The following is a 144,179-nucleotide window of genomic DNA, read 5'->3' on the forward strand; positions in this document are numbered from 1 at the left end:
AAATGTCCCATATGTCTAGAGATGAAGATGAACTGCAGTCCATCTATTGAAATTTATAATTCTGCTTTGTAGTTAAAAGTTGGAGAGGAGGGACTTCCCTGGTGGCACAGTGGTTAGGTTCTACCTGCCAATGCAGGGGACGTGGGTTCGAGCCCTGGTCCAGGAAGATCCCACGTGCCATGGAGCAACTAAGCCTGTGTGCTGCAATTGCTGAGCCTGTGCTCTAGAGCCAGCGAGCCACAACTACTGAACCCCGCATGCCTAGAGCCCATGCTCCGCAACAAAGAGAAGCCACCACAATGAGAAGCCCGCGCACTGCAATGAAGAGTAGCCTCCGCTCACCACAATTAGAGAAAAGCCCGCACACAGCAATGAAGACCCAACGCAGCCAAAAAGAAACAAACAAACAAATTTATATAAAAGAAAAAGTTGCGGGCAAATGACAATGGTCGAAAGCAGCCTAGGTTTTTTTAAAAAGGCTTTTTGTTTTTTTGATAAATTTATTTATTTATTTTTGGCTGCATTGGGTCTTTGTTGCTGTGCACGGGATTCTTGCTGCAGTGGCTTCCCTTGTTGTGGAACACGGGCTCTAGGGTGCATGGACTTCAGTAGTTGCAGCACGTCGGCTCAGCAGTTGTGGCCCCTGGGCTGTAGAGCACAGGCTCAGTAGTTGTGGTGCATGGGCTTAGTTACACCGCGGCATGTGGGATCTTCCCAGACCAGGGCTCGAACCCACGTCCCCTGCACTGGCAGGCGGACTCTCAACCACTGAGCCACCAGGGAAGTCCTGAAAGCACGCTAGGTTTTTAAAGGAAAGTTATCACGTAAACATAAGATCTTTATGTGTTGTCTCCCTTATGACAAAATAAAAAAGATAAAAAATTAGGTAATAATATCCTTACCAATCCACAACACCAAGAGGTCTATCTAAATATGCTAGAAACACATTAAAAAGCTTAGAAGTAATAAATAGAAATGGAGGCACATTTTTTTTTCAAGTATACAATTTATTTTTATTTACAATACCCTATAAAAATGTAAATTTAGAAACTTTAATTTTTATTAATTAAAACCAAACAAAAAAGATAAAGCACAGAAAAGAAGAAATAATAATCAAGCCTTCACTTGATCGGTTGTGAAGGGAAGGTAGGAAAGGCGCCTAGTGGAAAATGATGGCAGAGGGCAAGCTAGGGAATGTCATGGGGAACAGCTGGTGGAACCTAGGGCCACTGAATGGGAAGAAATGGAGGTGGAGAACAAGGAGAGCTGGATATAACTGAGGACCTTACTGTTGTACATTTATGTGCAAAATGTTAAATCTCATTAAATATCATAACCTGTCCCCCCACTACATTCGAAAAGGCTAGAACAGCAAAATGTGCATCAGGACAGTCATGTGAAATTAATTCAGATTTAATTTTCTTGAGGGCTATAATCACCAGGGATCAAAACCCTTTATCCTGGTTGACTGCTGAATGGGGGAGGGATAAGTGACTAGGGTCACAGCAGGCTTGTCCCTGCTCGCATTCAGACCCAGGCCCCTGGCTGCCTGGGAATGGGACCTGGGTGAGATGAAGCAGCGAGGACGGCAGCTCTGCCCACAGTGTGGAGGAAACTGAAGAGCAGCACAGGCCGGACTTAGCTTCCATGGTTAGGTGTGGAGGTTTCTCCCCATGGCACCAAATAAAAACAGAAAAGAGAGAAGTGAAAGCATGGCTTACTGAAGTAGTCTCAGGAAGACAGACTGAGTGTGCAAAAGCTACACTGTGGAAGCGGGCTCTAGGTTAGGGTCATCTTGGGCAACCTTCCATGCACTCGAGGGGACAGGCTCAAGTACACTGCAGTTGTAGCAGGAAAAAGGCTTAACCGTGTGCTGTTTTCACTGAGGTGGACAGAACCAAAGGAAATACAAGTGGGGAGGAGATAAAGAACTTCTCAGCCTAGAGCTGGGCAGCAGCCAATTAAGAGTTCTGGTTTTATTAAACGTGCCCCATACCCTATATTTATATGAAAACAAGTAGAACCCACCAAATTCATTACAAGAGGGACGAGAATCAGATTAAAAATACATCAACTGGTTTGTGGTTAAAGAAGGGTTGTGTCACCTAAATATTTCTCAATCTAAAATTCATTCTTTAAGCATCCTTTGGAGACCACATAAGTGTGTGTATAGGGGGGTGTGTGCGCTCATATATATAGACTTCTACTTAATTGGCTCTCCTACAGTCATATTAATATGGGGCAATGAAAAAAGATTTCAGTAGGATGAGGGAAGGAATCCTTTGGCAAGCTACAATCTACTCTGAACTGGAGTAGTGGTGGTGGGATAAAGGGAGAGATTATATTTGTGTTTCTAGGGCAAAGAAAATGCAAAATTGAGAAGAATTGGGTAAAAGTAGGACATGCAGAATTGTAACACAGACGGTAAGAAGAAACCAGCAGAAGTATCACCCAGCCACATTTCACAGACCAGTGGGGAAATACCTGGCATTCAGAGCCAACCCCTGTGAACAGGAATCGGTCCCACAAGACGCTCTGGGGAATAAGCTACCTTCCCTCCCTCATTAAAAACAACACTCCATTGGTGGTGGCAGCAGTGCAGGTGGCAGCCAAAAGGAGGTACAGGACACATGTGGAGATCTTTTATCGTATCCCCTGAACTAGCCTACGGTACAAAGAAAGAGAGAAAGGAAACCTGTATAAATGAGTTAAAACAGAAGTCAGTCATTTGTATCAGAGTTACATCCTTGTATGCACTCTCGTAACAAAACACCTAAGGTATTTGTACCCTTCACATTTATTTAACAATGAGGGTTCTGCTGCATCCAATACAGTCTTTTATATCTCGCAGATATTCATGCATTTGACAGAAATCTTTAATCTCTTCCACCAAATGCAGTTTTATGCCCCCCCCAGCCTCCTCAACATAACTTCTAAAGTGCCAACTTCAGTGAGATGTGGAACTCTCCTGTTTCCAACTTACTGCAGTTTTGTCTCCAGCAAGTTCAGTTTCTGTCGGTCAACGTAACGAGAAAACAGGGATACTAGATTTGTGGGTATAGAGACTGGCTTGGCCAGGGCTGCCTGGGGAATCCGCAGAAGTTCTCGGGTTGCCAGGAACATCACCTCCGTCCTGAAAGGGAAAATCAAAAATAACAATATAAGAAAAGAATGAAAAGATTACCTAAAAGAACTTAAAATAAGAGAAGAAACACAGTCTAGACTGACCACTGGTTGCTCTGCGTTGATTCTGAAGTGGGGTCTGAGCCCTGCAGGTCTTCCCCCCGGCTCAGCACGAGGAGGAGCAGTGACAGGCCGAACTGCGAGAGGAGACAGAGGGCGTCACACGGCGCTGCACCCAGTCCTCCTGGACCGCTGCTGCGCGGACCGCAGCGCTAGATGGGCAACGGCGCTGGATCAAAAGAACCCCACTGCTGTGCTGCTCTGTGGAATCGGGCCGAGCCGAGAGGCCGTGTCCTTCTCCTGGCACAGCAGCAACAAGCCCCCCCCAAGGAAGGAGGACGCCCCAGTGTCCAGCGGTCCTCCACACCCCACCCCACCCCGACGGGACAGCCCTCCACACCCCACCCCACCCCACCCCGACGGGACAAGACAACTTCTCCTTGCCACGGGCAATGAGGGATTTAGTCCTCCACACCCCACCCCACCCCGACAGGACAAGACAACTTCTCCTTGCCCAGTGTCCAGCAGTCCTCCACACCCCACCCCACCCCGACAGGGCAAGACAACTTCTCCTTGCCATGGGCAATGTGGGATTTAGCTTTTCTCCTGTTCACCAGAACAGAAATGGATTAAAAAGGAGAGTTAAATGAAGACAAATTTTGATACAGAAAATTAAAGTTCATAGAATAAAAGACATTAAATAGAATTTGAATTAAGAAAAATGGTGTTAAGACCTGTGAGAAAACATACACAGAAAGGTAACTGCGATGATCAGGGAATGAAGAGAAAATTTCCTTAAAAAAGGACACACATATCTGGAAATATAAAGGCTTAGAGAGGATGTTCAAGTCCTAGGTTAAATGTATGAATCACAGCTATAATGGACCATAAAGAGAAGCTGGGGATATTTTGGGATTCCATCCCCTCCTTTCTGAGTTCACCTCATACAGGATAACCTTGCCTTTCCAAAAAAGCTCCCTTCATGTCATTGTCGGAAAAACAACGGGTTACATAACCTTGTCTGACTTCATGCTTTTCTACTGTCTTTATCAAAATTAAAGCTAAGAGACCAAATAACATGGAAGGCACACAACTGACTACCCCAGAACCCCTGTCTTATGCCCCCTGAGGCACCATCACCCTCTCAGCCTCTGAGGTACTCGCGGCCCTTCCGAGCCATGCTTGGCAGGTTTTCAGGTATAAGACGAAAGAGGCCTTGGGTCTGCTTTTCCCTCTACTGTAACAGACGGCCCTTAGTGAGTGCTCACTGTGTACCAGGCATTATACTGAACCGTTCACGGCTGCTTTCTCTTCTAAGAAACAGGACAACTCTGACACTGACCTCATCACCTCCACATTACAGATCAGGAAAGTGTGGCTCAGCAAAGTGAAATAATGTGTTCAGGGTCCCAGAGCTAGGATGTGGCAGAGAAGGAGTGGAAACCTGCTCTGTCTCAAAGCTCATGTTCTTCTTCTGTATCCAGCTTCCCCTAGGAGTCTCTGGGTCTTTAACCTGATATAGATGAAATATGAAATAGTCTCTTATGACAGAGACCGTTAATTATCTACCTAATACTGTATGCTTTCCTTCTCCTATTAGATCTATTTGTGGTGACAATGGCGTGAACTAAAAGACGTTCTCCAGCCTTCCCTGCAGTTTAGGCATGGCATGTGACTAAGATCTGGCCGTTGAGATTAAGTAGAAGTTGGTGGTTAGAGCTCCTGGAAAAGGTCCAAATAAGGAGGACAGACAGCTACTCCACACCTCTTGGCTTTCTAAACACACCTCTCTTCCTGGTGCAAAGTGGAACCTTAAATTCCACAACCATCATGGACCATTAGAGGTCACAAGCATGGCAGCCACTGCTAAGGATGGCAAAGAAGGGAAACTGAAGGAGCCTGTACCCCTGACACCATGCAGTCACCATACCAGATTTATTCCACATGAGATACAGAATGTTCTATTTTGTTGAAACCACTGTTATTTCTAGTTTTTATCACTATAAGCTTAATGTAAAAGGCTGAAGGAAGCCTTTTTTTTTTTTTTACAATTGCCACAGCAGTCATTATTTTTACTCATAACTCAAATTTAAACGCCTCTCAAAGTTCAGGGACATAAAAGGGCAAGGCCACCTTGTTCTGGAGCACAGCAGTGAGGTGAGGATTGGAGGGTGCTGGTGCAGCTGCACTCTGAGGTAGGTTCATTAGCTGTTGCAGAAGGCTGGTGACAGTCGCTGATGGAAGATGATAGAGGAGAAGAGAGAAGGGACTCAATAAGCATGGCAGCACCTACCAAAAAAAAAAAAAAAAAGGCATCACATCTCGGCAACTGTTACTTCAGTCACACCCCATCAGTGGGCACGGATGGAAGGATGCTCAATTGTATATTCAACTTCCCGAGGCAAGATTTAACCAGAAAGGGCTGACAAGCCTAGCAGATACTACCAGCATCTTAACAGCGGATTCTATGGTAGCTACTGAGAACTTTTTCAACTCAACTTGTAAAGGAAACAGCATTACTTGTGTGAACCAAGGGTGTAAACGTCCCTTCTCAAATCCATAGCAAGATTCACGATAAAACATCAGTATTCCCTCCACAAATATTTAGATGCTTTAACACATTTAGATGTGTTCCAGGCGTGTGAGGTAAAAACAAATAGTAAACAGGACAGACCCTCAGGGGTCTAAGGCATAGAGGAGAAGCCATGAGTAAACTGGCAACTTTAATGCATTGTGAGAGGGACTCTAACACAGGTAAAATTCTCAGTGCTACAGAGTTATCGAGAAGTATTTTCAGAGTTAACTGTACCTTGTTTTATCTTTTTATAAAAGCTGAATGAGGAAATGATTAATCAATTTTTATAGATTATTAGAGAAGCTAAGTGATCAGAAACTCAGTGTTCGGTTACAAAGCTAGGAGCTGGAACCAGACTCCAAGGCTGCAGGATTCCAGCCTGCTGGTCCACTCATTCCGTTTTGCCTTAAGGCCCGGACTGGGAAGTTAAAATACAGAGCTACTGGTATAACTAGGTTATGACACTTGAAAGGAAATTGAGGGTGCTTCCAGCACTCAATGCCCATGGCATAAAAAGTGATGGCTGGTTCTACTTTAAACAGCATCCAAGGATGCAGAAAACTCCTTTTCATGATCTACTACTCGAAATAAACAGAGCTTTAAAAATGAAACCATTCTTAAACATACACAAAAGTACAAAGACCAGTATAGTGAAGTCCACATACCCATAACCTAACTTCAACAACAATTCAATCAACAACAGGTTGCCAACCTTATTAAATCTATATTTAAGATATAGATTCCCATATAAGATCATTCCATCCATAAATACTTCAATTGGCATCGCTAACAAAATCTCTCACAATATTATCACACCTAACAAAGTTTAATTCCTTAATTATCATCCAATATTTATTCCAAATTCAGTCTGTCCAACTGTCTCGAAAATGTCTTTTAACAGCTGATTTATTCTTTTTTTTTTTTTTTCAAATGCCATCAGTTAATATAGTCCAACACAGCAAAGGCTTTCCTCAATGCTTTGGCCAGTATGGTACATGCCCATCCTAGCTTGATGGACATTCAGTCTAGGACCAGCAATGTGAATTATTATTTTTATTTTTAAAATATTTATCTATTTGGTTGCGCTGGGTCTTAGTTACAGCATGCGGGATGGTTAGCTGCGGCATGCGAACTCTTAGTTGCAGCATGTGGGACCTAGTTCCCTGACCAGAGATCGAACCCAGGCTCCCTGCATTGGGAGAGTGGAGTCTTAACCACTGGACCATCAGGGAAGTCCCAGTAGCTGATTTATTTTAATCATGATTCAAATAAATCCACACATTGCATTCGGCTGGTAAGGCTTTTAAACTCTGTTAATAGCTCCTTTGTCACCGTCCATCTCCTTTTCTCATGCTATTTATTTGTTGAAGAAACTGGGTCATTTGTCCCATAGTTTGGATCTGGCTAATTGCACCCCTGTGGTGTCACTTAACAGGTTTCACCATCCTCTGTTTTTTCCCATAAAAACTGATAATTAGAGGTTCGATTCAGTTCAAGTTCAATGGAGGGGTCAGGGTGGTGCATGGCAAGAAAACTTCATGGAGAGAGCTGTGTGTTTTCTACTGCATCACATCAAGATGCACATAGTGTCCGGTTGTCCCCGTTAGTGGTGTTAACAGTCAACACTGGGCGACTTCCCTGGTGGCACAGTGGTTGAGAATCCACCTGCCAATGCAGGGGACACGGGTTCGAGTCCTGGTCCAGGAAGATCCCACGTGAGGCGGAGCAGCTAAGCCCGTGCGCCACAACTACTGAGCCTGCGCTCTAGCGCCCGCGAGCCACAACTACTGAGCCCACGTGCCACAACTACTGAAGCCCACGTGCCTAGAGCCCGTGCTTCGCGACAAGAGAAGCCACTGCGATGGGAAGCCCGTGCACCGCAATGAAGAGTAGTCCCCACTCGCTGCAACTAGAGAAAGCCCGCACGCAGCAATGAAGACCCAACGCAGCCATAAATAAATACATACATACATAAATAAAACCAAAATATTCGTGGGTTCAGGTGTCGCCTGCCTGCTCCAACCACCGTAAAGGTCTCCATCCACCTTTTACCTAATGCTTTTGTAGCACCAGTAATGGTTGCTGCCTGGATTGATTGCTTTTCCATTAGGAGCTGTAAAACTGCAATTTTCTAATTTTATCATTTCTTTTGAATTTATTAGCTGATATACCTTCTATAAAGAAGAACTTTTCTATTATCACTCTCTGGTCACCATGACATTTGGTTGTAATGCGGCAGGATAAATGCTTCTTTTCCTTTATTTACCACTTTTCAGAATAATGAGTTGATAGCCTAGCAATCTCTGAAGGTGACTAGTGTATTTTTTTCATACCATTATGAACTCATTAAATTAAATATATTTGATTTACTTCAATCCACTCCTGTAGTTTTTCTTTCTGATGCAAATGATCCCATTTTGGCCACAAGGAGGCCCCTTTAAATTGGTCTGTGCATCTTTCACACAGGACCCTAGTCATCTTTTAGCCTCCATGCTTCCTGATACAATATATTCCAGAATTGTCTCGTACATTTTATGCCTCAGGACCTGGAACACGCTATTACGTCAAAAAAACGGTGTTTAGAGATGTGGTCTATTACTCTTTAACGCATACAGGTAAAATCTTAGCCTCCACACTTAACCAAGTTTTCCTCACTGGCAGATAAGCTCTACCAAAGCAGGCATCTTTGGATTCCTAACTCTCAGCACCTCGAACTAGGTGCTATATTTCTAGGACCTAAATGTGCCTGGTACATAGAAGTATTCAATAAGTATTTGCTGAATGAAGAAATTCTTTCAATCCTATTATCATTTCAGAAGGAATAATTTTCACATCTTTCAGGTTCACGCTCATAAATTCTATTATTCTGAATCTCACATTGAGTAATACTAGCCCTTTGTACTAACCTTACCAATTCCTTGTTTTGAAATTCTAAGACTATTTTAAATTGTGCTAATCTTTCAAGTATTATGACACGCATAAGCAGAGAGCAATTCTTACCAAGAGTTAACTTATCAACTTGATAATCATGTTTCAAATTCCAGCCCAGTTTAGGTTAGATACAATTATTTAAAAGCACTGGCCCAATTCCTGTGGGACACCATTCAACTAAGTCTACAGGTCAATGTTAGCTACTAATAACAGCCCAATGAATGATACTTTATATCCAACAAAGTAACCAAGATCATAAGTTGCAAATTTAGTGAGCATCAGATTCAGCTGGGGATGTTGTTATAAACCCAGAAGCCCTGATCGTCTCTCTGTAAATTCTGATTCAGCAAGATTGGCGTAGGGCTGAATTATCTGCTTCCCAAGCAATTCTGATACAGACCACAGCTTTTACAACTACTTCAAATAAGACAGAATTACTGCTTTCCTCCTGTTTAGGAACATGGGCTGTTGGATAAAAAGTGACATTAAAAATACAGGCCTGGAGTAAAGTTTTTGCCTTAAATAATCATATCACTCTGCCAAAGATAAAAGAATACAAAAGGGAAAAGGAGACAAAAAGAAATCTGGATTCTAGAAATCTTTTCAACTATGAAGACCCAAAGGAAAGATGTCCCACACATGGCGGATCACCTCATCTTGTGCATCCTTCTTGATAAGGAAAGGGAGGTTCCTGGCTGTTGTCATGAGAATGTCAGCTGCTTGCTCTGTGGAGAGGAAAGGAAGAATACGGGCAACCATTCTCTTCCCTTTTCTGATGCACATGATCTGTACAAAGTGGTCATCACTGGGCCTGCAGGGAAAGAAGAATGCTAACTTAGGCCAGCAAGAATAATGTAAAAAATCCCTTTTTTCCTCTTACATGTTACTGAGTGAACACACTGCATTTATTTTCACTCTACAATTATCTGTACTACAAAATAGAATTACTTCTCCAACTCTCAACCAAATAATAAAAAGTAATTCTTCGGGGCTTCCCTGATGGCGCAGTGGTTAAGAAGCCGCCTGACAATGCAGGGGACATGGGCTCGAGCCCTGCTCCGGGAAGATCCTACATGCCACGGAGTAACTGAGCCCGCGCGTCACAACTACTGAAGCCCGCACGCCTAGAGCCCATGCTCTGCAACAAGAGAAGCCACCGCAATGAGAAGCCCGCGCACTGCAACAAAGAGTAGCCCTGCTCGCTGCAACTAGAGAAAGCCCACATGCAGCAACGAAGACCCAAATGCAGCCAAAACTAAATAAATAAAGAAGCTACTGTGGAGTTTTGGTATAGTCTCAAAGAATAATAAAAAAAAAAGTAATTCTTCGTTTCATAAATACTGAAAATCATCATTTCAAAAACTGTTATGTTAAAGAATTGATCAAACTATTTGCATTAATTTCCTTTATTAACTTTTAAGTAACTATACAAACGACATGGGTAAAACAGCAAAATCTGAAAATATATATAAGAAAAAAGGAATAAAATATTCATAATCTCAGAGATAATTTATTAGTGTTATCATTTTGAAGACATTTTTGCTGTTTATTGTATATTTTTATCTTTCATTTAAAAGAAAGGGTCCATGTAATTTATATGGCTTTGTTACTTGACTTTTTTCACTCAACAACTTCTTGTGAACACTCTTCTACGGCAATAAATAATACTTTAACTACATACATTTTAATGGCTGCATAACAGTCAAATCTATGGATAAACCCAAACTTATTCAACCAGTTCCCTGTCAGCCCGACTCCAGAAAAGGTGTGCCGAAAAGAAGGTCCTTTTTTGAAGTTCTGTTTTGCGTGTGTCCTGGCTTAGAAGAATCATCAATTCTCTTGAATGGGCAAAGAGAAAGGGAGTGATTAGGAGACACAGTCCTCTCGCATTCATCAAATAAATATTGTGATTTATAGAACATTTACCATTAGCAAGATTCTGTTCCAGATACTGGGTTGGAGAGAGATGAGAGAGATATAGAGAAGTTATATTAAGGAGCTTAGTCTCCACTGGAAAACCAACTGGTTTCCATAGCAAATAAGTATTGTATGGAAATCCCAAGGAAGTGTAAGTGTTATAATACTTTCCCTCCTAGTAGGAAAGAAAATACATAAAGATCACAACGTTGAACATTAGTAAGCATAAACCAGATACAATCTGTAAGCTCAACAACACAAGCTAAATAATGCTCCCCACTGTATCTCCAGTGCCCAGCACAGTTCCTAGCAGATACCTGAATAGGTACTTGCTGAAAAAATGAATTCAGGATAAACAGATTTTTTTCCTGGCTGGAAAGAATTATGAAATATTTTACATGAAGTGGCATTTGAGGCCAAAAGGAAAGACTTTGAGCTTACTGAGATGGTAAGGAAGGATATCCAAAGGGTAGAATGTATAAAGTTCAATGTAGCAGAGGAAGGAGTCTAGCTAGTCTATGTTTTTACCAAAGTACACTACTCTTACCTCTCCTGTCCAGGCAATTTCCCCCTTAAGTTGTCATACATGCTACAAATTTTGTGCTTTCTTTCATCCATCAGGGCAGGTCGCTCTTCTTCCAGACTTAGGAGGTAACGCCTTTCATAATCCTCCACATCAAGGAGTAAACTATAGGTCTAAGTGAGAGACAAAGCAGGCCTCAGCAAGCTCAGAGTATTAGATAAACAACTTCACAGTTTAGGAATACCAGATAAAGACAAAAGAGTGAGAGCGCATTGTAATAAGATTGAGAGGGAAAAAGTGCTCTTTTAAACCCAGAAAAACATAGTGCAATAACTTAAAAAATTCTTTGAACATCATTCCCTGTACCTCCTTGACCTCTAATCCAGAAGGCAGACAGTGAAATGATTACACACTTTCCAAATTCTCCAGCAGCGGCAACAGCACTGTAAGATAAACAACGTGTACCACTGCTCCAAGTAATGCCTTATGTTAATAAAAACGGTCACAGCTAATTTTACTACTGGGTGCCAGGCATATTGCTCTAAACACTTTGCAAGTACTCATTTACTGAATACTAACTCACCACAGCCCAGTGAGAAACAGACTCTTATCGCTTTCATTTTTAAAGATAAAGAAACAGAGGACAGCATAGAAAGGTTAAATAACTTGCCTCAAGTCACAGCTCTGAGAAATGGAAAAGACATGACTTGTAGACTGTTCCCAGGGTCTGTGCTCCTAACCCCTATGCTCTATGCCTTGCAATATGGATTTATGCTTTAACACAAACTGCTTATATATTACCTGATCGTCCTTAGAACCCAGGACAGTGCCCAGCACCCAGAGAATGTCCGATAAATATATGTGAGCTGACTGAATAGACCTGAATTAATTCATAGGCAGAACAGTGTAATTTTTATTCTCATTTTCTTAGGAAGATGACCTGCCCCAAAACATTCACAGTTGTTAACTGAACAAGCCTGGACAAAAAACCCAGGACTTCCAATTGCAGTGTTCTTTTCATGAGACCATAGGTGAGGTATGCCACATTCCTTTCTAGCGTGCCCTGCACACAATAGGCACTTTACACAAATATATCCATTAATTAAAATCATGGCACACTAACTGATTGTTTACTTTCCCACTGTTGAGTACACATACATTTAATAGTTCCTCATTTGAAACTAACTACAGTAACAAATTCTAAAACTTACCTTCTCAATTATGACAAGGGTTTTTCGTCTTTTGTCCCGAACCTGTTTTTCTTTTGTCTCCTAGAAAGAGACAAGACTCCTCAATGTGAACTCTTTACCCATGTTAAAAATAACTTACTGGCACATAGGTAATTCCATTTGTAACAATACTTTGAGAATACTGACTCTTTGAAAGTTAATACTCTAAAACAAAACTAATGTGGACAAAGGTCATAGAGTTGACTGAATCAACCCACACATAAACTGAACACACAGATAGGCAAGAGGTAGTTGCACAATGCAGTGGAAGATGAGGATATCATAGGAAAATCTTAAAACAGAGAAAATCATAGTTTTAAAAACTGGAGTCAATAGCTGATGCTGCCTGCAGCCAGACTGACCTAGTTCAAAGGCTCCTGCCACCCCGGTCCCGCCTGGCTGCCTTAGGATTCCAATCCACTGACCCCCAAAGAAGTGGTGATGACCCAGACTTTTTTAAACACACAATTCTACAGACACTTACATCATCCTCACTCCGAGATGTCACAACAGCATCAATCATTTTTCGGGGATTATTCACACTAGAGACAGTAAGCTTTCCCAAAGAGCCCTCAAACTGCACTGCAGGGACAAAAAATTTCCAACAAATAAAAACTCAGAAATGCAGGCAGACAGCTTTCAAAGAAGATCTTTATATTCTCTATTCTTTACACAGAGCCTAACAATTTACTACAAAAATCTATGTATCATCTAAAGCAATCTCTTATCAACATCTATCCTTTCCCATTTTTTGGGTTGTAATAATAAATAAAACTCTGAAGTATTTCCCCCTTATCTATTTTATGGATACTAGAAATTATAACAGGTTTTAAAAAGTCATGGAATCTCAAGTAGAAAAGGATCTAAAAGGCCATCTGTCAAACCATTCACTCCATGCTTGAATAAGGCTGACCTGTGCATTTGTCAAGGACAATGATACTTTACACATCAGTTTCAAACATCTCTATCCAATCATCTTTACAGTTATTTTTATTCTATCCTATCAGCAGCACCACATCTCTTCATTATGGCTGTGGGGATAAGGACCTCACCTGGCTTATAGGCGTGCTCCAGTTTGGCCACCTGAGGGGTAATGAGCTTGGTGCGCTCCTTTTTTGGGCCATCACCTTGCACTTCTTCAGCAGCTGACAGTTTCTCCAGTTTTTCAAAATAATTCTACCACATGAGAAGATGATTTCAGTTGCAACAAGCACAGAATATGGTCTCTCTTTATCATGAAATAATTAACTTATACTAGTGGTAACAACACTACTTGTACTCTGTAAATATATTGATCTTTAATTTTTGTTAGATTGCTATGAATTTACTTTATAAAAAATCCCAGCCTTCAAAATAATCATCAATGGAAATATCTTTAAAGTTAGACTGCCAATATTCTTCATTGAAAGAACCAGATTATTGATGCCGAAAAGATTTGAAAATATTGGTCTGAGAGCCTCCGTAGGTAAGAAATAAAAGGCATATATGCAAACCTTTGAGTGAATAGTGGGACAGGTTCTTCAGCTTGAAAAGAGGACAGAATTTGCTTAGTCAATTCTTATCCACTTGAAGACTACCTCAAAAGAAAATTCTATCAATATTTAATTCTACCAATATTTAAATGAGTACCTTCACCAGGGTAAGGGACTAAACTATTATCCTCAAAACTAGCACACAGTACTTACCTGGTAATAAAAATCATCCAGGTAGGGATCAGTGCTTTGCAGCTGCACCATCTGGATTTTAGAGACCCAATCCTTTTCTCGCTGCAACATGAGATTGGCATATGGATCCTTTCGGAGATGATCCTGATGACTGCTCCGGTGACTTCCTCTATCTCCTGCACCATTGAGATTCCGATGCTGACTGAAAAAGAAATACATGCCACATTCACTCCAAGCGGATACATGAATTATGCCTTGTAACAGCACTGCAGTAAACCAGGCCAATTGAAAAAAAGGTTCCTCTTTGCTTCTGTTAAAAGAGGAGTGAAAAAGAATCGAATCTTAACAGAATTTGAAAGGAAAGAGCTGTGCAACACATAATTAAGGAGATAAAACTAAGATCCAAGTGCCTTACCATAAGCTAAGCACTTTCACCTATGGACTTTTGTATAAGCCCCACAATAACCCTATGAGGTAACAAGGTGGATTTATTTTCTCCACTTAAGACAACAAGCCGAGGCCAAACGAGATCAAGTAGCTAGCCTAAAGCAGGATGCCAGGCAGCAGAGTGAGAGATTGTGAACACATGCCAATTTGACCCCAAGTCTATATACTTTTAAAAAAACTTGATGAAAATCATGACATACTTCAAACATATAGAAAAGCCCAGCAAATACTATTTAAAAAAAAATCCATTTACTCACCATCTAGACTTAATGAAAAAAAAATTGTTTGGTCAAATTTGCTTCAGACTTTTAAAAAGTAATATTAAAGTAATACAGTGTGACATTTACAGTTGAAGGCCCACCTATACCCCGCAGATCACGGTTTCCACCTTCCCTTCCTTCCTATAGGAACCACTATCCTGACTTTGTTATGCAACCTCCATGAAATGTTTTTATACTTTTATTACTTGTACATCTACCTTTAAATATTATACAGTGTTATTCCATTTTACATAACTGGTACTAGGCATACAGTTCTGCTCCTTGTTTCTTATTCAACATTATGCCTTTCATATTTATCCAGGTTGATGATAACACACACAGGCATATACTGAAGAGCAGAACTGCTAGGATGCAGCGTATCCACGTTATCAATCTTCTTATTTATTGCCAAATTCTCCCTCAAAAGGCTGTGCATGCCACTCCTGCCAACAATGACAGTTGACACACTTCACGTTTTGCCTGAGGATATAAAATGGTTATCTAATTTGCATTCTTCTGATTACAAGTGAATCTGAAAAATCTTTTCACTTTTATGAGCCATGTAGGTTTCCTCTATTGAAAATTACATGTTTGTGTTTGATGCCTTTTGTTACACAGAAGTTTAATATATTTTTGAAATTTTATTAAAATACTTTTAAACTGCTTTATTAAGTGATAACTGATATACAAAGAACTGCACATATTTAATGTGTACAAACTGGTAAGTTTGGACATATGCAAACATTTGTGTTATCATCACCATAAACAAAGTAATGGACATATCCAACACCTACTCCTTGTGTCCCTTTCTTTCTCTTTTTTTGGTGGTGGTAAGAACACTTAACATGAGATCTACACTCTTAAATTCTGAAGTACATAATACCATAATGTTAACTGCAGGCACAAGAAGTTTCATATTTTAACAGTCTAATGTATTAATCTTTTCCTTTATGGTTTGTACTTTTTGTGTCTTAAGAGTCCATATTGGTTTTTTTCCCCCTGAAAAAAATATTCTGGAATTTTTTTGAAAGAAAAAATAAATTACACACAAAGAACCATAAAATGAAAGGTTGAAAAAACCCCTCAAAATTATGTTTAATTCTCTTATTTTATATGTAAGAATGGTGATAGAATGTAAGCTCCATGAAGGCGAGGGTTTGATATGTCTTGTTCTTCTTTCAATCCCCAAAACTGACTACAGTGCCTGGTACACAGCTGAGGTCACATATATAAATATATATTTGAATGAGGATTAAACAGAGGCAAAGATAAAGAGTGACTGTTGGCTTTATGTAAGACCCAAATGTAATGCTAGAGACTATATTCAAGATTATGTCTGAGCTGAGATGGTCAACAAAAGGTAGTTAAAAGTATGGTAAGAACTTGGTAAGCAGTGAATATAAAATGTTGATTCCGCACCCCCCAGATCTAAATTGTACTTCAGAATTATAGTAACTTGGAAATAAGTTGATAAGCTCTTGTCATTTAAAGCTTGTGCATTGGTATGCAGGCAGGTATTAAATCTAATAACATAATTTAAAGTTCAGGGCTCTGGTTTTTGGAAGGTGGAAATGGATGGAGGACACTCCCTCTTGTGAGAGCACCGGAATCACAACTAACTGCTGAACAATCATCGACAGGAAGACACTGGAACTCACCAAAAAAGATACCCCGTGTCCAAAGACAAAGGAGAAGCTGCAGTGAGACGGTAGGAGGGGTGCAATCGCAATAAAATCAAATCCCACAACTGCTGGGTGGCTGACTCACAAACTGGAGAACACTTATACCACAGAAGTCCACCCACTGGAGTGAAGGTTCTGAGCCCCACGTCAGGCTTCCCAAACTGGGGGTCTGGCAACGGCAGGGGGAATTCCCAGACAATCAGACTTGGAAGGGTAGCGGGATTTGATTGCAGGACTTCAACAGGACTGGGGGAAATAGAGACTCCACTCTTGGAGGGCACACACAAAGTAGTGTGCGCATCAGAACCCAGGGGAAGGAGCAGTGATGCCACAGGAGACTGAACCAGACCTACCTGCTAGTGTTGGAGGGTCTCCTGCAGAGAGGCTGGGGGTGGCTGTGGCTCACCGTGGGGACAAGGACACTGGCAACAGAAGTTCTGGGAAGTACTCCTTGGCGTGAGCCCTCCCAGAGTCCACCATTAGTCCCACCAAAGAGTGGGTAGGCTCCAGTGCTGGGTCGCCTCAAGCCAAACAACCAACAGGGAGGAAACCCAGCCCCACCCATCAGCAGACAAGTGGATTAAAGTTTTACTGAGCTCTGCCCACCAGAGCAACAGCCAGCTCAACCCACCACCAGTCCCTCCCATCAGGAAGCTTGCACAAGCCTCTTAGATAGCCTCATCCACCAGAGGGCAGACAGCAGAAGCAAGAAGAACTACAATCCTGCAGCCTGCAGAACAAAAACCACATTCACAGAAAGATAGACAAGATGAAAAAGCAGAGGGCTATGTACCAGATGAAGGAACAAGATAAAACCCCAGAAAAACATCTAAATGAAGTGGAGATAGGCAACCTTCCAGAAAAAGAATTCAGAATAATGATAGTGAAGATGATCCAGGACCTCGGAAAAAGGATGGAGGCAAAGATTGAGAAGACGCAAGAAATGTTTAACACAGACCTAGAAGCATTAAAGAACAAATACCTGGAAGAACTAAAGAACAAACAAACAGACATGAACAATACAATAACTGAAATGAAAAATACAACGGAAGGAATCAATAGCAGAATAACTGAGGCAGAAGAAAGGATAAGTGACCTGGAACCCAGAATGGTGGAATTCACTGCCGCAGAACAGAATAAAGAAAAAAGAATGAAAAGAAATGAAGACAGCCTAAGAGACCTCTAGGACAACATTAAATGCACCAACAATTGCATTAGGGGTCCCATAAGAAGAGAGAGAGAAAGGATCCGAGATGAAGAGATTATTTGAAGAGATTATAGTAAAAAACGACCCTAGGGCTTCCCCGGTGGCCCAGTGGTTGAGAGTCCGCCTGCCGATGCAGGGGACACGGCTTCGTGCCCCGGTCCGGGAAGATCCCACATGCCACGGAGCGGCTGGGCCCGTGAGCTATGGCCGCTGAGCCTGCGCGTCTGGAGCCTGTTGCTCCACAACGGGAGAGGCCACAACAGTGAGAGGCCCGCGTACCGCAAACAAAACAAAACAAAACAAACAAACAAACAAAAAACACGTCCCTAACATGGGAAAGGAAACAGCCACCCAAGTCCAGGAAGCACAGAGTCCCAGGCAGGATAAACTCAAGGAGGAACATGCCAAGACACACAGTAATCAAACTGACAAAAATTAAAGAAAAATTATTGAAAGCAACAAGGGAAAAATGACAAATAACATACAAGGGAACTCCCATAAGGTTAACAGCTGATTTCTCAGCAGATACTCTACAAGCCAGAAGAGAGTGGCCGATATATTTCAAGTGATGAAAGAGAAGAACCTACAACCAAGATTACTCTACCCAGCAAGGATCTCATTCAGATTCAATGGAGAAATCAAAAGCTTTACAGACAAGGAAAAGCTAAAAGAATTCAACACCACCAAACCAGCTCTACAACAAATGCTAAAGGAATTTCTCTAAGTGGGAAACACAAGAGAAGAAAAGGACCTACAAAAACAAACCCAAAACAATTAAGAAAATGGTAACAGGAACATACATATCAATAATTACCTTAAACGTGAATGGATTACATGCTCCAACCAAAAGACACAGGCTCGTTGAACGGATACAAAAACAAGACCCATATATATGCTGTCTACAAGAGACCCACTTCAGACCTAGGGACACATACAGACTGAAAGTGAGGGGATGGAAAAAAGATATTCCATGCAAATGGAAATCAAAAGAAAGCTGGAGTAGCAATACTCATGTCAGATAAAATAGACTTTAAAATAAAGAATGTTACAAAAGAGAAGGACACTACATACTGATCAAGGGATCAATCCAAGAAGAAGATGTATCAATTATAAATATATATGCACCCAACATAGGAGCACCTCAATATATAAGGCAAATGCTAACAGCTATAAAAGAGGAAATTGACAGTAACACAATAGTGGGGGACTTTAACACCTCAATTACACCAATGGACAGACCATCCAACAGAAAATTAATAAGGAAACACAAGCGTTAAATAACACAACAGACCAGATAGATTTAATTGATATTTATAGGACAATCCAACCAAAAACGGCAGATTACACTTTCTTCTCAATGCACATGGAACAATATCCAGGATAGATCACATCTTGGGTCACAACTCAAGCCTCAGTTAATTTAAGAAAATTGAAATCATATCAAACATCTTTTCCAACCACAACCCTATGATATTAGAAATCAATTACAAGGAAAAAAACGTAAAAAACGCAAACTTATGGAGGCTAAACAATACATTACTAAATAACCAAGAGATCACTAAAGAAATCAAAGAGGAAATAAAAAAATACCTAGAGACAAATTACAGCGAAAACACGACAATCCAAAACCTATGGGATGCAGCAAAAGCAGTTCTAAGAGGGAAGTTTATAGCAGTACAATAAGCCTACCTCAAGAAACAAGAAAAATCTCAAATAAACAATCTAACCTTACACCTAAAGGAACTAGAGAAAGAAGAACAAACAAAACCCAAAGTTAGCAGAAGGAAAGAAATCATAAAGATCACAGCAGAAATAAATGAAATAGAAACAAAGAATACAGTAGCAAAGATCAATAAAAACTAAAAGCTGGTTCTTTGAGAAGATAAACAAAATTGACAAACTTTTAGCCAGACTCATCAAGCAAAAGAGGGAGAGGGCTCAAATCAATAAAATCAGAAATGAAAAAGGAGAAATTACAGCAGACACTGCAGAAATATAAAGCATCATAAGAGACTACTACAAGCAACTCTATGGACAATCTGGAAGAAATGGACAAATCCTTAGAAAGGTATAACCTTCCAAGACTGAACGAGGAAGAAATAGAAAACATGAACAGACCAATCACAAGTAATGAAATTGAAACGGTGTTTAAAAATCTTGCAACAGGGCTTCCCTAGTGGCGCAGTGGTTGAGAGTCCGCCTGCCGATGCAGGGGACACGGGTTTGTGCCCCGGTCCGGGAAGATCCCACATGCCGCGGAGTGGCTGGGCCCGTGAGCCATGGCCACTGAGCCTGTGTGTCTGCAGCCTGTGCTCCACAACGGGAGAGGCCACAACAGTGAGAGGTGTGCGTACCACAAAAAAAAAAAAAAAAAAAATTCCAACAAACAAAAATCCAGGACCGGATGGCTTCACAGGTGAATTCTATCAAACATTTAGAGAATAGCTAATACGCATCCTTCTCAAACTCTTCAAAAAAACTGCAGAGGAAGGAACACTCCCAAACTCATTCTATGAGGCCACCATCACCCTGATACCGAAACCAAAGATACTAAAAAAAAAGAAAAGTACAGACCAATATCACTCATGAATATAGACGCAAAAATCCTCAACAAAATACTAGCAAACAGAATCCAACAACACATTAAAAGGATCATACACCATGACCAAGTGGGATTTATCCCAAGGATGCAGGATTCTTCAATGTACGCAAAACAATCAATGTGATACACCATATTAACAAATTGAAGAAGAAAAGCCATATGCTCATCTCAATAGATGCAGAAAAAGCTTTTGACAAAATTCAACACTCATTTATGATAAAAAGTCTCCAGAAAGTGGGCACAAAAGGAACCTACCCCAACATAATAAAAGCCATATACGACAAACCCACAGCAAACATCATTCTCAATGGTGAAAATCTGAAAGCATTTCCTCTAAGATCAGGAACAAGACAAGGATGTCCACTCTCGCCACTATTATTCATCACAGTATTGGAAGTCCTAGCCACAGCAATCAGGGAAGAAAAAGAAATAAAAGGAAATTGGAAAAGAAAAAGTAAAACCGTCCCGTCCCTGGTGCCAACTACATGATACTATATGTAGAAAATCCTAAAGACGCTACCCGAAAACTACTAGAACTCATCAATGAATTTGGTACGGTTGCAGGATACAAAATTAATGCACAGAAACCTCCTGCATTCCTACACACTAACAATGAAAGATCAGAAAGAGAAATTAAGGAAACAATCCCATTTACCATCCCACAAAAAGAATAAAATGCCTAGGAATAAACCTACCTAAGGAGGTAAAAGACCTGTACTCAGAAAACTGTAAGACACTGATGAAAGAAATCAAAGATGACACAAACAGATGGAGAGATATACCATGTTCTTGGATTGGAAGAAGCAATATCGTGAAAATGACTATACTACCCAAAGCAATCTACAGATTCAATGCAATCCCTATCAAATTACCAATGGCATTCTTTACAGAACTAGAACAAAAAATTTCACAATTTGTACGTAAACACAAAAGACCCCGAATAGCCAAATCAATCTTGAGAAAGAAAAACGGAGCTGGAGGAATCAGCCTCCCTGACTTCATACTACAAAGCTACAGTAATCAAGACAATATGGTACTGGCACAAAAACAGACACACAGATCAATGGAACAGGATAGAAATCCCAGAGATAAACCCACACACTAATCTATGACAATGGACAAAAGACAGTCCCTTCAATAAGTGGTGCTTGGAAAACTGGACAGCTACATGTAAAAGAATGAAATTAGAACACTCCCTAACACCATACACAAAAATAAACTCAAAATGGATTAGACACCTAAATGTAAGACTGGACACTATAAAACTCACAGAGGAAAATGTAGGAAGAACACTCTTTGACATGAATCACAGCAAGATCTTTTCTGATCCACCTCCTAATGGAAATAAAAACAAAAATACACAAATGGGACCTAATGAAACTTACAAGCTTTTGCAAAGCAAAGGAAACTACAAACAAGACGAAAAGACAACCCTCAGAATGGGAGAAAATATTTGCAAACAAATCAATGGACAAAGGATTAATCTCCAAAATATATAAACAGCTCATGCAGCTCAATATTAAAAAAACAACCCAATCTAAAAATGGGCAGAAGACCTAAATAGACATTTCTCCAAAGAAGACATACAGATGGCCAAGAAGCACGTGAAAAGCTGCTCAACATCACTAATTATTAGGGAAATGCAAATCAAATCTACAATGAGGTATCACCTCACACCAGTTAGAAAGAGCATCATCAGAAAATCTACAAACAACAAATGCTGGAGAGGGTGTGGAGAAAAGGGAACCCTCTTGCACTGTTGGTGGGAATGTAAATTGATACAGCCACTATGGAGAACAGTGTGGAGGTTCCTTAAAAAACTAAAAATAGAATTACCATATGACCCAGCAATCCCACTACTGGGCATATACCCAGAGAAAACCATAATTCAAAAAGACACATGCACCCCAGTGTCCACTGCAGCACTATTTACAGTAGCCAGGTCATGGAAGCAACCTAAATGCCCATCGACAGACGAGTGGCTAAAGAAGATGTGGTACATATATACAATGGAATATTACTCAGCCGTAAAAAGGAACGAAATTGGGTCATTTGTAGAGATGTGGATGGATCTAGAGACTGTCATACAGAGTGAAGTAAGTCAGAAAGAGAAAAACAAGTATCGTATGTTAATGCGTATATGTGGAACCTAGAAAAATGGTACAGGTGAACCGGTTTGCAGGGCAGAAACAGACACACAGATGTAGAGAACAAACATATGGACAAGGACAGCAAGGGGGGAAAGTGGCGGGGAAGGGTGGTGGTGGCGGGATGAATTGGGAGATTGGGATTGACATGTATACACTAATATGTATAAAATAGATACCTAATAAGAACCTGCTGTATAAAACATAAGTAAAATTCAAAAATTCAAAAAAAAAGAATTTGTGCAGTGATAACATAAAATAACAGCATATATGATCTGACTTAACCAGTTAAAATAAGTGCAATACTGATTACATTTACTTAAAAAGTAAACTAAATCAGTCAAAAATGACAGCTAAATTAAGAAACCACAAAGGAGTAGGATAAGTACTTACTTCCTATTCTGTTGCTGTCTCTGATGCAAGAGTCGACGGTGCTGTGGATGAAGGTGGGTTGTGTCTGGTCTAAACATTGGGGCCTGTGATCTAAACAAAAAGGGAAAAGATGTGCAATTCTGTCATCCTGATGACTTGAAGTTTTTAACAATGTGGTCAGTACAGGATAACTTCATACAGGTTCATCCAAGGGAATGCTAAAGTCTATTCTAAGATCTTTCAGAAGGAAGACGCTACTGTATTTTTATGTCTTCCACAAAAGCCAATTCTCAACTCCTAAGAGGACAATCATAAAATTAGAATGAATCAGCAGTAAAGCAGTTTAACTTTTTCCTTTCGCTCCTGTTAAAGAGAAGTCTCTAATAGATTTAATGTACTTAGTTTCAAGTATTTGGGAATGACATTGAAACATATATGTATGATAGTTAATTTCATATGTCAGCTTGGCTAAGCTGGCCAGTTGTTTGGACAATCACTCAACTAGATGTTGCTGTGAAGGCATTTTGTAGATGCGACTAACATTTGTAATTAGTTGACCTTAAGAAAAAAAGAGATGACCCTCGATAATGTGGTTGGGGCTTGCCCAATCAGTTGAAAGGAAAACATGTTTCCCAGGGAAGGAATTTTGCCTCAAGACTAGAACACGGAAGTCCTGACTGAATTTCCAGCCTGCCCACCTGCCCTACAAATTCAGACTCAAGGTTGCAACCTCAGCTCCTACCAAAATGTCCAGCCTGCTGGCCTGCCCTATGCATTCTGGACTTGCCAGCCCCACAATCATGCAAGCCAATTCCTTTCAGTAAATTTCTTCTTTACTTATTTATCTATATCCTACTGCTTCTGCTGCTCTGGAGAATCCTAACTGATACAATACGATATGTAATAAAACACAATTTCACTGAAGCAGGAACTTAAACCCCTCTTGTTATAAAATCACAGTGGAAGCAAGCAACTAGCTAGCACTGAGATTAGCTGACAACTCAGCATCTGTATCTCTGTTCCCTTTTTTTTCCTTTTTGGCTGAGCCGTGCAGCTTGCAGAATCTTAGTTCCCCAACCAGGCATTGAACCCAGGTCATGGCACTGAAAGCACCGAATCCTAACCATTGGACCACCAGGGAACTTCCTCTCTGTTCCTTAGTATATGATAATTCTTGTTAAATGACAAACAGTTCGTGCATACGTAAGTATGTGTGTGTTTGTAAAATAAGTGAGACACAAGAAACTTCAGGAGAAATAAAAAAGGTGATTAGTAATGTGCAAATGTACACAGGAAGCATGTGACTGGAGGGAAATGTGATTCATAAGAAAGCCTGGAGACGGTCAAACATTTCTGTGCTTGGCAACTTGAGGATCAAATAACATCTCAAAATATATCACTTGCAAATATCAACAGACTTCTATGTTACAGCACTAAACGTCAATGATCAGGAGGCTTAGATGACAATGGATAAACGGAGGCATCTGTTTTGTGTACCTTAGGTTTTGCAGGTGAGGCCCTGGGCCAGGAGGGTGCTGCTGAGGAGGAGGCGGTGTAGCAGGGGCTGGAGCACTAAAGAAGGCACGGAAGCCTGGTGCTGGGGGAAGCATCTGCCCAACTCGCCCTTGCAGCAACTTGGGATTCATGGCAGCAAGTGGACTACCAACAAATCCAGGGACCCGTGCAAACTGGCTGGGAGACATCCGTCCAGGCTGTAGCTACAAGAGGCACAAGATCTTAGATTCAGTTGATCAGCAAGTCCCCTTACTTTTATCCACAGAAAAGTGAATACTGCTTCCATCAGTAACTTTGTTTGAGAAAGTAAAGGAAAAAATAAGAGGTGGCAGTGACTGATTAACAGCAAAAAAGGGGGTTATCAGCTAGTGAACCTTTGGAAAGTGAGAAATCTCTTTAAGGGCTGAGCTAACCCTAGGCTTACCTGTGCTCCTCCAAGAAGCTGTGCTCTCTGGAGGGGGCTGAGAACAGGAGGAACACTAGGAGGGAAAGGGTGACCCAGTAGGGAAGAGTTCTAAAAAAAAAAAAAAATTATATTTATACCATGAAAACAGGTAAATAACATGGGAACTCAATAGAAATACAGAATTAACTTAGATAGAAAAACTCTCAAATTGTAGAGCTGAGCTGTCCACTGAAGGAATATGAAAGAGTAATGTTAGAAGTTAGAAAGCACAATGATCATGTAACGTGAAAGAGAAAGAAGTAGAATGAGGGACTATAATAGCAAGAAACCGGATCATGTCAAGTTTAGATTTTTAAGATAAGAAAAGAGTTGAGGTAAGAAATAGCTGAACATGATGAACTATGTCTTCTGACCCGGGGACTATAAGATCCAGAAATTCAAGTATGGATACTATAAAAAACATGTAAGATTTAGGAGATGTCTATATACCAGGCAGTGATCAGAAAATATTTTCATTAGATTGTAAAGTGACATACCGGGACACTGCAGAGCTGGTTTGGAGACATCCTCTCACCGTAGGGAGCAGGATAGCGTGGTGGCATTGGGGGTCGAACATGGACAGGCTTCGGACACAGAACCTATCAGGACAAACATATATACAACTACACTCAGTGAAGTCAGTTTTTCCTCTACCTATTCTTCCTCCCCTCGAGTACCGGCAGAGACACAGAACTCAATGCAAAGCCCTACTTCTAAGCAAATTGCTATGGCTTTGGTCCACATACAGAACCTTTGGTCACTTCCTCTCACAAATATCAAGCAATGTGCCACTTTTAACTGAGGAAGATTTAGCTAATTCTCCAGTTATCCCCACCCTTCCATGCTATCTGAGGGAGGTACCAGCAGATATTCTGACTTGCAAATTCTCTCCAAGAGGATATATTTTGGTAGCAGTGAGGGAGATGGAATGATAAGAAAGCTGGAGGATTAACTAAGTCCTATTCTGAAGTCCCTATGATATGGCCGCCATGCTCAGCTCTTTCGTGTACGTTGTGACTCCACCATTTCATAGGATATTGAGCCTAACTAGGCCATACCAATACCACCCTCCCCCCATACCTTCCAAATTGGCCTTCCTTTTCAGCTGCTGGTTTCAGGTGGAGGAAAGTCTATGGAACAGGACTGCACAGGCTCTAGGGAAAGCAGGGATATCTTAAAGGTAAAAAGGGATGTGGACAATGCTGTGTGTCCCCACTCCCCCCAGCTTTCAGTTACCTCTCTGCCAATGTTTTGGGCAGCCAGAAAAACACTTTAAAAAGGACATTTACACTAAATGTGGTTCACTACCCTTTTTCTCCCCCAATTAAAAGGCAGCAGCAACAGTAGTAGCACCAGCAATGGGCATTGGGGAATGTGTCTCTTATTTGTACTAACTTTTCCTCTAATTGGCTACTTTTCTTTCTAATCTAATGCCTACCCCAAACTTCCACCCTCCTCCCAGCATCACCAATTTCCCAAATAATTTTGCCCAGATTCCCAATATCCTGGGCTGAGTGCCTGTTATTGAGAGGTACCTGTTGGTTGAAGCTGGGTACAGCCATCTGCTTAGGTGGGGTGCCTATGGGGACAGCTCTAACAGGAGGACTCCCAATGATAGGCGAAGTTGACCGCCTCGGTAATGCACGCTCAGAAACGTCCCGATCATCTTCTGGGCCCTGTGGGGGCCTCTGAGGCAAGGCATATTCTAACACAGACACTGTAGGCATTTCCTAATTGAGGAAGTAGTGTTAAAAAAATTAGCTACCTTGAAATGTTTCAATAACCTTTACAGATGCCAGATATCTTGAGAAATTATTTAAAACTTTTTCATTTAGTTTTATTTCACATCCAGTAAAAATGTTACCCTCTTTAGCGTATAGCATTAAATTTTGATAAATGCAGAGAGTCCTGGATCTAACACCAAAATCAAGACACATAAGTTTTATTACTCCCCGAACTTCCTTTGTATTGTTCCTTTGTAGTCAACCTCTCCTACCGCCCCCAACCACTGGCAAACACTGATCTGTTCTCTGTCCCTATAGTTTTGCCTAAAAATGACTTTAAGTAATTCAAATCATAAGCTGTCAAATTTTGAGTCCCAATGGCTCCTTTCAACCACTTCAAAGAAAGCACAGTCAAGTGAGCATTACCACAGAGTCTGGGAGAGGGCACAGCCAACAGGTCCAGCTATGGGTGCTGGCGACATAAGCTACGTTAAGACCGGCAGAGGATATACATCCATACATTGTTCCAGTAAGGAAAGGACAACAACAGGACCCAGCTTTGGGGTATTAGGATTTTTATACAACGAGAAAACGTTTAATACCTGAGCAAGCAGTGGTCCTCGGATTCGCCTCAGAACTTCAGATCCATCCCAGATGCTGGAATTGAGACTTCCTGGTCGGGGCTAACAAAAAAGGAAAACACACACACAAAGTCTAGAAGAGGGCGGGCTCGCTGGGCAACTTACCAGCTTTCGGTGAGCAAAGCTCCCAAAGCGCCTCAACTGCTTGAGAACAGAAACTACAGTGTTCTAGAATCTACCTTATTTCCCGACTTCATCTCTAGAATTGCTATCATCAGGAATTATACTACCAAATTTCTATAGCACATGTAATTCTCTCAGTATAGTAGGTGGAATAAAATAGCCAAGCCCAATACTTTGCTTTAATTATCAGTCTGCTATAGCTCTCAAATCACAGTAACTTACTTGCAACACTGGCCTGGTCTGTACTGCCCTCATGATAGCTGGATCTTCTAGTTCATTTTCAATCACCATCTTACTGAGCCTTTCTGCCAGATTCTCCTCATGATCACCCAACAAGTCCATCTCATCCCTTTCTCCATTGCCTGTTTGTTCATTAACCGCCACGGGTAGCTTTTCTTCCAATTCAGCCAGGCGCTCATGTGCTTCCTGCCAATCATCATCTATAAGGAAATCATAAAAAAGAAAGAGAGTTCATATTGGAATAAAAAAGTTTTATAAAATTCTTCTGTTATCCATCTAGAGTCATGAAATAAGGTTTAAACTAAGGGGCACATTTAAAGTGGGCTTTGCACTATTGAGAACAACTAACATCCTACCAGGAATAAACTCAGACTTTTGGAGTAATAGCTTAATACATTAGCAACGATGTGCAAACTATATTCTGAAACCAATTTCTAAGTTGGTGATATAGTACAACCTGTTGGTTTGAGATTCTGTGATATTTCAGGCAAAAACTCGCGCTAGCGTACAACTTTCTCTTAGGTAAGTGTCATCTTCTTTACAAGCTTTTAAATCCATTCGTGTCATTCAATTAGTATTTTTTGAGCATCTATTATGTGACAGACATTGTTTTAGGTGCATGGGGTACATTGGTGTACAAAACAGACAAGGATCCCTGCCCTCCTGTGGCTTTTTAAGCAGGGAAGAGACAGATAATAGATAATGAATGTAACGAATAAGTAAATTAGATACTATATGAGAAGATGATATGCTACAGGAATACGGTGGAAGAGAAGCAAATTGAAAACTTTAACTAGGATGGTCAGAGGTATGTCTCATTGAGAAGGTGACATTTGAGCAAAATATCAAGAGTAAGTTAGCCATGTGGATATCTAGGAGAAGAGTGTCTCAGGCAGAGGGACAGTCAGTAAAAAGGCCTTAAGATGAGAGACTGACGATTTTGAGAAGCAGCAAGGACTGTGCTTGGATTGGAATGAACAGGGGTGAAGAGGAGAAGAAAAATGAGGTCAAAGTGGGAGAGCTCCTACAGGGCCTTTAGAGCCACTCTGAAGTGGGGGCCGCTGGAGGTTTGGATGTGGCTTGACTTTTTGAAAGAATCACTCTGGCTGCTGTGTTGAAAACAGATTTGCAGAGAAGGGGGCAACACTATTGGAAGCACGGAGGCCTGTTAGGAGGCTACTACAAGTATGCCACAGGAAAGGTGAGGGTGACTTGGACCAGCGTCGGTCCTCTTCTGCTTTAACTGTCTATTTCTACATACTACTATATAATCTGTAGCACTGGCACTAGGTTATTTTGTTGTTTTTTGTTTTTTATGCTGACACAGCATTGTTTTTGGGTCCAGCTATAGCACAGATGAAAATCTTCAGAACCTTCTATCGGCTTCTCTAGAACCAGACCTTACTTCCGTCACTTCTCTCATTCCAGTTCTCCTCGACCTCATCGCTCATCATGCCCTTCTGACTCCATCATAAAAGCTCTACTACTTTGCTCCTTTCAGCATTCAAATTCAGATACCTTTCCCTCCTCACTGAAGCTTTCCCTAAATAATCTTTTCATTTTAATTCTACCTTCACCTCATCTGAACATGCACTACTTTCTAACCCACCAAAACCCCATGTATTCTTTTGTAAATGTTATATATTTTTATTCTTATTTTAGTTTTGTTTTGTATGTCCTGCAAAATTCAAAACAGAGAGATAACAGGTAATTACTAACATAAAAACACAGAATTCTGAAAAAGTGTCCTTAATGACAATCCTCCCCATATTTTTCTATATACCTCATTTAAAGAAAGGAGAAGGAAGAAGTGGGAGCACCACGACAAGAAAAAAAGAAAAAAAAAGTGCCTGGTATATACTAAGGGTGTAATTAATGGTAGCCACTTAAAAAAAGATTTAGACTTTCTGAAGGGCTCATATGCAACTTGTTAAAATACATGTTTGTTAAAAAAATTTAAACATTACACAAATATGTAACTTAGAAAGTGAAAGTTCCCCATAATTCTTCAGGTATGTTAAATTTTTTAAAGTGGGAACACATAACTACTGATAATATCATCTCATTCTTTTTCATACCTATATAAGATTCTACTCTACTAATAAAGTAATTTAACTTATCCCTTACTGATGGAAATTTGGATTATTTGCAATTTTTAATTTATTTATTGAAGTATAGTTGATGTACAACATTACATTAGTTTCAGATGTATAACAAATTTAAGTAGCCTAAGTCCCTTTCAGGGTCAGATTATAAACATTTAAAATTGCTACTTTTATTATATAACAATGTATCATATAACACTAGTGATCCAAAACAAAAACAAGGTAAGGGATTTCCCTAGTGGTCCAGTGGTTAAGACTCCATGCTCCCAATGCAGGGGGCACGGGTTCAGTCCCTGGTCAAGGAACTAAGATCCTGCATGCCGCGGCCAAAAAACAAAAAAAACGAGGTAAGTGGGACCCCCAAATTTATAATTTGTATGATCAGAACCACCGTCTAGTCTTTGAGCACTGTGGTAGATGTGAATGTACTACTTGTGGTAAAGGGAAAAATCTACTTTAGATGAAAATTACAGCACTAATTTAAATTATCAGCTATTTAAAAAATATGCTTAAAGAACAGTGTAATTAAAAATCAATTGTGATATTAATATTTGTATCATCTTTGCTAAGGAAGAGTAAGCTAAGCATGTTTTGAAGGACTAACTGCTTTTTGCAATTTTACTGACTCAACAATGCCGGGGGGGAAAAAAAAGGGAGTCTATAATCCTGAATTAAGGGATTTTTTTAAACATTTATTTCCCAAATTTAAGAAACTGATTTGTTAAGATTGATTCTAATGCAAAAGAGTTCTAATTTGCATTGATTTCATTCACTTCTCATAATCCTATTTACTAACTTTACTAGGTCCCACCAAAGATGATAATCTATTTGTCCTTAATAATTAATTTAAAAAATGCTGGTTAAGTAGCCATATTCTGTGAGAAAGGCTCTGTTGCGAATTGTTACTTTTTCAAACATGTAAGCAAAGAAACCTATGCCACAGAACACCATCATGTTCATTTTAGATATTTCTTGCTCTTGCGAAAAATCATCTGAAACAGTAATGTCAGAGATCACACGTCCTTAGTATAAAAGGATACCTCACCCTGTATCTTTTTCAAATGACCTAAAAACATACTTAGATATGCCAATGCTTGACCTCAACCCACACTGGTCAAAATGATAAAGGGTAGGGGAAAAAAATAACAGAGAAATGAAGGGAAAGAGACAACTGTTTTCCTTGAACTAATTAACCTATACCCTGAGGTGGGTTACTGAATTCCTGGCTGCTTTTTATTTATTTATTTATTTATTTATTTATTTATTTATGCTGTGTTGGGTCTTTGTTTCTGTGCGAGGGCTTTCTCTGGTTGCGGCGAGCGGGAGCCACTCTTCATCGCGGTGCATGGGCCTTACTATTGCGGCCTCTCTTGCCACGGAGCACAGGCTCCAGACGCGCAGGCTCAGTAGCTGTGGCTCACGGGCTCAGTTGCTCCGCGGCATGTGGGATCTTCCCATACCAGGGCTCGAACCCGTGTGCCCTGCATTGGCAGGCAGATTCTCAACCACTACGCCACCAGGGAAGCCCCCTGGCTGCTTTTATAAATGTATGCTTGCTGTGGTAATTCCCCTCAAGTCTGTCTCAGAGATATTTGTTTCTGAATAAAAACAAAATGAACAGGAAGTAGAGGTGATTTAATTTTAGAGCAATCTCAGTCCCTAAAGATTTTAGCAGCTATCAATAAAAAGGAAGTAGAAAGAATGGGGAGCCCTTCCATGTGGAGGCAGGAGATTCCCAAAGATCCCCCAGAGACTGTTAAAACATAACTGGTAGCTTACATTGACTGTATTTAGAGTTACTTAACATCTCTGGCATTTTCCTTCTTCATTTGTTAACATGAGGATAATAATAGTACCTACCTTGCAAGGCTGCTACGAGGATTAACAATATACATGAAACACTCAGAATGGTCCCTAGCACATAATAAGCACCTTGTAAGTGTAAGCTTTTATTTTTAGAGAACAAGTTGAGATTACTGTGGCCCATTTACTGCTCAAAGATGATGCAAACATTTTTCCATGCAGAAGACAGTGACTAGTTTCTTAAGGAAAGGTGACATCAGAGCATCTGTAGCCAGTGACTTAAAATAACTACTGTACTAACAGGTATTACTCAAGATACTCCTTGAGTTAAAAACCAACAAACCAAAATGTATGTCATAGGTCTGACATTTTATCTCCTGGTTTAAATTCTCTACACCAGCTGTATATCCGCCTTTAGAAGTATATTAAACAAGTCGCAGGTTGACTTAGAAAGCAATTTTCTTTTTATAAACCCGTATAGTATTTATATCAAGATGAGGAACTAAGGTTTTAACTTCACAATTCAAGTATATTATACTCTCAATGGAAAGGGCTCACACTGGGAAATCTTTTCTCCATTATAAACTTTGTTGACCAAGAAGTCCTTAATCATCCTTGTGCCTCAGGGTACAAAATGGGCTAACCATATGCTACTTCACTGCCTTTACTTTTTTTTTTTTTTTTGCGCGCCCTACGAGGGCCTCTCACTGTTGTGGCCTCTCCCGCTGTGGAGCACAGGCTCCGGATGCGCAGGCTCAGCGGCCATGGCTCATGGGCCCAGCCGCTCCATGGCATGTGGGATCTTCCCGGACCGGGGCACGAACCCGTGTCCCCTGCATCGGCAGGCAGACTCTCAACCACTGCGCCACCAGGGAAGCCCAACTGCCTTTACTTTTTATCACCTATTCTTTTACTGTGTAACCCTAGGGGCTGTTTCATTTTCCATCACATAAAATGCAGTTCTGCACACTCTAAAATTCTTTTAAGGCAATACTTTCCTCATCTTGTGAGAAACATAGGAACTCAGAAAAAAAGACTGTCTAGCACTCTGGAAGTCAATGAGAAGGCCAAACTATTCCTCTTCTGTCCAGGTTAAAAACTGAGGACATTTACTATGCTGGCTAACCTCAACATACTTCATTTTAATAACTTTCATTTTAACACAGATGAATTTGCGAAAAAATGGTAACATTCAGTACAATATTTTAAGAGAAAAAGAGCTCCAGAAACAAGCACACACTGTTTATAGCTTCTATTGTATTCTATAGGTTTTTACTAAAGTTTCAAATATAATTTGCACTTCACATCAGTTCCCTGCTTTCGTCATTCTATTCTATGTCCCTTTCCCTGTGATCTCCATGGATAGAGAACAGCATCTGAGATCATGTCATCCTCTTGGACAATCTCATCCCCTAAACTATGGCTGTAATCCAAAAGGTCTTCGGTTCCCTTCTGTAATAAGCCTAGCTTCTACCTTAAATGCTTCTCTTGCTGCTTCCAAAAGCAGCAGTTTTAGCTCTTCAAGGAATTCTGTAAACCCTGATTGAAAACAGTATACTCTTTCATTTTTGCCGGTTCATTCAACTCAGTCTAAGCTTAAATAAACTTAAGCTGTTTAGATCAGTGCAAAACCAGTAACCAGTACAACTATTTTATTTTATTTTTGGCTGCATTGGGTCTTTGTTGCTGCACGTGGGCTTCCTCTAGTTGCGGCGAGCAGGGGTTACTCTTTGTTGCAGCGTGCGGGCTTCTCACTGTGGTGGCTTCTCTTGCTGTGGAGCACGGGCTCTAGGCGGGCGAGCTTCAGTAGTTGTGGCGTGCAGGCTCAGTAGTTGTGGCGCACGGCCTTAGCTGCTCAACAGCATGTGGGATCTTCCCCGACCAGGGATTGATCCCATGTCCCCTGCATTGGCAGGTGGATTCTTAACCCCTGCGCCACCAGGGAAGTCCTAATACAACATTTTTAAGACCTCTCATTTGTTTTTGATATTGAACATTTTAGGGTTACCCACTACTGATAAATTTCCTCTTCTTATTACTTAACTTGAATATTTGAAATCCCACATATTCACAGATCCCAACATAAATGTGGTCATTGCTGCTTTTCAACACCAACAGTCAAAGCAAAGAGAGTTCCATGGACTCTTACCTATTCATCTTTTTTTTTTCCCCAAATGTGTTCATCAAATCTTATTGAAACGGAATGGACAAAATTAAAGCTACAAGATAATATTTTAAAACAATTACAGAAATTATTTTAAAACAATACTAAAACAAAACCCCACAATACTGACAGAATTGTGGTTAAAATGTTACCTCTATACAATGTTTTGGGTTTTTTTTTTAACATCTTTATTGGAGTATAATTGCTTTACAATGATATGTTAGTTTCTGCTGTATAACAAAGTGAATCAGCTATACATAAACATATATCCCCATATCTCCTCCCTCTTGCGTGTCTCTCCCACCCTCCCTATCCCAGCCCTCTAGGTGGATACAAAGCACCAAGCTGATCTCCCTGTGCTATGTGGCTGCTTCCCACTAGCCATCGGTTTTACATTTGGTAGTGTATATATGGCCATGCCACTCTCTCACTTCATCCCAACTTCCCCTTCCCCGTGTCAAGTCCATTCTCTACGTCTGCGTTTTCATTCCTGTCCTGCCCCTAGGTGCTTTAGAACCATTATTTTTTTAGATTCCATATATATGTGTTAGCATATGGTATTTGTTTTTTGTTTTTCTCTTTCTGACTTACTTCACTCTGTATGAGTCTCTAGGTCCATCCACCTCACTACAAATAACTCAATTTCATTTCTTTTTATGGCTGAGTAATATTCCATTGTATATCTGCACCACATCTTCTTTATCCATTCATCTGTCGATGGACACTTAGGTTGCCTCCATGTCCTGGCTATTGTAAATAGTGCTGCAATGAACATTGTGGTACTGCTTCTTTTTGAATTATGGTTTTCTCAGAGTATATGCCCAGTAGTGGGATTGCTGGGTCATATGGTAGTTCTATTTTTAGATTTTTAAGGAACCCCCATACTGCTCTCCATAGTGGCTATATCAATTTACATTCCCACCAGCAGTACAAGAGGGTTCTCTTTTCTCCACACCCTCTCCAGCATTTATTTGTAGATTTTTTGATGATGGCCATTCTGACCAGTGTGAGGTGATACCTTATTGTGGTTTTGATTTGTATTTCTCTAATGATTCGTGATGTTGAGCATCCTTTCATGTGTTTCTTGGCAATCTGTATGTCTTCCTTGGAGAAATGTCTATTTGGTCTTCTGCCCATGTTTGGATTGGGTTGTTTGTTTTTTTGCTATTGAGCTGCGTGACCTGCTTATATATTTTGGAGATTAATCCTTTGTCAGTTGCTTCACTTGCAAATATTTTCTCCCATTCTGAGGGTTGTCTTTTCGTCTTGTTTATGGTTTCCTTTGCTGTGGAAAACTTTTAAGTTTCATTAGGTCCCATTTGTTTATTTTTACTTTCATTTCTCTAGTAGATGGGTCAAAAAGGATCTTGCTGTGATGTATGTCATAGAGTGTTCTGCCTATGTTTCCTCTAAGGGTTTTATAGTTTCTGGCCTTACCTATTCTTTTTTTTTTTTTTTTTGGCTGCACGGGGTATGCGGGATCTTAGTTCCCCGACCAGGGACGAACCTGGGCCCTTGGCAGTGAGAGCAAAGAGTCCTAACCACTGGACCACCAGGGACTTCCCTTACCTATTCATCTTTCCGAAGTACAGTTTAATTTTAACTTATTAGTATACTAATATTCCAGGATCTCTAACTCTCAAACTTTATTATGTAAGCTTGCTCCCTAAACCTTTCATCTCAGTAATTATAACTGTGGCCTCTAGTTTAGTTTGGCTCTTTAATTTTTTAACCACTTCCAACACCAGGAATATTTATCTATACCCAAGGATGAGAAAATTTCACCTGTGCACAACATTTTTCTAACTTATGAAGACTTTCTATCACCAAAATTCTTGGAATAAAAAACTTTATTTATTGAATATACTATAGGGCAATAGCAGGGTCATGCAATATATTATTGATCAACTGAATTTTAAAACATATACATCTGAATCTTCTCCTAGTCCACTAGTTTTCCTTAAGTTCCATGTTCCACAAATAAAAATTTCCTTCTTCTAGGATTATTTAAACCTTTGTAAAATGTCCACTTCTCTAATCATTTGAATTCCTTATAGTGTCAACTTAGAGCCATAGATCATAAAGCTGGAAGGGACAGGGCTTAGAAAACACTTGGTTTTATAAGTGAGGCAAAAAGAAGCCCAGAGGAGGAGGGTAGATGCTTGGATTGAAGAACAGAACAGTTTGCCAACTTTGTGAATGAGGTTACGCCTACTTAGACAAAAGTACTTATAAAAGAGAGCATTTGAAAACAGCAAGAGACCAAGATGACATTATAAAAGAAAGACATCACTTACCAACTGCACCTGACCCAAATGTATCATCATTGAATTGATCAATCTCTTCATCTTCCTCACCCAGGCCCTGAAATGCATCTTCATCTTCATCCAGAGGACAATCCTCCAAAGACTAAAAAAAGAGAAAAAAGAGATCAGCTATTCATGAAGTTCACAACCTCGCTCTAAAAAAATGTTTTTATCTTCCCGATCAACACAATAGCTTCATTATGACTTTTGGTGCACATGGCATTTTTTCTATCCCCCAATTTCCCTGACACTGGAAGACTTCAGTACCTTTTCCTTCAGCTTCTCGTTCCTATTCCTTATTTAACCTCTTCCCCCAAACTTCCATTTCTCTATTTATCAAGAATATAACAACAGCATTTCCTCATGCAACCAAGAAATGAGGCCTGCCAACTTCCTTTCCATCACTGGTTACAATAATAATGACAAGTGAAAATGAACACTTTATTATTTTGCTCGAGTTCTACCTATATTTTTCAACGAAATTCTCATCTTCCCCATATTCATGTCACCTTTTCAACTATTTTATTATTCCCTTTTAAAGCTTTCTCTTCATTTTCCTTTTCCCCTTCTGTTTTCCTACAGATCCAAACTCTGGTGATACAGGAGAAAGCTAAGTGTTCAATCACAATTAAGTGAACTCTTGAAAAGCTGTGATGCGACAGGTTTAAGTTGTGTCTCTACTCTTACAAGTGATACCAACTTGGGCAAGTCACATCCTTTCTGATAAATTCATTCAATACCCCCTGAGCATCTATTTTGTCTCAGGCTGTCTTAGCCTCTAAGCCACAATCTCTTAAGTGGTAATGCAGGGACAATACCACCTACCTCAGAAAGTTGTTGTGAGGATCAAATGAGGCAAAGATTTAGGCAAACATTGGGTATTGTTAAACAACGCTAGATATCACCAGTTTAACCACTTAGGTGTGTTCTATCTTAAACGTACCCTCCCACCCCCATTTCAGTTTTCAACTGATTTATTTTCCAAGTTTTCTTTTCTTTTGGGAACTTTGCCTACTGCATCTCATCATCTCTCTCCATGTTTACATAAAGGCAGTTTGATCTTGAACCATTCCTATCAAATACCAAGTATATGTGTCCTCAGTTTTCAAAGACTCAGGATCGGAATTCCACACGCTCTCTGCAGTCACATTTCGGATACACCCTGACTGGCTACCTCTTAGCCAGGATGTTCCCAAATGAAAGGTTAGGTCAAACGGCCATCCTACCCATCTTAAGTCTCCCAAACTTACACAAAGCAAGCATGCAACTGCCTCCCCATCACAGGCAACTTCCAGAAGCACTCCCAAATCACAAAGATCTACTTAACCAAATCACTGCTTTTTACACTGGAAAGACTCTTAGGGGTCATCTAAACCAACCCTTTGGTTCTACAAATCCAGAAACCCTGTCCAATGATTAAGAGTCGCTAAAGGTCATACAGCGAACCAGTGACACTGTCAGGACTCTCGACTGTTGCTACATACCCGGACCGTCACCAAACCCACGTCCCCCTCCACTCGCCCAGAAGGAACTTCTGCTGGACACGCCCCTTCCCAACTCGGAGTCCTCTTTAGTAAACGGTCTTTGGCCCTAGTCCAAGGGCGAGTCCAGGCCCCCGGGACCTGACGGTCGCCGGTTTGTAAGGGGGTGTGTATAAGTAATTGGAGGGGAGATGGTTCCGGGTCCAGGGCGGGAAACGCGTCTCTGGGCTTTCTCGGGTGAAGCTTCCTCAAGAGCCACTGAGGGTGGGTGCAACGCTCTCTACTCCTCACTCCTCCGGGGGTGGGGGGTGGTCTGGTTAAGGCACGTAAGGGGCCCTCCCCACCCCAAAACATAGGTCAGCTCTCCTCAGTGGCAACTGATAGGACAGTCCCGCCCCCCGAAGCCAGCTCACAGCCCTCGGATTAAACCCGCGACCCCAGACCCAACGCACTCCGTTCGGTCCCGCGGGTCCCGCCGCCCCCCCTCCCCCCAGGAGCGCTGGACAGACGCGCGGAGGGTGACGGAGAAAGAGGGGCGCGTGCGGGAGGGAGGGAGGGAGGGAGGGGTCACTTCCGGTCGAAACAACTCACCTCGTAGCGGAACATTCTTGGGGGGGGGAGGGAGCGGGGAGGGGAATAGGGGAGGGAGGGAAGAAGCGCTGACTCTGCGGGCTCCTCCGCGCGCGGGTCCTCCACCGGCTCGCGACCCCTGGCCGCCGCCGTACGCCGGAGCGTGCGTGGGAACGTGCGCAGGCGCGCCTCGGGGAGGGCGGCCGCCCCGTTCGGCGCCCGGCGGCGGCGGCTGCGCGGGGACAGATTTGGCGTCCCGCTTCCTAGTTTCAGCGGCGGGAAGGAGGTCCCATGGCGAGACACTGCGCACGCGCCGCCCGTCGGGGGCTTCCTCGCGATCTGGACTTGTAGCTCCGCCTCTGGCTTCTGTGTGTCCGCCCGGCGCTCAGTTTCGAGTCACGAGTTTTCCGTCACCGACGGGGCGGAGAAAAGCCTTGTGATTGTCACAGGGTAAGGCTTTGAAGAGTCCCAGGATTAGCCTGGACTGGGAGAAATGGAGATTCCTAGACTGTTTTGCCAGCGTCCAACACGGTCTTCGCGGGTTTTGCTTGGCACTCCTCACGACATACGATAATGCGCCGAGTGGAGGGGAAAAAATAAAAGTTCAGGTCATTGAAATGGGCAGAATTCGTCGCCACTTTCAGCGGCACGTCACCCGCTGAGTCGACAGCGGGTCAGGGCTGTGATTTGTGTGTCTCAAAGTGATGAGGGCGATTAAAAAAAAAAAAAGCCGAATGCCTGTTCCGGGAGGTTCCACAAGGGAGGTATTTTTAGGTCCCAGGCGCTCCAGGCAGGTGAAGTGGGAGAGCCAAGAAGGGCAGCACAGCCGTGGGCAGCAAGGTCATCGAGGCTGAGTGCGCCGCTGGGTGACACCACCTGCTTAGAGGATCAAGCCCAGACAAACGTTTGTCCTGGGTGTAAGCCTCGGCAGCCTGCCTCCAGAAGTCTGTTTGGGGGGTTTACCTCCGCTAGCACCTTGCATGCCCTTTCGGCCCTGGAGAACTCTTTCTCTCCCCATAAGGACTAAACTTGGACCACAAAGAATTAATTCGAAGAATTGAGGAGTGAATTTCGCAACTCCTTTCTCGCGGTGTCTTAAAATGCAGGCTCGCCTAGGAGTGGCATAAATTCCTTACATGTTAGTATGACCAGATTGATTAATCAGAGTCTGAGTAGTGGAAACTTTGGATTTGGAACTAGAAGTTATGGGTGGGAATCAGTACTTTGTCGCTGGCTGTCAGATGTGGAGCAGGTTATCTAAACACGTCTGAGGCTTAATTTCTTTGTAAAATGGGTTTAATGAAAACTGCCTCACAGAGTAGTGGTTCAGTGATGATTCTAATACTACTTCTACTAATGACTGAAGTCTGCCTTATGCCAACCCTGTGAGGTAGGTACTGTTACTTTCCCTATAGATGTGGAACCTGAGGATTAGAGATGTTAATTCATCTATCCTAAACCACCCAGTGGAAAGTGGCAACCAGTTCTCTCTGATTCCAAAAATCCAATGTCTTAATCACTGTGACGGTTTTACAAAAGCGAATGTTTGCATCGGCCAGGCCTAAAGCTTAAAGTGGAACAGGCCAAGGATAAGATGATAATTAGCTTTCAAGCATGCATGGAACATTACAAAACCTCACATAGTACGGGTAACAGCACAATGACCAAAGAACTGGTGCCACGTAGGCCAAGGGTTGGCAAGTTGTGACCCACAGCCGAATCTGGCCAGCTGCCTGTTTTTGTAAGTAAAGTTTTGTTGGAATACAACCACCCTCATTTTTTTGCGTATTGTCTTTGGTTGCTTTAGGGCAACCAAGGCAGAGTTGTATACTTACAATGGAGGCCATTTGGCTAGCGAAGCCTGAAATATTTACTGTCTGGCCCTTTACACAAAGAGTTTGCTGATTCCTGATGTTGCAGATCCTGTTTTCTGATCATTATGTTAGAGATCAGAAATTAAAACAAAACAAAACAAAAAAAACTCCATGCCTCTAATTAATGGACTACTTGAGAAAACATAATGGGAAGCAAAAAATATTTAGAACTGAATGATAAACTTATTAACATATAAAGACTTTTAGGATACAGCTAAAGCAGTTTATATAAGAAAATAGGAAAGCTTGAATATAAATGAACTGTAGGATAATTTTAAAGAAAAGATAAGGAAAGAAATAATAGAGAGCAGAGAAGGAAACAGAAAACAAGGTGTCATATAGACAATCAATAAAATTACCTGTTTTTCCCATGCACCAACTGTCTTTGAGGGAGATTAATGAGAGTCCCTTTAGGTGAATAATGTATATTTTTGAGCTGTGTAATAGGCCCCTTATTAAGATGGAGAGGATACAAATTCTTTTCACAAGTAATTCTGTAGAAATAAGATATGAGGCCCCTGGAGAGTGTCCCTTGAGTGAGTGGAAGAAAAGTCTTTCCTGCGAGCCTGGGTATATGGAAAAGGCTTTTCACAGCTGAGAGAGAACATCAGTTAGTGAAAGCCACCGTGCTTTGGTATTGTCTGTCCTTTCTCCAGAGGCTGTAAATAATCCACTGTGGTATTTACAGATTCTCTACATGCTTCTCTTTTTTTAGATCATGGTAAAAGAACATAAAATGTACTTTCTTGTGAGACTAGTTTCAGATGTTGTATTAATTTTCATTAAGTAACGTACAGCTCTACAACAGTGGTTCCCAGCCTCGCCAAGAGGGCTTGTTCCGACAGACTGCTGGGCCCCATCCCTGGTGTTTCTGGTTCAGTAGGTCTGAAGTGGGACCTAAGAATTGCATTTATGCCAAGTTCCCAGGTGATGCTGATGCTATTGGTTCTAGGACTACACTTTGCATACCGCTGCTTTAAGATATTGTCCATGAGTGCTTGCAAAGGGTTATAGAGAGGGAGAAAAAGAGTGGTGGGCTGCCCAGAGGGTCATTTCTCATGTAGCCAACAAAGTTGTGACGGACATCCCAGAAAGCTATGGGAGCTCTTGGTGCAGCAGACTTTAGACAAAAGGATTAGCAATATAATGAAAATAAAAATGTATAAGATGAAACTTGTGGTAGATTAAACAAGGCTACAAATTCTTTGTTCTCTCATCAAGAGGTGGGTTCTACTTCCATTATTCCTTGAATCTGGACTGGATTATGATGGCTTTGACCAATGGAGCAGGGGGCGGGGGGTGGTGATGCTATGCCAGTTCTGTGTCTAGTCTTTAAGAAGATTGACAGTGTAAGTCCATGTAAGATGTCCAGTTACCTTGCTGAAGAGGTCATGTGGAAAGGCCCTGAGACTACGTGAAGAGGAAGCGGGGTCCAGCTATACCCAGCTTACCAGCCACACCAGACATGTGAATGAAGCTGTCCAGACCAGCTCAGCTAGCAACTGAATGTCATCGAGTGACCCCACTCAACACGATGTGAAGCAGAAGAATCACTCAGCTGAGCCTTTCCCAGATACCTGACCCATAAAATTGTGGTATTATAATCAAATGGTTGTGGTTTTAAACCACAAAATTTTGGAGTAGTTTATTACTCACTAATAGGTAACTGGGACAAGTGTGTTTAGAAAAATTGTACAAAACTGGGAAATAAGGAAAAAAGGTTATTGTGCGCCCCTTCTATGTTATAACAAGAACATTGTCTAACGAGCCTGATTCAGGATAATTTGAAGTTCTAGGGGAGGCAACTTTATTTGACTTAGTATTTACTATTAGTGAGGTACCAGACTCAGTAAAGTTAGATGTTAATTTGTAGAAGATTGCTAAATTGCAAATTAATTTTGTCCAGTTGAGATGATTTCATTTTTTTTTTTTAATGCTTGGCTTTTTAATTAATTAATTAATTAATTAATTTATTTTTGCCTGTGTTGGGTCTTCGCTTCTCTGCGAGGGCTTTCTCCAGGTACGGCAAGCGGGGGCCACTCTTCACCGCGGTGTGCGGGCCTCTCACTATTGCGGCCTCTCTTGTTGTGGAGCACAGGCTCCAGACGCGCAGGCTAAGTAATTGTGGCTCACGGGCCCAGCCGCTCCGTGGCATGTGGGATCTTCCCAGACCAGGGCTCGAACGTGTGTCCCCTGCATTAGCAGGCAGACTCTCAACCACTGCGCCACCAGGGAAGCCCGATGATTTCATTTTGATAGAAAAGATAATCCCAAAGGGGACAGTTTTATTGCCTTGCCGGATATTAACTGGTATGATATTTAACATTTGAGTCTTACTCCAGCATTCTTTTTTTTTAAAATAAATTTATTTATTTATTTATTTTTGGCTGAGTTGGGTCTTTGTTGCTGCACGAGGGTTTTCTCTAGTTGCGGTGAGCGGGGGGTACTCTTTGTTGCGGTGCTCAGTCTGCTCATTGTGGTGGCTTCTCAATGCGGAGCATGGGCTCTAGGCGTGTGGGCTTCAGTAGTTGTGGCTCGCGGGCTCAGTAGTTGTGGTTCATTGCTCCGCGGCATGTGGGATCTTCCCGGACCAGGGCTCGAACCTGTGTCCACTGCATTGGCAGGCGGATTCTTAACCACTGCACCACCAGGGAAGCCCCCTCCAGCATTCTCTTCCACACTAGTTATAGTTCATAGTTTCTTATATCTCTTTTGAACCAGCCTTAACATCCTGCCGGTTCTCTCATTAACAAGATAAATAAATGGCCCGTGCTCATGCTGGTTCACACACTGGCCCCCCATACATAGAGGGCAAGGAGAGCCTGAAGAAAGAGGCAGCCACTCCAGATTGGTAGGTGGTAGGAAGTACCTACAGAGCAAGAGAACTTACATACGGGCTTGTCTTGGGCAGCCGCAAGCAAGTAGATCTCCTTACCCGCCTGCCAGAATCGTAAAAGTTTATACGGAGCCCAGAACAGGGCCAGTCAGGTATACTGTCCAGGTGGTCTCAACAACATCCTACTCTCTTGTCCTTGAAAATAGCTCCCACTGTGGGAATGGTGGGCAAAGTGTACATTACAAGGACAGAGGAGGGGGTGTGTAGTATCCAATTGCCAGGGTCCAGCTCATGGCTCCATGGGTGATCATGTCTTTTTAAATTATTTATTTATTTATTTATCTTTTCTTTCTTTTTTTTTCTTTTGACTGTTTCGGGTCTTAGTTGTGGCCCTTGGGATCTTCACTGAGGCATGCGGGATCTTTCATTGTGGCGTGTGGGTTTTCTCTCTCTAGTTATGGCGTGGGCTCCAGGGCACATGGGCTTTGTAGTTTGCGGCGGGCTCTCTTGTTGAGGTGCGCGAGCTCAGTAGTTGTAGCATATGGAGTTAGTTTCCCCTCGGCATGTGGGATCTTAGTTCCCCGACCAGGGATTGAACCCTCATCCCCTGCATTGGAAGGTGGATTCTTTACCACTGGACCACCAGGGAAGTCCTGATCATGTCCTTTCAATGACAGCCTCCAACAGCTAATAATATATTTTAGAGTCTATTATGTAAAAAGTTAAGAATCTGTTATGTAAAGTGTCTTGAGCAGGACGGGGGTAGTTTATTAGGTATGAGTTAAGTGCTGAATGGTAGTATATTAGTTTACTATTGCTACTGTAACAAATTACCACAAACTTAGTGGGTTAAAACAACACAAATTTATTCTCTTATAGTTGTGGAGGTCAGAGTCTAAAATGGGTTGTAGGGCTTCCCTGGTGGCGCAGTGGTTGAGAGTCCGCCTGCCGATGCAGGGGACACGGGTTCGTGCCTCGGTCCGGGAAGATCCCACATGCTGTGGAGCGGCTGGGCCCGTGAGCCATGGCTGCTGAGCCTGTGCGTCCGGAGCCTGTGCTCCGCAACGGGAGAGGCCCGCGTACCGCAAAAAAAAATAAAAAATAAAAAATAAAAATAAATAAATAAATAAATAAATAAAATGGGTTGTAGTACTGTGTTCCTTCTGGAAGCACTAGGCGAGAATCTGTTTTCTTCCTTTTTTTAGTTTCTAGAGGTTGCTTGCATTCCTTGGCTTATGGCCTCATCCTCCATCTTCAAAGCCAGCGGCATAGCATCTCCCAAACTCTCCCTCTCTCACCCTCCTTCTGTTGTCACATTTTTCTCTCCCACCCTCCTTCCTCCTTCTTATAAATAATCTGTGATAACAGTGGGGGCAACTGCATAATCCAGGATAATCTCCTCATCTCAGGACCCTTAATCTCATCTGCAAAGTCCCTTTTACCATATAAAGTAACATACAGTTTCTGGGGATTAGGACTTGGGGGACCATTTTTCAGCCTACCACATGTGGTATGTGGTAACCACTGGGGGTGTCCAAAATGATTTTTGATAGTATAATGAGAAAACATTTTAAAGTTTAAGTGTTTGTTTTGTATACTTTTTTTTTTTTTTTTTGGCTGCACTGTGGGGCATGTGGGATCTTAGTTCCCAAACCAGGGAGGGAACCCATGCCCCTACAGTGGAAGTGCGGAGTCTTAACCATTGGACTGCCAGGGACATCCCTATACTATTTATTTAAAGGTGAAAAAAGATTTACTAGGTGAAACTATGAAGGGCTATTAAAAGGAGAATCAAGAAGGAGTAAGAGGGCTTCCCTGGTGGTACAGTGGTTAAGAATCCGCCTGCCAATGCAGGGGACATGGGTTTGAGTCCTGGTCTGGGAAGATCCCACATGCCATGGAGCAACTAAGCCCGTGCGCCACAGCTACTGAGCCTGCACTCTAGAGCCCGTGAGCCACAACTACTGAGCCCGCATGCCACAACTACTAAAGCCTGCGCACCCTAGAGCCCATGCTCTGCAACAAGAAAAGCCACCGCAATGGGAAGCCCGCGCACTGCAACGAAGAGCAGACCCCTCTTGCCTCAACTAGAAGAAGTCCGCGCAGCAACAGAGACCCAACACAGCCAAAAATAAATAAATAAAATAAATAAATAAATAAATAAATCATATTAAAAAGCTATTAATGAAATTAAAAAAAAAAAGAATGAGTAAGAGAACATGCAGGCCCCCCACTCCTGCCATGGATCCCAGAAGGGGCAGCTCTGTGCTGACCAGGCCTTGACAGTAAGAACAGGTTGCAGGGACATCTCTCCTGTATGAGTATGTGTTTGGCTGTCAGTTAGAGGTGAGGAAATATGATGGTTTGTTGGGGTAGATCATGGCATTGGAAGATAAAAGCAGAAAGCCAGTTTTGTTGCACATTTGTCTATTACTGAACTGGTAAGAGAAGGGGGAGCTGACAGTGTCATTGCTCCCCTTATTTCTTTTTGACTCTCTGAGCATTGCAGAGCGAGGGTTGGGGCATTGGGAACTATTCCCCTCATCATTTACACAATCCGGGAAAGGGATGATGATGATGATGATAGTGATTATTTTTGGCCGTGCAGCTTGTGGTATCTTAGTTCCCTGACCAGGGATTGAACCCAGGTCCTCAGCAGTGAAAGCACCAGGTCCTAACCACTGGACTGCCAGGGAATTCCCAGAAATATTTCCTTTTTTTTTTTTTGCACGTAATATGGAATACTTTTATTCACATGGAGATGGAAAAAAACTAGGAATAAATATTAAGTAATTAAAAATTGCTATTTTTAATTACAAATAAAAATTTAATGGTGGCATCAAGGAAGATAAGATATCAATGAAAATGTTTTGAACCAGTGATACTTTGTTTCTTTCCATTAATTCTCCAAATACTACTTTCCTTTTCTTTTTTGGGTTTACTTTTTTTTTTTTTTTTAGATCTTTATTGGAGTATAATTGCTTCACAATACTGTGTTAGTTTCTGTTGTACAACAAAGTGAATCAGTCATATGCGTACGTATGTCCCCATATCCCCTCCCTCTTGAGCCTCCCTCCCACCTTCCCTATCCCACCCCTCCAGGTCATCCCAGAGCACCGAGCTGATCTCCCTGTGCTATGCAGCTGCTTCCCACTCGCTATCTATTTTACATTCAGTAGTGTATATGTGTCGATGCTACTCTCACTTCCCCCCACCTTCCCCCAGCCCCACCACCTCGTGTCCTCAAGGCCATTCTCTATGTCTTTGTCTTTATTCCTGCGCTGCCACTAGGTTTATCAGTACCTTTTTTTTTTTTTTTAGATTCCATATATATGTGTTAGCATACGGTATTTGTTTTTCTCATTCTGACTTACTTCACTCTGTATGACGGACCATCCACCTCACTACAAATAACTAAGTTTTGTTTCTTTTTATGGCTGAGTAATATTCCATTGTATATATGTGCCATCTGTTGATGGACATTTAGGTTGCTTCCATGTCCTGACTATTGTAAATAGTGCTGCAATGAACATTGTTTTACATATATCTTTTTGAATTATGGTTCTCTCAGGGTATATGCCCAGTAGTGGGATTGCTGTGTCATATGGTAGTTCTATTTTTAGTTTTTTAAGGAACCTCCATACTGTTCTCCATAGTGGTTCTATCAATTTCCATTCCCACCAACAGTGCAGGAGGGTTTGCTTTTCACCACACCCTTTCTAGCATTTATTGTTTCTAGATTTTTTTTTAAAGAAAATAAAATGTTCCTTTATTAAATTTAATTGAACATTATCCAAAAAATCACTTTTCCAAGGAGAGCAATATGAGATTTTCTCATTGACAGTTAAACAATGCTTTACCACATAACTAGAGTTGAGAAAATAATAAATTATGCCATATGTTCTTATCGAGATCATGCCCCCAAAGGCCTAGAGAATGGGCATGGTTTAATAAATCTAAACAAATTAAATAAATGTTTTGCACTTGTAATTCTGTTACCTTTTAGCAAAAAAAAAAGAATTACTTCCAGGGAAGCCACAAAATTAAAGGGACCCTGTAAACGAAAGAACAGAAGACTGTCTTCACACCAAATTAACAGAACACCAGACAAGTTACAACAGATTATTCAGTTTATCAAAAAAGACAGCTAACTCACTGCAGTTTAAATTCATGGCCTATATATAAAAATATATATAAATATAATCTTATTTTGATTATTAATGGAAAAAGACAGGAAAACTTTTTCAATTTCTCAAGAAATGAATATATTTTTAAGAGCAAGATGTAAAAAACCTTGAATATTCCCTTCTAAACTTATTTCAGGTTCTGCTTGTGCCTACAAACCCCAGTACCCATGTTACTTCTCCCTGGAATCATCTGACTCTACACCAGCACGTGTATCTGAGCCCTGGCTATGTGTCCCACACTTTTTTTTAAAATTTTTATTTTATTTACTTTTTTATACATTTCTTATTAGTCATCAATTTTATACACATCAGTGTATACATGTCAATCCCAATCTCCCAATTCATCACACCACCATCCCTACCCCACCGCGGCTTTCCCCCCTTCGTGACCATACATTTGTTCTCTACATCTCTGTCTCAACTTCTGCCTTGCAAACTGGTTCATCTGTAACATTTTTCTAGGTTCCACATATATGCGTTAATATACGATATTTGTTTTTCTCTTTCTGACTTACTTCACTCGGTATGACAGTCTCTAGATCCATCCACATGTCTACAAATGAGCCAGTTTCGTTCCTCTTTATGTCTGAGTAATATTCCATTGTATATATGTACCACATCTTCTTTATCCATTCGTCTGTCGATGGGCATTTAAGTTGCTTCCATGACCTGACTATTGTAAATAGTGCTGCAATGAACATTGGGGTGCATGTGTCTTTTTGAATTATGGTTTTCTCTGGGTATATGCCCAGGAGTGGGATTGCTGGATCATATGGTAATTCTATTTTTAGTTTTTTAGGGAACCTCCATACTGTTCTCCACAGTGGCTGTATCAATTTACATTCCCACCAACGGTGCAAGAGGGTTCCCTTTTCTCCACACCCTCTCCAGCATTTGTTGTTTGTAGATTTTCTGATGATGCCCATTCTAACTGGTGTGAGGTGGTACCTCATTGTAGTTTTGATTTGTATTTCTCTAATGATTAGTGATGTTGAGCAACTTTTCATGTGCTTCTTGGCCATCTGTATTTCTTCTTTGGAGAAATGTCTATTTAGGTCTTCTGCCCATTTTTGGATTGCGTTGTTTGTTTCTTTAATATTGAGCTGCATGAGCTGTTTATATATTTTGGAGATTAATCCTTTGTCCATTGATTCGTTTGCAAATATTTTCTCCCATTCTGAGGGTTGTCTTTTGGTCTTGTTTATGGTTTCCTTTGCTGTGCAAAAGTAAGTTTCATTAGGTCCCATTTGTTTACTTTTGTTTTTATTTCCATTACTCTAAGAGGTGGATCAATAAAGATGTTGGTGTGATTTATGTCAAAGAGTTTTCTGCCTATGTTTTTCTCTAAGAGTTTTATAGTGTCTGGTCTTACATTTAGGTGTCTAATCCATTTTGAGTTAATTTTTGTGTATGGTGTTAGGGAGTGTTCTAATTTCATTCTTTTACATGTAGCTGTCCAGTTTTCCCAGCACCACTTATTGAAGAGACTGTCTTTTCTCCATTGTATATCCTTGCCTCCTTTGTCATAGATTAGTTGACCATAGGTGCATGGGTTTATCTCTGGGCTTTCTATCTTTTTCCATTGATCTATGTTTCTGTTTTTGTGCCAGTACCATATTGTCTTGATTACTGTAGCTCTGTAGTATAGTCTGAAGTCAGGGAATCTGATTCCTCCAGCTCCTTTTTTTCCCCCTCAAGACTGCTTTGGCTATTCGGGGTCTTTTGTGTCTCCATACAAATTTTAAGATTTTTTTGTTCTAGTTCCATAAAAAATGCCATTGGTAATTTGATAGGGATTGCATTGAATCTGTATATTGCTTTGGGTAGTATAGTCATTTTCACAATATTGATTCTTCCAATCCAAGGATATGGTATATCTCTCCATCTGTTGGTATCATCTTTAATTTCTTTCATCAGTGTCTTATCGTTTTCTGCATACAGGTCTTTTGTCTCCCTAGGTAGGTTTATTCCTCGATATTTTATTCTTTGTGTTGCAATGGTAAATGGGAGTGTTTCCTTAATTTCTCTTTCAGAATTTTCATCATTAGTGTATAGGAATGCAAGAGATTTCTGTGCATTAATTTTGTATCCTGCAAATTTACCAAATTCACTGATTAGCTCTAGTAGTTTTCTGGTGGCATTTTTAGGATTCTCTATGTATAGTATCATGTCATCTCTAAGCAGTGACAGTTTTATTACTTCTTTTCTAATTTGTATTCCTTTTATTTCTTTTTCTTCTCTGATTGTCGTGGCTAGGAGTTCCAAAACTATGTTGAATAATAGCGGTGAGAGTGGACATCCTTGTCTTGTTCCTGATCTTAGAGGAAATGGTTTCAGTTTCTCACCATTGAGGATGATGTTTGCTGTGAGTCTGTTGTATATGGCCTTTATTTTGTTGGGGTAGGTTCCCTCTATGCCCACTTTCTGGAGAGTTTTTATCATAAATGGGTGTTGAATTTTGTCAAAAGCTTTTTCTGCATCTATTGAGATGATCATATGGTTTTTCTTCTTCAATTTGTTAATATGGTGTGTCACAATGATTGATTTGTGTATATTGAAGAATCCTTGTATCCCTGGGATAAATCCCACTTGATCATGGTGTATGATCCTTTTAATGTGTTGTTGGATTCTGTTTGCTAGTATTTTGTTGAGGATTTTTGCGTCTATATTCATGAGTGATATTGGTCTGTAATTTTCTTTTTTTGTAGTATCTTTGTCTGGTTTTGGTATCAGGGTGATGGTGACCTCATAGAATGAGTTTGCAATTTTTTGTAAGAGTTTTTATAAGAGTTTCTGCAATTTTTTGTAAGAGTTTGAGAAGGATGGGTGCTAGCTCTTCTCTAAATGTTTGATAGAATTCACCTGTGAAGCCATCTGGTCCTGGACGTTTGTTTGTTGGAATATTTTAAGTCACAGTTTCAATTTCAGTACTTGTGATTGGTCTGTTCATATTTTCTATTTCTTCTTGGTTCAGTCTTGGTAGGTTATACCTTTCTAAGAATTTGTCCATTTCTTCCAGGTTGTCCATTTTATTGGCATAGTGTTGCTTGTAGTAGTCTCTTAGGATGCTTTGTATGTCTGTGGTGTCTGTTGTAACGTCTCCTTTTTCATTTGTAATTTTATTGATTTGAGTCCTCTCCCTCTTTTGCTTGATGAGTCTGGCTAATGGTTTATCAATTTTGGTTATCTTCTCAAAGAACCAGCTTTTGGTTTTATTGATCTTTGCTATTGTTTTCTTTGTTTCTATTTCATTTATTTCTGCTCTGATCTTTATGATTTCTTTCCTTCTGCTAACTTTGGGTTTCGTTTGTTCTTCTTTCTCTAGTTCCTTCAGGCGTAAGGTTACATTGTTTATTTGAGATTTTCCTTGTTTCTTGAAGTAGGCTTGTATAGCTATAAGCTTCCCTCTTAGAACTGCTTTTGCTGCATCCCATAGGTTTTGGATCATCATGTTTTCATTGTCATTTGTCTCTAGGTATTTTTTGATTTCCGCTTTGATTTCTTCAGTGATCTCTTAGTTATTTAGTAACGTATTGTTTAGCCTCCATGTGTTTGTGTTTTTTACGTTTTTTTCCCTGTAATTCATTTCTAATCTCATAGCGCTGTGGTCAGAAAATATTTTTTATATGATTTCAATTTTCTTAAATTTACTGAGGCTTGATTTGTCACCCAAGATGTGATCTATCCTGGAGAATGTTCCGTGCGCACTTGAGAAGAAAGTGTAATCTGCTATTTTTGGATGGAATGTCCTATAAATGTCAATGAAATCTATCTGGTCTATTGTGTCATTTAAAGCTTGTGTTTCCCTATTTATTTTCATTTTGGATGATCTGTCCATTGGTGTAATCGAGGTTTAAAGTCCCCCACTATTATTGTGTTACTGTCGATTTCCTCTTTTATAGCTGTTAGCAGTTGCCTTATGTATTGAGGTACTCCTATGTTGGGGGCATATATATTTATAATTGTTATATCTTCTTCTTTGATTGATCCCTTGATCATTATGTAGTGTCATTCCTTGTCTCTTGTAACATACTTTTTTTTTTTTTTTTTTTTTTTGAGGTATGTGGGCCTCTCACTGTTGCGGCCTCTCCCATTGTGGAGCACAGGCTCCGAACACACAGGCTCAGCGGCCATAGCTCACGGGCCCAGCCGCTCCACAGCATGTGGGATCTTCCCGGACCGGGGCACGAACCCATGTCCCCTGCATCGGCAGGCAGACTCTCAACCACTGCGCCACCAGGGAAGCTCCCTCTTGTAACATTCTTTATTTTAAAGTCTATTTTATCTGATATGAGTTTTGCTACTCCAGCTTTGTTTTGATTTCCCTTTGCATGGAATATCTTTTTCCATCCCCGCACTTTCAGTCTGTATGTGTCCCTAGGTCTTAAGTGGGTCTCCTGTAGACAGCATATATATGGGTCTTTTTTTTTGGTATCCATTCAGCGAGCCTGTGTCTCTTGGTTGGAGCACTTAATCCATTCACGTTTAAGGTAATTATCGATATGTGTGTTCCTATGACCATTTTCCTAATTGTTTTGGGTTTGTTTTTGTAGGTCCTTTCCTTCTCTTGTTTTTCCCACTTAGAGAAGTTCCTTTAGCATTTGTTGTAGAGCTGGTTTGGTGGTGCTGAATTCTCTTAGCTTTTGCTTGTCTGTAAAGCTTTTGATTTCTCCTTCGTATCTGAATGAGATCCTTGCCAAGTAGAGTAGTCTTGGTTGTAGGCTCTTCCCTTTCATCACTTTAAGTATATCACGCCACACCCTTCTGACTTGTTGAGTTTCTGCTGAGAAGTCAGCTGTTAACCTTATGGGATTTCCCTTGTATGTTATTTGTCATTTTTCCCTTGCTGCTTTCAATAATTTTTCTTTGTCTTTAATTTTTGCCAATTTGATTACTATGTGTCTCAGCATGTTTCTCCTTGGGTTTAACCTGTATGGGACTCACTGCACTTCCTGGACTTGGGTGGCTATTTCCTTTCCCATGTTAGGGAAGTTTCCGGCTATAATCTCTTCAAATATTTTCTCTGGTCCTTTCTCTCTCTCTTCTTCTTCTGGGACCCCTATAATGCGAATGTTGTTGCATTTAATGTTGTCCCAGAGGTCTCTTAGGCTGTCTTCATTTCTTTTCATTCTTTTTTCTTTATTCTGTTCCACAGCAGTGAATTCCACCATTCTGTCTTCCAGGTCACTTATCCATTCTTCTGTGTCAGTTATTCTGCTATTGATTCCTTCTAGTGTAGTTTTCATTTCAGTTATTGTATTGTTCATCTCTGCTTGTTCTTTAATTCTTCTAGGTCTTTGTTCAACATTTCTTGCATCGTCTCGATCTTTGCCTCCATTCTTTTTCTGAGGTCCTGGATCATCTTCACTATCAGTATTCTGAATTCTGTTTCTGGAAGGTTGCCTATCTCCACTTCATTTAGTTGTTTTTCTGGGGTTTTATCTTGTTCCTTCATCTGGTACATAGCTGTCTGCCTTTTCATCTTGTGTATCTTTCTGTGAATTTGGTTTTTGTTCCACAGGCTGCAGGATTGTAGTTCTTCCCCAGAAGCTATTTCTTTCTTTCTTTCTTTTTTTTTTTTTTTGCCACACAATGAACTCATTTGGGGAACTTTATTTTTTTTTAACTTTTTATTTTATATTGGAATATAGCCAATTAACAATGTTGTGAAAGTTTCAGGTGCACAGCAAAGCAACTCAGCCATACATATACATGTAACCATTCTCCCCCAAACTCCACTCCCATCCAGGCTGCCACATAACATTGAGCAGAGTTCCTTGTGCTATAGAGTAGGTTCTTGTTGGTTATCCATTTTAAATACAGCAGTGTGTACATGTCAATCCTAAACTCCCTAACTATCCCTTCCCCCCACCCTTACCCCCTGGTAACCGTAAGTTCGTTCTCTAAGTCTGTGAGCCTGTTTCTGTTTTGTAAATAAGTTCATTTGTATCATTTCTTTTTAGCTTCTGCATATAAGGGATATCATACAATATTTCTCTTTCTCTGTCTGACTTACTTTCCACAGTATGACAATCTCTAGGTCCATCCATGTTGCTGCAAATGACATTATTTCATTCCTTTTAATGGCTGAGTAATAGTCAATTGTACATATATACCACATCTTCTTTATCCGTTCCTCTATTGATGGACATTAAGGTTGCTTCCACGTTTTGGCCATTGTAAACAGTGCTGCAATGAACATTGGTTTGCATGTATCCTTTCAGACCATGTTTTTCTCCAGATATATGCTCAGAAGTGGGATTGCAGGGTCAGAGGGTAGCTCTATTTTTAGTTTTTTAAGGAACCTCCAGACTGTTCTCCATAGTGGCTGTACCAGTTTACATTCCCACCAACAATGTAGGAGGGTTCCCTTCTCTCCACACCCTCTCCAGCATTTATTGTTTGTGGATTTTTTGATGATAGCCATTTTGACTGGTGTGAGGTGATATCTCATTATAGTTTTGATTTGCATTTCTCTAATAATTAGCGATGTTGAACATCTTTTCATGTACCTCTTGTCCATCTGCATGTCTTCTTTGGTTAAATGTCTGTTTAGGTCTTCTGCCCATTTTTTGATTCGGTTGTTTGTTTTGATGATATTAAGCCTCATGAGCTGTTTGTAAATTTTGGAGACTAATCCCTTGTCAGTCACATCATTTGCAAATATTTTCTCCCAATCTGTGAGCTGTCTTTTCGTTTTGTTTTTTATGCTTTGCTTTGCTGTGCAAAAGCTTTTGAGTTTAATTAGGTCCCGTTTATTCATTTTTGTTTTTATTTCCATTATTCTGAGAGATGGATCAGAAAAGATATTACTGCGATTTATGTCAGAGAGAGTTCTCCCTATGTTTTCCTCTAGGAGTTTTATACTGTCTGGTCTCACATTTAGGTCTTTAATCCATTTTGAGCTTATTATTATTATTATTATTATTTTTTTGTGGTACGCGGGCCTCTCACTCTTGTGGCCTCTCCCATTGGGGAGCACAGGCTCCAGACGCACAGGCTCAGCGGCCATGGCTCACGGGCCCAGCCGCTCCGCGGCATGTGGGATCCTCCCGGACCAGGGCACGAACCCGTGTCCCCTGCATCGGCAGGCGGACTCTCAACCACTGCGCCACCAGGGAAGCCGCATTTTGAGCTTATTTTTGTGTATGGTGTTAGGGAGTGTTCTAATCCCATACTTTTACATGTACCTGTCCAGTTTTCCCAGCACCACTTATTGAAGAGGCTGTCCTTTCTCCACTGTACATTCCTGCCTCCTTTATCAAAGATAAGGTGACCATATGTGTGTGGGTTTATCTCTGGGCTTTCTATCCTGTTCCATTTTCTCCATAAAGTCTTTCCTAATAGTATAATCAGGAACAGGCTTTTCTTTAAACTTATATAAACCTTCCTTATGGCATTCTGTCTCATATTATAGATAATATTATGTACTTAAAAATTATTAGACTACATGTCTGACTAAAATCAAACACAATGGTGAGCTTTTTAAAAAAATTCTACACATGTAGTTAATGGATATTTGTTGGCTTAATTTAAATCAATCTTCATGGGCATATAAATAATGAGACATCAAAGAAGGTCTAATGATATGGGAAGAACTACTTTAGACTGGAAAGCCTTGATCATTCTTGAGACTCACAGTAGGTTTTTGTTCAACAACTATTTTTGAGTCTCTTCTTTGTGCTAGATGATATATGAGCGTTCAAGCAGGCAACTGACCTGAGAAGTGGAGATAATAAACAGGAACCTAGAGGAACTGTCCCCCAAAGGAGCAGAACTTTGAAACAGAAAAAATTGGGGACTGCTCTTAGTGAGAGGAGAGATTTTAACAGAAATAAACTTCATGGGAAAATGGCATCACTTAATGAGAGCATAATAAACAAGAGAAAACCTAGGCAGGTTAGGTGTAGATGCTGCAGAAGAGCCAAAGATGAACATGTCAAATTACTGTAAAAATCAGAACAACTTAAAAAAAAGAAACCGGTTAGTACATATGTTTCAGGCAAATTGAACAAGTCAGGGTTCTGAACTGGATTTTCTCGAGCTCAGAGCCACTGAAGCTTTCAATAGAGAGAAAAGTCAATATAAGGTCAATAGAGAGTTGCCAAAATCCATAAAGAATGCAAACTATCTTTTTCTCCAGAAGACCAGGAACCAGAGACCAGAGCTGCTGCAGAACTTATGTGGAGTAAGACTGAGACCACAGTGGATGGTCTTGGGGTTCATCTTGAAACCAAGATAAGGAGCAGATTTGCAGTGGCCGGGTCGTGGGGGACAAAGGTTATCTCCAGATGCAGGAGTTCTGCCAATCCTGATATATCTTATGATAGAAAAGAAACTTTGTGCAATGTCTACTTTTCAATTTCAAATGGAGATCAAAAAAGCAAATGAAGTTGGATACCCCACAAGTTGTACCTACCAAGTCCATCTGTGGTTCGACTTTATTTACCCTAAAATAAGAAATCTAAGTTTTATAAAACCATTACACTTTTAATTTTAGCTTTGAGAAGAGGAAACTTGAAGATATAGGGATTTGAGCAGGGGGAAAGTAAGCTTTATTTTGTGAGACGCCAGGATGTAAAACAAAAACTAAAAATAAGAAATTATGGAGAGATAGCTTTTAGTTCAATAAAAAAGGAATATCTAGATTGGTTCTGGTTCTGGGCAAAATAAAGTAAGCATCATCTACCCCATCCCTCCCACCGAATGTGGATATAAAACTTGGACAAAATGCAAGGAGCAGCCATTTGGGGACTCTGAAAAGCAAACAGTCGCAGACAGTTTGGGGAAGAAGACCAGAATTAAGTACTACCTAACTTGGGCTTCCCTGGTGGCGCAGTGGTTGAGAGTCCGCCTGCCGCTGCAGGGGACGCGTGTTCGTGCCCCGGGCCGGGAAGATCCCACATGCCTCGGAGCGGCTAGGCCCGTGAGCCATAGCCGCTGAGCTTGCGCGTCTGGAGCCTGTGCTCCGCAACGGGAGAGGCCACAACTGTGAGAGGCCCACGTACTGCAAAAAAAAAAAAAAAAAGTACTACTCAACTGGTGGCTGGTTTATCGCATTTTGTTCCCTCTCTGGTATTCCTTGGCCTGGACTCAAGGCAGCCTGAAACCCAGAAGTGGGTTTTGACAAGGATAGACAGGGCTCCAAGAGAAACCATCTGGTGCAGACTTGAAGAGTGAGAAGGGACCTGCTGGTGGTGACAATGGCAGCAGCGGGAACCAAAGGCGCCTAGAACTCCGAGGGAGGGTACTTTCTTCTCCAATCAAAGGACCTGTTGTCCTAGAAGGTAGGTGAACCCCTGTCGATTTCTTCTCTCCCGTCTTCCTGCTGCTTGGACTCAGACTTGGGTGCTGTCGAGGGAAACTCCCTTCAGCATAGGGTAAATAAAGCCTCAGCTTTCTGACCCAAATAGGAGAACCTTCGGGAACTGGAAAATACCAAGGAGATTTTGGAGAGGGAGGAACTTAGGAAAATGACCTGATAAGGTTGTTTATGAACTCCTGGGCTCACCCCTGAGCCACATACTAGTGGAAATGATTCCAAACAGCATACTAAAGACTTTGAGAACTGAACTAACAGATAAATCGCTTTTCAGGTGCCAGATTGGCCACTGTGTGGAACACATGTGGAGCGTATCTGAATATCGCATTTTTGTTTTGAAATATCACTTATTACTGAAAATGGAACTGACATTGAAACCACAATGTAAAGGGGTAGTGGTGGTAAGAGAATTTCCCACACTTTGACTCTAATAACCAGAGAAATTACTGACGCTTGTGGTGATAGTAACCATGCCAACCCTAGTCTCCCGGAAGAGAATGAGGACGGAGAATGGATGGTAAAAATTGGGGGATAGCTGTGAATGTTGATCACGTCCCAGCTGGGCTACGTTCTAGAGCAGTGGATCTTAAACTTTATTAGGTATCAGAATCACATGGAAGGCTTGTTAAAACTCAGGTTGCTGGACCGCACCTTCTCCAGTTTCTGATTAAGTAGGTCTGAGGTAGGGCCTGAGAATTTGCCTTTGTAACAGGTTTCCAGGTGATGTGGACGCTCCTGGCCTTGGGAACTGCGCTTTGAGCATCGCCCTTGTAAAGTAGCATTGCAGAGGAACCAACTTGGTTCCAGGTGCATATTATTAATTGGAAGAGTGAGAAGCCAGACAGACTCCTCTGTGATTTAACATTTTTGTCTAGCAATTATGTGTTCGATATTATGCACACGCACACGCACAGTTTGGTCCCTAACCCTAACTCTAACGTCCAGGAACAGCTCCTTCTTCAACTTTGCCTTTTTTTCCTTCATCTCCTCCCCCTCCCCCCCCATCTTCACTCCTCATTTTCTTCCTTCTCCTTCTTCTCTAGCAACTATTGCATTAAGTATTGAAAGAATATATATAATTTCCCTGACCTCCAGGAACAACTCCTCCTTATCTCCTTCCCCTTCCTCTTCCTCTTTCCCTTCTCTCTTCTCCTTCCCCTCTCCCTACTCTACTCCCTCCTTATTTTAGATACAGTAACAAAACATAGTTGGAATTTTCATGAGAACAATTAGAGTTCTCAGCAGAGTGATGACTCAGAGGAGGTCACAGAGTTTCTCTCCAAAGAATTATTCACAAGTTGTTGCAACACTGGACACTGGGTCCCGTTGCCCATAGATACTATAATACCTTTTGGCCCATTTAGCAGTTAGCCACGTATTCCTGAATTTTCCAGGTGGAAAATGGATCTAGGTGGGATTCACTGATTCAGTTCCAGTGTTTGTAAACGGAACATATGACATATATCCATTAAGATCGATCAGTCTCTAGAAAATCAAACAAAAGGGCCCTTTTATTTGCAGGGAAGCCCACCCACATCAACATGGGATGCTACTGCTACACAATCAGGCCTCTGTACTTTTTTTGTTCTTGGAATGTGGGAAGAAAGAGACAGAACTTGAGAAACATTACAGATGAGCTAGTTTTATCAAGTTCCATGAGAAAGAGGAAAGAATCTTTTTGAATGTCAAGAAAGAAAACAAAATTATATTTACAATCTTTCTGACATTAAGAAACAAAGCATGAGTTTGTTCTAATTCTTTTCATATTTTTCCTTTTTAGAAGAATATTCACAAATAAAACTTTCTCAACCTACCCACATAAACAGCATCATAACAGCATATCTGAACTTAATGATCAGAAAAAGTGGAGTAATTTTATGTACGAAAACATGTACACTATTTGTATTATTAAAAAACTGGAAATACCTAAAATGTTTAGTTTGGGGAGAATGGTTTGACTCTGTGTTAATCAGCGATTGCTGCAAAGATGTTGTATAGCAAACCAATCCCAAACCTAGTGACTTATAAGCATGAATTTATTTATCTACTTAAAAAAATTGTGCAGGTGATTGTGTGCCAGCTTGGGCAGCTCTGCTTCAGGGTGAAGGTTGGATAGACTTGGCTTCAGGCTTCAGATTGTGTTTAGGTCTTCTGCACATGTCTTGTTTTGGGACCAAACTGAAGGGTCATGCTTCCTGGGGCATGGTTTCCTCATTGTGATACAGGAAGGTAAGGGGTTAGTCAAGTCAAGCAAGCATGTCTGAAATCTGTGCTCCATCATGTGTGCTAACATTCCATTGGTCAGAGAGAGTCACGTGACCAAGACCGACGTCGATGGAGCCCGCCAATTTACTCTGCCTCCTCTAGGGTACAGCCAGGCCATGTGGCAGAGGGAGAGAGTGATGAATTGAGAATGACAGTCTAAATCTACAACACACTTTTACAATCACATGCTTGAGACAGAAAGGGGGCAGGGCACCATCCTTAAAAGGATGACATGGCCATTGAGGACAAAACTTAAACTGGTTAGAACCAACTAGGTCCAAGATGGCAGACAAGTCGACTTCCACTAGACCTTGAGCCTCATTATACGCTCATTGTAATACATCAGCATATGCTAAATGACACACCCACAGGCGTCGTGACAGTTCCGAGGCCGACCATAAAAGGCCAAAAAGTAGGTGGTGACTCAGTTCCTGGAAATCTCCACCCCTTCCCCCAAATAGTTGGAATAATCTCCTTCTACTCATTAGCCTACAAACTTACTTAGCCCATAAAAACTAACTACACCATATTTCGGGGCCTCTCGCCTTCTGAAATGGCCCACACCCTGTATGGGGAGTGTGTTTCTTCCAGGGCCGCTCTCACATTCTGAGATGGACCACATTCTGTCTGTGGAATCTACAGCTCTCTAAATAAACCTGCTTTCACTTTACTATGGCTCACTCTTGAATTGTTTCCTGTGCAAAGCCAAGAATCCACACCTGGTGGCCGTCCCAGGACTCGCCTGAGACCCGGGACATTACCATCCTCTGATGCCCCCACTTTTCCCTGCAACATGGTAAGATGTTTTCTTTAAAAAAAACCTTTTTATTGTGGGTAATGTCAAAATACCCAAGTGGCAAGAAGAGTTCAATGAATCCCTGGGTGCCCATCACTCAGCTTCAGCAGTCATCAACTCCTGGCTTCCCTTCTTTCATCTATATTTCCATTCACTCCCCTAGTTGGGCTATTTTAACTCCTAGGTACCACATACTTTAAGATCTATCTCTAAGAGGTAATTTTTTTTAAAAAAGCATTAGCCATAATCCCTTGAACAAATAATTTCTTAAGAACATGATAGAATCTTAGTTATCAAAAACTATGTCTACAATAGGTCTGTAATGACATAGGAAATGAATATAGCTTTGAGTGAAAGAGGATAATGTATGACTACAGGTACATTAAAAACATGCTAAACAAGAGATCAAATGGAAATTTAACAAAATGTTAATAACAGTTTTTCTTTAGTAGTGGGAATAAATAGGATTTTTAAGAACTTTTAATTTTTATCCCCTTAAACACTTTCTTTAATAATTATGGATTATATTTATAATGAAAATAATGATGCCAAATTCAAATTTAGACATAAACTTAAATTCCTGGGCAAGGCAACTTACCTATTTGGATATGCAATCTTCCCTAATATTCCTATTACTAGTTTACTGAAAAGAAAGCATAAAAAACTAGAAAGAGCATATACTTGCCATCAGAAGACCTTGGGCAAATCACTCAGACTCACAGAACCTAGGTGTACTCCCCATTTGCCAAATGAGGATAATATAATAGCAAACGAGGAACATTTTGGTCTTGAGGATCAAGTGCACGTGAAAACATTTTGTAAATGGAAACTTGCCATACAATTGTAAGTTATTATTATTATTTCTGAGACCAATTTCTGAGCTAGAATCTGAAGGTTGATAACCATGATAGCATGTTTTAGACAGCAGGCTGTGGGAAATTGTCTTGTTCTTTTGTTTCATGTGATCAGTTGGAAAGAGTACTGGGCTGATGACCGGGTTGGCTTGGGTTCTAGGTCTGGTGTTGTCATTAACTAGTCTTGTAACATTCTGAGAGTCCTTTCCACTTTTTTTTTTTTTTGTAAAAATTAGGAGGTTGGGTTAGATGATCTTAAAGGGTCCTCTATCCATGACAGACAACTGATGGCAAAATGTCAGCATTTGCTTACAGTAATTAGGTTGATCTTTTTACTGTCTGCTGGGTTGATATTCATGCAAATCTGTGCAATTCTGTTGAGAGGAAATGGACGAATTAAAATGTGGAATCCAAGTTTTCATAATGTAGATGACTGAGTAGATCATCGAGTTTCCTATTTAGAACCACACAATATACTGAAACATCATTTTGGGAACTTGTATGCTGCCTTCATTGTGAGCTGGACTTAATCAGAACATTTAAGTTGGTATTCTACTCCTGTCTCTTACTAGCTGGGTGACCTTGGACTAATCCCTTAAGTGTCTTGATGCTCCATTTCTCAATTTGACAAATGTGTATTATAATGTCCGTTTCATAGGGATTCTGTTAAGAGGATAAAAATGATAATATTCTTGGAAGAACCTTGCTTATGGAAAAGTACTGTACACATGCAAAGTCTCTACTTTGATGATCAGGGGTGAGTCATCTGAAAGTATAGCATTGCCTGTTTTCACTCATTTTAATGAATGAAGCTGGTAAAGGGAATAACCAAAGGCCATGGGTGTTAAAAAAAAACAGTAAATAAAAGAAATAATTAGTTTCAAAACCTGGACAAGAACCAGAAATGGAAGCTGGAGTTTTGAAGGTTGACATTGGAGCAAGAGATTTGTCAGGAGACCAGGGCTTTAGTTCAGTGATTATCCACTCCCTGGATTCATTACCCTGAGGCTTATTAAATGGAGTTAGAACCTTTAGGGATATATATGTGGGCATGTTATAATAATTCTCTGATGGCACTGTGTCACCGTAAGGCATAATTATCCGACTCAAGAATAAAGTTGAATTTGTATTAAATTAACTCTAACAAAGAGAACTCTGATAACAACTGGAAACAAAGATTTAGCACACATCTAAATAAAGTATGCCAGTTCTCAAATATTGGGGCCAATAGTTCAGAGATATTTTCTTGTTTCATGCACTGACACAACTCATTTATAAGACTGTACAGTTTATATTCTTTTCCCTCTTTCTCATGTCTTACAAAGCCCTAGCATCCTGATTATTTCATTCCTTGTAATCTTGAGGCCTTGGGAAAATAAATATACTTTTTCCCCTAATGGTAAAATAAGCAATTCTGTTAGTTCCTCACGGCAGTCCAAATGTCAATCTCTCTCTCTGGAGTGTGCTTCTCCAATTATTTTCCTAGAAAACTCCAGCTCATCCTTCCTCAGCTGCTCCAATGCCACATCTTCTGTGAAGGCTTGCTTGGTTACCCCAGACTGTAATTCACTCCCCACCATGCCTCTCACAGTACTTCATGCATGTTTCAGTCTAGCCTTTGTTGCATCAAATCATGGTCGTTTGTTATCATGTTTGTTACCCACTCTGGACTATAAGATCCTTAAAGAGAGGAGCATGCCTTTTCCCACAGTTAGGTCTCAAGATCTCATACTATATCTGATGTTGGATATGGGATGAGATCAGAAGAGAGGGGGAGGAACTCAGTGCCTGAACACTTCGTCTAATTTTTGACCTGCATCTCTTCTCTGAAATGGATGTATGCTCAAAAGACAGAGCCAAGAAGTCTCTTCATTATTATTCATCTCTTTTCTTGCTTCCTACCATTCCCCATTTCTCCATTCCTTCCTTTCTTTTATCTTCCCCCTATTCTTACCTGTAATAAATAAAAATATTCACAGTGTAAAAATATAAAGCAGTACATGGATTATGACCTAAAGGACAAAATAAATATTCATAATTAGTTGCTGATACAAATACATAATTGAATAAAATTAAAGGGGGAGAATAGACAAATCTCCCATACAGTAGAATTCCAAGTAGTAGATACTTCCCTCTCAATTTGGGGGAGAATAACTCCCTATTCCTTAAGTGTGAACTTAAGTGGCGACTTCCTTCCAAAAAATACAATTTGGAAAGGGAGAAAAAAGGGTAAGTTTACACTAGAGAACCTGACAAACACTACCTCTGTCAGGTGATCAAAGTCAACGTCAATAGTGAAGTCATGTTTTCAGTATGTACCCTTGACATGATGTGATGAGAATGATGCTTTACCTCCGTGTCTTTCTACCCCAAACTCATAACCCCTTGTCTAACTGTCAGACAAATTCAATTTGAAGGACACTCTACAAAATACCTGACCAGAACTTCTCAAAACTGTCAAGGTTATTAAAAACAAGGAAAGTCCAAGAAACTCACAGCCAAGAACCTAAAGAGACATGACAGCTGAATTCTATGTGGTATCCTGGATGGGATCCTTGAATGGAAAAAGGATATTATGTTAAAAATAAAGTAATCTGAATAAAGCAAGAACTTTAATTCATACGAATGTGTCAATATTGGTTAATTAGTTATGACAAATGTACTTTAGTCATGTTACCAATAGGGGAAACTGAGTACAGTGTGTACATACTCATTCTTATCTAAAATAGATATTCCTCAGTCATTTATTTCCTATTGTGTTACCATGTTGATTGTCTTTATGGCAATTATCACAGTCTATAATTATCTTTTCTGTTGTTTTAACACCAGCATTTAATTTATTAGCAAATTGACACAAAAATGTACAGTAGGCAAAGACTGTTGTCATTGCATCTTTCGTTTCCTTACTTCTCTATATACCAGGGGATCCTGGTTAAAATTTAGAGTCACTGCTTCCTCCCAGAACTCACAATGAAGCATCACATATAGGCCTGTTTCTTTCTTTTTTTTTTTTTTTGAAGTACGCGGGCCTCTCACTGTTGTGGTCTCGCCCGTTGCGGAGCACAGGCTCCGGTCGCGCAGGCTCAGCAGCCATGGCTCTCGGGCCCAGCCACTCCGCGGCACGTGGGATCTTCCTGGACCGGGGCGCGAACCCATGTCCCCTGCATCGGCAGGTGGACTCTCAACCACTGCGCCACCAGGGAAGCCCAGGCCTGTTTCTTAATAGCATCTTTTCTTTTTCTTTGTTTTTTTGAGCAGAGACAGGTTTATTGCAGGGCCAAGCAAGGAGAACAGGTGGCTTGTGCTCAAAAACCCAACTCCTTTTAATAGCATCTTATGCAATCCTTCACCTTAATTCAACTGAGCAACCCTTTACAGAGATTCCATCTTGAAATGTAATTATTTACTTTGTTTACTCTATGTCTCTCCCGTTAGTCTGTAAACTCAATAGAACAAAGATCTTCTCTGTTCATTCACTGCTGCATTCCCAGTATGTTCCAGGTTGCCACACATAGTAGATACTCAGTAAATACCCACTGAATGAATGAAGGAAGGAATTATTGATTGTTGTAACCAAGACTCAGAGGATCATTGCAACTGGAGCAGAACTAACTCATTACATTACGTTATAAATAGAATATACTTTATGCTTTCTCTAAAGAGAGGTAGTAGAGAAAGTGCCTTTGACCTGGGCTCTATTTCATCTTCCCTCCCTCCCTCTCTCCCACCTTTCTTTCTCTCTTTCTTTTCTTCTTCCCTCCCCCCCTTCCTTCATTACTTCCTTCCTTCCTTCCCTAGTTCCATTCTTTCAATAATAAAAACAATAATATCCCCAAGCATCCCGTGAAGTGTGAATAGCATGATATTGCCTGGAGTTTCATCTTGGAAGATGTGTAAATAGGTTGGTAATGTACATTGCTAGGAAGTTACTTCTAGGAGACTCAGCCTTTCTCTATCGAAAGGTTGTCACTGAACCACAAGCACCTAGCTACTAAGGATAAAGAAAGTCTCTTTCTGTGCACAGCTGGGGGCTTTCCCCATCCTGGGATCACTGAAAGCAAGGATGACAAAAAGGCTGGGAATCTTGAAAAACAGACACAAAAGAAGAGTTGGATGTTAGACCCTGATCATAGTGCATCTTCCTACATGTTTAATAAAGAGTAGTGGTGGATAACTAAGAAAGACAGTATTTTATATAGTCTGTGTTAGTCTTTGGAGTATTTCTGTGCTTTGATTGGTGTGTTCAGTTTCTTCCGTTAGGTTATTTAACCTGTACTTCTCCAGATGATTTTTTTTTGAGTGTCACCCATTCATTGTGGCAAATTTATGAGATATTTGAAGATATATTAGGCAGGGTCTCTGGAATCAATGAGGTCAGCATCTGATTTGGGAGATAAAACACACAGGCCAGGAATGTTTCCCTAATAATGAAGTCCAATGTGAGACTGTCCCTTGAAAGTGATGTTATCATAGTTGAGAACAGAGGGATAATAAGAGTCAGGTAAGGCTTTATGGTGGAGGTGAGCTTGCCCTGAAAGAATGACTGTGAATTAACGATTAATGGCTTAATTTGGTGTTTTTGAAATCTCTAGACACCAGGCTAACAGAAATAGTTACGTTCTCCAAAGAGGTCAGAGTGTACATGAGCACTACAATGTTACAGATGCTGTGATGGAGTTATACTCAAGGTACAGAGGGAGCATGGGGGAGAGTGTGGTCACTTGTTCTGGCATGGGAAGCGTGGTCAGGAAAGCCTTTTTAGATGACATGTTGCTGGGCTAAATAGCTCAATAAAAAATACATATCTTTACAAGATATCTAATAGGAAAGCGTGGAGGTATATTGTTTAGGTTTTAACAATCCTCTGTATTTTAAACAGAAAAGATTGGATGTAGTGAGATGTGTGCTTACCAAATCATTGAAAGAGATGGAGAAGGTGGCTCTAGGCTGGGACTCTAGGAAAGACTTTATAGCACAGAACTGGACACCCAGAGGAAACATGACATTTATCTGAAAGAGTCTGGGTAATCAAGGAGTCCCCATTGATGGAATTTTTGGCTCCAGAACCACATCTCATCTGCTAGACTCCCAGCAGCAAAAGTGGAAGCCTCATGCTCAGGGCGCTTCTTCCTCCAGGTTACTCAGTTTTAATTCATGTCTTGAGGGATTGCATCTGAGTGGTGGAAATTACATAACATCCTAAGTTGTTAGGAAGTCTAAATCCTTTTAGGTTCTGAAGTTTGTGAACACTCACCAGATGGTTGGAACAGATTATGTACAGGCCAAGTTGCCTCCACAAGTTGTACATCGACTGCAAAAGTCAAAGACCATCTAGTACCATACCCCTGGGTAGGTGGGCTGTCTAATTGGACTGGCAAAATACAGATCAGAAGATTGTCCTGTACAAGTCAAACACATGGAGGATATTCAAGTTTGTAATTTATAATTAACACACACGCACATGCCTACACACAGCCTAGCTGGTTATCTGCTGTCCACATTGCTCTCATGCACATTTCTTTTATTTTTAATTTTCTTTATTTATTATAGAGATATAATCGACATATTATATTAGTTTCAGGTATAAGACATAATGATTCAATATTTGTATATATTGTAAAATGATCATCACAACAAGTCTAGTTAATATGTCACCACACATAGTTACAAATTTCTTTTTCTCATGATGAGAACTTTTAAGTTCTACTCTCTTAGTAACTTGTAAATGTACAATTCAGTATTATTAACTATACTCACCATGCTGTACATTACATCCCTAGGACTTATTTATTTTTGGAACTGGAATTTTGTAGCTTTTGACCCCTCCCTTCACCCATTTTGCCTCCTCTCTCCCCGCCCCACCCACCTCTGACAACCACCCATGTGTTCTCTGTACCTATGAGTTTGCTTTTTTGTTTTTAAAAATATAGAACACTTCACAAATTTGCGTGGGATCCTTGCACAAGGACCATGCTAACCTTTTCAGTATCATTCCAATGTTAGTATATGTGCTGCAAAAGGAGCGCTCATTTCTCTTTTTTCCTTTAGTTAAAAAAAATTGAGATATAGTTGATTTACAATATTATTTAAGTTTCAGGTGTACAACATTGTGAGTCACAATTTTTATAGATTATACTCTAGTTATTATAAGATATTGGCTATATTCCCTGTGCTGTACAATATATCCTTGTAGCTTATTTAATTTATACATAGTAGTCTGTACCTCCTAATCCCCTACTCCTATCTTGCCCCTGCTTCTTCCCTCTCCCCACTGGTAACCACTAGTTTGTGCTCTATATCTGTGAGTCTGTTTCTTTTTTGATATATTCACTAGTTTGTTTTATTTTTTATATTCCATGTGTAAGTGATAACATATAATATTTGTCTTTCTCTTTCTGACTTATTTTACTAGTGGGTTTCCAAACAATAAAATAGCTATCTCAATGCCAATCTCTAGTAAAATTCTGGAAGTGCATGATTGGGCAGATAACTTGTAAGCGTTTGAAAAACCTGGTGATGACTAAGAGCCCATAGGAAGTTACTGAAGACAAATGCACCTTACTTTAAAAATAAGGCTTCTAAATGCTTCAGTTTATATAAGTGCTACAGTGTATTTTGATTGTATGGAAGGATTTGATACGCTTCCTATGATATCCTTCTTGGAGAGATGGTTTATTATAGATTGGATGGCGAATTGGTTATTTTTTTGCTGCAAAAGAAACCACTCCAAACTTAAGGGCTTAAAATAGCAATGATTTTATTTGCCCAGGTTTCTGTGGGTCAGCATTTTGGCCTAGCTCAACTGGGCAGTTCTTCTGCTGGTCTTACTGGGGTCACTAATGTGGCTGCAGTCATCTGGTGGATTGACTGGAATTGGTCTAGGGAGCCTCAACTTGACATCCAATTTGTGTTCTACAAGGTGTCATTCTAGGCCTGCTTTCTTCACATGTCAGTCTCAGGGCAGCAAGAGAGGACAGGCACCAAAGGGTAAGGGTAAAACCTCTGCCTGCAACAAAGCAAGTCACATATCCATGGGTGACAGGGGTCACCTAAAAACATGGATACAGGATGATGGGGTCAACAGGGAGTGGGGATCATAATGGTGACAGTGTAACACAGATGGTGTTAACTGAGCAGGTTTCTATCTAGTTGGACAACAGTTGTCACAGAGGAGGACTACCATAGATGCTGCATTCATCCTGTCCTCTTTTAGATATTTGTTAATGACTTAGACAAAGGAAATGAATGCAATTTTGGCCATGACACAAAATTATGATGAATAAAATAAATCCTGAAGATGACTTGTCAGTTTAGTCACTTGGCCAAAACTAATAAAAACACAATATATCAGTGTTAAATGAAAAGTCTTCCATGTATGTTAGTAAAATAAATTATGAGAAGGCAGCATTGAAAGACATATGAAAACTATATTTGATACCATATTTATGAAACTAAAAGGATCAAGATGAATTAATAGAAACATAGTTCACAGGTAAAAGTAGCAGTTCCCCAGAACAAAATATTCCCAGTGTATTTTGTTTATTTCTGAAAATTTGCAGAAGAATATGGAGCTAGGGAAAATCTAGAAGGTGACCTGTATGATGAGAGGGTTCAAATATAATCTCCTGGAAAATGGTACAAATGAACCAGTTTGCAGGGCAGAAATAGAGACACAGATGCAGAGAACAAACGTATGGACACCAAGGGGGGGAAGTGGTGGGAGGGGTGGTGGTGGTGGGATGAATTGGGAGATTGGGACTGACATGTATACACTAACATGTATAAAATAGATAACTAATAAGAAACTGCTGTATAAAAAAATAAATAAAATTCAAAAATTAAAAAAAATGTAATATCCTGGAGGAAGAGTTGATGGAGTACTTGCTCTAGAGAAAAGAGGACTGAAGACTTATAGAAGATGCACAATCGATCCTAACACATGTGAAGAGCTGTCATGTAGAAGAGAGCTCTTAGGGAGGAAAAGCAGGATCAGTGGGAGGAAGTTGTTTGTAGATAGACTTTAGCTCAAGGTAAGGTACAGTACTTTAACAACTGGAGTTGTCCAGCGAGGAATGGAGTGTCTTACAAGTTGATGATCTCTCTCCTTGGAAGCTCAAGCAGAGTCTGGAACACTCTCTGAGATAGAAGAGATCCTCAAGGAATCCAATTCAATGATGCCCACTTTCTTCCTCTCCTATATTTTCACTTATTAAATTAAAGAACATTTCCTCCATTATTACTATGCTTTTTATTACTGGGGTGCTCTTTAAACGTTATGAACAGAATCATGAGTTTTCATTTTGGTTAACAAAACAGGAAATGTAAAAAAAATTCCTCCTTCCTTTGGCTAACGGCAAAGCCTCTTTTTTTTTTTTTTCCCATTCAGGGTCTGCTGGGCCAATATTTAGAACATAATGTTATGACCTTGGAAGGAACACATCTCTGCCACTTCAGAAATAAGGAAACTGAAGCCTAGAGAGATGGAGAAACGTGCACGAGGTAACGTATATTCTTACTGGCAGAGCGAGCTTAGAACAAGGGGAGTGTCATTGTGTGAAGACAGCTTAGTGTTTAGATTTCCGAATACTCGTGTTCTCATCCTGGATATGTCTTTTGTTAGCTACTTTAGTTTTCTTTTCTAAAAATGAAGACAATTATACTTATTATAGGCTGAGTGAGATAACCCACATAAAGTACCTAGGACGCAGTAGAGGTCCAATAAATAAATGCTGAAGCTCCTGCATCCATGCCCAGGACATCATGTTACCCTGTGCGATAAAGCTTTATTTCAATTAGTAGTATTCATTTCCTCCGGTGCATTCATTATTCTTCTAGAATACTATGTCTCAGTTTGTTGAGGACAGTCCTGGCTCATGTATATCATCCCAGCATAATTATTAACTGCATCCCATTTCATTCTCAGAAGTGTCCTGATTTAAATAAGTCGTAGAACCATCCTACCTAAAACGCGCTTAGTGCCCTCCTTAGGGCATCTTTCAATTCCTTGTTCCTCATACTATAGATCAAGGGGTTTAAAATGGGAGTGATAGAAGTGTAGACCACAGACACCACCGGGTCCATCTCAGGAGAGTAGCTGGAACTGGGGGACAAGTATGTAAAGCTGGTGCAGCCATACTGCAGGAGGACCACTAAGATGTGCGAAGAGCAGGTTGGGGAAGGCTCGGTGGTGCCCTTCTGCTGACTGGATCTGTAAAATAGCTTCCACGGTGAAGACGTAGGAGATGGAGGTTACTGAGAGGGGGATGCTTAGGACGATGAAGCTGACGATAGTTTGGTGAACGTGCGTGTCTGCACAAGCCAGGCGCACGACGGCAGGCATGTCACAGTAGAAGTGGTAGATTTCGCTGTTGTTGCAGAATGGGAGATGGAAGATTAAAATAGTCAGTGGTAGCGACAGCAGGAACCCCAGTACCAGGGATCCTACCATCAACTCCACACACAAGGGCCAGCTCATGATGAGGGTGTATCGTAGAGGGTAGCAGATTGCTATAAACCGGTCATAAGCCATGACTGCAAGCAGGACACGATCAACCCCACCCAAGAAGACAAAGAAAAACATTTGGGTGCCACATCCAGTGATAGAAACAGGAGTTTTGCCCATTGAAAGAAGGTTTTCCAAGGCCAGTGGGGTGATGGAAGATGTATAGAAGATTTCCAGAACTGCCAAGTTAGCCAGGAAAAAGTACCTGGGGGCGTGGAGAGAGTGGTGGATCTGGACAGTAACTGCAATGATGGCATTTCCACGGAGGCTGGTCAGGTACATCACCAGGAAAGCCACAGAAATCACCACCTGTACCTTTGGGTCAGCTGAGAATGGACGAAAGAAGAATAGTATCTTTGCAGTTTTTTGTATCAAACAGTTTTATTTATTTCTTCCATGGGTATGGCATTGGACCTACGAAAAGGAAAGATGACACCGTCTCTAGGTGCCTCTCATTTAATACGATGCTTTCCCAACATTTCCATTCATGGAAGTACTTTGGCAATTATGTGCACACTTTCATTTCAAAGCAGATCATGGAACATTATCATGTGTACATTTGCCACCTTTACCCTCAAGTACTGAAGACTGAGAAATCCTCGGTGGTGGGGATTTTGATGATCTTTGCTTTAATTCCAGTGCCTAGCATAGTACCTGATAGAGAAAGTTTTCCAAGAAGTATTTGCTGAATGAATTAATGAATAAAGTCAATTTAAAGTTCAAAGGTACAAAATAGATAAAATAGGGCTTCCCTGGTGGCGCAGTGGTTGACAGTCCGCCTGCCGATGCAGGGGACGCGGGTTCGTGCCCCAGTCCGGGAAGATCCCACGTGCCGCGGAGCGGCTGGGCCCGTGAACCATGGCCGCTGAGCCTGCGCATCTGGAGCCTGTGCTCCGCAACGGGAGAGGCCACAACAGTGAGAGGCCCGCGTACCGCAAAAACAAACAAACAAAAACAAAATAGATAAAATAGGGTATCAATTCATTATGGGAAACTTGAAATGGGAAATTTTAGGAATGTATAAATAGCTGTGTGTCGTAGTTTAAAGAAAATTGTGCTAGAGCTACATTGGGATATTGCGTCACAAGCTCTGTAATTTAGCTCAAAACCCAGAGACTTTATTGAGTCATTTTGCTTCCTCTCCTTTATCCAATAAATACCAGTATTCATTTGTCCCTAAATACTGATAGTTGGTCCTTCAAATTTTTCTCATATCAAAAAACAAACATTATATAATATTATTCATATGTGGAATCTAAAAAAAATAATAATACAAATGAACCTGTTTACAAAACAGAAACAGACTCACAGACTTAGAGAATGAACTTATGGTTACCGGGGGGGAAGGGTGGGGAAGGAGGGATAAATTAGGAGTTTGGGATGGACATGTACACACTGCTATATATAAAATAGATAACCAACAAGGACCTACTGTATGGCACAGGGAACGCTGCTCAACATTCTGTAATAATCTAAATGGGAAAAGAATTTGAAAAAGAATAGATACATGTATATGTTTAACTGAATCACTTTGCTGTACACCTGAAACTAACACAACATTGTTAATCAACTATGCTTCAATATAAAATAAAAATTTTCAAAAGTTCTCATGTCTATTACTTTGGTCCCTTCCCACTGCCCTGTTAGTTCTATCCATTGTTACCTTACATTTGGATTCTTGTGATTACCTCCCATCTAATCTTCCATTTCCCTTCTTTTCTCTCTATAATACATCCTGCTCTCAATTATCATATTATTCATCTGCTTAAAAATTTTCAAGGCCTTCCTATGTATTAAATGACAGCTTTCTCACTCCTCTGCTGATTATTCCAGTGTCTCCTGGATCAGACTTTTTTTTTTTTTTTTGGTGGTACGTGGGGCTTTCACTGTTGCAGCCTCTCCCGTTGCGGAGCACAGGCTCCGGACGTGCAGGCCCAGCGGCTGTGGCTCACGGGCCCAGCCGCTCCGCGGCATGTGGGATCTTTCCGGACCGGGGCACGAACCCGTGTTCCCTGCATCGGCAGGCTGACTCTCAACCACTGTGCCACCAGGGAAGCCCTGGATCAGACTTTTTTAGGCTAATCCCACTATGGCCCTCAATTATCCCTGTTATATACCGTATGGTCTACTCATTGGCTTCTTATCCATCATTCTCCTTTCTGCTTCATATAATTCTATTTTCCTTCTAGCTAGAAGTCTTCTCTCTGTTGTCGGATTCAAATCCTGCCCACTTTTAAAATTCTAGGTTATGTTCTTCTTTTGCAAAGTCTTCCTAGGCCACTCCAGTTTAAATCTCTCTCTCCTTTCTCTGAAATTCTATGTCACTCATCATGTTATAATTTTAGAGCTAACATACTGTCTTTACTGTATCTGTATGTTCTGTCCCAAATTATATTCTAGGTTCCTGGAGGACGAGGGCTCTGTCTTATGACAAATTATCATTTATTCCATGTTAAGTGTTAGGCAAAGTGAAAGTACTTAAATGGGTTAGTTTACTTCATCCATTAAACCACTTTAGTAGGCATGTACTATTATCATACCCATTCTACAGATGAAGACATACAGGATTAAAAATAAGTTAAAAAGTGCTTTGGGGCTTCCCTGGTGGCGCAGTGGTTGAGAGTCCACCTGCTAATGCAGGGGACACGGGTTTGTGCACCGGTCTGGGAAGATCCCACGTGCTGCGGAGCGGCTGGGCCCGTGAGCCATGGCCGCTGAGACTGCACGTCCGGAGGCTGTGCTCCACAACGGGAGAGGCCACAGCAGTGAGAGGCCCGCGTGCCGCAAAAACAAACAAACAAAGAAAAAGGTGCTTTGAAGTCACATAAGTTGGAAATGGGAGAGCTGGGATTTGAAAGTTTGTCTATAGAGCTTTTGTCCTTAATCTTTATTTATACTGCACTGCCTCCCCTATACTTTATATCTCCTAAGTGGTTTTGTTATTTGATTGGTTATAGTTCAGCCATAGGTAGAACTCTGGATGGTCAGTTGGAAAAAGAGCACCTAAGATCAGAGACCAAAAATGTTTGATTACAGTATTTCCAGACAAGAGAAGCATAATTATAATTTAGACTGTGGTTCATCTAGTAAATACTGCCCTTGCCAATGCAACCAAAAAAATCTCCCTTCTTTCTCTCATAAGGAGCAGAGGGAAAGTGTTTGGTTAAAAACAATGGGGGCAAAAAAACAAAAAACAAAAAACAAAAAACAATGGGGGCTTCCCTGGTGGCACAGTGGTTAAGAATCCGCCTGCCAATGCAGAGGACACTGGTTCAAGCCTTGGTCCAGGATGATCCCACATGCCGAGAAGCAACTAAGCCCATGTGCCACAACTACTGAGCCTGCGCTCTAGAGCCCGAGAGCCACAACTACTGTAGCTGGTGCGCCTAGAGCCCGTGCTCCGTAACAAGAGAAGCCACCGCAGTGAGAAGCCCGTGCACCGCAACGAAATGTAGCCCCCGCTCGCCGCAACTAGAGAAAGCCTGTGCGCAGCAACGAAGACCCAACACAGCCAAAAATAAATAAATGGATAAATTTATTTAAAAAGAAAGTTTCTCACTCATTGTGGTCTCTTCATTGTGACAAGATAAAGCTGTAAGTTATGTTTTACCTGGAAGCTATCTCAACTTTAGATTATATGAATTGCTTTTGTTATTGCAAAGAAGAAACTAACTAGACACATTTTTCAAAAGACGGTCTGGAACATATTTGTTTTAAATGATGCCAAAATATTGAACCAAATGTCGGGCATCATGCAAACAAATAACTGAGTGCTTTGCTTACTTCATTCTTTATGTAAATCTGGAGGAATAGTCGCGGTTATTGGGATCCGTGTTGTGCTTCCTAGACTAGAATGTATATAGTCTAGAATCTAGAAGGTACAGAGCTGTGTCTAGAACAAAGTGAAGTCCTAGCATCAACAGAACACAGCTTTTTAAAAAAGTCAATTTTAATGTGAAAATTTTTGGATATATAAAAATAAAAACGTGGAGATAGTATGCATAGAAAAAAGATCTGCATGAATTTGGGAAATAAAAACATAAGATTTCCGAGAGATTTCTTGGTGACTGATCACCAAGACCTTAGGAATGTAAATTGTCTCTCGTGCTAATTAGATTACCTAAGTAGAAACGATCTAAAAGTACTGATTTAGACCCTAGATTGGCTATTACTCAGTGGAAAATATAACTCCCCAAACTTCCCAAATATAAAACCTTGACTTGGAACACCTCCTCCTTTATTATCCCAAAGAACACAACTAAAGTAGTAGTCAACACTTTCTAAGATAGATATGCCTAGAGAAAACTCCCAGGGGATAACTAGTCTTTGGAAAGATTGTTTATCATCTCTTGAGACTGTTTACAATCATGTGACCAAGAACAAAGCTTCATGAGTTCTTCATCCTTCACGTAAACCCTGTACAAGTTGACTAGTGGCCATAAAAGATCACACAGACCCACAGAATCGGAGCTCTGCCAGGTTATATGATCCATCTCTTCCAAAGAGATTGCCTGACTTGTTCAAGGTTGCCCCAGTAGGTCATTTTTTAATTCATCATTTAAATATACAAGGTACTGTAGAGGATGCAAAGAGGATTGAGATGCCGTCTACTTCATGGAGTCAGAGGGACAAGACTGTCAGCCAGATTTTCCCTTATTCTTGTTCTGTTTGCAACACCTTCCATCCTCTCTTGTCAGTTTCTCTCGATTTAAATTGTAGACAACATTTAATAACAAGGGGAAAAAAGTAGTGAAAAGGTGATCTTTTACCTAAGTCAGTAAACTGTCTCTTTGATTATACAACCAGCTTTTAGGAGAATGCATTCATTAAAAAGAGCATACAAATTTGGGGGAGATGATGATTCCAAGCAAGATGGTAGAAGGTAGGCTATGTTGGAATTGAATGATGTGTATTAGGATCCCAGCTTTGCTACTTATTAATTTTGTGATCTTGCTAGCTCGTTTGCTCTAAGACCCCATTTGCTCAGAATAAAACCTCACTACTTTACAAGACTGTCATGATGTGCAAATGAAACACTGTCCATAAAAGAACCTACGGGAATGTCTGGCACATATTAACTGTTCAGTAAAGTACACTGATTCATTGATTCCTTCATGATCTATCCTGAGACTGAAAAAGATTTACATGGCTGCATAGACAGAATGCCTGGCCGGTCTATCTAACATTTTCTGGGAGAAATTTTGTATTACATCTGGTTCCACTACTAGTTTCCTGTGTCACCTTATATTGCAGAATCCCTCTTTAAGTAGAATGAAGGATGAGCACTGTTTCATCTACTTATAAATGAGTTGTTACAGTTAAAAGATAGTTTATATAAAATGTCCTGACTTTAGGTTTATCTACATGGCCTAATTGAAATTTATGTTATACCTGTTAGCACAAATTTGGACTCACCTGAAGAGGAAAATGAAATCTTAATTTGGGAGTTTTGACTGTGGGATAAACAGGGAAGGGAGAATAATATTCCAACTATCATTCAGGGGACAAAAGCCCTGCTTGGAGCACAGATATTTGTTTCTCCGGAAGTTACTCATAGCAGCTGGAAGATTCCAACATCAGATGGATATATTTATTTTTACAAGACATCTCTGAATAACATTTTCTATATGTTCATATAAATGAATTTTATATGTGAATTTATGAATTCATAAATATTCATAAAATTAATTCATAAAATAAAATACGAATTTTACATATGTCGGTAAATCTGAAGAAATTATGTCTGAAGAGAGTATTTTTACTTTCTGGAAGAGACTCTAAGAGTATTTTCTGGCAGCAGCATCTGGAAAGAAGAGCCAAAGTCGTGTCCCTTTACAATTTTTTTAAAAATTTATTTTACTTCATTTTTATTTTTTCCTTTTTTTTTTAAATTGAAGTATAGTTGATTTACCATGCTGTGCCAATCTCTGCTGTACAGCAAAGTGACTCAGTTATACACACACATATATATATACAGTCTTTTAAAATATTCTTTTCCATTATGGCTTATCCCAGGAGATTGGATATAGTTCCCTGTGCTACACAGTAGGACCTTGTTGTTTATCCATTCTATATATAATAGTTTGCATCTGCTAATTCCAGACTCCCAGTTCATCCCTCCCCCCCATCTCCCTTGGCAACCACAATTCTGATCTCTATGTCTGTGAGTCTGTTTCTGTTTCATAAATATGTTCATTTATATTCCACATATAAGTGATATCATATGGTATTTAAATGGCATTATTTTGTTCTTTTTAATGGCTGAGTAGTGTTCCATTGTATATATGTACCACATCTTTTTTATCTATTTTATCTATTTTTTTTCTTTTTTCTATTTTTTCTTTTCATTTTATTTTCTTTTTTATCTATTTTATCTATTTTTTATCTATTTTATCTATTGATGGACACTTAGGTTGTTTCCATGTCTTGGCTATTGTGAATAGTGCTGCTATGAACATGGGGGTGCATGTATCTTTTTGAATTATAGTTTTGTCCAAGTATATGCCCAGGAGTGGGGTTGCTGGATCATTCCCTTTACTGTTAGTAGGTTGAGTCATATAGAATTTGCTTCTGAAAGTCAATAATGGTAGCATATAGGCAATCCCACATAATACTTTTCAGCATAACACTTTTACAAGCATAGTTTGAGTATATCAAATGACATATTCAGACACTCAACACAAAGTTATTATTCTCCTACTGCATAATAATAGGTAACATTTATTGGGTACTGTGCAGCATGCTAATCATTTTACAGGCATCCTTTCACTTAAGGGGTCCTTCAGTCCTATGCAACATGTACCTTTATTGTCTGTATTTTTTTCAGATGAAGAAACTCAGGCTTAAAGGTTTAACCAACTTGCCCAGCTAGTAAATGGCAAAGTAACACAATTCCTAGGTCAGTCAGAAGCAAGTCTAAGCTTCTATCACAAAAATAAATTGTATCTCACTGAACAATGCACTACGTGTAAGGCTGACTGATAGGTGTCCTAGAGAGACAAATCCTTTCATTCTAATTGTCCTTCATCTACAAGCTATTTCACTGTAAAGTGACACACCACCAGCCTTTCTCAGATCCTTACAAAGTCTGTGCTCAGTGCCCTGATCTGTAATCTCTCTCTCTTTCCTTTTTGCTCCTTCTTTTCGTCCTCTCTCACCAACTACTCATTTAATCAATATTTATTCTAATAAATCTTTAAAAAAAATTTATTAAGACCGTCCTCTATGTAAGGCATAGCTCTAGTTTCTAGGAGAAGAGGGAAAAGTGTAGAGAACGAGAGGGGGTGTCAATACACAAAGAGGCCAAAACTGAATGAGAGATAAAGTAATAAAAAGAATACAAGTCAAATTCAGCTAAGGGCTGTTGTAAAAGGACAACGTGTTAGGAAAGTGCAGGCGTATCTCTCTTTTCCAAAAATGGTTTTTGAAAAGTTGCATGTAATTAGAATTATTTTTTAATGCATACAGGGGATTTTTTTTTTAACAGGAGAAAATCAAATTTAATTTTGTATGTACCGGAGCATATGGGGGATTCTTAATGAGAAGAAACCTTCTAGCCATTCCTTTTATAACAGAAGTAGATATTCTCTAATTCTTCAGCTTCTATTGACATTTGGGATGACAGATATATTTTTAAACTGGAGAAACCTTGAAAGTACTGACATTATATTTCAAGGCCAGTTAGTTTCGGACTCAATCTGATCTAGAGCATGATCCCTTGACTATTTTGGACAGAGCCTCCTTGCCATCAATCATTTTGAAGAACATGGATTTCACAGTATGCATTCTTGAATTCTCCTTAAACTGTCTAGTATAGGACACTGGTTCTGAGTCAAAACTGAACTTTGCCTCTTTCTGGGAAAAGCTCCACTCCATACTTAGCTTCTGTTCCTTGGCCAATGCCCACAGCAAGCCTTGTCCTGGTTACATGCTAGGGATTTTCCTAATCTTCTAAAATCTGGAGTCTGGAAGGAGATTCTTACCTTTTAATGTACTCATGTGGACCGCAAGCCATTGCAGACTTACATGGGTCCCTTGCTAAACGCTGAGGACCCCAGTGGTCTGTCCTCAGAAGATCTGCGGGCTGGCATGCTTACCACTTCTAGATTCACATATCTTACTGATTCAGGGCACTGTGTTAAAGCTCTTCTCAAACTAGATCTGATTCCTTATCTGATCAATTCTGGGACCGAGAGTATGGTCTATCCTGCTGCTTCTTTGTATAAGGTAACATCCGGCTATACTTATGTCTCTGTAGCCTGGAACTTACCTTTGAAGTTTCCTTGATATTTGGATTTGAAATAATCATCAAATAATGACATTCATAATAACTAAGCTGGCTAAAGTGACACTCTTGGTCCCCTGAGATGACTCAGGAAGGTCTGCTTGGGAAGCATAAAACAACAAGATTAAATTCAGTGTTCCTATATTCCGTTATTCCATTTGGTACAGCTTCCCTAAGGATTATTTTTGAGTCACTTGTTGATGAACTCAGTGATGAGGTCAGTTGAGGAAAAGAAAAATTACTATTTTCACTTGATTTACCTTGAAATAACATTCAAAAAAGAAAATTTCCACATGCGGCATTATTCATTGTTTTTTTGTTCTTTTCCATATTCTGCAATATCCCCTTTTCTCTTTGCTTCTGGGAAATTGATTCCTCTTGACTTTACTTTCATATCTCTGATATTCCTTCTTAGTCTACTTTGCTGGCTTCTATACTTGCCCTAACTCCCACTCAGGCTGGATCTTGGCCCCAGGCCCTCTTTTCTATTTACATTTTTTTGGTAGGTAATCCAGTTCAGTTGTTTGTCTTTAAATACAAAAACAGGCTGATAACTCTCAGATATGTTATTTGCAGCCTAACTTTGTCCCTGAACTCCAGACTAGTATATCCACTGTCTAGCTGACATCACTATTTGGATCCTAGTAAGTATCTCACATTTAACATATCAAAGCCGGAACTTTTCACCCACCATCTCCTTGGGTGTTCTGTATTGAACCATTCAAATCCTGACGGTGGTCTCTCAATTTACTTGACATTTGGGACTTTCTTGGTGGTGCAGTGGTTAAAAATCTGCCTGCCAATGCAGGGACACAGGTTTGATCCCTGCTTGGGGAAGATCCCATATGCTGCGGAGCAACTAATCCCGTGAGCCACAACTACTGAAGCCCGCGTGCCCTAGAGCCCGTGCTCTGCAACAAGAGAAGCCGTTGCAATGAGAAGCCTGTGCACCACAACAAAGAGTAGCCCCTGCTCGCCACAACAACGAAGACCCAATGCAGCCAAAAAAAAATTTTACTTGACATTGATGAAACTAATGCTTCATTCAATTTCATGTAAAGCACCTGAAGAGATGGTTTTCTTTCAGTGTCCCTTGGAGAAATGGGGACCATCTAGAGCTTCTTTTTTTATTTAAAAAAAAATTTTTTTTTAAAGGTTTTTCATGAAATCATAGAACTAGAAGGGATTTTAGAGGTCATGTAGTGGGTGACCATATGTTGGATATCCATATCTCAAAGGACCTTCAAGGTTATTAATGGAGTTTTCAAGGTAATTTTAATATTTAAAAAGCCCTAGCATATGTCATACATTTTCTTGGGATACATCTATACATGTATCTTTTTTTTTTTTTTTTGTGGTACACGGGCCTCTCACTGTTGTGGCCTCTCCCATTGCAGAGCACAGGCTCCAGACGTGCAGCCTCAGTGGCCATGGCTCACAGGCCCAGACGCTCCGCGGCATGTGGGATCCTCCCAGACCGGGGCACGAACCCGTGTCCCCTGCATCGGCAGGCGGACTCTCAACCACTGCGCCACCGGGGAAGCCCTATACATGTATCATTATTATTACTACTACTCTTTGTTTTTTGTTTGTTTAAAAGATAGAGTTAGGCAGATAGTAATTTTCAAAACTTGGGGTTTGGAGGTAATACATAAGAATGGTTAAAAGAGTAGTTCTAATTCAGACAGACTCGGACGCAAACCTGGGCTCAGCCACTGAGTATATGTGTGCCCTTGGGTACATTAATCACATGGTCGAAGCCTTGGTGACCTTATCTGTAAAGTGGCAATGAGAGTGATGTTCACCTCTCATAGAGAAGTTGTGGAGATTGAATGAGATAATGCATGTGCAGTATTCATTATGTTACATAGCACGTTATTAGCTTTAAAAGGATTATTGTGGGGTTTATGGAGAAAACACTGTAAAATTCACACGGTGCAGAGAATGTTAAGAGCTACCAATTATTCAACCTTCCTTCCAATACACAGACTTATGCTCAATATTTTATTTTTCAGCTTTGTTGAGGTATAATTGACAAATAAAATTTGTACGTATTTAAGGTGTACAATGTGACATTTTGTTATACATTGTGAAATGATTACTACGATCAAGCTAACTAGTATAACTTTCATCTCATATCGTTGTTTCTTTGTATGTGTTGAGAACACAATATCTACTCGCTTGGAAAATTTCAAGTATACAATGCATTATTGTTCAATTTAGTCATCACGTTGTACATTAGGTCTCTGGAATTTATTCATCTTATAATTGAAAGCTTATACCCTTTGGCCAGCATCTCCCTATTCCCCCTACTCCCTGACCCTTGGTAGCCACACTTCTACTCTCTGTTTCTATGAGTTCAACTTTTTTTTTAGCTTCCACATATAAGTGATATCACCACTTATTTTTCTGTCTAGCTTATTTCACTTGGCATAATCTCCTCCAGCTTCGTGCTTGCTGTCGCCAATGGCAGGATTTCATTCTTTATTAGGCTGACTAATGTATATATGTTCCATCGGTCAATGTGTCTGTTTTTGTGCCAGTACCATACTATTTTAATTTCTACACCTTTGTATTCTAATTAAAAATCAGGACGTGTAGGGGCTTCCCTGGTGGCGCAGTGGTTGAGAATCTGCCTGCTAATGCAGGGGACACGGGTTCGAGCCCTGGTCTGGGAGGATGCCACATGCCGCGGAGCAACTAGGCCCGTGAGCCACAACTACTGAGCCTGCGCGTCTGGAGCCTGTGCTCTGCAACAAGAGAGGCCGCGATAGTGAGAGGCCCGCGCCACGCAGTGAAGACTGGCCCCCGCTTGCCACAACTAGAGAAAGCGCTCTCACAGAAACGAAGACCCAACACAGCAAAAATAAATAAATAAATTACTAAACTCCTACCCCCGCCATCTTCTTTAAAAAAAAAAAAAATCAGGAAGTGTGATATCTCCAGCTTTGTTCTTACTGTTCAAGATGGCTTTTGCTCTGGGATCTTTTCTGGTTCCTTCCATTTGAGTTCTAGGATTATTTTTGCTACTTCTGTGAAAAATGCCATTGGACTCTTGATAGGAATTGCATGCATCTGTAGATAAGTTTGAGTAGCACAGACATCTTGAAAATATTAATTCTTCCAATTCATGAACATGGGTTATCATTTCATTTATTTGTGTCATAGTTAATTTCTTTCATCAACGTTTTATAGTTTTCAGTGTATGGGTCTTTTACCTCCTCATTAAGGTGTTTTTTTTTTTTTTTTTTTCCTCATTAAGGTTTTCACCCCTACTTCTGCATTTCTTAGTGGAGGCCTTTTAATGCACTGAATTCATACACTATATTATTGAATGACTGTAGAACAGTTAGATATTTTTGTTCCCTATATGTTGTGTGATCTGCTTCTTTCTTTTAGATACAGAAACAATACTACTAGAAATAGCTTTATATGAATACCCTTTTCATCCCTTTGACTTCTTTAGAATTAATTCCCAGCAGTAGGAATATTAAGTGTCTAATTTTTTTTTAAAGATTCCCAACTAGGAGATGATGTACTGTCTCCTCTAGACAGAATATAGCAAATCATTATTCTTCCCCAAGTCCATATATACAAAGCTGAAACCTGCAAAGGAGACAACTATGAGGACATGTTCATGGCAAGCCAACACGGAGTAGTGGTTAAGTGTGTACAGTCTGCAGTATTTGGCCAGGGTTGGAGTCTGTGCTTTGGTTTTTCTCATCTGTAAAATAAGGACCATAATGGCTCCTACCTCATAAGTTTATTTTGAGGTGCAAATGAGTTAATTGGCATAAAGTGCTTGGAATAGTCCCTGACACCCAATAAGTGTCAGTCGTTATTATTTGCAATGCAGTGGACGTTAAGGGGCACTCAATACCCGTTAGCTGGCATTTTAGTTTTATTTTGTTTTACAGTTTTCCCTGCTGTGACTCAGGATACTAGGCTTTGTCAAGTTGGCTTCATTATTTTAAAAAATTGAGTTGCATTTACTATATGCAAATTATGTGTGAGTATGTGTGTTAAGGCAAACGAAATATAGAAGCTGCCGTCAAAGATGCTAATAGTGTATTGTGCAGCCAGGGAGACAGGCATACACACAAATAACTCAAGAGTGAACAGGGTAGAGCGAAAGGAATGTGTTGACCATGTACCAAGTGTGAAAGAGCCAGTTTCAAGCTTCCAAATCAGCACTTTCCTTTGAAGTGCTTGGTGCTTCTGGCCATGATGGCTTTGGTTCAGATGTTTCCATAGAACAGCTGATGCACAGGGATTGTTCTGCAGTAGGCATTCCGGGAAAGCAGCCTGGCTAGAAAAATAAACTTCCTTCAGTTCCATTCCAGGGGTGATTGATGATAAGTTACCTGAATGAAGGATGAAATGTGCATTCATGGAATGACACTTTTCTTATTGAAAATACAGTGACCAGCTGTGGTTAGACAAACTTTTTTCTTAATTTCTGTATAAATTGTTTACTTTGCTTTAAAAATTTGCAAAAGATTGTACTCCACAGTTTGAGGACGACACTGCTTGTTTCTCCTTTTGTCATGTTATAAGTTTGCAATTAATTAAAATGATAAGAGCATTGATGTTTATTAAAGAATATTAGAAAATATAGAACAGGAAAAACACTTTTCAGGCTCATTACTCAGAGTGCATTCTTTCTACAGTGAGGTGATCTCATTTTTAAAATCTCATTTTCTGTTTAGTATTATATCACAGATATCTTCAGGTTATTACATTGTCTTTAGAAATATAACTTTAAACCATTGCATAGTATTTCATCAACTGAATCTAGCATTCCGTATTAAGTTGTCTTCATTATTCCCTATTAAAATTATGCTATGATTTTTACCTTGTATATAAAGGTTTTTGTTGTTGCCATTGTCATTCTAATTTCAGATTAATTTCTAATTTTAGACTCCCGAAGTGTGATAACTAAACTCAAATGCTAATTTTTTATTTGGCAAATTTCAAATCTACACAAATTAAGAGGATAGTACTATGAATACTTAGGTATGCATTACTCACCTTGGAAAACTGTCAATATTTTGACAAAACATGAGCATTTAAAAATATTATTATTTTCCTAAAGTGTTGAACCTCTCACCTCTCCACCAGCGAGCTTGGTAATGCTCATTTGTCCACAACGTTGCCAGCGCTGGGGATCATCGTTAACAACTAAACCAAAAGAAAACACAACGGTAAAACTTGGTTCACTTGTTACACCAAAAAAACAATGGTGGTTGAACGTTCTAATTTGCATATGTTTTTGGCCCTGCCCCTCTATTTTAGCAGGAAAGTGTTTTTGGCATGGCCCAGGCTCTCTGAGAATCCCCCTGAAAAGATCAATGCAAAGACCCTACTGTAGGCTGCTACCTTCGGCTGTTTGAATATCATTGAAAAGGTAATCCATAAACACAAGAAAGTATGTCTGCATATGTGCAAGTCTACCTTGCAGGAAATTAAAAGAAAGTTTAAGAGTCGTGCAGAAGGACTGAGCGATTTAGAACAAAGGTGTGGTGGGTGAGATGGGACAGTGGATTTTGGTCATTGAGGGATTTCCTGAAGTTATACCCCAGGTAAGTTATGCTAGTTTCACTTATAAAATTATTTTGTGATAATTGTATGTGATATCACAAGAATAAGAGATTCCTTTATTATTTTTTCTTCAGTTTTATCGAGGTATAATTGACTAATAAATTTGAGGTTCCTTTGCTTTTTAAGTTTAGGGTCAGAGTAGAGTAATATGATTTTAGAAGTGTTTAAGAGAGGTTAATCTAAAAGTATGATAAGTTGGGTTGGTGGGCAGTGAGCTAGACATGAGGGGATGAAAGCCTTATTTAGGGTGGACACGGTAATAATGCAAATGAAGGCAGATATGAGAAAGAAGGTAAAACAAGAGTAGGGTTAGTATTTGGTAAAACAAAACAGAACAAAATTGGATTGTTCAAAGTTTAAGAAAAAAAACAAAAACAAAAAATACGATACCAAAATTGCGAGTTTGGGAATGGGGAGGATAGCAGTGTGAGCTGTTTAACTTATCTGGGCTTCTGGTTTCCACCTTTGTAAAACAGGTAAAGGAAAGACCTGTGTTGCCAGCCTTTTAGGGTTGATATGAGAATCATATGCTCTTTGTACAAATATGTACTTTTACGGTGTCCTGGGGGGTGATTGGACAATCATAGTAATGAAGAGGCATGAGAATGTTCAGGAAGGTTTGCTTTAAAAAAAAAAAAAAGAACGGAGATCAAGGAAAAAATGCAATTGGAAGGAAACCCTGTTGAGAACCGTTCTATTGCATGGCTGGCATGGGGCATGGCACTCTCAGACACCACCTCTCCGAGGTGTGTGTCACACCCTTCCCATGTTTAAAAGGAGAACGCTGATGTCCATAACTTCTCCAACGTCACACAGCTAGTAGATTAAGCAGTGCAGGAGGCAAGATCACCTTAACTGAACTCTAAAAGAAGCAATGAAGGTAAGGAATCAATGACTGCAAACTGTGTTTCTAACACAAGCAAGCTCGAGGACACAGGAGGATCACTTTTTCCATGATGTCCTTCCTGGTACCAGGGCTAATGGAAGAGCACGACCAGACGGGAGCGGTCCATTTCCACTTCCACCCCTTCTCAACAGACCAGGCAGTGGTGGCCCTCATATTCATGGCCTTCTTGCTGTTGTACCCAGGAAGCCTCATTGGAAATGTCACCACTGGGCTCACAGTCTGGTGAGAACACTCCCTCCATACCCCAGTGTACTTCTTCCTCTTTGCACTGGCCATGCTGGAGACTGGCCACTCCACCAACATTGCTCCCTTGACTCTGGCTGGCGTCCTTTCCATGGGGAGGATGCTTATCTCTCTCCCTGGCTGTGGAGCCCAGATGTTCTTCTCCATCCTTCTCGGGGAATCTGACTGTGTCTTTCTTGCTGTCATGGCCTATGGCAGGTACGTGGAAGTCTGTCATCCATTGCGTTACAACCTCATCGTGAGTTGGCAGCTCTGTGGGCAGATGACTTTAGGTTCTTTAGGTCTGGGATTCCTGTTGGTGCTGCCTTTGACCATTCTGATCTGCCACCTTTCAGTCTGTGGCCACAATGAAATCTATCACTTCTTCTGTGACACGCCTGCTGTTATGCGCCTGGCCTGTGCAGACACCCACAGGCATGAGGCAGCTCTCTGTGCCATCAGTGTGGCCGCTGTGGCCATTCCCTTGCTCCTTATCTGCCTCTCCTATGGCTGCATTGTGGACACCATCGTGAGGATGGATTCAGCCCAGGGAAGGCGCCGGGCCTTCTCCACTAGTTCCTCCCCCCTCATGGTGGTTCTCCTGCAGTATGTGTGTTGTACCCTTATCTACCTGTGTCCCAGCTCCAGCTACTCCCCAGAAGAGGGCCAGGCAGTGTCTGTTGTCTACAACTTTTTCTCACCAGTGCTGAACCCCTTGGTCTATAGCATAAGGAATCAAGAAGTGACTAATGCAGTGAGGAGACTATGGCAAGAACGTACTTGATCAGGGAGCCAGAAATATTCCTTCCTAGAAAAAAGATTCCTCAAATCAGAAGTAGGGACATGATCTGAAGGACAGGAAGCTCAAAAGGAAAAAGGGGGGAGTGGAGAGATGACTGTCCCATGGCTGTCTTGCCTGTGAAATGCTAATCAGTACTAATTCATCCACTTTGTATTAGATTCCAATCATGAAACCTTAGATTGCCTACAAAACCAGCCTCCTCTCTCACCATAGTGCTTAGAATAAGGACTAGCACAGGAATGTCAGTGAAGGAGAGAATGATTGAATGGAAGGATAAGATGATGACAGCAGTTGATAAAGCAGACGTTTTGAGAATGGGCCATCATGCACATTTCAGGCTATAGGTAACATTCTCTTACGAAGGTGCAGAGCCAGCATGACTAAGCACAGGCCACAGGGCACAAAGGTTAGCGCTAAAGGAATAGATCCAATATGGAGTCAGGTTTGTTCTTCTTTGTAACAGTAGTGTTACTGACCCAGGCCCTTGTACTCTTTTTGTTTTTTTTTAAAACCCCCCATTTATTTATTTTTGTTTTATTTTTTTTGGCTGTGTTGGGTCTTCATTTCTGTGCGAGGGTTTTCTCTAGTTGTGGCAAGCGGGGGCCACTCTTCATCGCGGTGCGCGGGCCTCTCACTATCGTGGCCTCTCTTGTTGTGGAGCACAGGCTCCAGACGCACAGGCTTAGTAGTTGTGGCTCACGGGACTAGTTGCTCCACAGCATGTGGGATCTTCCCAGACCAGAGCTCGAACCCACGTCCCCTGTATTGGCAGGCAGATTCTCAACCACCGCACCACCAGGGAAGCCCCCCTTGTACTCTTTAATCAATAGAAATTGATAAGAGGCCAGACGAGAATTTCAGGCAAGTCTTTATTGGGGCTTGTGCTGCAGCGTGAGGGAAAGAAAATAAGTAACAGGTGCCCTTGTTTGCTCCAGAAAGGAGCTGCTTGGGTCCTTAAATGCGGTAACAAGTGGGGGCAGGTCCGTGGGTTGGGCAGGAGGTGTAGCTTAGGGGGTCTGCCCACCCACTTGGCAGTGCCGTGCCCATGGAGCACGCGCAATACCCTGATTTTGCTCCCAGCACCTCAGAAGTGGCAGTTGGTTTGTGGCCTTTTTGTATCCTATTGTTCATAATTGCCCCAACTGTGCATGCTTGCAGTTATTTTTAGTCCCTTATAATTTCTTTGTATTCTGTTGCTCAAGGAGATGTTTGTCCAGGGGCGAGCACTCTGGTAAAGGGTCCCAGGTCCCAGCCTATCTCAGTAGAATCATCTGCTTCTCATGGCAGGAGACTGGCTCCTGTGATCCTTGCAGGAGAATCCCAAAACAACAATAGCAAATGAGCAGAGCTGTCGTGGAAATTGGTGGAGTGGACCAGAAGGAGGACTGAGAGCAGGGAAAGATACTTCCGAGATGCCATCCTTAAAGAGAAAAGGAAAAGAACCCCATTCTTTTCTTGATGTTGCAAATGCAATAGATGATAAAAGCCACCCTATTCCATATCTGATTGTGCTACACACAAGAAAGGGGAAAAACAGCATGAAAACCTGATGACAAGAATTCTTGGGACCCTTGGCCAGGCAGCAACATTAAGAAGTACAGGAGTGGGCTTCCCTGGTGGCGCAGTGGTTGAGAGTCCGCCTGCCGATGCAGGGGACACGGGTTCGTGCCCCGGTCTGGGAAGATCCCACATGCCGCGGAGCGGCTGGGCCCGTGAGCCATGGCCGCTGAGCCTGCGCGTCCGGAACCTGTGCTCCGCAACGGGAGAGGCCACAACAGTGAGAGGCCTCCATACTGCAAAAAAAAAAAAAAAAAAAGTACAGGAGCATGCAGAACTTTGAATAGTGCTAGTGTGGAGAGTCAATAAATATTTTATTGATAACAATGGTATTTGTTGAAATTAAGTTATTTCTCTAATTATTTTTACTTTATTCTATTCCCAATATCCTTATACAAAAGATGTGAAGTGGCTTAGAAATACATTGAATACAAAAGTTAAAAACACATTGTCAGGACTTCCCTCGTGGTCCAGTGGTTAAAAATCCGCCTGCCAATGCAGGGGACACGGGTTTGATCCCTGGTCCGGGAAGATCCCACATGTGGCGGAGCAACTAAGCCAGTGCGCCACAACAACTGAGCCGACATGCTGCAACTACTGAAGCCGGAGCGCCAAGAGCTCGTGCTCTGCAACAAGAGAAGCCACCGTAATGAGAAGCCCGTGCACCACAACGGAGAGTAGCTCCTGCTTGTCTCAACTAGAGAAAGCCCACATGCAGCTACAAACACCCAGCACAGCCAAAATTAAAAAAAACAAAAACAAAACAAAACACAAAACGCCCACATAGTCAAGTAGATCAGGGTGAAGGCAAAATTCAGGAAGAATACAGTAGTAAGATTTCTATGCAGAAATGTAAACCATGGGCTTCCCTGATGGTACAGTGGTTGGGAGTCCGCCTGCCAATGCAGGGGACACGGGTTCAAGCCCTGGCCTGGGAGGATCCCGCATGCTGCGGAGCAGCTAAGTCCATGCGCCACAACTACTGAAGCCTGCGCGCCTAGAAGCCACGACAGTGAAAAGTCCACGCACTGCAACAAAGAGTAGCCCCTGCTCGCCACAACTAGAGAAAGCCTGCACACAGCAACAAAGACCCAACACAGCGAAAAATAAAAACAAAAACAAACAAACAAACAAAAAAGAAATGTAAACCATGTGCTTCTCTGCAGTTTATAATAGTGGTCACCTACAGGTATCTGAGCTCCCTAGTAGCCAAAGTAAAAAATAAAATACAATTAAATTTGAGAGCTTCAAAGGTCATATAATTTCTAGACATAGGGAGAAATTGAACACTTTTTTGGGGTTAAATCTCAGATGTAAAAGAATCTTTTCTTACTGCTTTTCAAAAGAGAATACAGCACATTTAACAACATACCAACAATTATAATAATAACACTAGCTATCATTTATTGAGCCCTGAAGTATGAGCCAGATATTGTTTTAGGTGCTTGGTACACATTAACTTACTTGAATCCCACAAAGTCTTAGGAGATAGGTACCATTATTATCCCCATTTTACACATAAAGAGCTGAAGTTCTGAGAGGTTAAGTCATCTTCCCAAGATCACACAGGCAGTAAGTGCTGGCACAGTTTCATTCCAGAGCCTGTGACCTTAACCAGTATAACATATAGTAAATTTGAAATGAATTTTCTAGGGCTAATGCTCAATGTAAACTGTTGGAGTGACACTGATGTTCAAGTCACTTAACGCAGTTCTGGAAGGAATGATCACAGTCAACAGAAGAATACAGCTCTCTGATGTTCCAACTTGATTTTAGTTTAGGGAATAAACCTAAAACTATTAGAACCTGATTGGTAAGCATGTCTTTCAGGAAGTGCTTTCGCAAACACTGTTTTACTCAAGCAGGGTCTTGATGAAATGAGTCTGTTGTAACAGAAACCAGGCTGTGAGGAAGTAAAACAGGTGAGCAAACTGAAGATGCAGCCAGTTAGACCCACACCCTCTTCGCATTACCAAACACAAATCCTTTCAGATATATTTTAAGATTTGATTGTTATCCAGGTAAGTTTGACCTGGGAACTAAAACTTCAAGAACAAATAGAAGAAACGATTTTTTTTGTAGTGACATTCAGACCTATTGATCTTTCCTCTTAGGAAAAAAAAAAAGATCTTTGGGGCCACACAGCATTTGCTGGAGCCTGTCTCTGCTTCCTCTTCCTGGAGAGGTGAGATGTGGGTCAGGATAAAGGTCAAGGCCTCACTGAGAAACAGCAAGGTTCACTGGCCCCCTTCAGCCCACAGAGACACTGCACATACCTGTCAACTATGTCCACTGTGGTTTTCAATTGCATTTGGAAGAACCAGTTTGAATGTTGGGGTCAGCTGTGTACCTGAGCAGGACCCTAGGGGGCCTTCCCAGGGCAGACCTCTCCCCCATATCCTCTGCTTTAGCTCCTTTCTGAAGTACCTAGATCATAGTATCTGATGCACATTTCCTGAGTTTTTTACAGACGCTAAAACCACCACCAAATGGAAGAAATTAACTACTTGATGACCATGAGCACGTAGCCTCATGTCTTCGTGGACTGATAATGTTTAACCCCTGTGACACTGCCTTGTTACCTCACCATCAACCAATCAGAGAACTGTGCACGAGCTGATCACATACCCTGGGACTCCCCTCCCTCACCTTGCCTTTAAAATGGCTTTGCTGAAACCAGTCGGGGAGTTTGGCTTTTTGAGCATTAGCTGTCCTGGACTCCTTGTATGGCACCTTACAATAAGCGTTGCACTTTCCTTCACCACAACCTGGTGTCAGTAGATTGGCTTTACTGCATATCTGAGTTATCAGTAGATTGGCTTTACTGGGCGAGCGGACCCAAGTTTTGGTTCGGTAACAGCTGGAAAGACTCAGTGAACCAGTGGGGAACATGGAGAGAGCATCCTGGGAGAAAATGATGCATTGGTCCAAGAAACAGCTTCGTGGCCTCACTGGGTACAGTCATTTTCTCTTCTAAACTCCGTGGAGTCTGATTCTAGAAGAAGGATCAGAAGATGACTAAAAGCTAGTGTCACTAAGGAATTGTTACCGAACCAGGTTGTTTGCTTGGCATGCAGCAAGTCAAAACACTGAGACGCCAAGATTTGCAGCAAAGAAAAGGTTTAGTCACAAGACAGCCAAGAAGGGAGATGAGACAGAAAAACCAGTCTCAGCTCCATCTCCCTGAAGGCCAGGGGCCTGAGATATTTATGGGAAAAAGAACCAAGGTAGACTTCCCTGGTAGTGCATTAGTTAGGAATCTGCCTGCCAATGCAGGGGACACGGGTTCGAGCCCTGATCCGGGAAGATCCCACATGCCGCGGAGCAACTAAGCCCGTGTGCCACAACTACTGAGCCTGCACTCTAGAGCCCGCGAGCCACAACTACTGAGCCTGTGTGCCACAACTACTGAAGCCCAAGCACCTAGAGCCCGTGCTCCACAACAAGAGAAGCCACGGCAATGAGAAGCCCACTCACCACATCGAAGAGTAGCCCTCGCTCGCCGCAACTAGAGAAAGCCCGCGTGCAGCAATGAAGACCCAACACAGCCAAGAAAAAAAAAAAAAAAAAAAGAACCAAGGTGGTCTTAGACATGGGGAAAGGTGATTTGAGGTAGGGAAAAGGTGAGGTAATTGGTGTTCTGCGCAGGCATATCTGAGTTACATGCTTCTTCATGGGATGTGTGTTCAAAATGGTGGTGTTAAGCATGATCTGAGGGTGGAGTTTTTGGCCTTGTGATGTTAGAAGGTCATTAGACACCTGCACAGGCCCAGTTTTAGGGTCAGTGGTTCCAACCAGTCTCAGCCAGCTAGAAGTAGAACTACACACAGCTGACTCCAAGTACCTAGGGCAAACATCTTACTGTTTAGGGCATGTGAAGCTTGGAGGGTATGCAATTTGCAGCAAAATAATTCAGGTGAACTTGCTCAGTGAAGGCAGGTACCAGGCAGAGGGGATTTTAGCAAGCTTTAAGACAAGTTCAAGAATTTCTGTGAGTCACCAATTTCTGTTAACCCTATGGGGCATGGTTTCAGGGTCAGTAGATTTTTCTCCCTACAGCCTTTTAAAAATGAATAATTACTTAGCACCTATAAGGTATAGGCACATTAAATTCAGCAAATAGAAAATCACAGGGGACTAGGAAAAAAAGAAGAGAAAGAAAGGCAAAAGAAATGGAGAGAGGGAGAAATGGAACTGGGAGGCAAAAATGGAGAACTTAAAGAAGAAAGGTTAAAAATTTTTTGTGTGGCTAGAATTAAAACGTAGACTGCCGGGGGCTTCCCTGGTGGCGCAGTGGTTGAGAGTCCACCTGCCGATGCAGGGGACACGGGTTCGTGCCCCGGTCCGGGAGGATCCCACATGCCGCGGAGCGGCTGGGCCCATGGGCCATGGCCGCTGAGCCTGCGCGTCCGGAGCCTGTGCTCCGCAACGGGAGGGGCCGCAGCGGTGAGAGGCCCGCGTACCGCAAAAAAAAAAAACAAAAAAACAAAAAAAACACATAATTTATAGGGAGTGTGATAGGGTCTTGGATGATATTGGTGAATAAGTAAAGGAATGCCCAGTGCTATAACATTCTGCAATCAATGAATACTAGACATCCATTAGGTGCTTAGCTCCATACTAAGCGATGAGATGCAATTGAACTGAGTTGAACTAGTCGCTCCCATTGAGGACCTATCCTAGTAGAGGTTGAAAAATGAGTGTATAAACACAGTGCAGAGTGATAAATGCTATAATTGGGGTGGGCACAAAGCCACCATGGAGCATGGAGCAGGGAGTAATTCTTCGTTTTTGGAGGAGTGTGGGGGAAGGTGTGTGTATCAGAATAAGGCTTCACATAACAGGTGACACTTGGCTGAGTTTTGAAGGATCTGTAGAATTTGTCTAGGTACACAAAATTAACCTCTAATTGAATAAATTAAAGCTGTATGTCTTGGACTTCCTTGGTGGTGCAGTGGTTAAGAATCCACCTGCCGATCAATGCAGGGGACGCGGGTTCGAGCCCTGGTTCGGGAAGATCCCACATGCCACGGAGCAACTAATCCCGTGCACCACAACTACTGAGCTTGCATGCCACAACTACTGAAGCCCGCACGCCTAGAGCCCACGCTCTGCGACAAGAGAGGCCACTGCAATGAGAAGATCACACACCACACGAAGAGTAGCCCCCGCTCACCGCAACTAGAGAAAGCCCGCGTGCAGCAACAAAGACCCAATGCAGCCAAAAATGAATAAATAAAATAAATAAATTTAAAAAACAAACAAACTGTATGTCTTTCTAAACTACCTCAAACTTGGAGAGTAAAAATTTAGGCAATAATTGAAATATAGCTAAGTCTAGCAGCAATTAGATCAGTTTAGAATATCATGTCCCTAAACAATTCCTGTTTGTGTTCAAATATTGACCTACAGGGTATGGTCAACTTAAAAGCTAAGATAGCCTCTTGGGGCTTGGTTGAACCAAAGTAGGCAGGGAATTCTCCAGAAATGAGATGAGAAGGGGTGAGAGTTGAGAAAGAACCCAGAATTCTGACTCTGCAAATCCCAAAGTCCCACGTTCTTCCCTTGAGATGTAGCAGCAGGGAGGGATTAACGGTATCTAGATGTGCGCTTTCCTCAGTTCTCTGGGTAGTTTCTCAGAGATTCAGTCTCAACGGTTCCCAAGGTATTAAGAAGAGGATTCCACCTTGGGCTTCACTCAGCCTCAGGGAAGGATGTGGCTGCCAGCCTCTCTAGGCAGAAGGTAAGGAGGGTAAGGGAAGACCAGGCTGATTGAGTTGTTTTGTGGTCTAGACCCTGGGGAATGAACCAATGAACCCTACTGACCTTGGGCTTTCCTGATCCTATGAGGGGCTTCCCCGTGTAGAGATACAAATGAATTAGAATGTTAGTTAAACCTCCTGGAGCTAATGAGGTGACACTATTGATGTCAAATATACTAACAAACAAGTCTTCAAAAGACACTCCACTGCTGAGGGTGAGAGAAGGAAACTCTGTCTCTCCCTAGAGAGACAGAAATATGTCCCATCTCCTAGGTTGTCTGAGATGGGTATGAGAGAGTTGTTCAAAGAGGACTACATGCTTTGTTGGGACACCCAGAAAACATAGTGTAATCTGCTCAGTTTTCAAGTTACACACCCAATGCCTAGTTGATAGTAGCTGCTAGATAAATTCTTGTCAAATAAGTGAATGCACGAACAGTCCTATTAATTACACTCAGTGAGGGGAGAAGGTAGATGAGTATGCAAAGATCTTTACGGAAAAGGAAGGGCTGTCTGTGTGAAGAATGCCATGTCTTTGGAGGCAGTGCTGGTGCCACAAAAGAGACTCATCAAAGAGGATGCAGTGTTACTGAGGGTTTATAGTTCCTGGGTAAGAAGAGGTCTGGCGTTTCCTGATTCACATAGCAAGGAATTGTGCAATAGCAAAGGCAGGACAAAGCAGATGGTGGAAGAGAACATTTAACCACAACCAAAGCTCACAGTATTGTTATTTTTATCCCATTGAGAAGACCCCAGAGGAGGAGTAAACTTGGGAGTGAAGAGGGGAGAGATTTCTCACTGACTCATCAGTGCCTTGGATGAAGACAAAAAAGGCAAGAATAATTTTTTATTTGTATAATATATTTATTATTCTTTGAATGCTCCTAAAAATAGAATGCCTTACAGTAAAACCCTAGCTACAATGAGATCAAGATCAACTTATAAAAGGCAGTTTAAAAGATAAAAGTTAAATTGGGCTTCCCTGGTGGCGCAGTGGTTGAGAGTCCACCTGCCGATGCAGGGGACACGGGTTCATGCCCCGGTCCGGGAAGATCCCACATGCCGCGGAGCGGCTGGGCCCATGAGCCATGGCCGCTGAGCCTGCGCGTCCGGAGCCTGTGCTCTGCAATGGGAGAGGCCACAACAGTGAGAGGCATGCGTACCGCAAAAAAAAAAAAAAAAAAAAAAAAAAAAGACAAAAGTTAAATAGAAATGAAGATATTGGGGCTGAGAAATGCTAAGCGATTGAATATAAAACTTAGTTTTGGGCTTCCTAGCAGCTAAGGCAAAAAGGGAAACGAATTATGTAGCTCTCACAGAGAAGTAGCATGACTTATATGTGTTCATTAAGAGAGAAATGTATGTGTCTGGGTGAGGGTGTGGGGAATGCATGGAGAAGTCAGGTGAGTCTTTATCCCAGGTATGTTGAACATCCATTGTAGAAACAATGTGATTGTTTGTTGCAGTGGAATTCACTGGAGTTTTTAAGTGTTCCAGAGATATTCCACACAGAGAGCCTTGTATTTTTAAACTGATTTGAAAACTGACTGATATTTTTAAGAAAATTTTGAGGGATATTAAGGGCAGTATGCTTGAGGGATGTGGCTTCCTTGAGCTATGGTCTAATGCACAGTTATAGCTTTGGGAAGCATGTTCATTAAATTTGTAGATGACAATGGGGAGAAATGGATTATTTGTTGGAGTAAAGAATTGTAATTCTCCATAAGATCTCAATGGGCTAGAATGATGAGCTAAATCTGAAAGGTTAACTTTAAAAAGAGATGAGGGTAAAGAAAAAAAAGAGAGAGGGAAAGGCAAGTAGGAAGAAAGAAAAGGGAAGGGATGGAAAAGAAAGGGAAGGAAGAAGAAAGGAAGAAAGGAAGGAAGGAAGGAAGGAAGGAAGGAAGGAAGGTTAACTACTTAACAACAAACTCAGCCCAAGTCAAGGTTGTGGTATGTCTGGAAATGAACAAACACATAAATAAATAACTAGATTTAGAACCATCTTGGACAACATCATTGGCAAGTGTGCAGATTTTGTGGCTATATTTAGGTATTAATCCTCGTTCTGACAATTCCTGGTTGTATAACTAGGGGTATGTTATGTACTTCAGTGTCCTTGCCTTTCAAATGGGAATTTAAAAAAGCAATAACATTTGTAATGTTAAAAATAAACACATATTCTTCACAAAAAGTTTGACAAATGGAGAAAAGCATGAAGAAAATAGTCATCTCTCATTTTTCTCTAAAACACCATTGAGAGTTTATTGTTTCCTTTTAGACTGGTAGCAGAATTGGTGTCATGTTCCGCATGCAATGTTGCCTTTTCATTTTCTTCATTTAACATTATATTGTAAGCACTTTCTCACTGTATTAAACCTTATAATTATAACAGTTTTAATGTCGATACGACAATTCATCATATTAATACACCTCAAGTGACTAGAATGTCACCTCTTGTTAAGTATTGTTTTGTTTCCTTATAAAGATTATTATCACAGCACACGGCACGTATCTTTATGTATTTGGCTCCATATTCCAGACTATTACCTCGGGACAGATCCTTCAATGTGAGGGTAGTGATTCAACACATATAATTTCTTGAAAATCGCTGATTTTCTTTCTAGAGGGGATATGCTCTTTTAGCATCAGAGTACTAAACTGAAGATTATTACTTCTACTTCAGAAGTACTGGGTAGCAGTCGTTGACATTGATAGAACCTCAGTAGCTCTCCAGTGTTCATGTCAATACAGAGTTACATGGTACCTAGTATTGTGCTAGGTCCTGGGTATTAGTGAAGAACAGAATCCAATCAGTCCCTGCCCTCATGGAGTTGAGATTCATGGAGGGGACAGAGATACACAAGTGATCACAGAGGCAAACACATCATTAAAGGAGTGGTGAGATCCCTGGTTATAGATAATAGTTCTCTTTCTTGTGCCCGACTTGTCCCTTCATGTCTAATTCACGAAGATTGTTTGGGATAGAGGGTGTGTTGGTGGTCTTTACCCAAAGTAGGAAGAGAGGCAGGCAGGTGTGTGCTCCAATGCTGCTCCTAGAAAAGGAATTAAAATTCTCAAGGAACAAGAGTCTTAGAAACTTCCAAGTGAAAAATTTCCCACTATGATTCCACCCATCTTCCAACCCTCTTACCCCACACAAGGCTGTGCCCAACAGATGACAGTACAGAGGCAGAAGCACTTAGAAAAGGAAAGAAAAACTTGCAAAACATGCAGGGAGCCAGACTTTAAAAGTACCGGCCTGCCAGAATAAAAAAACACAACAAATATTCAAAAGAAAAAATTGCAACTCAGCAAGAATACTAAGGTTGCGTTATTCTGTTTGTGGTGGAAAACAACCATGTCCTTACATGATTATCGTACTCATAAAGGTTGTACTATATCTTCAGACATCAGCACAGCAAAAGTAAGCAAAAATACATTCTTTGGTGGGGGGAACAAAACCAGTCAGGTGATCCTGTTAGTTTTGGTTTAACTCAGGGTGCAAAGTATCCCCCCCACCACCCCACTTACTGTGGCATGTGAAGTATTGACACTTAATCATTGGACGCAAGGCCAAGTGTCAGTTTTTGTTTCTACAGCAGATATGATGTGTTGGGGTGTGTGTGTAGTCAGGGTATGTTGTTTTGGATACCATATAAACTTGCCCTGAAATTCTTTCCTACCGATCATGGGCAGCAGAAAGAAAACTGGATAAAGAGATTCTAAAATAAATTAAAATCTAAGATTCTTTTCCTTTATGCATTCAACAATCATCTGTTAAAATGTTCTCTATGCTAGTCGTACGGAAAGGGCTTGGCATTTAATTTTGGGACCATTTATAGAAATGAGGGCAGAATTAAGGGCACTTACTGTTACCAAGTCCAAACTCGGACTGTTCACCGCAAGACAGGACAATAAGTCGAGAGACGAGTTGTTGGGGCAAGGAACAGTGACTTTATTCAGAAAGCCAGCAGACTGAGAAGATGGTGGACTCATGTCCCAAAGAACCATCTTGCTAGGGTTTGGATGCTAGTTTCTTCTATAGAACAAAGAGGGGAAGATGAGGAGATAAAGTAAAAAAGGCAATAAATTGTTGCAAATATTTCCTGGTTCCAGCCAGGTTCCCAAGAAGGTGTTAATTTCTTCTTTCCTGCAGTCATTCATGGGTGGGCCTGGTCAGGATGTTTCCTGTGAGCTAAACAAAGGTATTTTAGCTTAAGCTCAGGCATGGGAGGCAGGGTTCCCAGAGATGGGCCATTATGTATACTTTAAGCATATAGGCAACACTTTAGTGATTGACTTGTAGCAAAAACAATAGAAAACAAAGGTTAAATGAAAAGAAAAAATCCAATATAGACTTAGATTTATTTTTCCTTGTTACGCTATAAGGGACGGTGAGGCACTCAGGGCTAGCAATGGTAGGAAACTGTTTGTATCCTTGGGCCTGAAGTGACAAGGTGAGAGAACACTGTTACTGGAGCCCAGCAAAAACTGGAGCCATGGAAGATGGGCCACGCAACAAGAGCTGTGGTCATAGAACCGTCATGGTAGAGGGAGAAGGGGGTAGTGGTGTGTGTATGGGGAGAGGGATAAATACCCTACGTAACTTTGTGCTACTCTTTATTTTCTTTCAAGTACCTTCATTGGCCACATCCAACCAGAAGGCACAGGGTGAGTGAGCTCAGATGATTCAGTCCTTAGTGACCAGCCTCCCAGGCAGCAGAGCAGGGTGGAGAGTGGATCTTGGGGGGTAGACCTAGATTAACCAACAAAACCTTCCCTTTGCATATCACTAAGAGGAAGAGCAGTCTCCAAAAGTGATGGAAACATAGTGTCCAGAGAGGTGGGAAAAAAAGGTTTGGGTAGAATAGCATCACAGAGTCCTTGGGTGAGGAATTTCTAGGAAAAGGGAGCTTCCAGTGCAACAGAGATCAAGTCAAAACATAGCCACTGGATTCAGCAATTTGGAAGTCATTGGTGACCTTCATTAGAGTGGCCTCTGGGTGTAAGACCGGAACCAGACTGTGCTAAAGAAAGAATAGGAAATGGTTGAAATGCAAAGGAGACAAGGAGCCTTTAGAGGATGATATAAGATGAAGGGAAGTTGCTTTTTGCCATGAGAGGTAAAGTTGCTGTAGAGGTGGAGCAGAGGCAGATACTGGAGACAGACTGAATGATTGTGAAGCAAGATCACAGAGGAAGCAGGAGGGACTGAGACCACTAGCTTTGCAGAGGAGAGGGGACACTTCTAGAGAGGCATATGGGGATTTGCTACTGGGTATATGGAGGGAGAGTGTTGTGGGTCTAGAGCTGGTGAGCATGATGATGAGTTGCCTCCAGGTAGCTTCTGTTCTTTTTTCCAGTGAAGTTGGAGGCTCGGTCATTACTGTTGGTGAGAGAGGAGGTAGCAGAAGAGAGGTCTTAAAGAGACCAGGGAAATTTGCCCCGGTCTTGGGACCCGAAGGAGCAGCTGACTGAGAGCCTTGGGGACAGCACTGGCGTTGATAATACCTCTCTATCCCTACCGTGGCACCAGTCAGCAGAATTTTGTGATCTTCTTTAGTCATGTTCAGCCTGGAACAAAGATGCTGGATATTCCAGAAGGTAACAGGGTTGGCAGAAGATCAAAAGGAATCAAAGACAGTGACAGTATTGGTAAAAGACTGATGAAAGAGATGGACCATAGATCTTGGTTGGATGGGGCATGGAGGAAAGCCCAAAGGAAGCTTATTTGGGGGAACTGGAGGCATCAAAGGTGGTCTTGAAAAGGTGGAAGAAGAATAGTATTAATGATGATTGCTAACATTTATGGGGAGTTTCCTAGGGGCCAGACACATTTACTCCTCATAGCAATCCTACCTGTTGTGTCCTATATCGTCTTCACAGATGAAGAGACTGAAGCAGAAAGCTTCAGCAAGTTGTTCAAGGTCATACTGTTGGTCAATGACAACCAGACAAGGGATTGAGGGTGTAGGGATTTGTGGTCTAGGAATAGTATACTGTGGGTTAACATTTCATTGCTGACTTGAACAGATATTCTACACCAATTTTCACAGCAGCATTATTCACAATAGCCAAAAGGTGGAAACAATCCAAGCGTCCATGAACAGATGAATGGATAGCAAAATGTGGCATACACACATACGATGGGATATTATTCAGGCATGAAAAGGAACATGGTACGCGGGCCTCTCACTGTTGTGGCCTCTCCCGTTGCGGAGCGCAGGCTCTGGACGTGCAGGCTCAGCGGCCATGGCTCATGGGCCCAGCCACTCCGCGGCATGTGGGATCTTCCCAGACCGGGGCACGAACCCGCGTCCCCTGCATCGGCAGGCGGACTCTCAACCACTGCGCCACCAGGGAAGCCCAAAAAGGAACAGAATTTTGATATAAGCTACCACATGGATGGACCTTGAAAACATTATGCTTAGTGAAATAAGCCAGACACCGAAGGACAAATACTATATGATTGCACTTACATGAGGTACGTAGAATAGGCAAATTCACTGAGACAAAGTAGGATTGCGGTTGCTAGGAGCTGGGAGGAGGAGATCGTGGAGGAGATCCTTAGTTTACTGGGTAGAGTTTTTGTTGGGGATGATAGAAAAGTTTTGGGTATAGATGGGGGTGATGGTTATACAACACTGTGACTGTATTTAATGGCACTGAATTCTACACTTACACATGGTTCAGATGATAAATATTACGTAATGTATATTTTACCACAATTAAAAAAAGAAAGATTTCAGTGGGGAGCTACTTCTGGGTGCTTACAACAACAAAAAAGCTGTTGTAGAAGTAAGCTGCTGAATTTGGAGGTAAAGATGGTTTTAGTTGAGGGAGGAAGGGAGAGGCCAGGAGCTGAATGGGTCGTCCAGCAGGAGCCCTGTGTCCTGACACTTATCTATCCTCAGGGGGCAGCGCCTGTGCCATCAGCAGGCCCGATGCATTGACTACATGGAGGATGCAAACCAGACTGGAATGATTCACTTCCACTTCCACCCCTGCTCCAAACTCCCCGAGGTACAGATGCTGATTTTCGTGACCTTCCTGATTACGTACCTGGTCAGCATCAGCGGCAACCTCTCCATTTCTCTCATCATCTGGATTGACCGTTCTCTCCGCGCCCCCACGTGCTTCTTCCTGGCCAACGTGGCAGCTCTGGAGATCTGCTACTCTTCCACCGTTGCCCCTCTGACTCTGACAAGCATCCTGTCCATGGAGAAAACCCTCATCTCCGTGCCTGGCTGTGGTGCCCAGACGTTCTTCTTCATATTCCTGGGCAGTGCTGACTGCATTCTGCTGGCCGTCGTGGCCCATGACAGGTCCGTGGCCATCTGCCACCCTTTGCGTTACACCCTCGTGATGAGCTGGTGATTCTGTGCCCGACTGGCCCTGGGCTGTCTGGTGTTGGGGTTCATCTTGGCCATGCAGCTGACTGTGCTCATCTTCCAACTCCCCTTCTGCAGGAGCGAAGAAGTCAGTGTGTTCTATTGTGATGTCCTTCCTGTGATGAGACTGGCCTGTGCAGATACCCGGGTCCACGAGGCCACTCTGTTTGTGGTTGGTGTCTCTGTCCTCACCATCCCCTTCTTCCTGCTTGTCACCCTGTCCTATGTCTTCATCGTGGCTGCATCCTGAAGACCTGCTCTTTGGAGGGGAGGCACACGGCCTTCTCAACCTTCTCCTCCCGCCTGACTATGGTTCTGCTTCAGTATGGAGGTGCGAGCCTCAGCCGCCTGTGCCCCAGCTCCAGCTACTCTCCAGAGAGGGGCCAGGTAGTGTCCGTGGTTTACACATTCATCACCCCTATGCTGAACCCCTTGATCTCCAGCATGAAGAACAGAGAGCTTAAGTATGCTTTGAAGAGAGCATTGATGAGGTTCTTGTCATCCTAAACACAACAAACACCCTGGATGTTCCTCTGTAACACTGCTGGGTAGAGACAAATGGGTATGCTCTCTGAAAGATGGGAGACAGGGCCTAAGAGGTCATCGGGTTTACACTGTTACTTCTTCCTAGTCATTTTTTTTTTTTTTTTTTTTTTTTTTTTTGCGGTACGCGGGCCTCTCACTGTTGTGGCCTCTCCCGTTGCGGAGCACAGGCTGCGGACATGCAGGCTCAGCGGCCATGGCTCACGGGCCCAGGCGCTCCGCGGCATGCGGGATCTTCCTGGACCAGGGCACGAACCCGTGTCCCCTGCATTGGCAGGCGGACTCTCAACCACTGTGCCACCAGGGAAGCCCAGTTTTTGAAACGGCATTTTCCTTTTCTCATTCTTAGACTCCTCATCTCTAAAATAGGGATTCAAATGCCCACAAGACCTAAATTCTGGGATAGTTATGACGCTCAAAAGATATATTAAGTGGAAATACTTTGTGACTTCCATTTATTATTATTATTATTTTGCCGCAGGGCATGTGGGGTCTTATTTCCCCAACCAAGGATTGAATCTGCACCCCCTGCATTGGAAGCACGGAAGTCTTAATCGCTGGACCAGCAGGGAAGTCCCTACTTTGTGACTTTTAGAGGGAGAGGTAGCAGGGTACATCATTATCACTATCCTCAGCATCAAGTCTGTGCTCTGGTTTGGACTTCTCTCCAGATGCAGTTCTCAGGTTCTTAGCGTTGTACGTACGGGCAGGGGCAGAACCAAGAATAAGAGGCAGATCAAACCAGGACCATCGCAATCATGATTCCCATGACGTAAATGCTGAGCTCGTGCCGCCTTGAATTATTTCTCTTTCATCCTAAATTAGCTTCCAGGGAAAAGTGACAGGGAAAGCACTAGAGTTTTAAAGTTTTGTTAGTTTCTCTTTATTTAACTTTATACCTGGAGCTAATCTGTCTCCATCTCAATCTCTGACTCTATTAGTCTGCTTCCAAATCCCTCTCCCTTTATCCATTTGTTCTCTTCCCCACTCTCTGTCCCTTTCGTCTCTCGTTCTCACTCTCTTGCACACACACACGCATACACGTTTATCTCCTATTCTCCCTTTCTGCCTACCCCTGGTTGATATGGTCTGAATATTTGTGTTCCTTCCAAATTCACATGTTGAACTACTAATGCCCAGTGTGATGACATTAAAAGACGGGGCCTTTGGGAAGTGCTTAGGTCATGAGGGTAGAGTCCTCATGAATGGCATTAGTGCTCTTCTAAAAGAGACCCCTTAGAGCTCCCCAGCTCCTTCCGCCATGTGAGGATACAATGAGAAGTCTGTGACCTGGAAAAGGGCCTTTACCCAACCAGGCTGGTACCCTAATCTTAGACTCCTAGCATCCAAAATTGTGAGAAATAAATTTCTGTTGTTTATAAAGCCACCCAGTCTGTGGTACTGTGTCACAGCAGCCCGAATGGACTAATACTAGTGTGTGTATTGTGCTAAGTATGCATAATATGGAAAAATTGCTTTGTTCACTAAGCCCCTTGGTGTAGAAAAGAGGCAGTGTTGGTTCAAATCTGGATTCAGGTAAAACAGAGCTAATTCTGTGAAGACAAACACTGACTGGATACATTGAGGAGGTGAAAGGACTCATTCGTACGGTTCCGAGCAGTCTTAGAATGATAATCATTCTGATAACGATCATTTGTCTCCAGGCAACGGTGGCAGAACACAGATGCTTTACCCTCTCCGTAAGGTAGAGGAAGCTCACTCATTCTTCTACCTGTTGATCACTGAGGGATTTATTTATTCAGCAACATTGAAAGAGACAGTAAGCAATGATTTATTGAACTCTACTGTGTACTATGCTCCCACCTGTGGTAGGTGGAACAGGAAATGGAAAGTAAGTAAGAGGCAGCTTCTGCCCGGAAGGAAGTTAAAAGTCCAGCAGTATGTGAGAACATACACCACGATTACACCAAGGGCCAAGTGATGCAACGCTATGAGCCACCAAAGGAGGGTCAGCGAAGGGAATCCAGGTTAGTTTGATGGGGAAGGTGGCACATGCGCGGCACCACGCCAGGTCTTCAGGTCTGCAGGTACGCAGAGGGGCAGGAAGGGCATTTCTGGAGGAGAGAACTGTGGGGGCACAAAAACAAGGGAATCAGTTATGTAGGGAAACAACCTCTGTTTCCCTACCTGGAAAAGCATAACACGTGTGCCATGACATTTTTCTTTTATTTTTTCTGACATGTATCACAGGCCTACAGGGCAGAAACCATGACCAGAAGTCATATTACATGAAGCTGAAATGCCATCTTACTCTTTTGAAAGACGAGGACCCAAAAGCATCTTCTCTGGTTCACTTACAGTGGCTTGCTGCTCCTCCTATGTTCTACTGCAGTGTTCTACCAGGTCAGTGTTATTATCTGTAGGACACCAATCCTGTTGGATAATAGGTGTTTGGAGGAAATGAACATTATACAGTCAAACAAATGTGAAGAATACTGTGCTGATTAAAATAAAACTCGTGGTTTACTGAAGGTTTATTCAGTGCCTGTACTGTGCAAACGTGCAGTCATGACACTCCAAGATGAGGGATGCATGTTGCATGTTTCCTAAATTGTCACCACCAAACTCTTTTATTCCTTGGAATCTCTTAGGAAATATTTTATCTTGTTGAATCTACTTTGGAAAATGCTGCCGTGGCTAAGGCTGACTGGATAAAAAGAGGGCGATTTCACTAGTGAATGAAATGTTCCAGGCACTTTTCAATTCCGCACGGTCTTTGAGAAAACAGTGCAGTTATGAATTAGCAGGCTTCTTTTCCAGTGATTGAATAAGGGAATTAATGATTGTCATATACCAACCCATTTATCATCATAATAACCCATGAAATGTGTGCGATTATTATCTCTGCTTACATATCAGGAAACTGAGACACAGGGAGGCTAAGTAACTTGTTCAAGGTCACACAGCCAGTAAACATAAAACTGAGATTTGACCTGGGCAGCGTGGTCCCCAAAGCCTGGGCACAAAACCACTCTCCCAACATGCTATGACTGTCCAATAAGAGCTTGGGAAAATCGCTTCATTTTTCTGACAATTCAGTTGCATAATAAAATGGGGACAATACTATCTACTCTGTCTCCCTGAGTTATTGTGAGATCTCCAAGGGAAAAAAAAAACCCAAACTGTAAAAGGATAATAAAAGAGGCAGCGTGGTTATTCAAACATCGACATGGAGAAATGCACTAGATGGCTCATTTTTTTAAATACCAGAAGTTTAAAGACATAAGTGTTCAATTCCTTTCACCTAAGGTTTCCCTATGTTTATCCTGTTACTCTTGATAGGTGTTTCACAGGTGTTGTAAGAAGCAAGCACGTCTTCTGCAGCTCAGAAGTAATGGCAGGCTTCTCTGCTTAAGGTTTCCTCACTGAGTCTTCCCACTTACCTTACCAGGCTCCTCGGAGAACTACGTGCTTAAGGGCTCCAGGGATTGAGGAGTTTGTATAAACATAAAAACAAACGAATATGGTGCAAATTATTTATATTGTTAAATCATAGGCATAGGTATGTGGTATAGGGAGATTCGTGTTAGGAAAACATCTGAACAACATGATATAAAACATCTTTATAAACAAAGCACATTATTTTTAAAAAATTTACTTTATTGAAGTATAGTTGATTTACAATGTGGTATTAATTTCTAATGTATAGCAAAGTGATTCAGTTATATATATATATACATCCTTCATATTCTTTTCCATTATGGTTTATTACAGGATATCGAATATAGTTCCCTGTGCTATACAGTAGGACCTTGTTATTTATCCATCCTATGTACAATATTTTGCATCTGCTAATTCCGAACTCCCACTTCATCCCTTCCCCACCCACCCCCTTGCCCCTGGCAACCACAAGTCTGTCCTCTGTGTCTTTAAAATACATTGTTTTAAACACACAGTTCAGTGGCACAGGGAGTTGCAATTGCATTTAGTTTTAAGATCCAGGAAGGATCGTCTTTCCTCCTTAGGGAGAGGAGAGGAGAATCCCTAGGGAGTGTGTGTGTGTGAGTGTGTGTGTGTGTGTAGTCACACACTACACAAGAATAGTAGTCGACTATTCTTTGATTTATCCTCCAAATAATTGCAGTGCACCTACCTCACAGTAGCCCTGGAAGGTGAATAATATAATACCTGGTCATTGCTCTAAACAGATATGTAAGCAACGAGGTATAAGACAACCCAGGGTTTGCTTTTTTTTTTTGCGGTACGCGGGCCTCTCACTGTTGTGGCCTCTCCCGTTGCAGAGCACAGACTCTGGACGCGCAGAGCTCAGCGGCCATGGCTCATGGGCCCAGCCACTCCGTGGCATGTGGGATCTTCCCGGACCCGGGCACGAACCCGTGTCCCCTGCATCGGCAGGTGGACTCTCAACCACTACGCCACCAGGGAAGCCCTGCTTTTAAAATAGATCTGAACAAGTACTGTTTGGGGCGGGAGGGCAGAGGGCCAGGGAGACGTGAACTGGAGAAGGCCTCGGTCTTGGAGGAGGAGTAGGGATTTGTCAGACATGAAATGGAAAAAGGACAAATCAGGCAGAGATGGGGGGGGGGGAAATCCTGGGCGTATTCGATGCAGAGAAGAGGTGGGTGTTTGAGGAAGCTGAAGGTGGGGCTGTGTGTGTCAGGGAGTGACAGTACCTTGGGCTGGGGCCAGACTGCGCAAGGGCTTGAATGCCATTCTAAGAAGAGTCTGGACTCCCTAATCTTGTAATAAGGAGCCACTGATGAATTTTAATCAGAAGAAAGACATAATGGAGCCATAGGACAAGAAGCTTCACTTAATTCATTTGGTAAAAACCCTAACTGAGCGCCTACAAGGACGTTTTGGGGCCGAGGCTGGGGTCTGGGTTCGCATTAGTGAAAAGGAGAGACAAGGCTGCTGGCCTCGCGGAGTTCATAGAAGGTACAGGAACTAGACCAGGTTACACAGTGTGGTAGGGCTATCTTGAAGTGCCGGCTGTCAGGGAAGCGTGTTTGAGGGACACTTGATCCTAGAATGGGTCAGAGTTGTCCAGTTCAGATACAGGGGAGAAGAGAGCTCTAAGGTGAAAGAGCATAACTGTGGCACGAATTTGGGATTTGAATTGTGTTCTAGGCAGCGGCTGAGATGGCTCTCGGTCTTCCCCCCCCTTGTGTAATCTCCTGGCCTTGAGTGTGGGCTGAACCTAGGGCTTCTCTTTTAATCGATACAGTATGGCAAAAGTGATGTCACAGCCGAGACTAGGTTACAAAAACACTTTGGTTTTTCTCTCTCTTTCTCTATCCCTCTCACCTGCTTGGGCTGATGGAATTCAGCTGCCATGTTGTGAGCTGCCCTATGCAGAGGCCCACGGGGTGAAGTACAGCCCCTGAAGAACTGAATCCTGCTGGCAACCACGTGAGTGACTTTGGAAGCAGATCCTTTCCCAGTCAAGCCATGAGATGAGACGCAGCCTCCAGCCAACACCTTAATTGCAGTGAGGCAGAGGCACCCAGCGAAACTGCACCTGGATTCCTGAATCACAGAAACCAGAGGGTAATGTCGTTTCAAGCTGCTTTAGGGCAATTTGTTATGCGGCAATAGATAACTAATACAAACTTGTAAGGGGGTGAAAACTACAAGTCAGGAAGTGTATTCTCGATCCTCCCTGCAGTGGGGAAGAATTGCTGTGGGGAACAGAAAGGACCTTCCCCTTCCATTTTCTAGCTCCTTTATCTCTTTCTATTGAACACCGCACCCTGGGGACACTGCCTCCAGGTACAATCGCCAGAAAGTGGTCTCACCTGTTCCTCAGCAGGCCCTGAGGGTCAAGGTGGTGTAAGGCTCAGTGTTTACTTTCCAGTGGGAAAGAAACAGGCTTAGAGGAAAGAGAGAGGGAAGCGGAGCCCCAAACCCCAGGATCCTCTTTTTGGTTTGTTTGTAAAGGTGAAATTAAGTGTTGGCTGACTCCTCTATAGCCAAAATGCAAACACTTGATTTAATCTTGCTATATTTGTTTAGTGGGGAAACAGCTACACACTAGACATGGTGGGAAACCAAGCACCCTGGTAGAGCAGAAAAATAAAAATACATCAGAGAGGAGGGGGATCCTACTAAGCCTGGGACCTTAAGTCACTGTCCATACGTGGAGACCTTACAGTCCACTTGGGCTCAATGTCAGTCTTCCTCACCAGCCCATGGCCTCTCCTCACCCAGGTCCCTTGTCCCTCAGTAACTTGACTTTCTTCAGTTTATTTTACACAACTAGCTGCTGCAATCCAGACTTCTGCCTGTCAAGGAAGAGCAAATATTAATAGAAAATGAACAAAATAGGGTTCCTACCTAATAGGAGTTTTTAAAAAAAGGCTTGAAGTCTGTGACAACTCCCTTCAAATAGAATGTCATAAGAAGCGAACTCTACGGATGCTTCCCTTCCTGGGTTCCTGGACTCCACGTGCGGTTAAGAGCGCTCTTTATGCTGCTTTCAATGTGTAAAAAGGTTAAGGAAAATCAAATGGTCATTTCTGTTATGGCCACATAGGCTAACCAAAAGGTCATTTTTTTTTCCCCTTCATGGAAATATCCTCTCCTAGGAAACCAAATTTCTTTTTTGTTTCCTAGTTTTATTGAAATATATATTGACATATAACATTGCATTAGTCTAAGGTGTGCAACATAATGATTTTTAAAAAAATTTTATTCATGTATAGTTGATTTATAATGTGTTAGTTTCAGGTGTACAGCAAAGTAATTCAGTTATACATATACATATGCCCATTCCTTTTCAGATTCTTTTCCCATATAGGTTACCACTGAATATAGAGTTCCCTGTGCTATACAGTAGGTCCTTGTTGGTTATCTATCTTCTATATAGTAGTGTATGTATGTTAATCCCAAAATGATCACCACAGTATATCCGTCACCTCACATAGTTACAACTTTTTTTTTTTTAGCGGTACGCGGGGCTCTCACCGTTGTGGCCTCTCCCGTTGCAGAGCACAGGCTCCGGACGCGCAGGCTCAGCAGCCATGGCTCACGGGCCCAGCTGCTCCGCGGCATGTGGAATCTTCCCGGACCGGGGCACGAACCCGCGTCCCCTGCATCGGCAGGCGGACTCTCAACCACTGCGCCAACAGGGAAGCCCACAACTTTGCTTTTGTTTTGATAAGACCTTTTTTTTCCCCCAGCATCATGATTTAATTAAGGGAGCATATTCATTGTAGAGAACTGTAGAGAATATATTGATGATTGTAAATGTGACTCCTCATTACAGCCTTAAAATTTTGGAAAGCCCAAAGCCCAAAGATGTCAATTATATATCCAAACTACAGGTACAAAACAAGTACATGTATTTTCCATGCTCCAAAATTGAGTACACACTGTACTGTCATAGGGAAGGGGGTTACCAATGAAGACGTGACAATAAAGTACTCAAGATTGATATACCAAAATAAAATATAAAATAGGAGTTTATAAAAACAAGTTTGACAATAGCAGAGAGGACCCTTGATAAGAACTTTTAGGATCTATTCTGTTAGCAACTCCAGATATACAATACAGTATTATTAACTATAGTCACCATACTGTACATTACATCCCTGGGACTTACTTTTTTTATAATTTGAAGTTTGTACCTTTCGACTTCCTTCACCCATTTTGCTCCCCGCCCCCCATCTCTGGCAATCGTCTGTTCTCTGTATCTATGAGTTTGAGGAAACCAAATTCTGATTACCTAGTAAATGTATTTTCTAAGGGATATGGAATCATTCAAAACAAGATATCCACAAATGAAAATAAAGAACATATGATGTTCTTGATCTGGAAAAGTTCGAGGATCACTAGTTTTGATCAGCCTCCTTACCTCACAGATGAGAGAATAGATTGTGCGATGTCAAGTGATAGCTGTTTTGTGGCAGAAACTGTGTCTAGAACTCAGTCCTCCTGGCTGTGTGTCAGCAATCGTTCTGTGGCTCCACAGCTACTGTCCCTTCATGGAAAGCCTGTCTTGTGAAGGACAGATTAAATTTCTTAAATGTTTGGACAAAGGCGAAGAGCAAGAAACAGTGGTGGAAGTTATAGGAAGGAAAATTTTTGTTTCATATAACAAAACACTTTTAAACAACAGTTGGAACTGTTCAACCAGAGAAGATGCTTGAGTGTTTGAAAAAACTGAAAAAATTAAAATGCATTCAGGCAGAGGCTGAATGGCCATCCTTGATCATTTCCTGTGGTCCTTTTCAGACGTCTAATGTAAAGAGCTGTTCACATATCTGTCTCCTCAGAAGACTCTCTTTTCCTGAAGCGCGGAAGCTTAGCTATCCCCATTAACAAAAATTTGTTACGGAAGGGAGGTGGAATGCGATCTCTGATTAGCTTACCGTTTCCATTTCTGACCACCAGGGGACGCAGAAGCCTTCCCTTTACCAAAGACTGGAAATTAATTCACCTAGCGAGCGCCTGGGGTAGAAGGAAGTGTGCAGGACTAGAGCGAGGATTACAGACCGTATCTTCATGGGAGAGGATGAAGTCAGCACGGAGCAAGCGCTAAGATTGCAGAACAGGGCAAAGTTCTGTTAGAATTACGAAAATATTTACAGCCCTTTTAAAAAATATTTATTTATTTAATTTTGGCTGCGTTGGGTCTTCGTTGCTGCGCGCGGGCTTTCTCGAGTTGCGGTGGGTGGGGGCTACTCTTCGTTGTGGTGCACGGGCTTCTCATTGCGGTGGCTGCTTCCCTCGTTGTGTCTTAAGTAGTTGTAGCGCGAGGGCTCTAGAGTGCAGGCTCAGTAGTTGTGGCGCACGGGCTTAGCTGCTCCGTGGCATATGGGGACCAGGGCTCGAACACGTGTCCCCTGCACTGGCAGGCGGATTCTTAACCACTGCACCACCAGGGAAGTCCTACAGCCCTTTAATCTGGATGCATAGCTCAGATTCTTTCCCTGATTTGAGGATTGAATCTTAGGCCAGTCAGTCCTATTTATTGAGCTCCACTCCATAGCTGCTGGATATGTCATCTGTTCCCAAGAAGGAAGATAAATAGGGAAGAGGGAAGAGAGGGTGGAGGTGTGGGGCCGGGGAGGGGAGAAAGACGGAGGGGCAGTGCGAAGAAACCGCCCACTTTTCAGAAAGTGGGATCAGGTACTACTCACCTAGGGGATCAGGTAGGAAAGCTTAAGCTTTCCAATACACACATCCTCCTCTTACAGCTCTGCTCCACAGGTGACGAATCAGTCATTCCTCCTCTGTCAACAAGGCCCCACAGCAAACTGGGAAGTGGGTAATATCTCTGATTTATAGATACAGAAACGGAGTCCCCTAGAGAAACAATAACTTGCCAAAGGTATACACTTTGTTAGTGGCAGGTGTTCTGATTTCATCATTGAACTGCTTGCATTTCTCTTAAGGATCCCCATTGCCAACACCATAAAATCCAAATTCTTCGTCCCAGCCTTCCCCACCCCGCCTCACCTCCAGTTATTTCCACGAGGAACACACTCTTTCAGCTCCAGCACGCAGTCCCCCGGACCATGAGCATTCCTTTACTCGGAATGCCCTTCCTCCAGGCAGAATTAATTGCTCTCTCTCTCCCACCTGTTACGGCACGAATCACGTTGTCTTAGAGTTCCTCGTGTACGGGATGTTGGCGCCGCCTAGCAATGAATCAGTCTGTTGAGGGCTGGATCCTAGCACAGAGCCCGGCACAGGTAGTGAATGGCTGTTGAATGGAAAGGCTGGAATTGAGGTCAGACAGACCCACTCGCGGCGGGATCTCCCATTGCTGCTCCATCGGGGGACCCGGAGCTACGGGAGGTGGAGTGAGAGGCGTGGAGGGTGGCCGGGCGGCGGCGGGGCACTGGCCCTTTAAGGAGGAGCGCGGGGCGGGGCCCAGGTAAGGGCGGGTCCGCCGGGCGGATCAGCGCTGCGCGCCGGCGCCGGCCGGGGAGCCGGATTTGGAGTACGCGGCGCCGGCTGGGCCGGAGAGGGCGGCGCGGCGGAGCCTCCAGTGGCCTCGGACGCTCCTTCTCGCCCGCGGCCGCCGCCCGCCTCCGCCTGCTCCTCCGTCCTGGCCGGGCCCGGCCGCCACTTCCGGCCGCTCACCTGGGACGCGCTCACCTGCCTCCGGGCGCCTGGGCACCAGGATGAAGGACCGGCTGGAGCAGCTGAAGGCCGTGAGTCCCGCCGCACCCGGGAACCGGGCGGGCCGGGGGCTGCGGGGGTGGGGCTGCGCGGGAGGGGGTCTTCTCTCGCTCCCCCACATCGAGGCTGGGCGGGGGGAGTGCGGGGCGGGCGCAAGGCCTGTCCTCCCCAAGCCCCAGACGCACCCACCCCTCCTCTCTGGGGTCATGTGCCGGTGATTCATCGCTAGGCTGCAATTTCCCTGGATGCCTCTAGTCTCCGCCCCCCCCCACCAAGCTGGACAGCATCAGTCTAGAGATGGGATCCGCGGGAGGTGGTGGGTGCTTGGGTCCAGCGGGGCTCTCTGTGAGGTCAAGGGTCACTCACCACCTGCCCCATGCTGCCTGGCACTGTGCCCAGGACCCACCTCCTCCCACGCTCCTCCTCGTTCCTCTCCTGGGGGACGCTGAGACAACTGCCCTCGCCCCCGGAGAGCAGCTCTAGTGGGTGACCTCCCGAGCTGTGAGCTGGTCACGTGCCTGGATGGGGGGGGGAAAAGCTCTTCACCACCCAGCTGTCTGTAATTATTAATTTCCCCCCTCCCACGCCCACCCCCATCCTTGGGACAGCTGTGGTCAGGGCTAAGGATCTCAAGGTAGATCGTTTCCGGCTCTGCTGCACAAAAGATGTAAAACCTTAGGCTACGAACTCTTGAGCCTGTTTCCTTTATCTGTCAAAGGGAGATTGATAATGGGGCTTAGTATAGCGAAGTGTTAAAGCATGGGTTAAGTCCAACATTCATTGATTCATTGAACAAATAATTAGTGTATTCTGTGGGGCAGGCCCAGTGCTAAGCCCCGGGGATTGGGTGACTCAGGCTCTGTCTTAACGGAATTTAAAATGTAGCCCGTGATACAAGGTAGTCCATCTACTTGGGAGCTTGTCAGAAGCGCAGAAGCTTAGGCCTCAGTCTGGACCTATGGAATCAGAATCTGATTATTCATAAATCTCCCCGGGTGATCATGAGCACATTGAAGGTTGGGGAACAGGGGACTGGATAGAACTGGGTTTGCCTCCTGGCTCCACTACTTACCAGCCATCCCGTACCTAACCCTGGAGCCGAAGTTACGTCATCTTTCAAATGGGTAGTTGTGAGGACTAAACCCAAGAGAGCGTGCAGAGCCCTCTGTACGGCGCCTGGCACATACAGGACTAAGCAATGGTAAATCTTAGGCTCGTCACTGCGAAAGCTCTTCGGAAAAATAAAGCCTCGTACAAGTGTGAGGGCTTCTGGGCTGATGTCACAGTTATTTTTCTTTCTCCTCCGTTGTCTTGGCTGAGACCTTCTTGACCCTCTCACCTGCTCTAGGTCGTAGGGCTGCGGAGGAGGCCGGGGTGATGGGGAAGTGACGGAGGCCAAGGGGCAGCCACCGATGGTGGGAGTGAGCCTCCCAGCCTCCTACTTGCTCATTGTCATCTGAGCCTCATAACATCCCGTTTACTGTCAGGGCAGAATTGATTGCCTCTGTTTTTAAAGGTGAGGAAACTAGAGCTCAGACTGGGAAGGAGGGACGCCCCAGGTCACAGAGCTGGTGAGGGCTCAGCCGGGGGAGGAACCCAGGCTGCTGACCCCTCTTGCCCTGGGGTGGCAGAAAGGGAAGAAGAGTGTGGTTTTAGAGATCTTCCTGGAGCGCGCAGCAGGCAGTCCCAAAACAATGCAGAACTGGACAGCAGGCGGAGGTGGCACCCTTCCTTGCGTTAGGAAGTCCATTCCATGTCCGGCTTGCGGGGTCTTAGTTCCCCGACCAGGGATGGAACCTGTGCTCTCGGTTGTGAGAGCGTGGAGTCCTAACCACTGGACCGCCAGGGAAGTCCCTCCCATGGCCCTTTCAACGGCCATTGCCAACAAACAGCACAGAGCCTTAACTGAGCTTTGAGTTCCAAGTATAAATTCACTTTGCCGAGGAACCCAAGCAAGTCCCTTTGCTTTTCCAATCCTCACTGTTACCTTCTGTAAAATGGAGCTAATGCTGTGTTTCTCCCTTTCCCTCTTGGGGATGTGGTGGAAGTGAGATTGTAGACGGCGCCGTTATGATGGCAGTGCTGTTCTGACATCACAGGTGCTGCTCCAGCCTTGTGGAGCAGGGGGATGGGTGGTAACACTGTGCAAGAGGCCCTGCCTGTGGGCTCAAAGGATTCCGATTGTGGCTTTGCCCTTTAAGAGCTGTGTTCCTTGGTGTCACTTTACCTCTCTGCTCCTCCAATCCCCCTTTGGAAAGCAAGGAGTTTGGCTGATCTCAGAAGCCCCTTCTGGCAATGTTAACGTTTTTCTTGAAGACTGTTTGTTGTTAAGGTTTAGATGGCTTTTGGCTTCTGGCCCACGTACGCTAACCAGCCCCTCCTTCCCCTGGGAGAGAGACACCCCCCGCCCCCACCCCCCACCCCCAGCAACAAGATAACCATCTTGTCTCTCTGATTCCTTTTATCAACGTTTGCGAACTGCATGAAACCAATTTCACCCTGAGCGCTGGTGCAACCTCTGCCTTGGGGCTCTTTCTAAACTCTGGGGGAGGCGAGGCGTAAACTGTCTCCAGATAGCTGGAGAGCTGTCACGTGCAGGGGATTAGCTCTGCTCCGGGTAGATAGGAGGAGAAGACAGGAGGAGAAGACGTGAAGAAGCGAGGCTGATGGGCAGACATGAGGGCTCTGTAGAAAGTGTTTTTGGTAGTTAGAGCTGCCCGAGGATGGGCTGGGCTGGCAGGACATGGGAGGGAGGCAAGAAGCTTGTTGGGATGTTACATGTTGTAGGAATCTGAGTGTTCTTGGAGGGGAGGGGAAGCACATGAGGAGATTCAAGGCCTCCATCAACTCTGAGGATGTGTGTTTCTAGAGATGCTTCATTGTGAGCCTGTCCCAAGCACTAGGAGGCTCTGAAGTCCATAGGACTGAGGTCTCAGAGTTGCTCCTCTAAAGTGGGTCATCGTACCCTCCCTATAGGGTCACTGAGGGTGAAACGAGATAATCCGTGATAATCACCCACCACAGTGAATTCGAGTTCCCCAAACTTGACCTGCTGGGAGCCGCATCCACACTGAAGGGCACCCCTTCCCGAGGCTACAGTCACAAGCCCTGGCTCATCTTATCTCTTGCATGGCCCCTCCTGGCTGGCCATCCCAGCAGCCTGCCCTTTCAGGGACATCAGACAGGCTTGCCAGGAATGTGCGGTGCCTACACCCAGCCTGTCTCACAAGGCGTTTCCTCCTAATTTCTCACCAGCTGAACTTTGGATCTTCTGAGTCCAGACAATTCCCATGTAGGAACCTCTTGCCTGGCCCTCTTTTCATTCAGCAAATGTTTATGGAGGGACTTCCCTGGTGGCGCAGTGGTTAAGAATCTGCCCGCCAGTGCAGGGGACACGGGTTTGAGCCCTGGTCCGGGAAGATCCCACATGCTGTGGAGCAGCTAAGCCCCTGTGCCACAACTACTGAGCCTGCAAGCCACAACTACTGAGCTCGCGTGCCGCAACTACTGAAGCCCGTGCACCTAGAGCCCGTGCTCTGTAACAAGAGAAGCCACCGCAATGAGCAGCCCGTGCACCGCAACAAGGAGTGACCCCCGCTCACTGCGACTGGAGTGACCCCCGCTCGCTGCGACTGGAGAAAGCCGTCGGTGCGCAGCGATGAAGACCCAACACAGCCAAAAAAAAAAAAAAAAACCCCAAACAAAAAAACCGAGCGCCTACTGTGTCCTAAGCCCTCTGATAGGTGCTGGGGATGGGGATGGTAATGAACACATACTCCTGGGCCTTAGGGAGGTCACAGTCAGCTAGGGAGACACACAAGAAACAGACACAGTGTCCCATCCTTGGGACAGACGCAGCCGCAGGAAGACCCTATTGGCCAGCCCCTAGTGCCCTGGGGGCTCTTCCCAGAAGAAGCGATGCCCGTGTTAAGGCTGAAATCTAATTCCTTCAGAGGCATGGGGAGTCTCCTAAGAAGAAAGGCAAGGATCCTGGATTTTCTCACCGTTCTCCCGTTGGCGAGTGCTTCACACAGACAACACGATCGGTGCTTTTTGACCTCTGCGTGCCTAGCGTCCTGCTGGGCATCCTGTTAGGCAGAGTCATTTAATTTTTTTGGCCACGCCGCATGGCTTGTGGGATCTTAGCTCCCTGACCAGGGATCGAACCCGGGCCACGGCAGTGAAAGCACCGAGTCCTAACCGCTGGACCGCCAGGGAATTCTAGGCAGAGTTCTTATACAAAGTCCCGGTCTGAAAGAATACATGGTCATATAGGGAAAACAAAGGGGTATATTCCATGAAAAGAGAACCCCCAACTTCAAAGGTGGATAATGCTCTAGAGAAGCTGTGATGTGTGGAATGGAGGGCAAGGACTTCGGATCCCTGTGGAGATTAACCTGTAGAGACCTGGAAACATCTTGGGGTTTGCTGGTTCCTCCACAGCCAGCGCCAATAAGGACGCGCTAATGAAATCAACCACCTGAGGCCCTGAAGACCAGACTGACCTCTTCGCTCTTTCTGTTCTGTTTTGTGTCTTGCTGCATCTTAAACGACTTGGCCTCCTTCCCCATTTGAAGTTCCCGCATTTGAGTTCCTCAGGAGCACGGTTATAGTATAAGCATCAGAAACATGGAGCTGTACGTCCCCTTTAGAGCTTAATTCCTTCCAAGACTATTTAATGAGCCCCTACTACGTGCCAGGTGCTTTGGGTCACGGCCAGGTTGTAACACCCTGCCTGGAGACTGTCCACTGAGATTCCATCCTTTGGTGATAAGATGGCTAACTGGTCCGTGGTTCCTTCCTCACTCCGTCCCTCTCCCTGGCAGGATTCAGCCCCTGGGAGAGCTGTTCTGCCCTGAGCAGGGCTGAGATGAGAGTGATAGGGATTGAGTAGGGATTACAGACCCATCAGCCAGAAGCCAGAGAGAAAATGCTTGGCCGAGAGCCGGGATTAGTGTTATTTTTATTCCTGGGAGGGGAGCGGGGAGGCCGGGGGTGGGGGTGCTGGCGAGAGCCTGGGAAGAAACAATCGTTCATGTTGTTTGCTCTCCCTTCAGGGCTCCTTTCCCCTTTTGTCAAAATTCCTGCCCATCTTCCAAAACTCGCTTTACAGGTAACGCTCCCTAAACGCAGCCTAGAATATGCCCCCTCCTGCCGGCAGCCCTCACGGGGCTGCATGTTGCTTTGCAGTGGAATATTGATACTTCCGTTAAGTCAGCGGGGTTTTTTCTTACCATGAAGTGGGCTTGAAACCACCTTCCATCTGGTTTTTATGGGTTGGACTCTTTCGCCTCCTAGGTCCCATTGTCTGATGGCTCTATGACTTGGTGTCACCGTATCAACTGCAGTAACAATGATCATTTATTGAGCTGCTACTTACTGTCGGAAAGGACTTGTGTTCGGTGCCTTACACACCTTGTCTCTAATCCTCTGAACCCCACAAGGCAAGATGGTGTTATATATTATTGCCATTTTACAACTAAGGGAATTGAGGTTCAGATTAGATTGAGATTCCCAGCTGGGAAGTGGTGAGATCAAGAATTGAACAAGTCTGTCTTGCTTATTTATATCACCCTACTCTGTATATAATCATCTCCCCAACTGCACCGTATGCCCCTGATGCGGTGGCTGATGGGACGTTCTTCTGGGGTCCCAGGGCCAGCACTCTGCATGGTAGTCCCCTAGTAAACACTTGTCCATTGACTGACTGATCAACAGCACCTTGGCCCTTACACACCCCGGATTCATCACTAGGACTTTCCGTCCCCTCTGGGTTGGTGCAACTTTACCTGCTTGAAGTGCGGCGTTTACTCAGGGAACCCATGAATTTGCTAACGAAGCCAGGGGTCACTGTTCTGTCCTCTGGGATGAGGATGGATGAGTTCCAAGGCTCCTAGCTGTACCCCAGCCCAACACCTCACGGAGGGTTGCCCCTTTTCAGAAAGACCGTGAAGGAGAAGATGTGGATACCACGGTGAAAATCTAGCAACCTCGTTCTTCCCCTGGAAAATCTTATATGTCCCTCAAGGCTCATTTCCAATGTCGCTACAAGGAAGCTTCCAGATCTGGCATTCACCAGGCCTTCCCTGGGCTTCCACAAATCTTTGTTTTTGTCCATACGTAAAAGCAGCCACGTAATGTTATGTTAAATCCTCCTCTCTCAGAGCCCAGACCACACACGCCTCATTCCCCCTGTGTTTTCACTTCCCAGCCCACAGCTCAGAAGGCTGTAAACCTTGCTGCCCAGTGGATGAACGGGGATATTCTACAAATGAACTTGCTGGGAGATTCTGTAGTCCCGAGGGGCCTCACCTCCAGCCTTTTACATTAGGCCCCTTTGTAGCTTCCTCCCCTCATCACTGTCTCCCCTGTTAGGTCAGCCTGTTTTCTGGCATTGGGCCGTGTCCATGGCAACATTCTCCTGTCTCCATCTGGAGACATGAGTAAGGTTCAGCCCCCACCCAAAGAGATTAGTAGAGCGTATACTATCTGGGTATGTTTAGCTGCCTGGGTCAGGGCAACGCGGTACAGCAGCAAGATTGCTTTTTTTAGAACTAAACGTTTTATTCTAGACTAATTTTAGATTTACAGAAAGGTTACAAGGATAGTGCAGAAAGTTCCTGTCTACTGGGTTTCCTCCATTGTTAATATCTCAAGTTATGATGGTACCTTTGTCGAAACTGAGAGACTGACCTTGGTACATTGCTATTCACTAAACTCTAGACTTTATTTAGATTCCACTTGTTTTCCCATGATGTCCCTTTTTCTGATCTAGGATCCCACCCAAGATAATGTATTTCATTGAGCTGTCATGTTTCTTCAGCGTCCTCTGAGCTGTGACAGTTTCTCAGTCTTGCCTCGTTTTTCACGACCTCTTTGGTATAGCATCTGTGTTTTAGTTCTTTGGATGTTTGCGGGGGTGGGGGCGGGGGTGGAGGGGGGCTGCAGGCTACAGCTGGGGGTGGGGTTTGCCGTTAAGAGGCATCACTCCATGGTGGTGGAGACCAAGGGCTCTGCAGCAAACTGCCTGGGCTCTCCTCATGCTCTGTCTGCATGGTCTTGGGGAGGTTGCTTGCATCTTTATACTTTATAGTTTTCTCAGCTGTAAGGTGGGGAGGGTCCCCAGAAGATTCTTTTTTCTTTTCTCTTTTTTTTTGCGGTACGCGGGCCGTTGCGGAGCACAGGCTCCGGACGCGCAGGCTCAGCGGCCATGGCTCACGGGCCCAGCCGCTCTGCGGCCTGCGGGATCCTCCCGAGCCGGGGCACGAACCCATGTCCCCTGCATCGGCAGGCGGACTCTCAACCACTGCGCCACCAGGGAAGTCCCCCAGAAGATTCTTGTAGAGATTAAATGCCTTGGTAAATAAATATAAGGCACATATCTTAGAATCCTCATCCCAGGCGGCACTCAGTAACTGTTAGGTATTATGACTATTAGTGAAGTGCTCTGGGAGGATCCTTAGGGCGAGGGGCTTGTGGGACAGAGGCTGAGGATGCACTAGAGAAGACACTGAGCTCCTTCCTCCTTCTTGTATCCTTGGCAACTGGATACTGTGGGGTGCTGAGGGGGCAGTGGGGGGTGGGAGGAGGGGGCGGAAGTCAGGAAAAAGTGGAGAAGGCTACGGTAGGGGAGGAAGCAGAAGAGGGTAACCTTTGAATCTCCTTGAATGCTCCTGGGGTGAGAGGGAAAGCAGGAAAAGGTGTGGTCTTCTCACCCCAGATGGACTTCCTGTAGGTATCCTTTGCGTACATCCATGCAACCTTCAAAATCTCCCCGAGAAGTCACCTTTGCATCCGTTTTCTAATACCTCCCCCTTCCCTGGGCTCCGCCTTGACTTCAGGTGACGTGGTGTGCGCCACCTTCTCCTGGGTGTACAATTCCTTGTGCTAAGTGCTGTCATCATTTACCACGTGGCATTGCAATGACCTGTGTGCCTGTCTGCCTCCCATTTGAGACCATGAGGTCCGGAAGGGCAGGGGGTGCTGAGTTTGGTCTGTTTCTCCAGCGTTCTGTACTATTGCTTGGGAAATGATAGATGTTCAATAAATCGTGTTGGCCGAGTAGATGGACAGATGGACCTGTTACTGTGGATGGGACCTTGTAGTGAGTGAGAAGGAGAAGGTAGTAGGCGAGGTGGTTGGTTATGAGACCCCAAGATCCTTCTTTAAAATAACCCACTGTGGGGCTTTCCTGGTGGCGCAGTGGTTGAGAGTCCGCCTGCGGATGCAGAGGACATGGGTTCGTGCCCCGGTCCGGGAAGATCCCACATGCCGCGGAACAGCTGGGCCCGTGAGCCATGGCCGCTGAGCCTGCGTGTCCGGAGCCTGTGCTCCGCAACGGGAGAGGCCACAACAGTGAGAGGCCCGTGTACCGCAAAAAAATTAAAAAATAAAATAACACTTGGGTTCAAAAGAAACCAAAATGGAAATGACAGACTATTTAGAAATGAATGATAATGAGAGTAGTAAAGGTCAAAATTTGTGAGAATGTCGCAAAAGCAAAATTCAGGAGGAGGTTTATTTCTTTAAATCCGTATAGTAGAGAAATGACTTCATTCAAATAAATGAACTACAATTTAGCTCATTCTAAGGGTCCTGCTGCCACCTTCTGAGAATTGGCATTAGAGTCGCATCTTTTGCGGAAACACTTTTTAGAGAAAAGTGTCTGCATGGCATGGTCTTGGGAGTTTAATATGTACCCAGCATTGCTCTAAACACTTCACATGCATTCACTAATTTAATCCTCACAACAGTTCTATGAGCAGATTATTCATGCTACAAACAAGGAAACCGAGTCTCAGAGAGGTTAAGTCACTTGTTTAAGGTCACACAGGTACCTGCGTGGCAGAGCTGGGTTTTCAACTCAGGCAGTCAGATATAGCTCCACATACCTGCACACTCATGGGATTATATGCACTGCTATCTTTTTCATCAGGGACTTTGCCTCTTGTTCAGTTGTCTTGTTTCGTCAGGGACTTTGCCTCTTGTTCAGTTGTCCCGCGACTCACTGGCCTTGGGTTTATTCCTCAGTGTCTTCATCTCCAAATGGGGCCAATTCTTGCCTCAGACTGTTCAGCCAGAGCGTCATCTTGAAAGTAAAAGTGCGAGGCTCACCCAGGGTACCGTTATCGCTTGATTTCCTCTATCGCAGGTGTTAGGGGAGAGGCAGTCGGTGGAAAGGGGAAGCGTTCCCTCTGGGAGGGTTTTGCTGGAAGAGACCACAGTGTAGGAGGGAGAAGGGGCATAGGAGAAAGTCCCTCTGACTCTCAAATGGGGGACAGAGAACACTGAGTGCCTATTCAGAGCTGACACTTCCTCAGAATTTCTGGCTCTTTTTTTTTTTTTTTTTGCCGTACGCGGGCCTCTCACCGTTGTGGCCTCTCCCGTTGCGGAGCACAGGCTCCGGACGCGCAGGCTCAGCGGCCATGGCTCACGGGCCCAGCCGCTCTGCGGCACGTGGGATCTTCCCGGACCAGGGCACGAACCCGCGCCCCCTGCATCGGCAGGAGGACTCTCGACCCCTGCGCCACCAGGGAAGCCCCTGGCTCTTTTAATTAGAGAAGAGAGACTGGAAAAACCCGATGTTGGGCCGAGGGTGCAAGGGCATGAGTGTGTGTTTGGAATCCTTGGGCGTGGTGGTACTTGTCTTTGGGAATCCACAGGCCCTCATCCTGGAAGGAGGCTGGTGGGCGAAGTAGGCTGCAGGGACACGAAAAATCACGCGTCCTTGTCTCTTTGAATCGGATTTATTGGGTGAAGATCTGGGTTTATAAAGAAGAGTTTATAGCCCCAAGCAAAGAGCTATTTACATGTTCAGAGAAGGAGGTGCGGGAATCTGTGCTCACCTGTTCCCACCGGCCACTGTCCTTTAATACCCCACAAGGGGAAGTCAGGACCAGGTGCTCCTTCCTAGTCCAGACTGCTGGTCCCATCCTTTCTGTTGTTATTTCCTTCGCCCCAAAACTTTCCTGAGGGCTCCTGGGTCTCCCCTCTTGTCCGGGGACCCTCTCGTCTTTCTGGGGTCTGACACCTGAGGCAGGGAGGGCATCGGAAAGCCAGTAAATGGTGACCTCTTCATTTGGGATGGCGTTTTATTTGGTCTCTTTCTTTGTTCCTTCTATCTTGCCACTCTGATTTGTAATGATCTTTAAGGAATTGCTGATGATTTAAACCTATGTTGCCGCTGTGTTTTAACTTGTAAAGGAGAGAGGGGACCCCCTCTTCTTTCCCTTTTCATTAGAAGGCATCCATTCATTTACTTTGGTGGTTTTCCAGCTAGCTAAGCTTGCTTCCTTCTTTCTCCCTTCCTATTTTCCTCCCTCCCTCCCTCCCTCCCTCCCTTCTTTCCTTTTTCTCTTGGTAAGAGGCCTCGTTCTGAAAATGAAATCTTATATTCAACCTCAGTGTAAAAAGCAGATGAAAATGAAGCTATGCGGATTGAAGAGGGGGTGCGGGCCAACCTGCTTGACTTCCCCCGGTGGTTTCTTCTTCTTCTTTTTTTTAAATACATTTATTTATTTATTTTTGGCTGCATTGGGTCTTCTTTGCTGTGTGCGGGCTTTCTCTAGCTGCGGCGAGCAGGGGCTACTCTTCATTGCGCTGCACGGGCTTCTCATTGCGGTGGCTTCTCTTATTGCAGAGCACGGGCTCTAGGTGCACGGGCTTCAGTAGTTGCAGCACGTGGGCTCCAGCAGTTGTGGCTCGCGGGCTAAGAGTGCAGGCTCAGTAGTTGTGGCGCACGGCTTAGTTGCGCCACAGCATGTGGGATCTTCCCGGACCAGGGCTCAAACCTGTGTCCCCTCCATTGGCAGGCAGATTCTTAACTACTGTGCCACCAGGCAGGTCCCTCCCGGCGTGGCTTCTGAGGCACCCTGGAGGTCTCCTGGGGTTCCACAAAGCCTCATTGGAAAGCTAAGCTCCTTACTTGGTGAGAGAACCAAGGCTTAGTGGAGACAAGTGCTGTCCCCAAGGCCCCCAGCGCCTTTCTCTCAGCCCCACTTTCTGCAGGGCTGGGCTGCTGTGAGTGGGGTGCAGTGGAATTAACAAGGGCTCAGGACCAACAACCAAAGTGTGAGCCCCGACTCTGCACATCAGTAGCTGGGAGGCCGTGAATAAATGAGAACTTCTCTGCCCTGCACGTTCTCAATGACAGAATTTAGGAGGGGTTCATTGACACAGCGTGCGTGAAGCAGCCAGAGCGTGGCGGCCACCTAGCACCTCCTGGGGGCTCTGCAGGTGGTAACTGTTTTTATTAAAGGAGCTGATGAAGAGGGACCCACAGTCCAACAGACTAAGGATGACAGAGAAGGCCCTTGAGAGAAGGGCAGTGAGGCTGAGTGAGAGGAATTGCAGGTTGAGTCCTGGGCCCCTGAACTCTTTCCACTGTGTCCAGAGAGAGAGTCATAGCCCTGGCTGTCCTCACCGAGTTTTGGGGTGCATTGAGGGGTGGGGGCGGGGGATGGAGCCCAGATTCGAGCTCAGTGCTGCCTGAGTCATTGGTGGTATCTCCCATGTCTTGGCAGGAGAGGCAGCAGGAGGTCGGGGGAGAGGAAGCGGGTGGTGGGGCTTGTGGTTCTCATGTACGTTTTTTTACTGCAGCTGGTGTTGCAGCTACTCTGACGGTCCTATTATCACATGCCTTGATGCTTTGATAAAGATGCCAAAGTTCTCTTCTTGGCTGTGCCCAGTCATGTGGGCTGAAGATAAAGTGCACCATGTGCTTTCCTTGCCCTTGGGGTCCCGGAGGCCTCTGGGTCTGTAAGAGCACGGATGTGTCAGAGGGGAAGGACCCTTGCCCTGGGATGTGGTAGGTCCCCTTCCGGAGAAGCCTGGTTCCAGCGTCACGCGACTCAGATCACCTGGGACGATGGCCTCTTCTGGAGTTTTCTGGCCTGGACTCAGCTCTGTAGATCACCTGGGACGATGGCCTCTTCTGGAGTTTTCTGGCCTGGACTCAGCTCTGTAGATCACCTGGGACGATGGCCTCTTTCTGGAATTTTCTGGCCTGGACGAAGCTCTGTTGCTTCGTTGCCATTTGCTATTTTATACTTTGGAGGCAGCACGCTACGGTGGGAAAAACTCTGCACAGGAAGATGGGAATCAAGAAACCTGGGTTCTATTCCTGGCTGCTCCAGTAGCTCATTATTTGGTCTTGGGCCTCGGTTTACCCATCTCTTAAGTGAGAGAATTTGATGATCGAAATATGTAGGGTTGCATGCAGCTCTAAAAGTTCTATATCGTTTTTTATTTTTCTTTCCTGTTTACGGGTACTTTGATCCAGATTAAAGCTATAGAGAAGATGACTTTGCTGGATCTCGTGTACGGTTGTTTTATTGAGATGTTATCATGTGCTATTCGTTGTGTAAGGCACTTAAAATTATTATCTTACTTAATCCTCACAAGAGCCCTGGTGGACACTTTTGTTCCTGTTTTTGTAGGTAAGGAAATTGAAGCTCAGAGATGTTGAGCCCCGTATTTAAGGCTCAATGACTAGCATGAAGGGAAGCCAGTTATAGAATCCTGGTGGTCCTGATGCTGCAGAATCGATCTTCTTGACTAAGCCTTTGCGTGAGCACTTTCCGCGGAGGAGAACACACGCTTTTAGACATCACGTCTTTACAACTAGGTGATGGGGAAACTGACGCTTCTTAGGCACTGCTTTCCACGTATGAACTCTTCCAAGCCTCGTAAAAGTCATAGCGTGTATGGTGTTATTACCATTTACGGGTAAGCTCAGGTCAGTGAGGGACTTGACAGAGGTCTCACAGCCAGTTACTGGTAACAACAGGTTTTGGACCTCGGTTGTGGGTGACCCAAGACTTCTTTTTTCCCAGTTCACATGTCCTCTCACTGGAGGTGGCCCAGGCTGCCCTGTTAGAGCCTGTTCAAAGCCAACGTGTGGCCGTCTTGGGTGGGGAATCCCTGTACAAATTCCAGGGATCTCAAAAGTGCATGTGACGATGGAGGGCTAGGGGCCTGTGTCCCATGCTTCAGGACACACGTGTTCCCAGCTTCCAAAACCTTCCCTTAGTCCATCCCACGACGGCAGCCTCATCCCATTTCCATAGCACGTGTACCTATTTGAAGAAAACTGAGTTGACACCCTCATGTGTATCTATACACACACATACATGGGATATATCCCCTCAGTGGGGGTCTCTACAAGACCTCCAAAGAGAGGAAACTCAACAAATGCTTGTTAACTCACCTTCCTGGAGGGAGACCAGGTTCCTATTCTCTAGTGAGGATCTCCAAGATCCTTTTTGGGAGATGGAGCTCTCTGGAGGCTGCTGAGAGGCCCAAGTATTGATGATAGTTGATAAAAGGAGCATTTTATCCCACACTTCAGAAACTGCTGGGTGGATCCAGGCTGCCGGTCTCTGGTAGGGGTTATTTATTCAACTAGAATTGATTAAGTTTCCGTTACATATATAGCGTATGGTAAGTGCTCAGTATACATGCGGAATAAGTTAATTAATGACAAGTACAAGTAATTTTATTTTACTTATTTATTTTTTTGGGCCACTCCCCATGGCTTGTGGGATCTTAGTTCCCCGAGCAGGGATCAAACCCAGGCCCTCAGCAGTGAAAGAGCGGAGTCCTAACCACTGGACCGCCAGGGAATTCCCAAGTACAAGTAATTTTAATTACAAGTGACAGAAGCCGGTTCTGGCTAAATGAGTAGAAAACAGCATTACAAGAATACTATTAGACTCATTGAAAGAATACTGGGGAAGATCTATAGAACTAGCTCTAAGCCAGGGGGTGGGTTAGGGAGGACAGAAGCAAGGGTAGCCCTGGGAACCAAGCAGGTATCTCTGTTGGGTGCTGCTATAGGTTGACTCGGCTCTGTTCACTTCACAATTCAGAATCCTCAGGGAGCTTGGGTGGTGGTTGATAACCTTCCCAGAATCATGTGGGGAAGGTCGGGGTTATCTTCACAAAGGGAGGTGTTCTGGGCAGGCACACACTCAAAGTATCTTCTCCAGTGGATACATAAGGCAACCCTGACCCTCCAGGAGTTTACAGTCAGTGGGGAAGGATAGATAAGTGAAGGGATAATTAATAGAGGGCTGGGATTGATGCTGTGGAAGGTTTGCACAAAATGCACTGGGAGCTCAGGGAGGTTTTCAAGTTTGCATGGGGGGTCGGGGAGTGTCAGATCAGCAAGGAGTTTGTTCGAGATTGAGTTTTAAAGGCTCAATAAAATTTTGCCAGCTGGACAAATGCATTTCAGGAAGAAGTCCTTGTGTGACAGTTCAGCAATATGAAAGAATGGTGTGTCCAGGAAGTGCTAGGAGTTTCCAAGCGCCTGGTCCAGAGATGCATCGTAGAGGGAGAAACGTGGGTGGGACTGGATCTTAAAGGGCCCCGTATGCTCTGTTAGGCTTTGGGACTTGCAATCCTGGGACTTTCAATCCTGAGAACTATCACTGAACGACTTTAAGTGGCAAAAGGACGGGATCAGTCCTAAGTTTTAGGAAGGTGATTGTTGGGGGCTGTAGCAATGTCCTCAAATTCAGTTCCTTTGAAGGTGGCTATTAAGCTTGGGTTGCTGATGGTTGCAGACGAGCCAGAGAATGAGATTACAGAGGATCCAGTCAGAAGAGGCTCCCCAGATGGCTGGAGAGTCCCAAATTTCCGTGGGAATTCCCGGTAACTCCATCTGCTGTAGCAGGTCTGGGGGATGGTAGCAGGGGAAGGAAAGAGGCCCCTGGTGGCTTTCCTTGCTAGTGGAGTTCCCATGTTGAGAGTGACATGTCTTGGCTAAGGAGGCCAAAGGCCACTGAAGGGTGTGGAGAAGCAGGTGTCGAGGGGTTCACCCCCTCCCCACCTCCACTCCCAACAACCAGGTCTTCCTTGCTTAGAGGTGGGCTGTGTGTAATGCAGCAGTCGTCTGGGAGGAGCATCTGGGAAGGATGCAGAAGCCGCCGAGGCCCTTTAGCTGGGTGGGAATGGAAGCACTTCCTTTAGATAGCCATTTTGTGCTTTTGTAGAGGTAGCTGAATGAGATTATGAAAGCCGGGGTCCCCGGGGGTTGCTGGGGGCTGCCGAGAGAGCTTCCTTTTCCCCATAAACATGAGCTCTGACAGGGAACAGCACACAGCGCTGTTTCCTTTGCAGTAGGTGGTTTCTGAAAACAGGAAAATGTGTGCTCCTTCTGTGATGATTTGAAGCTAGTGCTTTGGAGGAATTGGGACTGTCTTAATACAGATCCCCGGTACAGTAGGTCATGCATCTGAATGTTGTGGAGAAGAGTTTAGGAACATATGGTCCAAATCCAAAGGATGGGCTAGAATCTGCCTGTCTCCAACATTTTAGCTGTGTGACTTCGGCCAAGTTACATAACCTCTCTGTTTTATGTTCTCCAACTGGAGTGAGTTATAGTAACACCACCAATACCACCACCACCAAAACATAATATTTACTGAGTAGTTACAGTATGCCAGGCACTGTGCCAAAGTGTTTTATATTCATTAGCTCATTTATCTTGTAAACGAACCTATGACGTAAGTGGTGTTCTTATTAGCACTTTACAGATAAGGAAACCTAGGCACAGCGAGTTTAGTAACTTGCTCCCTTCTTCCCCTCATCCCCCTGTAAAAATATCAGTAAGTATGGAGCTAGGATTTAAACTTAGACAGTGTGACATCAGAGTTTGATACATCACAGAGCTGTTCTGAGTTTTAAAGGAGATTATGTATGTAAAATGTTCACTACAGATATAGCTCCTGGTCTTTAGGGAGCATTCAGTGCTGTTCGTTATTTCTGGTGCTTTTGGTCTCACCCTCCTTTTTGTCTCTCACAGAAGCAGCTGACACAGGATGACGATGCCGATGAGGTCGAGATTGCTATTGACAACACAGCTTTCATGGACGAGTTCTTTTCTGAGGTAGGTGCCCTTCCGGTATTTTTTTTCTGAATGGACATAAGGAAACACAACTTCCTTAGTAAAGAATAAAACCCCCCAGATCTTTCAAGGGTAGCAGAGGAAAGTCAGTCTTTTGCTGGGGTGGAATGGACACACCAAGAAGTTACACGGAGAGTTTCTTCAGTACTTGGGAGGATTTTTAATCTTACCGAGAAAGTCAGGAGAAGGCAAATTATATATATTAAAGAGATGCTTTTAAGGTCTTACGCTACATGACAACATTTTAATGATATCCTTTCTTGCCTGAATTACATAGTTTAAATACAGAACCAACCCTGGGGGCCCAGCCACAAGAGTGGGGGAAAAAAAATGCATTTCATTACATTTTTAGGCCTGTGATTCGGGTAGATCAGAATTGTTGTTTCCAAAAATTCAATCCCTTTGACTCCTCTGGTGATAACTGAGAAACCAAGAAACCACCAGTTTATGTTTTTCGAAATTCAGCAGAGGCAAACATGGGTGTCCCGTGTGTACAGATTCACATAGTCTTTGATGTAGAGGGTCCTGTTGGAAGGTGCTGTGGTAGACAGTGATGGGAAGCTTGGGTGGGGCGTTGGGGGGCGTTGTGTATCATGGACAGAAACACAGCCTTTGAAGCCAGGGAAATGTGGGTTCAAACCTCAGCCCGCTTCTGACAGCTGTTGATCTTGTGAACGTTCCCTGAACAGGCTTGGTTTCCTTATCTGTACCTTGGGGTTGATAATGTAATTCCCCATGGGGCTATTAGGAGGATCAAATGGGTTAGTGTTTCTAAAACATTCCACGTGGCATCTGACGTACATGTGTTTCAATAAAACCAAACCAAGCCACAAGAAGTTCCGGCACTGAAGTTCCTGCCACCATGTTATGGTTTCTTTATTTAGGCTTTTTATTGCATATATAAAAAGGCGTCATATTCTTCTTGCAGGGGAGGTGTGGGTGCTTCCTGTCATCTGGAAAAGCCACCCTCTAGTTCTTTCCTAAGTGGAGCGGAGCGGGACGTGATGGCTTATGCCAGTTCATCTGTGAGAGTCACAAGCAGGTTTCAGAGCGAACTTGAGTGTGTGCTGACCTGATTGGGAAGTTGGCTGTGAATACTGCACAGATCCCCACCCTCTCCATGGGTGGGTCCATCTCTTTGGTGGAGGAGTCATAGTCAGATCAAACAATGCTTGAGTTTTGTGAGTCCAGTATTGTTCTAGGTGTGGACTGTGGAAGGAAAAGGTCTTTCTGTTCAGTGCTGGGGGTGGACTTAAGGAGATGCATGACATCATTGTAGCTCATTCCTCTGGTCTTGCCGTAGAGAACCAGTTACATTCACTTCTTTCCTAGGATAAGGATTCTTCTCCATTAACGGTGCCCTACCTCTTTTCTGAACCTGTAAGAGGGGCCCCGAGAGGCAGTACTCCTTGTGAGGTGGGAAGATGGTGGGCCTTGGCCTCCAAGACCTGGTCAGAGTCTATCCTCAGGCCTTTAGTAGCAGTTAGCCTTGGTCAGGTTCCTTAGCCCGGCTGGGTTTTGATTCCTGCTCTGGAAACTGGGAATGGCAGCACTTAACCTTTCAAGGCTGTTGCGAGGATCACATGAGATCACGTGAAGATTGTACATCTGGAAAGCATCATCTGAACAGAACCGCGCCAGGTGGATGGCAGTTATTTGGGGCGACTTAACAAGGTCCCGAGGGCTGTTGCTTTTCTTATTGCTTTCTCTTAGTTAAATGCTTTTCTATCATTTGGGAAATAAAAAAGCCCTATCGTATTTAGGGTGGAGAAGGGGACCGCGTGGTGGGGTGGAAAGAGCATGACTTTTTGGACATAGTTCCCTACCTGCCACTAACTGTGTGATCTTGGGCACACGCCTTAACTTTTCTCTAAGTCTCTGTGGGTTTACCTGTGAAATGGGGAGGAAAATGTTCACCAGACAGATCTGTTGGGGATGAAAGGAGCCAGCACTCAGACAGTGCTTAGAGAGGGCTTAGGGAAATGTTACCTGCCTCTGGACTCATGTAGATAGAGCACAGGGAGGATCAGTGTTGACGTGGGGCAGAGGCAGGAGGGAGCCCGTCATGGAAAGAGGTTGTGCCGGCTCTGGCTCCCCACGGATCCCGGTCCAAATGGCAGCTCTGCCCGTTACAGCGGTATAGCTTTGGAAGAGTTGTTTAGCTGCTCTAAACCCCAGTTTCATCTAAAACAGGCCGAGCGGTATTACCTGCTGGTTGTTATAAACATAAAATGAGCAAGTATACGGAGGTACCCGCATGGTGCCTGACCTACAGTAAGTATGTCTTCAGTAAATTTTAGTTCTCATCAGCATTCGGTTCCCCAGTGTATTTGTGAATAAATAGACCACAAAGTTTACTTTAGAGAATGTGGTCTGGAAATATCCTTGAAGGTGGGTTAAAGTGCGTTCCAGATAATAGGGATTTGGGGAAATGAAAAGGTTTCCCTCTACATGTGTCTAAGGAATACACCCAGTACCTCCTGCAGGATACGTTGACAGCTGTGTAGATTTCTTGGGGATGCACTCTTGTGATAAAAGGTACCCTTTGGACTGCTTTCAGCCGGTAGGTCACCCCTGGTTACTTGCTGAGGACTGATGGTGTGAATCACAGCTTGGTGAGAGAGGCATTTGCAAGGTACAGATGAAGTCACAAGATCAGGATGTTTTCAAAATGTGCTTTGCCCCGTAAAACTCAAGTGGTTTCTCCAGCCTCCCGGTTATTATAGAAAAGAGTTGACCCTTGGGTGTTGAGGCCTCCTTGGCTGTTAAAAAGCCAGGGTCTAGTAAATGATAAACCTTCGATTTTTTGTCTGATTTGCAGTTGTCTGTATTTTCCTTGGTCTCTGTTCAGTCGGCAGAGAGTGCAGAGTTTTAGAGGAAACAGAACCTGCCTGAGAGGGCAAGATTGAGAGATGGAGTCGGCCTGCTGTGTAACAAACCACCTTACCAGTTAGTGGGGTGAAGCGACCACTTTGTAATTCTGATGGCTTCTGTGGATTAGGGATTCAGACAGGGCCCAGTGAAGGTGGGTTTTTTTGTGGGGGGGGAGGGCGGGGGCTGTGCCCTCGCGACTTGTGGGATCTCTCAGTTCCCCATCCGGAGACTGAACACAGACCCCAGCAGTGAAAGTGCTGAATCTCTTAACCACCAGACCACCAGGGAGCTCCCGGAGGTGGGTTATTTTTGCTACACAGTTTCTGGGGCCTTGAATAACCAGAGTCTGGAATCTCAGAGACTTTTTTTTTTTTTTAATATTTGTTTATCTATTTATTTGTTTGGCTGTGCTGGGTCTTAGTTGCAGCACGTGGGATCTTTTAGTTGCAGGTTGCAGACTCTTAGTTGCAACATGCCAACTCTTGGTTGTGGCATGTGGGAACTAGTTCCCTGACCAGGGATCGCACCCGGGCCCCCTGCACTGGGAGCACAGAGTCTTAGCCACTGGACCACCAGGGAAGTCCCTGGAATCTCAGAGACTTCTTTTTTTTTTTTTTTTTTTTTTTTTTGCGGTACGCGGGCCTCTCACTGCTGTGGCCTCTCCCGTTGCGGAGCGCAGGCACAGCGGCCATGGCTCACGAGCCCAGCCGCTCTGCGGCATGTGGGATCCTCCCGGGCCGGGGCACGAACCCGCGTCCCCTGCATCGGCAGGCGGACTCTCAACCACTGCGCCACCAGGGAAGCCCCTCAGAGACTTCTTAATTCAAGCATCTGGTGCCTGAAGTAGGGTGAGTCAAAGGAGCACCTGTACTTGACCTCTTTCTGTGGCACGGGCTCCTCAGCATGACCAGCTCAGGGTCATCGGTTTGGTGGAGGAGGCTTAGGGCTCCAAGACAAGCATTGTAGCTGTGCAGGTCATACAGCCCATCGCTCGTATCGTACTCTGTTGTCGAAGCAGTCACAAGCCCGCCAGATTCAAGAGAGCAGTACAGAGATACCACCCCTCAATGAGGAGATTGAAGAATTTGTGCCATGTTTTAAAACCACCAGAGTCACAGCTCCATATGCCATCATCCTACACCAGCATCGCAGGCAGGGGGAGAGCAGGAGCTGGAAAAGTTCAGAAATCCTTTGATCAGGGAGGAAAACTACCCAAACCCTCCACGCTGACTTCCCCTGGCGCTCTTTGGCCAGCAGTGGATCACATGGTCATGGCCACTCTTTTCTAGCATGGAGACCAGGAAAGTAAGAACTTAGCAAAGGGGCAGGCTTGTCAGGATGGCCATAGAACCGATCATGATTCATCCTCTGGGGCTGGCAACACTGCTGCCCAAACAAAATCAGAGTTCTGTTAACAAGAAAGGGCAGGGGCAGGTGGGGATGGCTATTTGGATGGCAGTATGAGATGCAGAAAGATTTCTGTGATCAAACATGTTTGAGAAACACTTCATACTCTTTTCCTCCCATGGAGATTGAAAATGCACACGAACTTATTAAAGATTCTAAGAAGTCCCATAATAAAGAAACCTGGTTAACTTTCCTATCTCAACACTTATTTTTTTCATAGAACCCTTTGTGACATGTAACTTCGGTCAGCAAAATGAATGAATAGATTTCAGAAAATGCTATTATAAAGTTTTCTTTCTTGGATGTGCTTAAGAAAGGTGTATGAGGCAATTCGGCAGTGGTGTATGAAGCAAGCTTACCCCTGGAGTTACTTATATTCATGTATCTATCCATTGAACAAACTTCTGCTGAGGGACACCATGTGCTTGGCATAGTGATAGGGGTCCAGGCATCTGAGGGGAACGAGACGGGTGGAGCAGTGGCTGGTTAGCGGAAATGAGAGGTGAACAGTCTTGTGATCTTTGTTGAAACGAAGATCCTCAAAGTGGATGTAACTTGGAAATCTAGGCATTAAGTTGAATCTAGCAGGTTAAATGCTCTCCAACTCGTTCTTGAAGTAGCATCTTTGGATGACTAGGTGAGCTGGTAGGTTCTGCGTCTCTGGGCTCTTTCCATAGGCAGGCAGGAAGCCCTTGCCGGTCATTTGCCTGTTTACCCTCCGGTCTGTTCCCTGCCCTCCCTGTACTCTGCTCTGTATTGCAAGGTACTCATTGCCCAGGTTCCCTTGCCAACTGGCTTTTGGTGTGTTTGACCCAGGGGAGGCACCGCAGAAGAGTCAAGGTCGGGGGATGAAGCTTCGGTTTTCCTCCCAGACGTATCTCCTCCACGGCCTCAACTTTCCCTCCATAGACCCTCCTCCGTGGTCCTGTTCTGCCGGTTGACTCCACCATCGTCTGGCTCCCATCAGAGGGGCCCTGGTGACCCTGCCTTCCTTCTTCGTCCCTCCAGCCAGCTGTTGCTCATTTCCAGAGGGCCTCACCATCCTCTGTTTGGCTTCTCAGCTCTTGCATCTCTGTGTCTAGATTTCCCTGTATTTTCCAGTGGGCAGCTAGAAAAGCTCAGAAGTCCTTTTCATGAGGGAGGAAAACTACCCAACCTACCCAATTACTTCGGCTAAAATAACTAGATAGGTTTTTCTTTTCCTGACCCTACTTTGAGTGATGCAAAGCCCAGATACACTTAATTGATTTGAGGTGATTGTCCAAGACTGCTACTTTTCACTGGTCAGTAGAGCTCTGAGATCATCTTTCTTTTCATTCGTAAAAGGAGAGTTGACATACTACGCTCAGTCTTGCTAAAACCCCTTGAGGGACTTGCCTTCTGTGGCTTGGCTGACTGAGACCTTTCTCTGTCCCTCGTCAATGTTCGTCTTCCAAAGCAAAGCAGCAAACAAGTCAGGGAGGACTTCACCAAGACCTTCTAACACAAGGACTGTTTCGGATTTTGCTATTTGGGGAGAAAAGTAAAGGTATATGAATTGTGCGAAGCGGGAGTCATTTATTTGACCCTTACAACCCCATTACTTTTGTCACCTTCAAAAGGTGACATATAATAAGTTTTCAGTAAATAAATATGTAAGATTTAATGCCTAACTTAAGAGGTACCAGGCACCTGGGAATTTAGGGGAGGCAGAGACATTTTAGGTAGAAGAGACAAAGCCTTATACCTTACCCCACGACATCTGCCAGTCTCCAAAGTAGTACTTTCTCTGCTTTTAGATTAGATTACATCACATTACATTACACTGGATTAGATTCCACTGGCTAATTAGGTCCAGAGGGAAGAGGCCCTCCATGCCTTGAAAATAACTCCCTCCTTTTAGTTAGATGATGGTGATTAGTACGGTCCTTCCTCGGTGTCTGCGGGGGTGGGGGGAATTGGTTCCAGGACCCCCGTGGATACCAAGTCTGTGGACGCTCCAGTCTCATATAAAATGGCATAGTATTTGCATATCATCTACACACACCTGTATACTTTAAATCATCTCTAGATTACTTATGATACCTAATACAATGTAAGTGCTCTGTAAATAGTTATAAAGACAATGGAAAGGCTATGTTAAATAGTTGCTGGTGTGGTAAATTTGAGTTTTGCTTTTTCGGACTTTCTGGAATTTTTTTTTTTTCCCTGAGTATTTTCGATCCGGGGTTGGTTGAATCCATGGAGGCAGAACTTCAGGATACAGAGGGCAGCCTATATACTGTGGTAATTATAGTTGGTTCCATGAGGCAGACACCCAATGTGAAGAGTGGTTGACTTGCTGTCCTTACTGGATTTCCTTGGGTGGCTACTGACATCACAGAACATGTTGTTAACATGAGCACTGCTGTGAGGATTCCATGAGACATTGCTCATAAAGGCTCAGCGTAGTACCTGCACACAATAAATGTGCAATAGTTGCGGGCTATTTTTGTCTTTATCACCATGTGACGTTTATTGAGCGTGTACTTTGTGTTAAGCCTTTGACATATCTTATCTCATTTAATGCCCACACAAACTCTAGGAGGTGGGAAATATGATAATCCTCGTTTCACGGATGAGAGAACTGGGGCTCAGAGAGGGTAAGCGGCTTGTTCAAGGTCAAAAAAACTGCTAAGGGGCGGAGCCAGAATGTGAACCTGGTATGATTCTAACTTATTTTCTTAAACTGTGCTATCTACCCCATTACTGACAAATCGTTGAAAAATACATTTTAAAAAGTAACAAAAAATAAGTGGGCATTGGGGATGTATTAGCTGCAAATTTAGCATGGCGATAAAAAAAACAAAAACTTGCAGATTGGTTCCCTCAGTCAGCAGCTTGACTGAGTTGCTTGAGCTCTCCTTGTGTAAAAAGCTCTCTACGGGGAGCCTTGGTTGGAGAACAAAGAAATAAGGCACATGATGTGAGTCAAGGGTAATTGAGCCAGTCTCACAGAACTGGTGAGTGGGTCACACACATTCACATGACACAGGCTGAACACACACGGACCTGGGAGAGAAGACAGAGAGCTTCCCGTAGGCGATTCTTGCACCTTCACCTGGTTCAGGAGACAGGGTTTGGATTTAACAGTTGCCTTGGTTCAAACCTCGGTTTTGCCTCTTCCTGCAGTTACGGCCTTTATTGACTTCCTCGATTTCTTTGAGCCGCCGTGCTCTCGTGCGTAAAAAGCAGAGAGTGAGGGTGACTTCGCAGACATCCAGTGAAGGGCCTTGTTTCTGGGACAGGTGTATGTTAAATCGGGTTTAGTTCTTAAATATATTATTGTGCAGAGCAATGTCAGTCTATTTAAAACAACCCCAAACAAACACACAGACAAATAGCACTTGAACTTTTAGATGCAGCCCTGGCAGATTTCCCGCCAGCCCTGTCCCCCCCGCCCCGATATTTGGTTGTCTGGCAAATGCACAAAAGGAAATTAATTTCCTGTCTACCTGCTACCATGAAATACTCTGAAAGTCACCTTCGAGAAAAACTAACACTTCCAAGAAAAAACAGAGACACAAAGTTTAAAGAAAAAAAAAGCTCTGTGATCGGCCAGTTGCCCATCCTGAAGTCCCGAAGGACTCCTGAGGTTATTTGGTGAACTGACTAAATTCCTAGATTACTAACTCAGAGGCCCTGAAGTACCTCCAAATGGTGAGGTGGTTGAGGACAGAGGGAAGAGAGCAGCTGCCGTGGGTGGAGGATGACTGGAGGCGGGGGTGGAGGCCCCAGGCCTGGAAAGTTCTGCGGGCAGATTGAGGACGGAGCCCGGAGGCCCATTCACCATCTGGTCTCCAAGTGCCTGGAGCGACTCTAAGCTTGGGGTCCAACAGTCTCATCCTAAAAACTTCCTACCTCGTCTCCCTACCACTGACCCAGCTTTGGGGCGGGATGCTCTTCACTTGATGAAATAATATTCCGGGAGCTATTTTCTAAGACATCCAGTCCGTTGAACATGCAAAAACCTTAGGCCTCTGGCTTCTTAAAAGAGGATGATTCATTCTGTTGTTAAAATTCATTTTAAAATGGCGAGGACATGTTATTCTAGAAAGTCTTTTTTCTCAGTTCTGTTTTTTTTTATTGCGGTACGCGGGCTTCTCACTGTTGTGGCCTCTCCCGTTGCGGAGCACAGGCTCCGGACGCGCAGGCTCAGCGGCCATGGCTCACGGGCCCAGCCGCTCCGCGGCATGTGGGATCTTCCCGCACCGGGGCATGAACCCCTGTCCCCTGCATCGGCAGGCGGACTCTCAACCAGTGCGCCATCAGGGAAGCCCCTTTTATACAATGTAATAGCTCTGGCATGACAGTCACGTGAGGGACGTGGAAACGTGGTGTGATGCACTGACACTTTAGGAGTTGGAAGAGGAGTCAGTGTTTGATGGGAGAGATGAAGAGAGAGGGAAGGGTAAGGTGGCAATTTCTTGGGTCCCCCGAGGCCCTGAGTCTGAGGTGGTTACACCCCTGGAGCCACCAGCGTTCACAGGTGATAACACAGGCCTTTTTGATAGCTGGGTAGTCTTGGGCTGCTGCTGAAAGTGAAGCAGTATGAAGAAGCCGAAAACATTGTCTTAGCTCTCATGGAAAAAGCACCCCAGTCGGACTCTGGAGGGCGCTGTTTGAGCGCCGTGCCTACCACCAACCCTGTGACCTATGACCTCTTTAATCTTAGTTTCCTCATTTCAATCATGGTCTGAATGCAGTGCCGTGGATTGTTTTGCCAGCTGTGAAAATGCTTCCCAAATGTGTGGGTAGCTACTTGTATTTGTATTTACACTGATGATATTATTAGACTGAAAATGTATTCTGTATCTTTCTTTTTGGTTTTTCTGTTTGTTTTTTTGTTTCGTTTTGTTTATTCTGTATCTTTAAGCAAGTAATTCCATTCTCAAACTGTGGTGCATCAAAGCCAATATATCGGGTTGGCCCAAAAGTTCGTTCGAGTTTTCTGTAACGTCTTATGGGAAAAACCCAAAGGAACTTTTTGGCCAACCCCTATTTGTAGAGGGTCAAATCCCCGCTCCACTGTCAAAATTACTAATTTGAGGCTAGAGAACTCAAGGTTTATTTCTTTGTAATTTGGAGAGCTGTGATCAGGGTTGTTGTTGTTTTTTTTTCTTTAAGTGAATTATTCACCAGAAGGAAGGGCTGCCGGAAGCTGCACATTGAGTTGTATTTTCGTTGTATCTCAGGTGTTAAGATCCTACTCTTTGGCATTTTACAAGATTTCTGTTTGTTGACTGTGGCCGTGTTGATGTGCCCCTCATTGTGGAAGTGAGGCAGGTAGATGTGGTGGGTTTTGAGGTCTCTCTGGCATGTGCTGCTCCCTGCGTATGCACTGGTACCGCAGCAGAGGCCGTGGTGCCGGGACAGCCGGTGCCTTTGAAGAGGGAGCCGAGGCTGAACTGAAATGCTCAGGCAGCAGCGTCCTGGGACGGTGTTCCATCTGGGAATGAGGCGTGGCTAGAAGTACTTTCTGATACATACCTTGTACAGTTAGGAACCTCAGAAATGGGCAGAAATGGTCCACGGCTTGAGCTCCTGGGTCTTGATCGTCTAAGGCGATCAGCTAGTAAGAGGCGTTTCCCCAGAACACATGTCCAAGAGAAGCTCAGCATGTCCTGAGATGGTCATTGCTTCATCTCTCTCTCTCTTCTTCATCTCTGTTTCTGTCTTTCTCTTCCTCTCATTCTTCTCTCTGTGTTTCTCACTCTCCAGGTTCGTTCTCTCCCTTTCCCTTTCTTTCTTTCCTTTTTCCCCTCTCTCCTGTCCTCACTTTCTGCGGCTCCACTTTTGGAGGAGCTGGGGATCTGCCTGGTAAGGTTTCTTGACCCTTCACTCTGATTATTCCTCGGGAGTTGTCCTGGCCCTTCTTGACTCTGGCCGGGATCTTCCCATCCATGGTGAGTAAACATACCCCTCTCAGGGAGCAATGAGGACGGGTCTTCAATGACTGCTCTGTTTACGTTCGTTTCTCTGACTATGGAAAGGGTACTCACTGGGCTCACTGGTCCTCAGAAGACATTTCCTGTCACCATCTTATTCCACAAACCCAGAAGGTGGGCAGGGAGCTCTGTTTTCATCTCAGTCATGGCTATATTCTTCCTCTTGATGACAAAGGCTATCATCTTTCTAATTATAGATCGAGGAAACTCGACTCAACATTGACAAGATCTCAGAGCACGTGGAGGAAGCTAAGAAGCTCTACAGTGTCATTCTGTCTGCACCCATTCCAGAGCCAAGTGAGTGTTGACTCAGGGCTGAATCACCCAACGGTGACCCTTGGCCACTGGGGCTGGGCCTTGGTTTCCTCCCTCTGTGAGCAGCAGGGGAGGGGGTGTATTACCTTCCACTAACATATGTGCCATGTCATCTCCCGTCCTCCTCTACCCTCTCCTGGTCACTGCTCTGCTGCTGTTACCTCTTCTCTTCATGGTCCAACCCATTTAACCAAGCTCTCCTCTCCTTCCCAGCTAGTCCCTCTCATGACTGGCAACGGCTCTTACAGCTGCCGACATACCTCATCTCTGTCCCACCCACCACTGCCCCTGTGCTATTTCCTCTGCCTGAAATGCTTCCCCAGTACCCCCCTATTTTTCCACGAGGTGTTTTTATTCTGTAGTTCTGGGGTAGGATGCCAGGAAAAAAATGCCTTTTAAAAATAAGCTTTCTGTGATTCTCATGACAGATGTCTTGAGAGCCCACCAGGATACATACTGCTGTGGGCAGTGGGCACCTGAGAGAGCTCCCCACCTCCTCTGTTGATGGTTGTAGCTGACTAAGCTCTCAGTCTCTTCTAACTGACTCTGCCTGCGTTTGTTTATCCAGAAACCAAGGATGACCTGGAGCAGCTCACGACTGAGATCAAGAAAAGGGCCAACAATGTCCGGAACAAACTGAAGAGTAAGAAAGGGACAAAGGGAGCCGGCGGCACTCCCACCATCCGTCTCACGTCCGGGGTCCAGCTCTCCTGGACCGGAACTCTTCCTGGCGGGAGTGACACCACCCTTGCCGTCTTTGCTTGTGGTCTGGGCACTGTCCCTGGAATGACCTATTAGAGCCCCAGACAGTTTACCCGCTCTCGAGTCCTGACTGTGGTTGAGAGAGTCCAGAATTGAAGTTCGGAGATGGGGATGAAAGTGTGCTTTCAGCTACTGGGTATTTGGGCGACTTGGTCCCTTAGCTTTAGTCCCTCGACTTTTCTCTTCCTGGTCCCATTTCCTTCCCCAGCACCTACGTCCATTTGAACAGTGATGTTAGTGATGTACGGATGCCAGATGGGTTATAGAGTCTGGAGACATTTCTTGGGGGCCACGTATCACCCTCCCTTCACCCCCGTGCCCGCCCCTCAATTTAGGGCATTGTTCAGTGAAGCCACTGTGGTAGATTCAGCTCCTCTGGGGGCGCAGAAGGTTCCTTAGTTCCACGGCTACCATCTGCATTCTTGCCGCACTGTACCTGCTGACGAGGCATGCTGTTGGTCTGAGAGTGCACGCAGCATCGCTCAGCCTAATTTATCATTTCTTCCCCCCAGACAGCCTGTGCTGCCTGTTTTCATGCGGGTGGAGGTGGACGTCGTCAGTGGCAGCTTCCAGTCATAGCCGTGATCGTGTGCATTCTCATTGAATTTTCACGTTGGTGCCGCTAGGGGGGGCACTGCTGTTTATTCCATTTTACAGACGAGAGCACAGGAACACTAAGAGAGGTTAAGTGGCTTTTCCAAAGTTACGTGGCTACTAAGTGGCAAGGATTTGAGTCCGAGTCTCTTAGTGACAGAGACTCATGCTGTTAACCACTGTGCCGAGAGGTATCCAAGGAAGAAGACCCGGCAGTAGTAAAGGTCGTGGAACGGGTGTCCCGTGGCTCAGGTGTGAGCTGACCTTTTGAGACTGGACCTACCTGCTGTTCCGTCTCCTGGGCCGGGTGTGTGAGAGAGAGAGGAGGCCGCGCTGCACGGCGTGCTTCTTGGAGGAGAGCAGCAGGTGCGTTGCTAGAATAACCTCCTCTCTCCCATCCAGGCATGGAGAGGTGTATTGAAGAAGACGAGGTCCGGTCGTCAGCAGACCTTCGGATTCGGAAATCCCAGGTGAGATTTTCCCTGGTCTAACCGCCATCTAGTCCAATCTTTTTTTTTTCCTTAGCTCTGGAGTCTTTTTAATTAAAAAAAATTTTTTTAAATACATTTATTTATTTTTGGCTGCATTGGGTCTTTGTTGCTGTGTGCGGGCTTTCTCTAGTTGTGGCGAGCGGGGGCTACTCTTCGTTGCGGTGCACGGGCTTCTCATTGCAGTGGCTTCTCTTGTTGTGGAGCACGGGCTCTAGGTGTGCAGGCTCCAGTAGTTGTGGCTCACGGGCTTAGTTGCTCCACGGCATGTGGGATCTTCCTGGACCAGGGCTTGAACCCATGTCCCCTGCATTGGCAGGCGGATTCTTAACCACTGTGCCACCAGATCAGTCCCTTTTTAAAATCTTTATTGAAGTATAGTTGATTTACAATACTGTGTTGGTTTTAGGTGTACAGCAAAGTGATTCGGTTTTGCATATATATATATATATATATATATATGCATATATATATGCTTCTTTTTCAGATTCTTTTGCATTATAGGTTATTATAAGATATCGAATATAGTTCCCTGTGTGATACAGTAAATCCTTGTTGTGTATCTATTTTATATATAGTAGTGTATATCTGTTACTCACATGTTCCTCATTTATTCTCCACCCTTCCCCCTTTGGTAAGCATAAGTTTGTTTTCTATGTCTGTGAGTCATGTGTGTGCTTCTGTTTTGTAAATAAATTCATTTGTATTATTTTTTAGATTCCACATATAAGTGATACGTTTGTCTTTCTCTGTCTGACTTACTTCACTTAGTATGATAATCTTTAGGTCCATCCATGTTGCTGCAAATGGCATTATTGCATTCTTCTTTATGGCTGAGTAGTATTCCATTGTATATAGTACCACATCTTCTTTATCCATTCCTCTGTTGATGGACATTTAGGTTGCTTCCATGTCTTGGGCTATTGTAAATAGTGCTGCTATGAATTTTGGGGTGCCTGTATCTTTTTGAATTAGAGTTTTTGTCTTTTCCAGATATATGCTGGGGAGTGGGATTGCTGGATCATATGGTAACCCTATTTTTAGTTTTTTAAGGAACCTTCATACTATTCTCCATAGTGGCTGCACCAATTTACATTCCCACCAACAGTGTAGGAGGGTTCCCTTTTCTAGCTGTGGAGCCTTTAAAACAAAAAACAACCAACAACCACTGTTTGGAACTCAATTTGAGGAACTGATGGAGGGGAGCTGCTCAGGTTGAAGTGGGGGACAGGGCCGAGTCCAGCTGGTGGCCCCTCTCACACTGTCCTCTAAGGAGGTGCCTGAGGCTCCCAGAGCACTGCTGAGGGTTTAGTGAGCCTCTTTGGTTTACAGGTGAGGAAACTGAAGTCTTCTCTCTGAAAACTGTTGGTCATTAGTTGTCCAGTTTGGAGTCAGGGTGTTTGGTGGTCATCAAAGATATGACCCTTGTTGTTGAACTGGCACGGTGCTCAAGGAGCACAAGGAAACTATGACATAAGACCCACAGGAGAACGTGTATGAAGACCGGATCAAATGCACGTGCTCCCAGCATCAGACGATCTCGGGAAAAACTGGGGTGGCCAGAGGAGGCTGGGCCTTGGTGGGCAAGATGCCAACATGGACAGGCTCGGGGAGAGGTTCTCCTTAGAGGCATGGGGGCAGGAGTGGTGTGTGTGGGTGCCTGGGTGGGTTGGTAGCAGCGGGGGTGGGGGTGGGTGTGAGGGGCAGACGTGAAGAGAGCAGCCTGTCTAGAGAAAAACGTCTGTCATGGGATAGTGGACATTGAGTTTTTGGTAGAGAACATAGCACCGTATTCCAGAGGCCTTTGGCTGCAGTCCAGGGAGTTTGGAGCTGACTGAGTAGCCTGTATGCATTTACTTTGGGTTGCAGTTTGTTAGGAGGATAATATGGGAACCATTTGAAAACTGGATCAGAGTGGGAAAGAGGTGAGAGGCAGGTGGGTCTCTAGTTGGGTTTTGCAATGATTTGGGTCTGAATTTGCCCGGTGGTAGTTGGTTTGAAAAAAGCATAGATATTGGTGATTTTGCAAAGGAAAAACCAGTAGGGCTTGATGCTGAGAGGTGAGTAAGGAAAAAAAATGATAAAGATTTGAGTTTAGGCACCAGGGCCGTTGACTTGAAGGCACTGAGTTAGAAGCAAGAAAAGTTGGGGAGGTCAGTTTGAGTAACAACCCAAGGATCTTTGGATGTAGGAGGGAGTCCGGCAGCGTTAGAAAACAGGGCCTCTGAGATTCACAGGGTATCTCCTTTGGCCTCACAATTACTATAGGAGTTCAGCAAGACAGGTTAATAGATACTGAAAACATGCTTTGGAAAGGTCAGCCGACTTTTCCAACGGTGTAAAGTTAGGAAACCAAAAAACTGAGTCTTGTACCTGGTCTTTGTTTTTTGTTTTGTTCTGTTTTCGTTTTTATACAATTTTGAAAGGTTACTTTCCATTTACAGTTATGACCAGATGTTGGCTGTATTCCCCGTGTTGCACAGTACATCCTCGAGCCTGTCTTACACCCAGTAGTTTGTACCTCTCACTCCCTCACCCTGATATTGCCCTCCCCGCCCCACTGGTAACCACTAGCTCCTCGTTATCTGTGAGCCTGTTGCTTTTCTGTTATATTCACTAGTTTGCTGTATTTTTTAGATTCCACATATAAGTGATATCATACAGTATTTGTCTTTCTCTGTCTTATTTCACTTATGCCTCCCAAGTCCATCCATGTTGCTGCAAATGGCAAAATTTCATTCTTTTTTTTTTATGTCTGAGTAGTATTCCATTGTAGATATCTATACCACATTTTCTTTATCCATTCATCTGTTGATGGACACTTAGGTTGCTTGGCAATTGTAAATAATGCTGCTGTGAACATTGGGGTGCATGTATCTTTGCAGATTAATGTTTTGGGTGTTTTTGATATATACCCAGGAGTGGAATTGCTGGGTCATATGGTAGTTCTGTTTTTAGTTTTTTGAGAAACCTCCATACTGTTTTCCAGTGACTGTGCCCGTTTACATTCCCACCACGAGTTGTCCCTGGTCCTCTGGTTCCAGGACCAGTGCTGCTGTAGATGAGGCTGCGTAGGGGCTGGAGTTCTGTAAGAGTTGTGGACCTTCCCCTCCCTCGCCTCCTGGGGGCTCACAGCATTTGACCTTGCTCCCACAGCACTCCGTCCTCTCCCGGAAGTTTGTGGAGGTGATGACCAAATACAACGAGGCCCAGGTGGACTTCCGTGAACGCAGCAAAGGGCGAATCCAGCGGCAGCTCGAGATCAGTGCGTGTTTGAAGTTTGGCCTGTGCCCCTTCACCCTTCCTGCCACGTGCTTGTCCGTTCCCAGTCGTGTCCTCCCCTCTCCCAGGGGAGAGGGAGCAGTAGCCCCGCTGGTGGCTTCTGCCTTCTCTTTTGTGCCCAAGCTGGGGACAGGCTTCACAGCACTGGTGCATCCTGGATGTTGCGTCTTAGGCTGAAAGAAGGCTCGGAGTTACCAGGCCCGAGTCGTTTGACTGCCGTGGGAGCCAGCGTTTCTGCATCCAGAAACTTGCTACACAGCTGCACTCCTTGGGGCTCATGACATCTTTTGCTGCCTGTTTGACAGCAGAGAATGGTGCTAGTTGCCGTGAGGAATAAAGAAGTTACTACAGCCACGCCCTTTAGGAATCAGAAACCGGACTGCAGGGCCCCACAGGGCGGAAAGTGCTTTGAGCGCAGGAACTGAATGAACGAGGGCGCAGGCAGAACAAAGCACGCGTGTTCAGGAGGGAGAGGCCGTCCAGGGCCTGGGAACAGGGTGCATTTGGGTGGAGCAGGGCGAGGTTAAGGCGGATGGAGGGAGGGCTCACCCAGGAACTGGCCCCTTGTTCTGAGGACCGTGGACTCCGTGGTGGAGTGAAGGGGGCCAGGAGACATTCTGAGCTGGAAAGGAATGTCATCAGACATGGGCTTCAGGAAGGTAACTGTTGATAATGTTGAGGACGGTTTGGATTAGGGGAGAAATCCGGAGAAAGGAGCGTCAGGAGGCTTGTAAGGCCATGGTCTTCAGAGTGAACTTACTGTATTCCCATTTTCAGGGAACTTTTTTTTTTTTTTTCCCGCGGTACGTGGGCCTCTCACTGTTGTGGCCTCTCCCGTTGCGGAGCACAGGCTCCGGATGCGCAGGCTCAGCGGCCATGGCTCACGGGCCCAGCCACTCCGCGGCATGTGGGATCTTCCCGGACTGGGGCACGAACCCGTGTCCTCTGCATCAGCAGGCAGACTCTCAACCACTGTGCCACCAGGGAAGCCCTTTCAGGGAACTTTTGAAATGGTGAGCGTTGATCTTATGTTTGATGCTCTCCTCCTTTTGTTGTAAAGCCGGCAGGAAGACAACAGATGGGGAGCTGGAGGAGATGCTGGAGAGTGGGAACCCTGCCATCTTCACCTCGGGGGTGAGTGATGGTGGGGGCGGGCTGGGCTGCAGAGGCCGGGAGGGCGGGGTGGCGGGAGCCCCGCAGGGGTGTGGTGAGGCTGCGGCGGGCGTGACGGCAGACGGTCGGTCTCTTGTGCGGCCTGGCCTAGATCATCGACTCTCAGATTTCCAAGCAAGCCCTCAGTGAGATCGAGGGACGGCACAAGGACATCGTGAGGCTGGAGAGCAGCATCAAGGAGCTTCACGACATGTTCGTGGACATCGCCATGCTGGTGGAGAACCAGGTAACAGTGGGTGCCGCGTGGGCAGGGAGGAGAGGAAGCCCGGGGCTTCCCGAGAAGGGCGAGACGGGACTCCTGGAAAGCCGGGTGGGGTGGGAGAATCGTTGGGAAATTGCGTAGTAGATGCTGACATTTTGGGCAGTCGCAGCCTCGTCATTCATGCCTGTTACTTCGGCCTGGAGGTCATTTCTAATTAATATGGGGTTTGACGTGCTCTGTCAAGTACCTGGTTCCCTCCAGCCTCAGGACCGTGGTCTTTTTTAAATTAGAGATATGGGCTCTTAATGGTGATGCCTTAAGACAATATCCTGATAGGAACTGTTTCACTGGTGACACTGAAAACATGGGGCCTTTTCCCCCATTTATGGTGAAAAGTTAGGCTTCACAGAGGTTTTTGTATTTTTCCATTTTTGTTTTTTCTTCTGTAAGTGTGTTTTTCCAAACATGTTGACAGTTTTTGCTAAGGAACAGGAGCAGACAACAGAAGGATTGAAGGGACAGCGAAGTG

The 144,179-nt window shown here is 43.5% G+C and overlaps 4 protein-coding genes, 1 long non-coding RNA gene, 1 other non-coding gene and 1 pseudogene across 23 annotated transcripts in view; 3 read left to right on the plus strand and 4 right to left on the minus strand.

Annotated features, from left to right (window-relative positions):
• Window positions 1-986: 986 nt before the first annotated feature.
• On the minus strand, window positions 987-38,126 carry PATL1 (PAT1 homolog 1, processing body mRNA decay factor). The gene is made up of 19 exons (XM_019948287.3): window positions 37,878-38,126; window positions 35,797-35,908; window positions 27,410-27,627; window positions 27,026-27,106; window positions 26,235-26,429; window positions 25,197-25,298; window positions 24,679-24,768; window positions 24,237-24,457; window positions 22,761-22,850; window positions 14,044-14,224; window positions 13,411-13,534; window positions 12,843-12,940; window positions 12,341-12,400; window positions 11,154-11,302; window positions 9,341-9,500; window positions 5,317-5,472; window positions 3,229-3,320; window positions 2,984-3,133; window positions 987-2,665 (listed from the first exon to the last, which is right to left on the minus strand). The coding sequence occupies exons 1-19, from the start codon at window positions 37,890-37,892 to the stop codon at window positions 2,644-2,646; spliced, it is 2,316 nt and encodes a 771-aa protein (XP_019803846.1). The 5' UTR covers window positions 37,893-38,126; the 3' UTR covers window positions 987-2,643.
• Window positions 38,127-65,910: 27,784 nt separating this feature from the next.
• LOC117313488 (U6 spliceosomal RNA) lies at window positions 65,911-66,016 on the minus strand. The gene has a single exon (XR_004527994.1). It is a non-coding gene; the product is annotated as a U6 spliceosomal RNA (small nuclear RNA).
• A 2,935-nt stretch (window positions 66,017-68,951) lies between these two features.
• On the minus strand, window positions 68,952-69,855 carry OR10V1 (olfactory receptor family 10 subfamily V member 1; the record flags this gene model as incomplete). Its single annotated transcript, XM_019947948.2, is given in 2 exon segments — window positions 68,952-69,167; window positions 69,169-69,855. Coding segments are annotated over 2 exon segments (903 nt in total), but the record flags the coding sequence as incomplete, so codon positions are not given.
• Window positions 69,856-84,255: 14,400 nt separating this feature from the next.
• On the plus strand, window positions 84,256-85,290 carry LOC101329648 (olfactory receptor 10V1-like). Its single transcript, XM_004320981.3, has one exon. The coding sequence runs from the start codon at window positions 84,559-84,561 to the stop codon at window positions 85,288-85,290; it is 732 nt and encodes a 243-aa protein (XP_004321029.3). The 5' UTR covers window positions 84,256-84,558.
• Window positions 85,291-93,248: 7,958 nt separating this feature from the next.
• LOC101329942 (olfactory receptor 10V1-like) lies at window positions 93,249-105,979 on the plus strand (annotated as a pseudogene).
• On the minus strand, window positions 102,394-110,241 carry LOC117313162 (uncharacterized). The gene is made up of 4 exons (XR_012333557.1): window positions 109,690-110,241; window positions 108,402-109,554; window positions 102,884-107,767; window positions 102,394-102,652 (listed from the first exon to the last, which is right to left on the minus strand). It is a non-coding gene; the product is annotated as an uncharacterized lncRNA (long non-coding RNA).
• Window positions 110,242-110,503: 262 nt separating this feature from the next.
• STX3 (syntaxin 3) overlaps window positions 110,504-144,179 on the plus strand; it is a 143,646-nt gene continuing 109,970 nt past the window's right edge. For 3 of the 18 annotated variants that reach the window (XR_012333551.1, XR_012333552.1, XM_033860739.2), the window contains exons 1-8: window positions 110,513-110,709; window positions 126,486-126,569; window positions 137,032-137,131; window positions 137,718-137,792; window positions 138,908-138,975; window positions 142,150-142,258; window positions 143,336-143,409; window positions 143,540-143,674. Coding sequence is in view for 8 of the 18 variants with exons in the window: in XM_033860739.2 (XP_033716630.1) it covers window positions 110,680-110,709; window positions 126,486-126,569; window positions 137,032-137,131; window positions 137,718-137,792; window positions 138,908-138,975; window positions 142,150-142,258; window positions 143,336-143,409; window positions 143,540-143,674 (675 nt within the window). In the remaining 10 variants the exon portion in view is untranslated. Of the gene's footprint in view, window positions 110,710-126,485; window positions 126,570-137,031; window positions 137,132-137,717; window positions 137,793-138,907; window positions 138,976-142,149; window positions 142,259-143,335; window positions 143,410-143,539; window positions 143,675-144,179 lie in introns of all 18 variants that reach the window. The other 15 variants (XR_004527640.2, XR_012333548.1, XM_033860735.2 and 12 more) reach the window with 8 other exon arrangements.

Source organism: Tursiops truncatus, chromosome 8 (genome assembly GCF_011762595.2).
Source record: "Tursiops truncatus isolate mTurTru1 chromosome 8, mTurTru1.mat.Y, whole genome shotgun sequence".
Classification (NCBI taxonomy): Eukaryota; Metazoa; Chordata; class Mammalia; order Artiodactyla; family Delphinidae; genus Tursiops; species Tursiops truncatus.

Excerpts from the sequence above, each read along its gene's own strand:
- PATL1 (XM_019948287.3), bottom strand. Across the intron at positions 22,851-24,236 it reads CCTCACCTGCAAAACCTAAG|ATCACAGGCCCCAATGTTTA; the intron begins GTACACAAAACA and ends CTTTTTGTTTAG. Across the intron at positions 9,501-11,153 it reads AAATTGCCTGGACAGGAGAG|GCCCAGTGATGACCACTTTG; the intron begins GTAAGAGTAGTG and ends CTTTCCCTGCAG.
- LOC101329648 (XM_004320981.3), top strand. The coding sequence starts at position 84,559 with ATGCTGGAGACTGGCCACTCCACCAACATTGCTCCCTTGACTCTGGCT.